Raw genomic sequence first — 104,126 nt, 5'->3', positions numbered from 1 at the left:
GCTAGTTATGTAAGTGAACATTTTTGTATGCATCACTGCACAGTCATGCCTGGGCTCTCACCAAACTTTCCTTCTGTTGTACCACTTTCTAAACAGACTACAAGAACTTTAAAGAACTTCTGGCTTAAAGTTAATTTCTGTGGAAATGAACATACGTGACAAAAATGTCTGATGAAAGATATTTCATTTTAAGTAGAATTTGATGCTTCCAATCCAACCTCAAGGTATGCACAAGAATATGCCTGAATAGCTCTTAAAGATTTGGGAAATTATTAGCTTTTTCAAATTAGCAACAGCATCCCAAGAAAGATTAGGCTACCAGAGACTAGCTTTTGAAATATATCAATCTTCCTTTGAGTGCTTATGATTATAAAAGAAAGGATAGGAACACTGAAAAATAATGGTAACTGGTTTTAATTCCTCTTTATTCTTTTCAAAAGGATGCCAAATTATCTCTGCAGTACTACCAAAAGCTATTTGAAGATCCTGAATAATCTCACTGTTGTCTAATGAATGTCTTATGTCTTAGTACAGGAATAAATTCAGGTAGTACATCAATTAACTGGCTCATAAAATAACTACATTCAGAGAAGTAATACTTCATTTTAAGGGATCTTCAGTTGCATTGCATAATGATAGTAAAGTAGACATTCTAAAAATAAATTATTTGGAATCAGTGTCACCAAAAGTAAACTCAAAGTACAGTAAGAAATTGAGTTTTAATATGGTTGTTACTCAAATATTGCATTGATTTATTAAGGGACACAAATTTGTTTAGGTAAACAAAAAAAAATTAAAAAATAATTTTCCCTCTTGTTCCTCCTTATAACAACCTGTGTCATTCACTATGACCCAGCTGTACTTTTCTGATGAGCTGATACTTATGGAAATAATTAGAAGATCCCAGCAGTACCCACTACTCATAACCAAATATCCTCAAAGTCAATATGCACTGTTTCCCTTTTTAATGTCATTCAGAAAAGTTTTTAATGAATTGCAAGTAAATTATTACCATATGTCTAAGAAAGCAAACAGGAGGAACTTTTAGCCAGTACCACTGTAAAAGCACTTGATTTTTTTTTTTTTCTGTGTATATTGGATGCTATCCTATTACCAATAAGAAGACCCAATCTGAGCATTCATCACTTTTACACTTCCAAGGAATTCGTACTATAATGCTGTGGAATACAACATTCTGCAATGTTTCCCTGGCTATGGGCTTGATAAAAATGAATAAGCTCAGAACCCAACTATTCCTCCTGAGAACTTGGAGATGTATGTATTTTTTAATCAAGAAAATTATTACTGTGTCTTTTCCAGCCAAAGACCCCAGAATAACCTATCATAGCTTTAACCAGAATCCAACAGGGAATAATCCCTCTCTTGCCAAAAGCACATAAAAGTTCATCCATGGAACAAGACCAAGCCAAAAATTACTGAAGTGCTGAAAACGATCAAGAGTGAAGACAAGAAGCTCTTATCCACCAGCAGCTCAGCAACCTGTGAGATGCACAACATTTCAATTGCTGCTCCTCAGAGTGCGGCTCTGGGAGTAGGACACCTCAACAAGCAGACATCTAAACTGATGTGTCTGAAGGTGGGAACGGTGCCCCACGTTGAATGAAAGCAAACATCACCGTGGTTTTGCAAAGGTTAGCGCATTTTTCCCCAGGGGAAAGCTGGTTCAGGATGGTCAAAACTTTCAGTAAGCGTGTTTCTTTGTTTAAATAAACCAAGTCCGTAATCCATTCTGCTCTACTATCCCCTTGAAATGTTACTCTGGAGGAATCACACTAGTCTTAGTTGTCATTCTGTTAGAGAACAAAAAATTAAGTTGAGCTTAGGATAACTGTGCCTCTTTCTGTCTGAGACCTAGTACATAAGGCTCACTCCTTCAGAAAAAAGAGAACATCTGACCTGGTTAAACCTTCCATTATAAAAAGCTGTCCTTATGGGTGTTTTCTTCTGATGATTTTCATTTTATGTGCCAACATGTGTTTTGAAAATAATGTGAGTTTCAAGTAACCAAAAACATTGAAAAACGCTTGTGGCATTGGTAAATATTATGGACTCACATTTAGTGATTTGAATATTTACATGCAGAAAAATCATGTGGCTTGTTGTGGGAGTAGTCATAGACATGAAAAGATATTAGCTAAATCCACAGTTAAAAAAAACATATTAAATTGCCTGCTTTAATGGCCTCTTTTATAAAAAGCCATAAATTTTACTGCTTTGGATAAAATTTGTTGTCTTCAATAAAATATCCTCATTGAAAAAGAAAGACTGCACTATTACAGTCAAGACTTATCCTACCCATTAAGATAGATTTAATACAAGAAGTAAAGCAATGAAATTTATCTACACCAATATAGCATAATCTTTCCACTGTAACTGCCAAGGAGTTAGTTGAGTAGACAGTCAAGGAGAGTGGATTATTTTGCTATTCTTTATTTCTAAGTATCACAGGGACAATATAAAGCATGATGTAACTTTAAAATTCCATACAGGTGAACTGTAGGAGTGAGAATCCAAAAGTGTTTCTAAAATGATGCTGTGATGACAAAGTCAATATTTCTATGGTGTAGAATAGTGTTCAGGTTATTTTCTGATGGCTGTCACCTTCTGAAGGAGGAATCTCTACCTATGGATTTTGGTCAAAAGAACACCTTGCACTAAATGCAGAAGTCAGGGAAATTTTCAAAATGTATTTAAAATTATTTTGTGGGCAAATGAATTTTTTATATAGCTACAAAAGGCAATATTTTTTTAAAAAAATAGTATTTCCCAAGTGGCTAGATATTTTTTATGTTCTTCAAGTTGCCCCATCCAAAAAACTTTCCTAAAAATATTGCAAAACAAAGATTCAAAGTAGCTTCCTTGAGATAGTATTTTGAACTTTAACTACTGAGGATACGTGAACATGCAAATTAAGAAGAGATATTTTATTACCAACCATCTGCTTTTATGTGCATATCCTGAATTAAAGTTCTATCATCATGTAGCCAGAAGGTTCACAGGAGAGGTAAATCAGACACTGAAGTGGTTGATTAAACCTTGAGTCAAGAATTCTAATGTGAGGAGTTAAACTGGAACTCCACACAAAATGTTCCTTATGTTATATCCCTTATTCCTCTAGTGAAATAACTCTCTGTGGTGTCTAACAATAAGAACTTTGCTATAAATATTTAGGAAAATAACTGTTAGACATCACATAGTCCAGAAAGTAGTGATTTTTTGCTTTTTTAGCTCTTCATCCTCTAACTTGTGTGATCTTGGGCAGATAATTTTCTCCTATTTACTTAAAAAAAGGGAGAGATTTTACTGAAGTTCTAAATTATTTATATATTTATGGAATGTAACTTATGAAATACACCTTTTCTGATCCAGAGAATTGCTCTGAGAATATAAAGAAAGGGTGAAAAGCCCAAATCCTACAGACAGAAAAGTCAAATCTATATGTAAATAGTACTAAACATCAGTCAGCAGGTGAAAAACAAAATCAAATAAAATTTTATTTTCTTGTGAGAGGATGAACTGTGTGGGCCAGAGCTCAGAAATGCAAGTTTTCAATTGGGAAGGGCATTTGCCCACAAAAGAGGAGCTAGAATTTCTGTGGTGTTAGCAGACATGTTTAAGACAAGGTTTCAGTTTTGCAGAAGAACTTATTAATATGAGTCACACCTGTTCAGATTTTGCTTAATGTTATGGTGTGTGAAAGAAACTGTTGACCTTTCTTAAGGAAGAACAGAACTGTACCAAGCTGCTCAGGGAATCTTGCAAATCTGGAAGGCCAAAGCAGGACATACCTTCTGTTCAAAGCACAGATATTTTGTAAAGCATTGTGTGGGCTGTAAACTGCAGAAGATACTACATAAAATACTACTGCATTTTATGAAAACATCACCTTCTATCTTTCATTTACTCTCCCACACGATTTATTTAAAAGAGAGGGAAAATATCTCAGCAGCTGAAGCTGTTTCTTAGCTCGGTAACAACCCGAACAGTAAGGACACACCAGTGATCGTGAGAAAAAGCTGAAGAAGCTGGTGAATTATCAGTATGCAGGGTCATGCACATGTACAAGCCTGCTCAGCCAGCATTCGCAGGCTGGGCTCTTGCTGAAGCACGTGATAAAAAAGTGAAGGGCAATCTAATTTAAAAATTGAAATGCTGTGCTAAGGCCATTCCTGTTTACCTCCCACTGTAAAAAACATGCCCTCTGTTGCATGCTACATAGTAATAAACAACCCTATAGAAAGGCACTGTGGCAAACAGGATAACTCCTGCTCTAATTCCCAGGGCTGTTCTTTCTGCCCTCTGTTCTCGACCTTAAATAACTCCTGCTTTCCTCACCTCTGGCCTCAGCAGCCCTCCCGGGCACGCCTGGCCGGGCTGAGCTGTGCTTGTCCCAGCCAAGTGCCTCCCAAAGGTCACCAAGAACAGGAGCCCTGCTGCTGCCAGCCAGAAAAGGCACTGAACTCCCAGTCCTGGCTCTGTAAGAGCTTGCAGAACAAAATGAAGAATCCCTGGGCACCAAAGGAAAATCCAGATGTTTCCCTCCCATCTCTGGGAGGGAAATATATCAATCCTAAGCATCTCTGGTCATGCTTAGGATTCCCCCATTACCACTTGCCACAGAAGGAACAATTTTATTCTTGGAGCAGTTATTACTTAACACCCCTAAATTACTAATATCTGGAGTTTGATAGTGACTGTCATCTGAGACTAAGAGTGTTTTGCAACAATATTACAGTATTGACTGGATTGAACGACCTAGTGAAACAAGACCTTTAATCTCCCCTATTTTTTATTTAAAAAAACAAAGAAAACAAAACAAACCCCACCAAAAAACAAAACAAAACAAAACAAACCCCACCAAATAAAAAAACCAAAAAAACAAACCTTTATCTGACTAAATGATCAATTAAGTTAATCATAGCAAAGTAAACCTAGCCCAGACAGGCTGACTGCTAGCACTGAGCTCCAGCACAAAACCAGGCATTAAAATCTGTAACGTGGTAGAAACATAATTCTTAAGAGACAAATGAGATGGTGGGACATGATGTCCCTACCACCACAAGGCCCTTCTGAGTGTTATAGAAGAGATATAATCAGTGATCAGTTCAACCAATTTTTAGTTTGAACTTTGCTACTAAATCTGGTGTCCATTGAATGTGATGGTTATCAGAACTAAATTACACTTAAAACTTTTGGTAACAAATGACCTGGAAATAGACCAGAGATTTATGCAGTGGGAAGCAGATTACAGAATACAACCGCAATCAGAGAGAGATAACATGCCTTCACTCACCAAAGGGTCCATAAATAGACAGGAAGCACTACTGATTTGTTGGATGGGTCAGAAAATGTTGACGTAAAAACACCAGTTTCTGTTACTTCTTATCACTTATGATTTGTAATTATTCAAGAGCTGTAGTACCACTCACACCTTCAGTTGGTTACTGTTGTTCTCTCCCCCACAGTCTGATTTTGTATGCAGGGAGAAGGAAATTCCCTTGAGCCAGAGGGGAAAATGGAAGTCAAGTTTCTTAACTGTCTAATCTGTTTTACAGCTCCTTTACAAAATGCACTATCACTGCTTATCAGAGGGTGGTTTATGTGTAATATTTTCAAAGAGATAAGAGGTTATGAACCAGGAACCTGGCCCTGATGTTCATGCAAGGTGACAGAAAGGGAGTGAGGCTCGTTTCAGCTTACCTTTCGATATAGAAGAGCCACCTCTCACCGTGCACATCACCGTGATGGGTAGGACACCCCTCTTTCTCCTGTTAACTAGTTAATTCAAGCAGACATCACTGGCAGAAGGCAATCTGCTCAGCCGCTTTGCTGTGCAGAAGGTAAGAGTTGCCATGGTGCAAAAGATCAATATTTAGAAACCAATCTTTGCTGGGCACAGCTCAGTAGACCTTTTATTGTAGCAGGTTAATGTATGGCAGCAGGCAGAGAGCTCCAAGAACAATCTCCACCTTGTGCTGGATTTTTTTGAATGGTAAGTTAGCCTGAGGAAAGTCCAGTTACCGCCTTGTGAGCAGAAGGGAGTCTGTAACATCACAACAGGGTCATGTAAGGATGCAAAAGGGATAGGAGAAATTTACAGGTGCATGTTTTTCTACTGTCTCAGTTGTTTTCTTTCCAATAACTTTTAGACACTTTTCTAAATTTTTGCCCATCAGAGGCCAAAGTTTTAGCTGTCACAGACATAGTCTTATCCAGCAACAGGCAAAGACACATGCTTTGGCAGCTGGGGAGATCAACAATTCAGTTTTAACTTTTGGAAATTGATATAACTTGTCAAAAATAAAACAAAAACTCTAAAGCTACCAGTGAATAAGGATGACTTTTTTTCTTACCAAAATCATGTTTTTTTCAGGAAGGTCATGCGTGATACTGGAATGTTGCCACCCATTTCATACAAAAAAAATAAATAAATCTGTACAATATGGAATATTTCCAGCTTTAGTGATAGTGTGTGAGTATTTTTTTGGGCAGAAATGTAAGGAAGATTGTAAATTAATTTCTGATAAAAAGACTTGACACAGAATATAAGTTTTTGTTGTATAATTTAGTATCTGTGAGGAAAAGAATTATTGTTTACTTCTTTATGATCAAGTCTTACTGATTTTCCGACATGTCTATGTTTTAGAAATCAGAGTCTCAAACACATAATAAAAATGCATTTTCTATCACTTCCTCCAGCACCAGGGAAAACAATGTCCAGAAAAACAGGAATTGTTTCATGTTACCCTAGAAGAGGACCACAAATCATGCTTAAAAAAAAAAAAAAAAAGAAAAGTAAAGAAAAAAAAAGAAAAAATCAGTTCTCACTTGTCCTTCTGACCTATATTCTCTGAACAATATTTCAGTCAAATAAGATATCTGCTTTATAGCACTTGAAATATTTTTCCTATCAGAGTAGTACTTCATCTGGAATTTTCCAAAGGATATTTACATTTTTCATATTCCTATATCAAATTATCACCATGGCTAATTTACTTGATATTTCCAGTATCTGGGCTGGCAAGATCTTAGCTCTAAGGCAGTAAGGTTTACTTTAGTTTCAAAACAACTTTAAAATGACAGAGCTTCTAGACATAGGATTTCTGAAATCCATGCAACTTCCTAAAAAGAAATTAATAACAAGGATAAGTTTATTATTTTCACCTGATAGAATTTTGATGTTTTCAAAAAGACATCTATAAGCCACTGATATATCCTTTATTCCATTTCATATTATGTGTATATGTATATATATTATCTCAATTATTCTATTACATGTATTTCAGGTCTTTCTTCAGAGGCATTCAAGAACCAGTCCTTTAATAATTGTTTTTTATACAACATGTAATGATGAAAAGCATAGAGAAGAGGAAGACAGCTGAAGGCTGTGAAGGAGTTTTCACAGGTCTCACAGACAAATGCTTGTTAGAACCAAATTTTACTGCGAAGTTACATGAACCTTAAATACAACAAATACTTTGGCAAAGGAAAAACAGAAGAAAATGCAATGAGATCTTTCTAAAATTAATGACTTTTATTGATTAGATCATTGGTCTGTTATGTGAGAGAGATGTATTAATTCCAATGTGCCTACCATTCCTTAATGTATTTGCTTACTACATGGAGAAATGCAAGTAAAGCTGAAGCAAGTTTGCAGAAATATTATGAAGCAACTGGCCAAGCACAGGGGATCAGTATGAATTTTTGTCCAAAGGAAAAAAAGTCTAATGTGAAGTGAAAATTTCCTCTAGGAACTGTTTTGCTTTGTGGAGGAGGCTGCTCCCTAAAACTGTTATCCTGGAAACAGAGCAGGTTTGCAAACTGATAACACAAAGCTGACTTTACACATGAAGTCTGGGTGAATGTTTCGCTGATGGTCAGAAACTTTCTTATGCTTCCAGATCTTTTTCCTTATGCTCCAAAGCAAAATTCTTACAGATAACTTAATTCTTACAGATAGCTGTGACTTTAGCTGTAACTTGTAGCAGAAGTTATGGGGTGCACTCTGACAGATCTGAACATAAGTGCTACTTAGAAATTCAATCACCTCCTGATCCAGTTCACTCCATTAATGGTGGTGGCTTTAATATGCAAATTAAACAGAATGGCCCAGCTTTTTAGGTAAGCTTGAAACTCATGTAGTTGACTTCAAGAAGAGCAGGACTGTATGCCTTTTTCTTTCCCATGTACATTGTTTGCTTAATTTTTGTCCATAAGCTGTAATTAGTAATCAGCATTAGTGTATTTATCTGTTACAATGAATCAACCAAAAATAATAAAATATTAATTTAACCTCAGGGAAACAAAGCAGAAACAAACATTCATATAAAGCATCAAGCCATGATTTGCTTCATTTACTGTGTGGAGTTCGTGTCTTGTGGAACATTTGTTTCTTAGTATTTTATGCTCTACTCAGCAGGTTAATCACATGAGACCTCACTGGCACTGCAAAAATCACAAGGCTCTCTAACTTTGTATTTATTATATGTTTAATACCTGAAAGAAGATAAAAAATATGGAAAACAGACTCCATGGTGTAAGTCACCTGATGGGAAGATGGCCAAAGATCTCTGCAAGAGAACTTGAAGACACACTGGATATTTTCAGGAAACTAATTAAAACGTTCATATTCAAGGAATGGGAAAAAACCCAACCCCAAACAAATCAAAACCAATGGCCAAGGAATGTTAAAGCAGATCGTGTTTTTCCTGAAAGTAAGCTATTTACTGCTGTTGCCTTTACAGAAATGGTGATTTCCTCCTGATGCACCAATCAAATATTAGATAATTGAAATGGATGACACAAAACAAAGTGTTTGGGTTTACCCCAAACTTAGTATCCAGTATTTTTGGAGGTTTGCTCAAGTTGGCTCTGTTTTTAGCAAAGCTTCTTTTTTGTATCTGCTTATCTCAAATCTGAAGGACCCAGCTGGGACTGCAAGTAAAAAAGGCAAAAAAATGTTGGAAAAATTTTGCTTTAAGTATTTCTAAATCACTGAGCAGAGTTAACTTTCTCAAGGAGGATTATTTTGGAGTAGTGTAGCCTCTCTTCTCAACCTGATGTTGCCCATTTATAAGTGCTTTCCAGCATTCACACAGCTCAGGGTAAATTTTGGTAATAATATTATTTCAGAGATATTTTTCCTTATGACAGCATTAATTGAAGTGGAACAGAAAAATATGGAATATTCTTAAGAAAAAGAAGGTCTGCCTTCATAAATTAAATGATCCAGTATTCTAAAGTCCATTGAATAGTACATTTCAGCCAAATTCCAATGTCTTCTACAATACAGGAGAGAAAAGCTGTTGAACCTACTTGCACCTGCTGAGTGGTCCAGATGACAGAAGTTGAGGTATTAATTAATTAATTAATTAATTAATTAATGTGATTCATTTATAGGGCTGGAGTTTGTTAATTCTATTAGGTAATGAGCATACATGAAAATTTCACAATTACTTTGTCATATTTGGACTGACACTTCTGTAAATGATTTTTTTTGGGCTGTTCTTAAAAAGGCAAACCACATAATCCAGAAATCCTCTCTAAAGCTTGTACCAGGAACAGGTGGGCATTACAGCTGAAGGAAAGAGGAGTGGAGCTCTGCTGGCATGCAGAGAGAAGAGCTGCAGAGCCTCAAGCGTGATGGCTGATGGTTGGTGTGGCAGGTCCCTTGGGGCTGCCTTTTCTGATGACTGGTTTGGTCAGGTTTTGCATTTCCCATTGCAAATGAAGAATTCTTGGGATGCTTTGCTTCACCTTTGTGTAACTTGAGCAGTTCCAAATACACACTTCATAGATTTTTTTTTTTTGTTACACTTTTGAAAGTCCATTAAAATGACAAAATAACCTCAAACCACCAAAACCAATATCTGATGGCTTTCATACCTTGCTTGGTTTGAGATAATATTTACTCCATGCTATCTGATTTGATCAGCACTAAATGAGAAAGAAAAAAGTACAGCCTGCTTTTAATTAGGCATTACAGTATGAAAGTATGTAAATAAAGAAGCTATCATTTGGTCAAAGTAGTTTGTCTAATACCGACTCAAAGGCCCACAGGGGACCCCCAGGAGTACAAAGGGAGAAAGAAGGTTTGCCATAATAGAAGCCTTATTTTTCCATGTTGAGTTAAGAACTCCAGATGGGCACGTGAAATATTAAGTAAAGTGCAGAGGTAACTAGTTTTCACATTGATTGAATTCTGGCCTGTAAAAATTGATAAAGTAATTAACTGAAAAAGAGTATAGAAATAGAAGAAATACCCTAGCTTTCGCTGGATAAATAAAATGGAAAAAAAAAGTGGCAGCTCTAAGAGGGGGAAATTGTCCAAATATTGGAGGAAGTATAGAAAACAAACACAGTTCCAATCAGAATTCCTAGTACTGTATGGATAAGCCCATTGCAATAAAGAGAAACTGAACTGAAAATATGAATGGGATTACAAAATAAAATTAAATTTATCACTCATCCTGATGACTTATACTTCTGTCTTGAATAAATATCTGTGGCCAGTATTTGAAGCTTGGAATTTTCCCAAAGCCTTCAAGCTCCTCCAAACTGATGATAGGACTTGTTCTCTTGAATGAAACTGGTTAGAAAGCAAATTGTGCAACTGAACAGCCAGAGGACCAACCCTTATTCTGTCTCTCTGAGGTTTGGACTCTGGCTGTGGATCACTGAGGTCTGCAAGCCTGATTGTTGCTCTTGACTCTTCTCTGCTGATTGAACTTAAAATGCAAATGCAGATGTTGGAAGCAAAGGATGGTCTGTAGGACTGTACTGGCAGGGCACAGCTGGAGGTACTGGTACTGGACAGGAGCAGTGAGGTGGGATTCACACACTCCCTTATTTGGAGGGGTGGCTAGGGCAGCTCCCACAATGGAGAGTGGGTTTCCAAATTGAAAACAATCCTTCTATTGCATGGAAAAATACAGCTTCCTGCTGACTAAACCAGTCTGTAGGTTTTTAGTAAATCTTACACCTACTTCTGATCAAAGATGTTCAAATGGAAACAAGGAGTTCCATCACTGGCATTCAGTCTATAAAAGCTTATCAAAAACCTGTTCGCTCATTCTGGAGAGCAAGGCTGGGAAGCTATTCATTGTTGAATAAGGCACCTGGTAAGTAAGGAGAACTCTTAATGAGAACAGATTGCTGTATTTTGGGTCTTTTTCCCAAGTGCCCATTGACTAATGGCTTCTGGGTGGTGAACATTTTAAAATGTCACCTTGTGCTTGGGAGCAGACACATTTTAAACACTGTCTCTCGTGCCTTCAAGTGCATTTTGTACAGGAACAGCAGACTGTACTGTCTGGTATAAATGCCTGGATTTTCCTTTGGTGCTCAGAAATTCAATGACAGCAGGAAAGGAGAGCTCCTTGCAGAGCAGGTCTTCCAGTCCTGCTACAAACAATTTACCTTCAGCTGTGGAAATATCTGGAATAATAGTTAGAAATGACATGAGAATAAGCTGCACATCTGCTTGCTCTCAGCATTTAATCCATCCTGAGGCAGGCACATATCTACTCACTGCCAGCAAAGCCACAGCCCCACAACTGCTCTTAGACAAGTGCCTGTTCCTGGGCCTTGCCTCTCACAACTGCATGGCTGTCTCACCCTAATTTCCTTATTTTCTCTCCCTAAAATTAATCATTTTCTTTCCCTACCCTGCATCTACCATGAAAAGGCTGTATGTTGGTCAGAGCATATTTATACCTCTTTAATAAAAGGAATAAAAATTCAGTAACACAATTCCATTGTTCCCAGCAAAAGAAAACTGTGAGGAACAGCATTCAGTGTGATGCTGCTGGTTCCCAGATCCTGCCAACAAACACTCAGCAAAAACCTTTGCTCTAGTTTTTAGAAATAATTTAACACCACACATTAAAAAATAATGAAAAAGTAAATGAATAACCAAATACATCACCACAAGTTCCCAAGTCTTTGGTTTTGTTTCAGAAAAATCTGACAAGGGTCCTATACCTATTCTAACAAAAGGAATTTTGAATTTAAAACTCCCTCAGAACTTGCACAGTCAAAATTTACAAGGAGCAAACTTTTTTTTGGCCTGTTTCTGCACATGCATTCTTTGCTAGTGAAATGACAGCAGGTCCAAGAGACCATAGACAAACTGAGCCAATAATGCTACTCTGCCCTCATGTCATCATGCTCTGCATTGATGTTATGATGGTCAGAGAATTTACTTAGACCAGTTAGAATTTACAGTATCAGGGTGAAATATCTATCTGGGCAGATGAGTTCCCAATGATTTGTAAGGGAATTGCATGAGAGAGAACCGCATACCTGTGTGATGGCCATGTCTGTCTTTCATTCAATACTTTATCTTTTTCAAAACATTTATTCAAAACATTTTTTAAATTAACTTGATTCTTGGTAAAAATTTATTTACTTAGGAATTCGTACAGTGAGGTGTGCTAACACAGGTGTGCTAAAATTTGCATTAACTTTTCTCCTTTGTGCCCTGTTTCCCTTTCTATTCTGTAGAGCTCATCAGAAAAACTTCATCTTTTTGCCCTTTGTCTTCACATTGCATAATTGTATGACACTCAGTGTTTTGTGCTAATCCAAAATAAAGCACGCTGGTGTCTTTAAGCATACCTACACAAAAAGGCCTAGTTTTCAAATTGCTCTGCCACTGCCTTGACAGAGCCTTAGCATTCTGTATGTGGAACTGCACAGTAGGGTGCAGGGTCTCTCCTCCCCACTGGCTGGCACAGCTGCATGTGCTGGCACACATCTGGCCCACAGCTGGACTCTTCCTGGATGGCCATAGCAGCCCTGCCCTCACATTACTCATTTGAGTGTGGAGACCTTGTGGTGAGTTATGCCCAAACAAAGATATTTCCATAATCCCTTCTCATAAAAGCTGTATAGAATGGCATTCTGGTTTAGGAACAGTATTCCCCTATTTAGTGCTCCTGCCCAGCCACTCCACACCACATTCTACTCACTCACATTACCATTCTAGACCATTTACATCTTGCCCAGATCCTACACCTCCCATGTATCTATCTATCTATCTATCTATCTATCTATCTATCTATCTATCTATCTATCTATCTATCTATCTATCTATCTGTCTATCTATCTATCTATCTATCTATCTATCTATCTATCTATCTATCTATCTATCTATCTATCTATCTATATCTCAGCACAGATATAATTTCCACAGTCAATGGCTGTCCCTCCAAGATGACTGTTGAGTTCATTTAGTCCTATCTGTGGACTCTATCCATCCTATCTGTCTTCAACTGCAGGAGTGCTGGTGTGCTGTCAGGTGGTTTGCAGGTTGCAAGCTGCATAAGGACTTCATGGAGGGTGTATCTGGAGCAGTCCATACTTTCTGTCCTTGGTTGTTATGGCATACTGTGCCAGTGTCATTCAGCAACAAGTATTATACAATTCAACATTAATTTTTTTTTTTTACCCAAAAAAATCTCTTTGAGGTAAACATCATATTTCCCTGTCCTTCTTCATTACCCACCAAAAGCACCCAGGCCCTTGAACAAAAACAATCCCACAGATGTGTTTGTCTTTGAGGCAGGACTAATCCCCTAACACATTCCTTGTATGCACTACAGGGACATCATTCCATTCTGTGGTATGTGGAGGCTTTCATTGGACAGGGCCAGTTCAATTGGTGGAGATCCAGTGGCCCTCACTAAATGTAGATCCCAGTGTTTGAAGGTGCAGTCCTCATTGCTTTTAATGTCATTTTTAACAGTCCATTGCACCATTCAATTTTCCCAGGGCTGGTGCATGGTAGGTGATATGATATACCCACTCTAAACCTGGCCCAGGTGCTCTCTGGCCCAAGGGTCTATGAGGCTGTTTTTACAATGAGTCTTGTTGTCTGACTCAGCTCTTTTGGAGATGCCATGTTGCCAGAGGACTTGCTTTTCCAAGGCCAGGATGGTGTTTCAGGTGGTGGTGTGAGGCTTGGGGTGCATCTCCAGCCATCCAGTGGTTGCGTCTACCAAGCTCCCAGCACTGCCTTGGTGGATTTGTGTGAGTTTGGTATCATTAATCTGCCAAGCCTCACCATATTTGTATTTCAACCATTGTCCACCATATCACCTTACCCAATCCAAATCCGGCTGTTGGGCTTTAGGAATGGTATTCCCCAATTTAGTGTTCCCACCAAAACACACCAACCCATGGGCCACTCACTCAATCCCCTGTCTCCCCTCTCCCTCCCTTGCAGTGGGATAGAGAGGAGAATTGGAGGCATTAAAGGTTATTACTGGTTGAGATATGAACAATTTACTGGAAACAGCGGTGAAAGAAAAAAAAAAAGAACTACAATATTGATACCAGAGAGCACAAGAGGCAAATGACTCACACGTGAATGCTCACCACATGCAACCCCCACAATATATCACTGCACAATGCTACCTGACCTGGAATGGACCCCTTCCCTCACTCCCCACAGTGACATGAGGTGTTACAGAATAACCTCTCCGGCCTGGTCATGCTGCTCCTGGTTATGGCAAACAATTTAGCCTGTCTTGGCCAGAATCAGGAAAACAGCCTCAAACTCCCTAAAACCAAAAGAAAAGTCAGACCCAGCAAAGTCAATAGCTTTTCATCAAATCAGCCAAAACTAGACAGGAATGAAGACTGGGAGATTTCAACAGGAGAAACTTTCTTAGAAGCTGTGAAAGTTACAGCAGTCCTATCAACATTGACTGAGGATTATCTCTTTCAATAAGATTTCATGTCTTTATTAACCATTTGTAGTAATTTATCATAGTAGCTCTACCTGTAACCACACAATGTGCATTTATGAGCCATCATGATTAAGTATGTATAAAAACCAGACCTTGAACCAACACTTACACACAAGAGGTTGCAAGGATCAGAAGAATGATTTTGGGAAAGCCACTTATAAATCTCCTTCCCTTGCCATAAGAAGGCCAGCACCAGACATGGTGGGCAAAAGTTTGTACATTTGAACACAGTTAATGTTTTAACAGTCCTTAGCTTGTCTATGTAATAGTTCTGCTTCCTTTCCAAAAAATTTAGCAATGTGCTGATGTGCAAGAAGGTACCAAGTGAACGTGAAGCTCTAGAACCAGCTTCATGAAAGATTAAAGGCAGGGAACTTCTTACAAGCTAGGACTATCCTGAAGGTAGTCTGCTTCTCTTCACAGTATATTATTAAATTATAGTAATTATATTAATGATAGGATAGGATAGGATAGGATAGGATAGGATAGGATAGGATATTAATCACAACAACAGAAATATTTATAGAAGAACAGGAATACTAGAAAGAATTTGGAGAACTGTTGCACCTCCAAGACACTGTATCAGTACTGAAAGCAGGTAGTAATTGCTGATTGGGTCCTGATCTTTAAGCCAACTTATGACTGAAATGTTTTACAGTAAAACCTTAATTTCTCTAAAACTGAAAATGAATCTTAGAAAAGCCAACTGGAAAACACAGGAGGAAAATGATATATGGGATGACACTACCAATGGGGAAAAAGCCTGTTTACCTTAACTGTAGATGGTGAGAAAAGATGAGTGAGCAGAGGTTACCAAATAGATGTAGATCTGGATATGAGCATGAAACAGTGTGTCCAAAAGTAAACTTGTTGCTGAGTTCTGGTAGCTCATTTCTGATGCTGCCTCCCTGCCTGAATTTTTAGGAATCAGAGCTGCAATTTGCAGACATGCTCATTACTTGTGACTAATGAGACAGAACAAAAAGAGATTTGGCATCTTCCCCTGGGTGATGACTGCTGTGAGAGAAATCAATTATTGAGAATTATTTGTGTCAGAGTAGCTCACAAATACTACTGCTGCAGAAGAATTCATAGCTGAAAGGAGACAGAGAATCATCTCTGATTGCCTTTGATGAAGTTTCCTTATGAGCTTGATAATATGACAATTGCTCTTCGTGATAAGTGGAAATGATCTTTGCACACTTCCAATGAAGTGTGCTCAGACGAGGTCAGGCATGGCTGTTATATCCTGTAATAGATAAGCCATAGGTGGGACAAATGTAAAATCCTCAAAAAGATGAGCCTGCCTCATCATAGTTTTTGTGCATTGACATAGCAGACTCTGGAAGGTGGCCCAGGCATATCAGAACTATCAGAGATTAGCTTTATCTGTGACAGGAGTTCGTGCCTGTAGGGCCAAGAACACCCCAAGAACAAGTGACATAGGCAGCCAAGCTTAAGGAGTCAAAAATGGATGAGAAAGGAGTGGAGTGTCTTAACTACAGAACTATGAAAATCAAGGACACAGGAATTTGAATCTGAATGAACGCAGTGAGATCCCTCAAGCTACACATACTCCAGTGGAATTAAAGCTCAGCCCAGTGAATGCCTCTTTGTTTGCAGGTCCAGCCTAGCTCTAACTTTGCTTTAGCTGGGTGGGGTGAGGAGTCAGAGGGCTAATAATCACAGTCTTATCTTCTCCCTACCAAGATTTGACTTTGCCAACACTTTTAGCAAGAGGGTGAACATCAAAAAATACCATATCTTTCTTTCATTTGGTTGATTATTAAATACATGGCCAGGCTATTTGCTATGGTAAAACACTAATGTTTTTTCTCTTGGTGCTAAACATGAGGATTGTTGTTTATACACTTCCTTAAGTCCTCTGTCCAATAAAACATATTCACTAGAAATGCATTAATGTTTCTTCAAGACAGCTCAAACTTTTTTTCTCCTTTGATCTGAACCATGACTTATCGCAGAAATGCTGATTTCATCCACAGTTCTGTATCTGCACCTGGTCCAAACTTCAGCTGGATTTGATGACTGGGATTCATACAGGAAGGGTGGAAGAGGTTTGCCCAGCAGACACACACTCAGTGGGAGTGAAATACTGACAACTATCAACACTTTCCTTCTTCAAAGGGCTGCAGAGCTGTGAATTTTTATCTGACTTGGAAGGCTGGGTCTTGTGCTTGAGGAAGATTTTGTTTTTCTCCAGCACAAACATTCAAAATTGTCATTTAGTCTTTTTAGAGTTTTTCAGCTGAGAAGCTGAGAAAAATTTGGCTTGAGGAGGTCTTGGTTCTTCATCCCTCCTGACATTTTGATAGTGGGCTTTGTGGTTGTTTGTTTGTTTGTTTCATTTTTTGAACATTAGCTTTTTGTAACAATTTAGAAAAGACAAAACCAACAAACAACTAGCAGAGAACATCTGCTGTTATAGTCTGATAGTAGATCTGTATATGCTATAAATTATATGATATAATACAATGGAATGTATACTATATAACATAGCAGAAGTCCACTATGTATTATATTTATTATAGTTTATATTTATATATTATGTATTCTAGTCTCTATATATTTAATATAGGTTATATAATAACAGTAACAACAACAACAACAACAACAACAACAACAACAACAACAACAACAACAATAATAATAATAATAATAATAATTCTGACATTATGAAGAGATAGTGATATCTAAAATTAAAGCAATAGTATGAATTTCATTTCCAGGTGTGGAGGCACAATGTGAATAAACACTGTTTTGTAAATGTGAACTTGTATTCATAAGGAAGCGTCTCCAGCAACATTTTCAAAAATGACCAGTGATTTTGCTGCCTCATTTTAAAGAAGCTTCAAAAATGCTGGATTCTTGCCAGTTGTTTTAAGTTCCTCTTGGACTGGCCCTTTCAAAAGACATCCTAAATCTGTAGACACCTTCTATACTTCAGGTCAAGGCTTAGACCCAAGCTTTTAGTTGTGGGAGGACCTTCCTGTGTCCCTGGAGCAAAGGGATTGCCACCGTGTTAACTATTCTCTCATATCTCATCATGATGAAATGCATATGTCACTGATGTGTGGTAATTTGTGTCCCTGAGAGGCAGGGAAGCATTGCAGGGAGATTTCCTTGAAACTCCTGGCATAGGAGAATTGCTGCTTGCATTCAAATAAAGTGTGTTGGGAATGGCTTAATACTTGACAGATAAGTTTGAGATGCAGTGAGTCACTCCTCTGCTAGCAATGTGAAGGACAGTGGGGGAGGACGTGCCAGAATGGGAGATGGTTTGGCAGCTGTACTTGACAGAGAGAGCTTTGCATGGGATCACATGTGTTTGTGCTGCTCCTGGAAGGACTACACAGCTGGACTACATGAAGAGCCCAAGAGCCAAAAACCTGCAATTAAACCCAAGTGAAAATGAATGGCCAGTCTATCTGCTGAGTATGTTCCACAGTTGGGAGAACACAGGGCTCTCATACAAGTATCAAGCTGTCACTGTAATGTGTCCATTCATGAGTCGCACCCACGTGAGGCTCCCACTCTATTTTAATGGTGCACTTTTTCTCCTGGTGACAGTTTCCAGGAGGTGCAACTCCTGTGCACAAGGTTAAGGTATTAAGGCAATGGCAAACCACTTGAGTAAGAAAAGAAACCTGAATATTCCATAAGAATCTGTTTCTCTTCCACAATGTAGCACAATGTGTATAGCACCACACGTTTGAGATTCTTGGCTTGCATTTTGCCTCCACCAAGCTGCTGCTTATTTTTTTTCTTTCCCACTGACACAACCAACTTGGTAGGGAGAACTATGTTTTTAAATTCCCATTAGGCTGAACAAAGACACCATGCCACTTGTCAGGGAACTCTCCTTGGCTTTACTGTATAATTGTCTTATCTCTGGCAACTAGCCCACTCTCTAGTCTCAAAAGTGCTCTCTATCAAGCCCTTAACTTTTACAACACACTTTAATGAGCTCCCGACTTCTGCAACAGACTTGAGTGCAAAGTACGGGCTAGAATATGATAGCTGCAATTTAACAAGACAAAGCAAGAGAGAAGAGAAATAAAGGTGGAAAAGAGAAAGAGAAGCAAGAAGATCATCAGTCCTTAGATCCTGTAATGGCCCTGCTATGTGGATAGTCTGGTTCTGGAGTAGTGAGACTAAGAAAAAGAGGAAAAAGAGAAAGAGTGAATGGGATTGATGCACTTCCTTAAATAGTTTTTCTGGTGCAAGCCTCTTATGTAAAACTGATTTTTCATCCCATTTCATCACACAGACTCAGCCACACTATTTGCATCTGTGCAGTCAGCCCTTCTGAGCCCTCCAGGAAGGGAGTCAGGGGAGGGTAGGAGTTAGTCTCAAACTGGAAGAAGAATTTGGCTCAGCAAAGTGAGCTGCCCCACCTCTGCGGGACCCTCTCTTCTGATCACAACTTTCCTGTCACAACAGTCAGAATATTTGAGACAAAATACACCTACATGCATATGCCTGGTCCTCCACACCCATGCATGCACTGTTGTGTTTGTCCAAACTGCAGGCTTCACATGGATGCCATAAGTTAATTTGCCCAATGAAACTTTCCCCAAAACAGGCCTGTGGATCACGAGCAAAATGTTATAATCAGGGAGGTTTTTCTGCCTTGGAAGTGATCACAGTGAATTTTGGTTTAGAAATGACATATTTTCAAGTTGTGTCTTGTGGCCACATTTCCTAATCTGGAGTACAGACTCAAGCATCAAGGGCCAGATCTCACATTAGGCTCCAGAGAACTGCCTTAGAAATTATCCTCAAGAGATGAGTGTGACATTTAACAATGTAATCATACCATAGGATTATTTTTTCATATTGTCTGCCCCCTCTGACTCTTTTCAAACAGTCACAGAGATGTTTCATGAACCAATTTATAAACACAGCCAAAGTTATTATAACAAAAAGTTACATTGGGAACACTTCATTAAAGGTTCTGCTGTGCTCCATGGTCACAGTAGATAAATGCTGTCTTTTTATTTGCTCATTGTTACCAATGGTCCTTGATATTTGATAATAGGATGTGTAATAACCTGTAACTTACCTCTAACTGATCAAGGAGGATATATGGCACATCTTATTCCTCTTTTGGGCCTTCAGTTTAAATAGTGTAGAAAAAAGAAGTTTGAATAGAATTAAAATTTTATTACATATATAAACGGGATGCAGCCATGGAACATTGCATATTGCAAGAATTACATATTATTTTGAGTAAGAAAAAAGAAACACCAAACAATCATGTGGAAGAAAACATGAGTTAACTTAGCTAGCCACTGGATGGCACAATTGCTTTATTTAACCATTGCAAAACTGGGTTGTTTTTCCTTCAGATTTAATTGAATAAACAAATCAACCCAGCTGCAAGGGAGTTATTTACAGTGTAATAAACCAAACCGGAAAACCATCATACTCCAAGTAGGAAGTACAGATTACTACTGTGCAATTTAAGATATTCTGTTAACACCACTACTTTAAAAGATCAACCAACCAAAACAACCATATGAACAATTTTCCCAGTACTGAGCTTTGTTTTGTGTGTTGTTTATGCAGCTTCAGTGTCATCAAATTTGTGAATAAAAAGGAAAAAAAAAAAAGTAAAATGACAGAAAATGTAAAGTAAATGTAAAGTAAATGTAAAGGCTTCTAGATCAAAAACTTGTTGTTTTAAAAATAAACAATAAATAATAGGCCTAAACACTGATATTTTGGAAGTGCCCCTAATTTCCCCATTGATCTTTTTGGAACCTCAAAAAGAGGTTATTCTATTTCAAGGCCTGTTTCATGGTGTTGGGTATACTGAAATTGCTTGATGCTTTTTCTTGCTGATACTCCTTGGATCCACACTTTTTTTCCTCCCTGGAGGAAAAGTGAGATGTTAATAATTCATACCATGGAAGGCTATGACATAAGAATTTTGCCTCCTGTGGGATATGTTCCTATTTACCCAAAGTGAATTTCAAGAAAAAACCAACCATGTAAAACTGATATTCAACCTTGGAAGTACAGTAATAATACACAGCAACAGCAGAAGCATCCTTTTGATAGACTTTTCTGGCAGCCTATTGCTCATATAGGACCCTCCTTCCCAACTCCATCTTCAGCACAGATTTTTTGGCTGGTTTCTCATGAGGAAATATAAACACAGCGAGAATGAACTGCAAAGTGGGTGGGCACCATTGTTTGCCCAAATCAACCACAGGAAAAAAGCTTAAGAACTGCTGATTTAACTCTTGTGGTTTCCTAAAAAACAACAATAAAAAAATAAAAGCAGGAGAAAGAGAGATTTGCACGATCACTTAATTTCCAATTGGCCACTTGCCATTCATAACTTCTGAAAGATGAAAGCAGCCTACAGTTCTTAAATGTAGAAATTTCTCTCAGTTTAGTGTTTGGATAAAATGGTACCTGGGGACACAAGATATGGGAACAATTGTGTACCCTTTCCAAAGGTTGGCTGTTCCTGGCCTGCTGGCACACCAACCTGCCAATGGGCATATGCACACTTTGTCTGCCAACCAAATAAACATGGACATGAAGGAGTGTGCTGGGGTTATCAGGAAAAGAAGTGACGACTTCTGGTAGATGAAGAGCGACCAGATTTCATCATAACCACAACTCATGCTTTTTAAACTTGTTTTAAAGTCTGAAAGGCACAATCAGATACCTAGTTTCAGACACACATCAAAAAAATAAAAAATAAATAAGTAATGTTACCCTTGAAGGCTGTCAAAGCACAAAGCCACAATGGAAAGGCTGAGAGTAGCTCCAAGGGTTTGCATGTGGAAAGCATGGCACGTGGCCAGTCCCAAATCCCAGGGACGCCTCTCTCACAGCAAAGCAAATTCTTTAATAGGCATAATTCAAAACCAGAAGAATAAACAGCATTTGTATGAATAGCTGACCAGTTCATCTGTGGAGGAGGGATCCCCTTGAAGAGGGAAAGGAGTAGTACTCCTGAGACCTAAACCCACTGGATGAAACTGAAAAAAGCATGTACTTAATATTACCAAACACTCCTACGCAAACCCAAAACATGATCATAGAGGAAGAACTCATTTTTCTGTAAGGAGAAGTCCTGGCACACCACCAGCCTGTAACACACAAGTCAGTGCTCTTATAGAAGGCATATGAGTTAAGGATCCTAATTCTTTTTCCTCAGACTTTAAGATGAGGAAAAGGGGCAAAAAAGAGTATGTTACATTAAGAGAGACTGCAGCTGCTGACTTGTGTGGGCACTGCTGCACTGGGCAGAGGGCCTGTGAGAATAAGGCATTGTTTGCAGGGCCCAAATCATGAGCTGGGGTGGGATTTCCTCCTGGGACTCCTCCTGAGCTGGCCCCTGCTGGCTCCAGCCCCACAGCTCTGTTGTACTGCTCTCATCCTTCTCCTGATTTATAAACTGGCTGTAGAGAAAGTGTTGAGGAAAGCATGACAGGTCAGTGAGGTCCAGTTGTGGGGCTTTGGGCTGGGTGGCTTCTTTCAGGTTGTCATGTTCTGTTTGGGTGACCTGCAGAGCACGGCTTCAGAGCAAAACATGACATTTAGAGACACAAACATGCCAGTACTCATGAACCTCCTATGGATCCCACAAAGCTATCATGTGTTCAAGCCTTCACATGGCAGATTTACACACCATGAAAAATATTAACTATCCCAAATATATTGCCCAAAACTTCCATTTTATAACATATTTAATTCTCAGTCCATAGGCAGCAGTTGGAGACCTGTGGGCACTTCCTTTAGTGGACTCACAGTTGTGAAAATTACATTCAACTGTTACTTTTTCAACACATAAATTACCATTTCAAGACATAACTCTGACAGTTAAAGAACAGCAAACTATTAAAATATTTAAAAGGCAGATTCATCTCAGCATCAGTCTAATGTTACTCTGAATGCCATTTATAAAGCTGGAGTTCTGCCATAATGAATCAGATATCAAAGCTATGTGCTGTAAAATGAAGGATGTAACCAAATATAAATTTTATTTCACACAAAGGGATCTCTTGCTGTTGGTGGGTTGCAACATCAGTAAAGTTCTTTGTGCTCTGTTCTCTTGATGATTGCTTTAATTTCTTCTCTAAAAATTGAGCACTGAATGTACAGAAAGGAAGATTTTTATCCACAAAACTTTCATTTCAGTGATACAAAAAAAATGCTGATTTTTGCCTAAGGATACAATAGGTCCAAATAACTCCATGTATTAAGTCTGTTCAAAGTGGGGTTAAGGCAATATCATCCCAACTCCGTGTGGGATCTATCTTTTGGGATCTTAAACTTCCCCATATTCATTAAAAGACGGACAGAAGTATCATGGACTGTAACCATGTGGTTTGTCATCACCATGACCTGCTGACAAAGATGTGTGCCTCTGGTCACCTGTTAGTCCTGTCCTTGCACACTCTGCCCAAGGAATCACATATTGACCCAGGAGTACTTGCAAAGAGACCAAACGAGCAGCAGTATTAGGTTGAGCCTGGTGACTTGTTTTGGGTCAGCCCTTGGAGACAGTTGTATCTGGACAAGCTGACACCAGCTTTGCTGTCAGTGTTACACTGAAGACAGTGTAGGTACTAAGAGTAAATTTTAACTTAGAGTTTGTAAACACATTTCAGGGTCTTCTGTGCTGGAAATATTGCAGTTGTGAACAAGATGCTGTTCTACTGTAGCCCAACTTCTGTGCTGCCAAGAAGATGTGCTTGCCTTTTGGGCATGAGGGAAGTGCTGAGATGCCAGACAATGGGATACAGCGTCTCTCTCCCCACTCCCCCTTCTTGCCAGTGTGCCTTGTGAGGGACCACCTGAGTAAAGCACAGGAGTATGTGTGTGTGTAATCTCATACCCTGCTCTCCGGGGTCTCTGCCCCTGCCACCAAAGGTAAATCAGAGCTGATTTCACACCCACTGCAAACACTGTAGCTGATGGATAATGCCAGGACTAGTTCAGAACAGCTATAAGGTTCAATTTTCAAGTGTTTATAGTCATATGTGGATAATTCTGCATAATCACTTATGCATTTCTAGAAGAAGGACATAGATGGCAGCTGTGTCTATTATATAATATTTCATCTTGCTAGCTCTGTGGATGTAGTCTGTACCTGACCTTGGATGTTGCCATTGAAACAGATGTTGTGGACACGTGAGGCTTTCCTTGAATTATTGTGGACATGGATGATGTTACCCTGGTGTAATGGACAAACTTCAGCTTAATGTGGGAAAGGGAAGATTGTGAGAAGGAACATTTTCCATAGGAAATATGAGAATGAACTATATAAGGAACACTTGGCACTTCTCTGATATGTCATATATATTCCACAAGCTTTTCAAACCCAACTCATGAGTGGGAAGAGAGCATGAATTACAGAACAATTGTATAATATTTGGTCTAATATTGCTGCATGACACTTTTGGCCTGAAGCAGTCTTGTGAATTTGTATTTCAGATTACCCATGGTCTTTCTCAAGAAATCTAATTAAACTTCAAAGATGTTCCCGCTAAATTGAGCCCTCTAACTTCAGCAACAGGAATGACATCGGAACCTTTGGAAAGGAAAAAGATGAATATTGCAAGAAAAAAAAAAATGTAGGAAAAAATGCTTTCAGAAGGCTATTGACCATGGGCCAAGCCATGCCCTCAGCTATGTGCATGCTATTCCCACTGAAGCTAAAGGGATTTGTATATGCCTTGGAGCAGAGTATAGTTCTTTGCTTCAGATGGCAAAAATTCTTCATGGCCAGATAAGGAACACACATTCGAAGTCAATGTATGCTATAAATGTCACTGAATTGAGTTTCTTTATATAGATATTTCTTCAATGTAGAGCATCTGTCTGCTTTGTAAAGGAGTGTGATGATTGCAGCTTCTCCTTCCTAGCAGATCCTTAGCAAAATGTGAGCTGTACCACTGACCACCTGCATACAGCAAGCCTTTCGAAATGAATGTAGGTAACATAGAGGGGAACAATGCTGTGTGCTTAGGGATTAGCCAGGCTCCACATATCTCACAGACAGAGACTTATTCAGTTCAGAATGGACCTTGAGAGGTCTCTAGCCCAACCTCCCTTGAAAGGAGAGCAATGCTGCATTGGAAAAGTTTGGTCAAGACATTGTCCAGCTGGATTTAAAAAACGCTGAAGAACAAAGACCCCACAGCTTCTCTGAGCAATGTTAGAATGCTTAATTATCCTCAGAATGAACATTTTTCTGGATATCCAGTCTCAAACTCCCATTTCAGCCTATGTTTACTATCTTACCATGAATCTTGGTGAAGAGGCTGATTCCATTGTCTTGATGACCTACCAGCTACCCATAGGCACTGGCAAGCTGCTCTTTGGTGCCCTGGAGCCACCTCTTATTGAGGCTGAAGAAGCCCATATGCCTTGACCTCACTGAGCAAGTGCTGCAACCCTGACCATCTCCATAACCCCTTGTTAATGTTGCTCAAGGTCCTCAATGCCTTTCTTGTACTGAAACCCAAAAGTGCATTCGGTATTTAGGTGCTGTACTAACTAATGAGTAACGAGTACTAACGAGTGCCAAGTAAAATGGGGACAATTTCTTCCATCGTTTCACCTGCTATGCTTTCAAAAAGACAACCCAAGATGGTGCTGTTGGCATGCTTTGGTGCCAGGACTCTGCTGTCACACATTCATCTTGCAACCACCAAGATTCACAGATCCTTCCCAGCAGAGCTGCCCCCACAACAGGCAAATCCTGGTCTAGATTGGTGCAAGGGGTTAGTCTGTCCCAGGTGCAGGACATTTGCTCTTGCTGAGTGTCACAAGACTCCTGTCAGTCCCTTGTTTCAGCCTGTCAAGATGTCTACCTTTATCTAAATACACACCCCATGTGGAGAAGCAGTAGATATTCATACTGTGAAAAATACCTTAAAAGATTTCAGTCATGATGACTCTTATTTTCAGATTTATCCCAGTAGTCTTTTCTTGTTTTTAATTTTCCACTTCTTGTGATTCAACAAATGTAGGAGTGCATTTGGGGCTGTGCTGTGCCAAAATTTGGAGGAATCTCTGCCAAAATTTTCAAGTTCAAAACCTTAGTCTTCGAACAAAACCTAGGAGTGAAACAGTGATTTACCACCCTCCAAGTGACTATTTTTGAGATGGTAGTCACCATAGTAGAGGACTATAATCCTTAACTTTTTTCACATGCACTCTTGTTTCTGTCTCATTTTAAATGTCATCTAAGAAAGAATCCTTTCCATTGCCCTAGCTGTATCTAACAAAAATTTCCGTTCATAATTCATAGTTGTATCTAATTAAAAATTCAGTTTATAATTCAGGGAGACTTGCTTTCCCAATGATCTAGTTATCAGGTGTTATCATTTATAGCAGGACTGTTTAGGGCCCATATATAACATTTTCATCTTCTATGTGTCTTGCACAGGCACCAAGAATCACATCATGTGCTTGAGAGCATTTTCCAAACTCTTCTCAAACTCAGACAGGTTGGTGCTGTGACCGCTTCCCTGTAGGAGCTGTTCCACTGCCCAACCACCCTCTGGGTGAAGAACCATTTCCTGATATCCAACCTAAACCTCCCCTGAGCCAGCTTCAGGCCATTTCCTGGAGTCCTATCACTGATCACCAGTGAGAAGAAAGCAGTGTCTGCTCCTCCTCTTCCCCTCATGAAGCTGTAACTGCAATCCCTTGGTCTCCTCCAGGCTGAAAACATCAAATGACCTCAACTGCTCCTCATATGGCTTCTCCTCCAGAACCCTCACCATCCTCATGGCCTTCCTTTGGACACTCTAACAGCTTCATGACCATATGACACTGTGGCACCCAAAACTGCCCACAGGGCTTGAGGTGAGGCCTCCCCAGTGCAAGGCAGAGCGGGACAATCCCTTCCTGGTGATGCTGGGCCTGATGCACCCCAGGACATGCGTGGTGCTCCTGGCTGCCAGGGCACTGTGGGAGGTTAATGAAAAAGGAGAAGCTGGCAACAAACTTCCTCAGGAACTGATGTTGTAGCTGTCCAAAAAGGCAAAAAGAAGGAACATTAGAAGCACCTTTCCTGCAGGGAGAGAGGGAGACTGATATAAGTATTGCCTCCATGGAATAGCCAACATATGTGTGTATGGATATCATACAGCTGGTCCAGAGGGAAGTGGGATCATGGAGACATTCATTAAGGCACACTGCAGTTGCTGAATATTTTATCTTAAAAAAAACCTGTTTACTTCTGCTAAGACCTAGGCTGGCAGAAGAGATAAGCAGAAATATCATACTGGCAAGTGAAAAGAAACATGACCCCAGGAATAGGTTTCTCTTAACTGGATTGTATGAATGCTGTCTTAATGCAAATGCCCTTCTGGAATTAAGATGGCCAGCAGGAAGGGAAGAGGAGAAAAATGCTCTGACACAACTCAGAGTTCAGACATACAGGCAAACACACAGTTTTCCTACTAAGTGCAAAGCTGGTTAGCCTTAGATGCAGTGGGTTGCAGTGGGTAGTATTCAGGTAACCATCAATCACATATAGGAGAGAGAAGATAGGAAATTCTGGAAGGAAAAGTTTTTCATGCTGATAAAAAAAGCTGGAGACCAGGACTTTGGTGTGAACTTTCTGTGAAGCCTTTACTATAGCCTGTGCAGAACTGGAGACAGAAGTCGAGGCAGAGCTGTAGCACTGAAGGGGGGTACCTGACAGAGATTTCTCCTTCATCAGCAATGATGCTATGCACAGAAAAAACAGAAGCTATGAAGGAGAGAGATAAAGAGAAAGAGAGGGAGGGAAAGAAAGAGACAGGGATTATTCTTGAGCCAAAAGGGAACTGAACTTCTAGCACTTGTATGCAAGAGAGCTGTGAGGATCTCTTTCCTTCATTCAATGCTTTCAGAGCTAAACAGGAAACTAAGCTATAATTCAATGTATGACCTCTGTTAAGGAGAAAGACATGAAAATTCTGTATCAAATGAAGTGATAAAAATGTTAGGAAGCATTATAAAATGAAAAGGAAGAAACATTAGTATGTGCCCAGTAAACAGGTGGGTTGTGCACGTTCTGGATTTTGAAAACATCTCTACTCTTTCGTCCTTAATGAAGAAAAGGAGAATGTCAGCAATAGGAAAGGATCTGAAAAGTGCTGCAAAGATGATCAAGTATAAGGACAGGCTTTGGTATAAACGACTCTATGCTTGGACTTCACAGTCTGGGAAAGGTGACCTGGGGACACATAACAACTTTTCCAGAAAAGAGTGCCTGGGGTTCAGTGTCCACTCTGTTTGCTTGGTTGCCCAAAGCTCCTGCATTCAAAACCAGAGGAAACTCCTCTTCATGCAGCAGTTCCAGACTTGGTGGCTGACTTTTTTCTTTATAAAGGTAAGCTCAATGGCACATACCTGAAGGTTACTGATTTACCAAAGTAATTAGAGGTAGGAAATTCCCATGCTGAAAAGCATCTTGAGGCTAGAGGACCTCATGGAAGTAATATACAATTGGAGTGTTCTTATGCTTCACATGGCAGCTTGTCCTCAGGCCTGGAGACAGATGCACCATGCTAGATGGACTCCAGGTTTGAATAAAACCTGTCTATTCTCATGGGATACTGATACAAAAAGTAAGGACTCTTGTTGGAACATGGTTCTGGTGCTGTGAGAGCACTTGTCACTTCTGTATCGCTAAGGAAAGGAGGGCGCAGCATCATTCTTCTTCCTTGTGAATACTGTTAATTAAATCCTATTTTAATGACTTCCAGGGAGGCACCAGAGGGAAATAAATTATCTAAAAATATAATTCCAAGGGGGATCTTAAAAATACTTGAATAAAAAAAAAAGTTCTTCAAGAAAGTCCCTCACATCAGAACCCTTAGAATTAGTGAAATTTCAGGTATGCTATACTCCTGACTTCAGGGCAGCTGTATATAAATTGACTATACATTTTATATCCAATAAAACCTCAATAGTCCAGGTGTTGCAATCATATAAAAGTTCCAATACTGTTCTCTTGCCAAAGCTTGCTGAAGAATAGCAATTCCCTTATTATATGAGTTCAAAGGACAATTGCAGACTTTGCTGGCAAGCACTTGCACTGACCTAAGGAAAAAGCAGGAACCAAGCACTGACCAAGTAAGGGAGTAAAATTTGGCAAGGTAAAAACACCTGAATTCCACAGGAATCAGGGCACCAAATGTATCAAATCACTTAAATAATAGCAATTAGACTAGGTAATACACTTTTCTTTGAGACATTTCAAGTGATGCTGACAGACATTTGTTAAATTTTCCTTCCCCACATAAAAAAAAAGGAAAAGAAGGAGAAAAAAGTAACTGAGTACAATAACACACTTGACAAAAAGCCAGCTAATTAGACAAGCAAAGTTCTTGGTTAGTACAGGAAATTGCAGTAAATTATGCATTGCATTATTTTCAGATAGCTTAAATCAAAACTATATTTTTTTTTTTTGGTGGACAAACAGAAAACTTGCAAGAATACTCCACAATATTTGCTAGCAGAAATTCTTTGTGACCCAAGAAAGAACATCAGCTAAGACAACAAATAAAGCTTCTTATGTTTTGGATTACCAAACAAGTTCTGTAAAAGGTTGTGTTTTTTTTAAAGAAATAATGTAACATATTGCATTAACATTCCTAAATTGTTATATATCTGATATTAAAGAGGATCTTATGGATTTGATATTTAAAGATGCTCAGCGTGTTCACTTCTAACACAGACTTCAGCTGAACCACAAGGACCCAGCAATTTCACAGAAATGAACCTTGGACACAATTGTTGAAACCAGAGTTTGTTTGGTTTTGGGTCTGGAAATTAATCTACTTGGTTTTCATTTTAGACAGCATGAAACACTTTCAGGCTGTCACACAATAATAAATCTTCCTTCCAGGAATGACACTTTTTGGATTTGCAAAATGATCTGACACATTATCTTTTCTTTCTTTGGGCCAAATGATTCTTTCTTTTTAAAAAAGTCAAAGGCACGAGGAAAAAAATTCTGCTTTCAAAGGCATGCGATAAAAACTGGCTAAGGAAACATTCATTTATTATTTTTGACATTGTGATTAGGACCTATATGTGAACTAAAAATCCCTGGGTAAGGTGCTGTGTCTGTCTTCTACATTTTAGGTTTAATGTGCTAGGCAGCAGCCAAAAAGGATAAAAGCACAAACAATAAAAAAAGACACCAGGGGACACTTCAAATCACAGTTTCAGCATGATAGCAGCCTAGCCATTAAGAGAAACAGGAATTTTAAAGGGAAGATCCTGCTATGCATAAGAAATTAGGGGAGGAGTCCCATTTTAAGCATATACAAAAAATGGTGTGTGAGACTATGTCTGCATATAGACTGACAGGCTGCTTAGCAAGCAGAGATGGACTTCTTGATGCTGAGGAAAAGTTAATTTGGATGGAATACGCAGACACACACACACACACAAACAGACACACTTGAACTTGCACAGAAAGAAATATTTACAAATGAAAAAAATTGTCATCCGGACGGGGATATTAGAGGAGAAGTATGTCCCTGGGGTTTGTGTGTTGCATACACCTTGCAGAAATTGTGATTTAAAGTTTACAGCAGGACAATTCCTGTGGGTATCTGAAGGCTGGCTAGTACGCCAAAAAATAGCCCTGACTTCTTAACTCTGGAAAGGAGCAGAGGAATGGGACTGCACCTGACCAAGTTCAGAGATGCTCTGTTTAGTTTTTCACTACAGACTTTAACTTGCTCTTTTTTTCCCAAAAGTAAAAAAGCTTACCTCATCAGCTGTTTCATGATGAAGCCCTCTGATCCTGTGTCTGTAATTTTCAAAGACACAGGTAGAGCTCAATTTAGATACAGAGAGGTGCACAAGAAGAGGAGAAAAGAAGCTGAGAAAGACGGGAAGTATTTATTTTAGCTTTTGGATATTTTGGGTTTTTTTTTCCACAGGAGCCTGGGTGCGGCTGCAAAATGATTCAAGGAAAGGAGCCAACCATAAACACTCCTGAAGACAAGGACAATGATGTTCTTGTCCTGAAGACAGGAACACCATGATTAAGTCCTGTAAGTCTCTGAAATTCCTGCTTTGTCTACAGCAGAGTAAAGCAAAAGTGTGTCTAAAAATTTTGTGAAAAACCCCTCCATTGTCACACCCCGGTCTCCTCAGCTGGCCACACATCTTACAGCCTCAGTGATGCTTTCAGAAGGCCTGTGGTAAGGCTATGGGCAAAGCCCAAAAAGTCAGAAAGGGGTTTGTGAGAAAGGCTTCTCCTGTGAGCAGTTTTAAGAGCAGAGGAACACCACTCAGAAACAGGTCCTGGGCTCTCCAGATTGCTCAGACATAAACAAGAGGCTTAGGATGAGGCTTAGAGCCCCAAAAGGGGGACTTGGCAAGCTGCAGAGCTGAAAGAAATACATCACATGTACTGATTTCAATAAGCATATGTGACATAACTTGGCATTATTATGCTTTTGTGGTTAATAATTTTGTTTTATCTGCTTGCATACACATCATCTTTATTAAACAGTAACTGTCCTACATGAATCATGCAGTTCAAGGCCAAGAAAATAATCAGAGACCATGCTATGCTCTGTGCTGAGGAGATGGTATGGTTTGCAAAAAATAAGGAAAATTTTGCTTTCTGCCACCCACCACACTTTCCCTGGAATGAGGAACCAGATGATAATGTTGAGGCCTCTTGAGTACTAATAAATCAGCCTAGCAGCCTACATCTACTTTATATGAATTCTGTGCAGTCCAACCCAACTTGGACACCTCCAAGACTCCCAAGCAGAAGATGAGCAGCCAGAAGAAATGACACCACCTGTGTTCTAATCACAGCTTCAGACCCCCTGAGTTTCTGTAAAACCAGATTCTTATTTACTTTATAAAATACATTAAACTGCTTGGTTTTAAACCCAGGGTAGCAGGAATGCATTTCCAAGGTTCTTGTCTTTGTTGCAGAGCTGAAAGCAAAAGAAACCACCTACTTTTCAGATTAACTCCTTACTAGTCAAAATCAGTCTGTTAACAAAGTTTTTATTCTTAAGTCTAATAACCATCTTTTGGCTGTCATCAGGCATATTCAGATTCTCACTCAAACCAACCCTCCCTAATGCCATTCTCTCTGAATACTGTATCAAATTCTGCAGCCACCACAAAAGGAATCATGCAGGCAGAGAAATTCTGTAATAGCATACACCTACATGACTGGTGTCAAAAGTGGTTGAAATCAGGATCTCTTTCCTGCTCTGGTTTTAGAGGCTGTAATTTAGCTTTCTTTTCTCTTTGGAGAGTCTGGGCAGCAAGCTTTTTCCTTGGCAATGGCATCTGCAACAAAATAGCAGTTGAATTATGTTAGAGACACATTTTTTGTACCCTTGCTGACAACTGTATATATATCTGGGTAAAAATTGGCCAAATACAATGCCAGTGTCAAAAACCCTGTCATTACCTGGATATTTAATGGTATGTAGGCATGAATTAGATTCTGGATTACAGAACATAGGAAAGAAGTGAGAAACATTGATTTTATATAGAGCACTTACCATCACTTCATAAGATACAGGATATGCAACACTGCTTGGTGCCGGGATCACTGGCGATGGGAGACTTCAGGGTTAACAAAACCTCAGCTTCACGAGTACTGCCAAATGGCAAAACAGAGGCCTATAGCTCTGGCTCGTTTATGCTTTATTCTACAACTGAACTTCAGATCTAGGATTATGGTTACTCTCAGTAATGATAACAGTAATGTTTTCTCAATAAAGAGCTTTCAAGGAAGATGTTTATTTCTATTTACAAGGCTTGTTGCCTCTCTTGCTCTGGGTGTCAGTGAAGGTTGATAATGGCATCTGTAAAAGGAAATTTCTCAGTCTCACCACACACACATTAGGATGATGTTCCTTGCTTTGAAACAAGAAGCAACAAAGATTTACAGATTTGCCCTTTGATACTCACTTATTTTTTTTCTTCCAGTTTTGACTTTTTCTTAGTGTTTCCCTTTTACTGTTAAGTCCTGGTCACTAAGTTACATGATGATTGAGAACACATCTGTTGTCACTTGATTCTAGGTCTCTCACTCCTAAAGCAAAAACTGGATCATGTTAGCAGCATGGACAGGTAGTCTCACCAGTGATGTCTGGCAGGTGTCTTTAGGCCCCAGCTGTCTCTTACTGAGGCATCACAGCAAATTTTAAATGTCCTCATATAGGGCATGTCTAAAGCCCTTTTCAAGAGCAATTTTGTGCCACTGTGCAAAGCAAATGCTATGACTGATTCTGCACAAGGACAGAATATGTCACCTTCCCCACCAGTGGCATGTTTTCACCAGTACTCGTGAAGTGACCCAAGTGTGCAGTGAGTGGCACAGATGAGGCATCTGCAGAGATCTACCCATTCCCAGAAATCCAGCTCCTCTACCACCCAACAGAGCAAGGAAGAAGAGAAGCTATCACAACCACTTATTCTAGAGATTGTATTTACACAGGAAGAATGTTCTTGTCTTCAACCAAGTACTGGCACCTCCTAGTGCATTCAGGTTTCAGATTGGTTGGAAAAGGCAAACCAGCTGCACCTCCAAACTGATAGTGTTTTGTTCCTTCCCATCTTCTCAAAGTTCTTCTCGAATATGCATCTGCCCATGTGCTTATATCTGATAAACAAGGTATTCTTTGTGTTTTATCTGTCTGGACACAGTATTGTTCAATTTTTAAATACTCACAATCATATTCTTCCCTTTGAGGATATCAGTGAACCTTAGTTTATGTGCTTTATACTTTTAAAAGGAGATGAACATCTCTGCTTCCTTGTCACAGACATATTTTAAATATGTTATATTTTATATGTTATAAAATATTAAAAATATGAAAAAGATATGGATTAAATATCGATTTTATTTTTTAAAGAGCAAGTACAATGATGTTGCATCAAAATAATGCTATGTCATAGTTGTTACAGCTCTGATAGAAAAATAAACATCTCAATATGCTACAGTGTAACTCATTAATAAATATCACAATAGAAGTTAGTAGTCAACTGAAATTAATAAAATAGCTATAAAAGTATAATATTTTAAATAATAAAATATTCAGTATATTTCCAGATGAACAAAAGTAGTGATTTAAAAGTATCATTTCAAATGTAAAATGAGCAGTAAGAAGTTATCAAATTTAAAACCTCTTCCCTTACTAACATTCTCTATGCATAAAATCTAGAGATGCATTATTTATCTCTCTAAATTTATTTTTTACAAAAGGTAGCATATGTAAAACAGAAAGTTTAAAACTGTAGTATTATTAATAGCTGTCACACAATCACTAAGTAAGACACTTTAAAGTAAATTTTGAAGCAGTAGTAGGTAAGAGTGAAGATGTCAGCACAGTGAATTCATCCAACACTAATGCCACTGCAAGACTCATTTTTCAATATCTCCCTTCAAAATATAACTGAAACAGCCCAAATACAATATAGGTATCAGGATAAAATGTTAGAATTTGGACAGAAGTCATTATTTTAACAATGCCAGATTTTTTTTTTTTCATAGGTACCTTTTTTAAACATGTTCAGAAAAGGAAATAAAGAGAACATGCAATTCAGAACAGCATTTCTAAAGCTTAAGAATCCAGAAATTTTAGGTTTTTTCTTTCCCCCGCCGCTCCCTTCCCAGACAGGCCAACCATTCTGAGCTGGCTGGATCTCAGTGAAGTCCCGCTGATTTGTCTTGCTATAAAGATGCATTCCTGCTGGTTAACTTTAACCTTTTCCCCCCCTCTCCATAAAATTCAATTCTCCATAAGAGCCAACAGATACCTGTGCATCACAGCAGTCTCAAGATCTCAATCAAGATCAAGATCAGAATTAAAAATCAGTGTTTTTCTTAAGTATTGCTTCATTTCTGCTTTCTCCTCTGCTGCAAAATGTGAGCCAGGACATTGTCACCGCGCATCACTCGCACTCGGGGCAGAGTAGGAGTCACCCAGCACTGGCTCAGCACAAATGCCCCTGTGAGAAGTGCCCTTTACAGCTACTGTTTATATTCCTTGAGGCTGGCTGGTGGAGATCCAGGGGCTGGTAGGAAGTCAATGGGCAGGGGCCCAAATGCTCCCCTGGAGCTTTAATGCAGGTCTGCAGCATCCACGATTACAGGCTGTCCCTTGCTGGGTTGTGTGCAGGCATTTTTGATGAGTAAAGATGCGAAAAGCCCGCAGCATTAGGGCTCAGACTGCACATAATGCAGTCCCAGTGCGGGGCCAAGTGCCTGCCATGCAAACCTACTTTGAAGAGGTTTCCTGCCCTGACAAAAGGTGAAGTGAGATCTCAGAGCACCATATCTGCAGGGATGCTGTGGGGAACCACAGTCCCCAGTTCCTCCTGAAGTCTCCTCACAGGCAGCCGTGCTCTTCTAAGTCACCATGTCCAAGTCCCTGGTCACCACCATAGACCCTATGTTTATTTTAGGATGGAGGGGTGCTTGAAGCTGTTTCACACGTTTACTCCCATGCTTTGCAAAACATGCACTAAGCAGGAAATAAATATTATATATGATCAGACTGGGAAAATAATATTTTTCCACTGCAGTCTGAAGAATGCTTTACATAGCAGGTTTTCATGACATTATAGAGAGGAAAAAATAAATCCAGTTGTAAATAATAGCTAAAATGTAAACTATGCCCATATGAACATCCTTCCTTTTTAAGGTTCATTTTTAACGTCCTTGCAAATGTAAGGGAATTTCAGCTGGGCACAATGAAAATTCCTTGCATACCATGCGCACGGTTTCTGGATGAAACAACTATTTTCCCACACACTTCTGCAGCAATCTTATTAGTGTAGTCACGATGCTTGGAAATAACTATTTCATAGCATTTCTTCATTTCATAATACTCAAAGAAATCTGAAGTAAAAGACATACTTTTTAATTATATAAATAAGCAATTTCTGAAGTGCCAGGCAAATAATGAGTCAAAGGTTAAAAAAGGGGACTAGAATTTGAAAATATACATATGGATTTTAACGGTAACAAATATGCTGTGAAAAGTCATGCACATGTTCCATTTGTGGGACTAAGTCTAAAAACAATTCCCCAAACCAATGATGAGATGCGGCGGTATCTGCTGGTATATTTTTGGATATAAGCATGCAGTAAAATTATTTGACTTCTTTCAAAATTTTTTTTGAAGAAGAGCAGTATAAGAAGTGTTATTTGAGAACTTTGGAACAGTCTATTCTGAGGTTAGTTATTTTTTCTCCTATTTTTATGAGCATCTTTGACGCACAATACATTGAAAACCAATATGAACTAATTTGTCTTTAATATCTCCCACATTAAGCACTATAGGAAGCACAGTCCCTCTGCAATCACTGAAGAAATTCCTTGTGAATTAAAGGCTGCTTTCTCATTTAAGGTCATGTGCTGAGGGAACACAGCTCCCTAAATAGTGAGGCTTTTGTTGAGCTATTCATCTCCTGCAGCAGCTCTTCTGAAAAACATGGTCAAAGGCAGAGGGAAACAAGTACCAAGCAAAGCCAGAGTTTCTCATGGATAGATTCCATCCCTAGAAACAAAGCCTCCTCCCAAGAATCCTGCTCTGTATAAGCTCCCCACGGGCCTTCTAAAAGCCTTGACCTGTCACATTAGCAGCAGCTTATTCTCTTTCACCAGGCTCTTCCACAATACAGCAAAACCATGAGGGAGATGCAAAAAAGCTTTTTTTCTTTTTTTCTTCCAATTTTTTTTTTCAATTTTTTATTTATTTTTTTGAGAATTTATATACATTTTTAAATCTCAGGACAGCAAGCACCTTGCAGTGCAATTTGTCCTGTGAGTCTGCTCTATTTGACCAGAGAATTTTAAACATCCAGGCAGGTGTCTGATAAGGAAATACTGGCTGTGCCCCTTCACAGGCAGCACTCCCATGCCAAGTGCTACAGAAGAAAAGCAGTAGCAGCGTAATGTGATGTGTCTGGAAGATGGGTATTACAGCTCAAGTCTTTCTTCCACCAAGAACCCAGTTCCATTATCCCTCACCCACAAAACTGAACTCCCTCTAACAGTGAAAAGTAATTGCTAATGAAAAAAAGGATAATTATCAGTTCAGTAAATGCTTTAGTACATGCTTTAAAGGCCATTATGGGGTGAAAATACATTCTGAGGCATCTTTTTTTTTTTTTTTTTTCCCAAAGGGTTTATCACACTGTTTAAAGAACATAATTAGCCTCTTTTTTATATACTTAGATATACTCCACTAAGCATTTTTTTCTTCGTTTAAGTTAAAACAGACACCCAGAGACTGTTTCCCACTCACAAATAGCCATCAATTGTGATATCAATCTTATATCTTTATCCCACCAAAACAAATTGTTTTGAAAAAATTAATTTACACAGGAGGAAAAGTCCTATATACTTTAAAAGAAAATCAGAGTTTAGTGTGTACTTGATAGATTATAGAATTAATCTATAACTAACTTTCTACAATTAAGCCATCACAAAAGTCAGGGTCAGTGTAAAAAAATCACTCTTTTTGTTAAATGAGACACTTTTACCTGTGTGGTAGAAAGCTCAGGACCTACTTTGGAGACTGCTTTAAAAACACTTATTAGTACAATTTACAGGTTTTTTAAAAAACAATCCCTAAGGTCTAGAGCTTTTATGACTAATGAAAGGCCCACTGTCTGTATATTGTTTTTTTCAATCCCACTTGATCCATTACCCGAGAAACTTAACACTCATAAAACACTCATCATTTTTCTACATCCTGCCTTCCTTTCAATCCTCACAGTCCTCAGGTTTCAGTGGGAATTTACAGAAGAAATACAGAATAGGAAATACAAATAATTTCTAAAGACTGCACGTAAGGACATCCTGCTTGGTTTCTGTAACTCTTATCTGTGACAAATAGTGACAATATTTAGTATTAGCAATAAATGCTGTTAAAATGACACACTGTCTTCTGAGATGATTTTTCTTTCTGCCAGCAAGGTTTTAGTGCATTAGAGGTTGATCAGATTTCCATAGGGTTTCAGCAGCATAGAGTTACTAAATCAGACTGACACTTCCAATGAGCATATAACAACAACTTGTCTTCTACCACTCTAGCTGGTTTCAGGGATTAAAAAAAAAAAAAAAAAAATGCTTCTGTTTGACTTTGTAGTCACATTCTGCTCTCAGATCAGCTTATATTGGTCCCACTATGTTTGGAAGAGTTTTGCACATTTCTGAAGGCAGAATCTGATCCATATTTATAAAGTCAATTAATGTGTTCTCTTGAGAAAAAGACTCCTATTTTCCTCACTTTCTTCTAAATTGCAGGTTTTTTTCTCCATCACACACTGGACACATTTCTCAAGGCACAGTCACAAACTGAAGTGGTTACAAAAAAACTTAGAAAATCTAATCTCATCAACTAATTTACACAGAGGAAAAGAGCACATGTAAAATCAGACTCATGCCTGACATCATACAAAAAGATCCAAGTCCTTATTTGGCAAAACACTGACATGTAGCTAGCAAACCAAACACAGCTCTGGTGTAATTTATCTATTTGCAATGGAATTGATGCTGCTTGTTCTAAAGGCGTAGTCTGCTGGCAGTGATCATCATGTAGACTATGCTGTTGGATAGAGGAACTCTCATTTTCTGTAGCCACTCAGTTTCCAAACACCTTAAATTTTGTATAAAATGGGGCATTTATATTTAAACAAGTAAAAAAGCTAAAAAATACTCTTTATCAGAAATAAATTATCCTTAAGTGACATCATTCATACAAAAAGACCTATATATATATAATTTACCTGTGTGTGCATGCATATGTGTGTGTATACACAACATGCACCCATACCAGGAACTAAACACTCATTTAATCCCATTGTTTTTATGAGGAAAAGATTAGAGGCATGAGCAGACAAATCAGTGGAATCTGTCAACTGAGAGAACTATAAAAGTACCATTTACTCTATTTAAGAGCATTTTAATAGTTTCATCTATTGCTATAATATACAGCAATGTTAATACTTCAGTCACAGCTTTTGTCCATTCCCACAGAGCACATCAGTACTAGCTACATGTAGAGTGAGATCAGTGCTTTGTCAGACCGGTTTGTATCTACATTCTAGGCCATAACTAAATAAATTAGAATATGCTAAAGTGCTACATCAACACTAATGTTTCTGAACAGTAGTAATGCACATTTCTCTTTCAAACAAAATTTAAAAAAATACAGCAGCTATATTCCAAACATAATCACATAATGTGAATATGTTTACATGTCACTTTGTTACAGTATTCAACAAAATGCACAACACAAAACCATATGGCAACAGTCAAGACTCCCACAGAATACAAAAGGTAATTTTTTAAAAGTTGAGCATGATGGAAATAGATATTTGCAGTCTTCAGAAGTCACACTTGAAAGTTTCGTTTAATCGCAACTTGCTGATGTCGATATTTATTTCCTCTGGTTTGTCACGTCTGTATGTTACTGTTCTTGTACAAACTGTAGGCAAAAACATCTTATCCTTGAAGGAGAAGATACAATTTTTATCAGCAATTAGCTAACTTTTATATGCAAGAAAAAGATTACTGAAGATGATGGCTCTGAAATCAATTACCTTCTTTGTTGTAGATACTCTGTAATCTGATGAAGACTTAATTTTATTGCTACTCCCCTGAAGAATTATCTGTCTGATGATGAGGACAACAAGCAACCCGATCAGAAAGGTAACTATAAAGATTATGGAAAAGACTCTAAAGTAGTTTCGTCCAGAGAAACAATCTGCAATGAAAGGAAAACACAAAGGTAAAGCCTAATGTACGGAACAGGCATATCCACCCCTGCTTGGTAATGTCACATAAATGTAATACAAGCCTGAAAAAAATGAAGGGAAATTAAATTAATGGAAATTAAGAGGAAAAGTTGTCATATGTGAGTATTTAAAATTGAGCATATCAAGAAAGGCAATTCAGATCAAGATCCATAGTAGAAAAATAGTGGAACTATTATTCTTTTAATCTACAGAACCAAGATGGAGGCTTTGCATTGCCTACCATAAATTCTTTGTAGATGAGTGAGTTTATAGCTGAAGTAGAGAGGATGAAATATTAGAGATGTTTGGGGCAGAGAGAATTTAATCTTTGCAAGACAACAGTGAAGATCACTGGTAAAATTTGAAAGAAATGTGTTCTACTGAATCCTTGTCCAGTGCTCTCCTTACTGGTAGACCGACACATTTAACTATTAAGCTTTCCTTAATACTAAAGTTATGAAAAAAGTATTCACAATTAGTTTCCTCATTTATGAACTGTAATATAAAAGATTTATATAAATGTTAAGTGACAAAAGGTAACCATTTACCTGCATTTTTATTGCTGCACAGAGTGATTAAACTTTATGAGATTTTATTAAAAAAGATTTATTCTTCCACAGCCCTCACAACTGCAGTTTTTTATACTTGAAAGGAACATTTAAACATTACTGAATTTGAGTAATTCTATTTCTTCATTCTATTTCTTTCTTTCTTATTTCTGGTAATGTCAAATAACATAAGCACGTTCAAAGTAATAAAACATACAGATGCCATAACAAATTTTTATAAATATTTCTTTAAGCATTGCTCAGGCAGGATTCATCATTATTAGACATGACTTCTCAAGGAGCTGGAAAAACTGAACTTAGCAATACTTGGCAATCTTATTTCCTGTTATTATTTATCTTTTACTTTCCCTAAAGCTATGAATGATTTTTTTCTTTTTCCTGCTTTCTTTCTTTGTTATTGCAATAATGTCATATACTTCTGAAAGGCATTCTAACACTGGCAAATTCAATTACTAATCACAATAGATTTTAATCTCTTATTAAAATTACCTAGAAAATGGTACTTACCTGAAGTATTATCAACATAATGCAGTAGGTAAGAGCATGAGGTTGTGCACTGGTCAAGTATTACTTGAGATACATTGTTAGAATGATAGCATTGAACACAGTTCCTGTAAAATAAAAATTATAATTAAAAACCTATGTCTTTCTCTGCACAGCCTTTTAAGAGATTGTATCAACAGGCTGATGTATTGCTTGCACATAATGCTTTCCTGTTGTTGATAAAAACATTACGACATTTATTTATTTTTTTTCTGAAATGTGATGCCTCTCTCAGCATTTTATCCCTCTGATGCTTCTCAGAACCAGCTAGTCAGAAGTTGCAAACTAAAACATGTCTTTGGCTTCGAGCCACCTTCATCCAATCCCTGCTCTGCCTTTTGTGATGCAAGTTTGTCACAGGGTGCAGCTAATGTCCAGCTTTCTTCAGCTTTCAGCCTCCAGCTCCTGTGTAGTCTTTCCTTACCAATCAATCTCATTCAGATGCAGGCTGGAACTGAAGGGTAGAGGCAAGTAGAGGAAACACAACTTGTCAATAATTTTTGGATGCTATGTTAAGACAAAGGTAACTAAGCACTGCTGTGCAGTTTAGAGAAAGCACTATAAGTGGGAAGCAATGCTCTCAGTTTTACCATCTTCAGTATATAGCCCTGAAGGAGACAGACGTCACAAGAGATCCCCCAAAAAAACCCTAATTGAATTTTTAATGAAGATATGCCATCTTGTGAATTTATTAAAGGCACACACTTCACAGTGACTTTGAACAAGTGTAAGCCAGAAAGGTTAACTGCATTTTATCTAGTGGAATCTTAGCAGCAACTTTTCCAGCTGTGGCCAAGCTTGGCTCTCCAGCATTTTCACCAGATGAGCTATAATTGAGATAAATACACATAAACAATGATTCTGTTTTGAGCACAATGACCTTTCCAATGAAATGCTGACCTTTCACCCGCTGCGCTACAGTGAAATGCAGACCATGACATGTGTGAGGAGACGGTGCAGAAGAGCCATGTCCAAGGAAAGGGCTTCATTTGCTCCCTGTGCCAGGACCACACAGTGCATCAGTGAGAGCCTGGTCTAGCTTTTCTCCTCCTGGGCTTGCTCATTTCCACCTGCACACTGTCCCTTCCTTTACATGAGTAAGGAAAAATGACATGTTTTGAGACTAGGATGGAAAAGACTAAGTGTTTTGAAAGTGAACAATGAAGAAAGTTGTTCTCTGGGTTAGACCCGCTCTGCTCTGCTGATCAATGGCAGTGACAATGCACAACTACCGCTCTAGTTCCACTCCTCTTTCTTTCAGCTGAGAAGCACAAGGAGTGTGCAAAAACAAATATGGAAAGTATTACTGGACTTGATAACATTCAAAAGTAGGATTTATTTTCCATTTTTAAAAATACAAATTTATGGTTTTATTTCCTATCCAGGAGATCTCGTATGAAGAAGTTAAAACAGATGCTGAGATGTGTTTCTCTTAATTGCCAGTGTGAACCCAACTACACATAGAAGTATCAAACATGAATTGTACTGTTTTCCTATGGTCTAAATAGGTAAGAAATATAGCATCTAGCCAAGCAGAAATATTTCTTCATGTTCCAACACTAGGGAGTGAAAAAGTCAAATCTAGCACATGAAACATACCAGTTTTCTTCACAGCCTTTGTTACAAGTAGGGCAAAATTCACAGAAACGGCCAAAGCTTCTTGGATCTGTGCACTCACACTTTCCACATACACATTTTCCTCTTCCACTGCAAATTTGGCCCTTTGAATTCAGGCAGTGCTTTGCTGATTGTGATGAGCACTCACAACGATCACCTTCCCAGCCAGCAAAGCATTTGCATTTACCACCGTCACATTCACCATTACCTACAACACAGAGAGTCTGTAGTCATATGCTTCCATGAAAACATAGAAAAAAAAAGTTTAGATGGATACATTTGTATTGCTTGTACTTTACCTGGACTTTCTAATTAGCTTTTAAGTTAACAGCTTGGACTGAATTTACTGGCATGATCAATATTGAAGGCTGCCGTTCATTGTTGAGCTGAGCAGAAGTTGCTATTATGATGTCACTCTAAAACATTTTACTAAATTTTTCTCTTTTGCTTTGGATCAAAACAATGGAGATTAGGAATTACACAATGACCAGGAAAATAGTCTTCAGGCAAACTAAACAAACTTCTCTTTAGCGAGAAAACATTCCATTCAAGTAAACAGCAAGATTCAGTGGAAGAAAGATACAAAGTCTATGCGCACAAGCCAGGTTCTTTCCTTCCTTTTCATTTTCATTTTCCATTTTCATTTTCATTTTCATTTCCATTTCCATTTCCATTTCCTTTTTTCTCCTTTTCCTTTTTTTTTTTTTTCCCCTCTTCCCTACCAAAAAGCAGACTACAAAAAATAAGAGTTTCTAACAACTCTGTTTCACTCAGAGTCTCTCCTCTGAAGCAAGTATTCCCTACAGCATTCATTTTCATACCAGTATTTGAAATTGCGTGCAACTGTATCTCTCACAGGACTGATTTAGGGTGGTAGAAAATCAGAACCTCACCTGGAAGTTATGATCCCTTCCTAATCTCACAGCATCTCATATTCCCATTAGACTGAAATCCATCAACTAACTTCCAGGAATAATATTATTTTTTTGTTTGAGAAATCAGTATCATTACTCATTAAGAATTTTGAGATTTAAATATTAAAATAGGTAAACTTAGGAAAAAATATCAATGTATCCCCTAGAAAATGGTGGTGAAATTTAGAAGACAGTGTGTATGCCTGTGGTGAAGAGAGCCCAGGACTGTGAATTCCTAACAGGATGTTCAGGACATTTCCCACACTAATTCTGCACAAACAATTCTTGTTATTGACAACCTTATATCATTGTTTTCAGCTCCATCACGTACAGTAGCCTCAGAAAACAAAACAAACCAAGAAAATACAGATATAAATGCTGCAACTTACCAGAACATAAGTTTCCCTGGTGATACGGGCAGGAAAAATCATCCATTTCACAGTACTTGCCATACACCTTGCCTAGCTTGTTTTTGTGGCAGAAACATTTTCCCTCTATGCAATTTCCTTGACCACTGCAGACGGGCTGGCCCTGGTGTTGCCTGCACTTCTCTGAGGGGAGCGTGTCTCTGTTAGAGCTACAGTTATTGTCACTGCAAGGGGACTGTTTGCTGTCAGAAGTTTCATCAGCCCACACTCTTTTGTGCCCTGTGCTGTCTCCATACTGGCAGGCACAGCTTTGCTGCACATTGACAATGGCAGTTTCATTGAAACCAATAGGCTTAAGTATGGCATATTTTCTCCCTCCAGTTGTATGGCATCCTTTCATTGTAATTGATACATTGAAAAGCACCTAAGAAGAAATAAAAAAGGATTTAACATCATTCTTATTTTCTTGCTTACATTTGCTTATAATTTTTAACACATAAATACAGCAGAATCTTATATTGTATATGAAGGCACACTAGCTGATAATAGCAAAACACACAGTGGTCACTTGTCAAACATGATATATTAGTAACAATAGGCATCACAAATACAGTTAAAATCCTAATGATAGGGGATTGACAGAAGTCTACTTTTCAAGTTAAGAAAGCATAGTTGCAAAAAACAAAACTTTAACACAAATTAAATGGAAATAGAAGTATCATCATCATCCTGCTATTATTTAATATGTATATTCTGTTATATCACAGGAATACTCAGGTAAGAATTGGGACTAGATTGAGCATGACAATACACTAACAGAAACAGAGATACTCTTCATAAAAAGAATCATAATGAATGTCCTGCTGCAGAATTGGTCATGCACATAGAAACCACAGAGGTTTTTGGATGGCCCTAGCTACTCCTACTAAAACACAGAAATGGCTCACACATTAGCAGTTACTTTCCCCAATTCTGTGGACCCAGTGCCTAACTCCAGGCCATGTCATGCCCATCACTACCATCCTCCAGGTCTTCATCTCAGTAGTGACAGCATCTACAGCAGCAGCTCCCACAGTTTTTTGTAATCCTGGCACAGGACTAACAATCATTTTGGTGGTTAGGTGATTGCCATAGAGTTTTCATCAAAAAAGTTTTTGAAAGCTCTGACACGTGTGACACACTAGATATCAATCCGGTATCTCACAATTGGTTTTGGGCTTTTTAATTTTGACCAGTGTTCTTCTGACAGGGTATTCTCCCTAAGGTTTTGAATTTTTTCAGCTTCCTGATATACAGTAACTCTTTCTTGTCTCCTCACAAAGAAAATGTAACCAGGAGGAAAAAGTGAAAAAAGAACGTAAGAGAAGCAAGTACCTTTAATCTTTGCTACCAAGAAATAAAGACTTCCAAATAAAAAAAGGAGAAACCCCGAGAAACTGATTACATATGAGGTTGAAATTACCCACAAATACTAAGGCCATTCATCTCTCATCACTGTCTCTCCCTCCCGCTGCGCCCCCACACGAGAACAACCCAGCCCTTGGGGACAATGGTGGCTTTGTGGCGAGTGGGGCTGCGGCTGCCTACACAGACAACAGGAGAAGAATGATGTGCAGAAACATGCACTTAATGTCATACTGAGGGGGCACACAGCCTTTGTCTCGCCCTTTGCTTTTCTTCTCATTTCTCAAATGTGCCACTACACACATAACCCCTCAGCAGCCCACACTCTCCCTGCACTGAGTTTTCTTCCCTTGGGTTGCAGGGCAAAAGTGTGGCTATAGAGAAATGGATTCATACAGCAGGTGCGTATCACGTGGGGAGGACAGGCTGCAGCGAGGGAATGTGCTCTTCAACACAGAGCCCTGCCAGAAAAAATCATCTTCATGTACAAAACAGTACTGGAAGAATGGCAGGGAAATGGGAGGGAAAGGAAAATCATGTTGTGCGTATGAGTTGTGAAATTTGATTCTGAACACAGCAGCAGATAGATTAAACCTGTGGTGACTAAATAATTACACCACCATGACACTTGCTAATAGCCAAAGTTAGTTTTGCACCCTGAAGAGGCCACAGGATTCTTCCAGAATTTAATCCACTTTGTGTTTTGGTAAGAAAAGGAAGGAAGAAGGATTAGACAATGAAAGGAATGTGAGAATTAAGGAAAAGCATTTTATCTGTAAACAAATACTGAAGGAAGGATTTACGGTTAAAATAAATTAATCTCTTAAGGATGGCTCATTTTCAACAGCCGTAGAGGTTTAGGACCACATGCAATCTGTTACAATCAACTGGCTTGGCTTTTTATTAAAAGGAAACAGATATAAATATTTTTCTTTTCATTAAACAGAACAAATTCCAGTCCTGTTTCTTATGACATGCCCAAGAAGCAAGTTTCTCCAACAGCAGAGAAAAGATGCATTAAGACTAAAAACAGCAAATCTCCTGTAAACTGTAGAAGCTACAATCAGCAGCATCCAGACAAAATTCAGATCATAAAATACATTCAAACTTACATTACAATTCACATATTTAATTTGTTTTGCTATTTCTACACAGAGACACAGGCTATTTCTCACACTAGCTGAGACATATGTACATGTCAAGCAGGAAAGAACTCCTTGACCCTATTCTCTAGAAACACAGATCTCTTCCTGGCAAGCAAAAAGAATTACTCCAGTAGTCCAAGCAAGTAAATAAATATATCGAGGCACAGAGAAGTTTTTCTGGGAAGAAAACCATGTTCTTTACATCAGCCAGACATCTTCCCTTACATTTTCATGGTGCATGATGATCTGTTTCATTCATTAGGTGGCACCAATTCAAATGAGAAAAAATTACTTTATTAATTTGATTTATAAAATAAACTAATTATCCACAACCCTGATTGTGCAGGAAGACTCCTAAAGCAAGAAGAGAGAAAGGTGACATCTAGTACAGATCAAGGAACACAAATTCCAGTTATTTTTTTCCACTGGGTGATTATCTTTCAACCTCTTTACGTACAGATTTCATCACAATGGATGTGGTGGTTGTGCCCAGTGGAGGACAAAGAAGGAAAGTTTTAATGGACGTTAGCTTTCAGGAAAGGCTTTGAGCCTTAGTTCCACAGGATTAGTGAGAATTAAAATAAGATTCGGGAAAAATAAACCCAGAGAATAATAGAAAGCCTGTGATCATTAATCACATAAATCCATTTTCAGTTTAAGTAAATCCCTAGAAGATTTCACACCATTGAAACCCAACCAAACAGAAAAATAAGTATCCCAGTTTCTTGAAGAATGAGAACTATCAACATACTTCATTATTATATCCCACATTTTTACATCCTTCCATGCCAGTTTTTTTACTTCCATCAGGACAGATTGCAGTGATATTGAAATGAAGACCTTGGATCTGGTTATCCACTTGAATTTTCACTTCAGAGATTAGTTTCTGTAAACAGAAAACAAATTTTAATTGCATTGCATCTCAAAATATGTAATGTACATTAGTGACTAACACCAAGTACAGCTCCTATGTCTGATGAAAAATGAAGAAAGCTTGTCTGTGTGAAGAAAGGAATGAATTAAAGCATTGTTTCCATGTAGAGACCCAATTACATTCCAAATATACACAACCAGTGAACTGGTAATTCTGATAAAGAGGATTAGGTTTTTCAGATAAAAATGTTTTCAGCTTTGATAACATGGTTTTGAGACTGCATTTTTCACAATTTGAACAACCATGAGCAACAAAAACTGCTCATTGTTCGAGTCGATGCTGCCTTTTAGCCACACACCTAAAATACAACAGTAAACACACATACGACCACTGTTTTCCAGCAGAAAAGTTTCCTAATTGACTTAAAAAACTTCTGATATTTTGCAACTGTCTTGGAAAAGTTTTCTCTGAACAAACCTTAGGGTGACCTAAAGGCTACTGGGATTATTCTTACTGATTTTTCTGAGTCAGCCAAGACTATATAAGCCAACAATTGGCACATCCCATTAGGGCATTTTGCAATAAAAAATAATGAAAAAGCAACTACTTTGTAACTTGTATTTACTATATGATCTAAAATTCTACTTCCTTCAAGGAAGAAATATTGCTCCTTGACCATTTAAAAATTTATTAAAGCTCTGTACAAACTTATATTTATAAGTTATATATTTTTTATATTATAAAATCCCTCTGAGCAGAAAATTGCACAGAGGGATTTTTAGAATTCCTGTCATATTACTATTGAAAAATGAGTTTAGTGGGATATTTTTACTGCTACAAATGGAAATGCAATTATATGAATCTTAACACATGTTTATCTGAGTAACTTTTTGAAAATTAGTGACTCATCTTTGGCTTTTTAGCCAGGGATTTTCAGCCAGGGTTTTCCATAGCTAAGCCTAAGGTTTCCCTGCCTGGAACAAGACTGCAAGAGGCCCACTGTCACTGAATATCAACACTGAATTTATTTTCTTACCTAAGTCCTTTATTTTTCTCTAGAATGCAACACATTCGAGAGATGTTCACCATGTGTTTATATATTAAAAATCCCCTAACACTATGATAAAAATCTCAAGGCTATGATGGGAAGAAAGACTGTCTAAAAAATGAAAATAAAGCAAAAGCAAACTGGGGGTGGCTGGACCAGGAAAGTCCCACTAAATCTCTTATTGAACTAAATTATTGTTTCATAAAATTTCATTTCCTCCCCTTGAATGTTTGCCCTGCACTGGATAAGAATAGTGTTTCCATTTAGGATGGACAGTGTAAAGCTGTCATACAAAAGGATTAGAATTTTCAAAATTTTATGCCAGCAACTTCCTGCAAACCTCCATATTCAAAATGAGATCTTTTGACTTTATAAGAGGAAGCAAAATACTAGTGAGAATTTGTCTGCAATTTGACTATTCCTAAACTCTTCTGCTTTTGAATATGTTTGCCTTTATCCCAGTGTCTCTAATGTGACAGTGAGAAAAATGTGTGCAAAAGCACTCTACAGACTAGGAAGAGTCACGGGGGCTGGCTCCTCATTATAGCAAATTTGCTGTAAGCAAATTTCTTGATTCTGTGGTTAAGCAAGTAAAATGAATAGTTCTGGCCTCCCATATCCAAGTAATGAAAAAAAAAAAAAAAGTGATACCTCTGGATACCTCTGGATACCTCACATATACTTTTGTAGCTTTCAGCTTTTTTCAGACTTTTTTTTTTTTTTTCAGACTTTTCAGCTTTCTGAAATGGAATGTTTATGAGTAGCTGCACAGCTTTACAGCATTCAACCATGCAACCCATCACATTCATTTAGATGCTGCTCTATGGGCTCCCCATGCTCTAGTACCTCAAATGTCTGTTTCTTGGCTTCATTTTCAAAGCTTTTTATACCCTCTTTCCTTCACTAACTACATGCCTATTTCACTTTCAAACTGCCATTCTGTGTCAATCATGTGTGGAAAATGACTTTATGCTATTTCCCATACTACTGCTCTCTCTTTCCCAAACTATTACGTTCAATTGATGACTCCAAGCAAGAGTTCACAAAGCCAGTTCCATTGTTCTCTCCCAAACCTCTATCAAAACTCTTCTTCACTTCCATGCCTCAAACCCCCAAGTTATTACACCGCTTTTTACAGTATAGATACTGCTTTTCACTATATCCACTGTTCTCAAATTACCTCCTTGAAAATTCCCATAAATTATTCTGCAAAACTCTCCAGATACTGAATTGGGTATTTGCTCTGAATTTATATAGTGCCTAGACAGCGGTGTCTGGTCTGTAACTAAAGATCTGAGGTGCCAAAATTCAAATAAATAAACCATCTTTTGAAGTGACATAGCCACAGGTGCAGAGAATAAAAAAAATTATCTAGAATCACCCTTAGAAGTTAAAGAACAATAGCTCTTGCCTTTGAGACCCTGACAGCCTGGGACTTTGAGAGCTATCATAAGATAGTAACTTATGGATAGTACCTATCCACCTGGACATTAAGAAAAGTAGGGAATGTATCCTTGTGGCCTTCAGATGAAAGAAAAGATCCTGGAAATTAAAACTTCAGACTATGAAAGACGAAAAACGTACAAATATTACATACAACATTGCCACTCTCATCATACCTGATAGGCTTCTACCACCAAATCATTGAGATTTGCTGCTTGTGATTCTATTTGCCTTGCAACAGTACCAGGCAACAAAGGTAACAGATCCTATGAAAAAGACAATAATTTATGCAGTTTTAATTTTAAGGATAAATATTTCACCTTCAAAATTGAAAAAAAAAAATAAAATCAAGTTTCTAACCTACTTTATACCAATGAAACTGGCTTCCTTGAACAGCAAAAATAACATTGATGTTATTGTCAATCAGTTTTTCAGAGAGCTGCCCAAGAGATGGATGCTCCTGAAAAATACAACAGTAAAGAGAAGATTGCAGATTAGTAGGGAAACATCTTATGTTTCATATATGACACATTATAGATTTCCAAAACCGATTCAATCTTAACTTCTAAATGTACAGAGAATGCTAGACCAACATCAAAACCAGGATGTGGCCATTTGAATAAAAAATAAAAAAAAATCATCAGGGCATCAGCCAGGCTTATCTGTTGCCAATTATGAAGATCTGCTGCACAGTGGAAGGACTTACTCTACAGTACTATTTTGCTGGTTTGAGCGTGATGCTTAAGAAATATGGATATGATGTGGTCCATGGTCCATTTAGAAGAGCAGGGAATGAGAGGTGGGCTCTTGTGAAAAAGTCAGGGAGAAAGTCCAACATGAAGCTCTGAGATGAGGTGTGCTTTTGGGAACAGAAAGGAGGGTAATTAAAAATGTTTGATTCTCAGACATATATTTTGGCATCAAGTGCAGCTACTGGATCAGGTTCTGGCATTGTCAGTATTCTATGCTTATCTCACGACTGACAGCACTCTCCTCTGCATGTTCAAGACCTACCTAAGGATTCATGACTCCAGTCCTCACCATGATAACCTGCTACACTTTCTTAACCACAGCTATGCTTGTCCTCAGTAATGCATTGTTCTATTTGGTGGAGTACCTACAACAGCGTGTCCTGTGCCAATGGCCTGCTTTTTTACACTTCTCGTTGAGAGATCTGACATGGATTTGAGAACAAGAGCTGTGTTGCTATCTCTCCATCCAAGATCTGGTGAAGTTCAAGGGGTCTTTGTGGTCCCAGTGGGCTTTGTACACCTGGGTTATGTGAGATCCCTTCAGCTCCAGTACTCTAAACCAAACTGTATCTCAAAAACACCACTTATTAACCAGCCTTAAGTAAATAATTCTCAAGAAGTAAATTCAACACTTTCAAAGAGGTTTCATCTGGACACCTCCACTTAGGTACTTCAACCTTTATCCCCCACATTTTTTTTTGTCTTTCTTTTCCTGGTATTTTTCACCATCTGTCCTATATTGTCTCTCTCTTGCACAAACACAGTCTATTACACTGAACGGTTCCCCTTCTCCTCAGATTGTCCCTTGTTACTTAAGCCAACCTGCAAGTCAACAGCTCTGCTAGCAATAATCTGAATAGCAAGACAACTGAGACAAAGTAATGCAAGGGAGTAAAATCCATTTTCCATCATATTGCACCTTTATAAAGAGCCTTGTACAGAGAGAACAAAAGAGTTTCTTGGTGCAGTCAGAGTATATGACTCTCCCAATGTTTCAACACTTTGGTAAAAGATGATATGGATAATATAATAGATATAATAGATAACTGATGAAAGGTGGATAACACAATATTAAGCAGGCCTTCTTACAGTTCCAGATGGAGAAAGTAGCCTACAGAACAGTGCTAAGCCCTCCTTCTCCATGGCACAGAGCACAGTGGTGGGGCCTCCACTGTGCTGCACAACCCTACAGGCCATGTGCAATTGGCTGGCAGATCACAGCACAACAAGTGGTCCCAGGACACGAGTGGAGACAGATCTTCTGCAAATACCTACTGCACCACAAATATGGGAATGACAGGGGCAGTATCAAGGGATCATGAGATGGTGGCAAAATAAGTCAGTCTTCTTGATTAGTACATGATACTAGACCTGTCTGAATTCCAGCAGAGTTCCCCTCAACAACTCTGCAACTACTAGATGAACTCTGAAATTGGCAGTATCAGAAATAGCTTTCCAAGCCTTCATAAAACAAAAACTTATTCAGATGGAGCTTACTGAAGTCAAGAGATGACACCCATAGACATGTAAGAGCTGCACGGACAGGATTCCCAGCCTACCTCTGCTCACAAGGAATGCTGAACTTCTATGTACTTGTCATCAATAACTGTCTAGAGTGTCCAGCTTCCTGTTTCTTTTTATTAGAATTGAGTTTAAAAAAAAACAACCAAAAACCAAAGCCCAAAACATCAACACACCCACACTAGCTTTTTAATTTTAAGCATGTATAGAGATGACATAAGGTACCAGTGGTCACTCATGGAGCCTCACTTTGCTTGCTGTGACAACCTTGATGTCCTTCATGTGTTTTTATCTTACCTTTTCCCACTACTGCTCAGATAAATGTACTTTAATTTTAGATCATCTTTCTTGTTTTAATTACATCATTCATTTTATTATTTTAACCTCCTGTGTTAAGCTGAGAAGATAACTAATACAAATGTTAAATATTTCAGTAAGGGAGTTAACCAAGCACAGATCTAATTAAAAGAGACTAGATTTCTTTCCTATCATGCTTTTTTTTTGCTGACCTCTCTGACTGCTTAGCAAAAGTTAAAAAGAAACATGCAGAAAAATGTCTAAGTGGAAACATTTCTGATGTAAAGGCCAAGCTTATTCAAACAAATAAAGCAAAGTTCTCTTTACTGGCACAAGTAAGAAATAAAAATATGCCAAAATACAATCTTCTCATGACTACCCAAAGCTAAGAATCAAAGCAGGAAAACAGTATGATTACAGAAGTCTCTCTAATTTAACACAGCCAAACAAAATTGTATTGATATGAACAAAACCTAAAACTGTGTTTCATATTGTTTCCTAAAAGACTGACAGATTTTCATGATATTTCATTTAAATATGAAATAGTCTTCCCAGCCTCCTGATTTTACTGATTCATTTGAAGTCTCATTATGGATATCTATAAATAAAGTAATCATGTGTTCCATGGATAAGAAGAAAAAAGTGAGAAACCAGCACACTTTCCCTTACAGACACTATTGTGTTGTCATCACATCTGCTCCAGAAAATGCAATTCCTAGTACTAAGTGCATGCCTACTGTTAACATGTGGGCATGCAAAAATTAGCCCATATTAAAAAAAAAAGGATTAGCAGCCAGAAGACACATGGATCTAAATGTGCCACCACAGATCTAAGCATTTTTCAAGGTCATTTCATTTGGGTGGCTAAAAAAACTAATTTCATAAAATACATCAATAGTAATCACCATGGAGATTTATTTTTCCATATGGGACAGTAAAATTATGATCTTTCAAACCAGAATGCTAAATATCAGTTAAAACACCTTTTTTCAGTCAGCATAGCTGCTTAGAAAGATATTAATTAATTTTTTCTATATTTTCCACTGGTGAGTTTCTCAAGTTGCAATAGAAATTAATTTCTGAAGTTGAACATAAAATAAATACAGTGGGGTTTTTTTGGTTTTTTTTTCAGAAATAGACAATATCTTTATTATCAAAGGAATCCTGGACACCAGAAAAATATTTGTACCTTTAGAAATTATTTAATAAGGAGAGCAAACATCCTCTGATTTATAACACTGCAACTAGGAAAATTAAAAAGAGAGAAAAACAGAGAATGTTCTGCTTTGGGAAAGAAAAGTTGCAGGATTATTTGCTCTAAGTAGAATAAATTGAATGGACTGATTAGAATGGAAAAACAAATCTCACGTCTGTGAGGAAATATCCAAGAGGTGACAGAGGGAGTATATGAATGCAAGAACATCAGATAATCAGAAATCTAAATAACCTTCCTGTAAGCACACACTGATCTCCCTCCTCCATTCAGCAAGCTCCCAAACACTCACTGCTTCCCAGAAACCACCCGTATTTCATGATCACACAACAGCCAGGAGCCTCTTCCTGCTCCTTCACTATCCTTGTAAATAACAGTTGCTGGGATTACATTCAGGTCTAACCTCACTTACACCAGCCCTCACTGTCTTCACTTGCACATTTCTGGCTCTGGCTGAACACAGGCTGTACACATTGTGCTCGAATTGTACCACAGCTCATGCTTCTGCTTTCTGGGGATTACATTGCAATTAAGAAGTGATGCATGTTTCTTAAATAAACAATTCATATTTATTTAAGAAAATAACCACAGAAGTTGAAACCAAGAACTCTTAAGCAAAAATTCCTTTCTTCAGTCATTTGTGACTACTTTATCTATTACTGAAGAAAGTATTTTGAAAGCTAAAACAATATGTTGAAGGCGTCTTATTTTGCTACAGCAGATTTGATGCAACTTTTTGCAGAGGTGTGTATTACCATACATTGGCTTTCTACTGTGAAATCTGAATGCGTTTAATGCTACTCCATTCATCTGAAATAGCTTATTGCTGTTGCATGCCCTCTGGTTTAGTCTTACCAAGCCTTTTCAACCAACGCTCCTGTGCATCCTCTGACTATAAATCATAGCCACTGTCTTTGCTTTGTGAGCATGATTGTACAACTCTCCTATTACCAGCTTCTACTTGTGGAAAATATCACACCACACACTTCCTACTTATATTTTATACAAAATGCGTTTGATTCTTATGAGATGCTAATAAAAACCCACACCAAAATAATAACATATCCTCCTTTTCTGTGTACTGTTTCTTTCAGACTCCAAAACAGTTTAGTCCACACAAAAAGAATGCCAACATGCCAGGTGACCAGTTCTTCATTTCACAACTTGCCTACCTGTAAAAATACTGTTCTAATAACTGAAATAAAAACAATGCTTTCAGAGCAGTCTAAAAACCTCCTTTACATAGTTTTGCATTGCCTCTCTGAAGGCAAAATCTATGACATATACCTTACCATACTCGTAGCTTTGATGTACACATTATCTTTCAAGTGACAGTTTCCATCATGGGGAATTACAATTCCTGCTAATTTACTATCAAGGGCCAGATGGGAAGTTTGATCTGTCATCACAAGAAGCAGTCGCTTTGCTTCTTTCCGCCATCCAATATGGCTCTATAAAGAAAACAAAATTAGGTATAAGAAAGCAGTAGCTACCTATTTTCTAAAATAATCTACAACAAAATGAAAAATTAACATTAAAGAGCACTTTCAGATATTACGCTGCCTGGCAGCACTGCATTAAACTGGGCTATTTAAAGCATTTTGTGTGGAAATAGACATAATGTACTACATCTGAAATCTACCAATTTCTTTGGTTTTTTCCATTTACCATTTCCTTTGCTTTTTAAAGAAAGATGTCCCACTATACATGCCAGTTATGCTTTATATAGTGGGCTTGATAACAGCTGCCACATTGTGTGTGTTACTGTTACATACAAATACAAAGCATACAGTTTGTAAAATCCTCTGGGGTCCAAGGAAGCATTACAACCAGTAAATATGAATTCATCCATATTGATACTTAGCACTCTGTTCTATTTTTACTTTAATTACTTTATATTCTTTACACACTATAATTTCCTTTTCCTACTAAATTTTTGGGCAAGTACATTAATATGCAATCACAAATCAATAAACTAAAGTTTGAAGGTCTTCATGCAATTACAAATTGAGAAATTCCTTATTATGCAGCAAAATGCTACGTTTATCCACCATCTTAACGGACTGATAGCAAAGTGGCAGCCTCAAGGGTGAATTGAATGTCTTTCAGGAATTCAGGGATGTGAAGGATGCAGCAGGGTAAGCTTACAGCTAAATTGGTTTAGATGACAATTTGTATTTTCAAAACATTAATCTCCCTGATTATAATGAAATTTCTGAGGCACACAGGAAACACATCATATGCTTTTTCATTATTCCTTCTCTTGCTAATTCCATCTTCTTTTTCACTGCTTCCATTTTATCTCCTTCCTATGACACACAATCTCTACCATTCTCATGTGAAACATGTACCTGCAATACAGTCCATGTACTCAGCCACACTTTGTGACTTACTCTCTGCCTTCCTTTCTTCATGGAGAGGGATTTAGCTGCCTTCTCAGGCTCACTCTCTACTATCTCTGAATGGGGATTAAGTATCTCAAGCCAGCAAGAATAACAAGACAGAGGGGTGTCATGTCTTTTCCAACTTATACTTCAGTCTCCCTCAGACACTCCTAAACAGCATTCCTCTAAAGAAGGAGTATTTTATTCGTAAACAGGTTTTGTCTTAAATAATTCCAAATTCTCCTGAAGCACTCTTCTCCTGACTCCAGCGTTTGACTTTGTCACCTTGACACTTGTTTAGTTTTAAGCAATTCTGTGAGGAGCAGAGAGTTGGACGTGATGATCCTTATGGATCCCTTCTGACTTAAGATATTCTATGATTCCTACCTATATATGTCACAGCAATCAAAATTTTAAAGTAGCTCCATGTCCTAAGCTGCTACCTCTTGCAACTATGATACATTGGTTAAAGCAAGATGGAGCAAGTTATAAAGGTCTATTGTAGGCAAAATGAGTGCACATTACTATAATTTATGGTTCATGATGGTCATTATGAATTGCACATTCTTCCCGTCCATTTCAGTTCACAATTCACCTAACAGGAAAGCCTCCACATTCTTATGAATATTTCCATTCTATTGTTCTTGGAAGCATATATTATTCTAGAACTCACATGTCATAAGTGTGGAATGTGTCCAGTGAGAAACACTGAATTTTTAGGAATTTTTCCAAAGTTCCAGAATAATTTTTTGTAACAGCTTCAATCACAGTGTTTATGGAGAGTGGTTTTTACTTACCTGTTAATCAAAATTTGAAAATAAAATTGGACCAAACTATTCATTTTTAATGTAACTTGGATTACTTTTGTCCTTGAGATATTTTACTTCTCAGAAAAATAGTGTGAAGATAGACAAGATAAAACAATTGTCCTGACATCATTCTAACAGATGAGAAACATGCCAAGCCTGTGATTTGAATGGGAGCTGAATATTTTATAGAGCAGTACCAAACCCATGAATCAGCCAGATTTCAAAATCTGTATTGCATTAATATGCATAAGAAGAAAAACAACCAAAATAGCTCTCTAGAGTAAAACAAACTCTCTTTATCTAATATGCTTATAGCTTGAGACTTACTGATGCAGATCTTTTCCACACTTTCCTGCATGAGACTGATGAAATTTTATCAATATACAAAAGTTAATTTTTAGTTGATTTTTACTGTTTCAAAATTTGCAAGCTGAGAACATAGAAGTTCTGTTTTCCTTACCTACACAAGCATATATATAAAAATTCTCATTCAATTTTCAAGCTTTTAAGGAGAAGAAATTTCAAATGGTATGCCTTCATTGAGGAATACAAGCAGTGCTTTAATGATTTTTGAAACTAATTATGTAATTGACTGAAATTAATACATGTGTCTGTTCAAACAAGAAACAGCTGCTTTCATCATCCATCCTATGTTGGCCAGGCTGATTAAAGCCAGAAATTGAAGATCCATAACCGATACTGAAAGATGTTCCCTCCTGCTCTAGTTTTCAGCTTCAACTGGAAATATATAGTTAAGGGGAAAATAATGGAAAAGGAGGGAAAAAATCATAGTATTATCAGGTATAGCACTGGATTTTGAATTCAGGAACACTGACCACCAGTGTACCTACATATCTATCTATCTATCTATCTATCTATCTATCTATCTATCTATCTATCTATCTATCTATCTGGTGCCTGAATCACCATTTCTTTTCCTTCCTTACCTGGCACACAGCTGCCTGAAGCATTGCATCAAAGCCCCCTTCAGGTGTATCAATATTTCCAGAAATTTTTTGTTTATTCACTGCATTTCTGAATTCTGCTATATTGTCAGTCAGGGATAGCACATGGATATAGCCATGAGGAGGCATACAATCTAAATTGTAATCACTGTAAAAAAACAAAACAAATAAAATCCTTATTTTTCCTTTGAAGGAGATGAAAATATTGCATCCCCATTAACCCATAAAATCCTGATACTAATGAAGATATAGGTAGCACAGAATAAGAAACACTTACAGAAAAAAGAGCAATTCCATGCTAAATTAAATTCAGTGGGAGGTAGTTATAATTAATTACAAAAAATGTATATTATCTTCTATTTTATGGAATTGTGCTTATAATAACTTAATCAGTACTTTAACAATATATGTAGTGTTTCATAAAGAACAAAAATGCAACAAGAAGGATGGTATGATCTCAGGGTGTATATAAGCCTTTTTGGAGTATCTACAGCATGGTACAGCTCTGCTTTTCATTATGCTGAGGAAGGACTATCACACTGCAACAGTAAGATCTTTTAATAGGTTGCTATACAGACTACTGGATCAAGCTATAAAAAAATCTAAGTTCCTATCTTCTATCATCCACTAGTGTTACATTAATGCACATAACATCAATATTGATATTAATGATAATTATGTCATCAAAGAGATGAGAAAATTAATTTTCACTAATGTCATGATACTTTCTCAAATTATACATAAGGGAGAAAGTCTGATTTTTGTCATAACTAAGCTAGTGAAACAGCACTTACACAGGTCATTGATCTGGGACCCATTCACAGCCGTGATTTATGGCACAAGTTGAAATGCTCATCCATTTCAGATGCTGAGCAGGTTTCAACTCTCTTAACTTCTACTGCATCCAGACTGTAACCTGCCCTCCTCCAAATCAAGTTACAGTCAAAGAAGAGAAACTGGCATTGAAAGGATTAATATCTCTACAGTTGTCTCCTCTTAGGCAAAATGCATCATGACCTAGAAATGCTAATCAATATCCTATATTGATTATGACTCACTATATATAGATGGTCTAGATGACTGCTTTATCCATAGATAGTCACATCTCTAGAATGAATTCCACCACTAGGAACCAATTCAAAACCCACTGAAATCACAAAAGGTACTTAGGGACTTCACAGAACTTTGGATCATGACTTCTCAGGAAAGGCAAGCAAGAAAGTATGAAGAATTAATATTCACTTTTCCAACTACTATCATTTATACAGCTCTGAATTTGTTGTGAATAATCTTGTTCTCCAGGGAGTGTTGGAAGTGATCCCTCACTTCATGTAAGTGTTGAGCCCAAGGCATACAAAGCATGGCATGAAAAAAGAAATGCAGGCCAGAACATCTTTTCTATTTAAAAGAGGAGTTCTCTCATATTAAAACTGTAGATCAGAGGATTGCTTATGTTCATTAAATGAGCTGAAAGAAACCACATCATGTTGACAAAAGTAGAATTTTCAGGAAGGAGTTAATGAAAACACGACCATACACCAGAAAATATATAGGTCAGAAAGTAAAAACTTTGTGATGAATCTAGGTAACATATCCAAAATAACCAAAACCACAACAGTTGACTTTAAAATGAAATACAAAACATAACCAACTGTTCCAAAGCAGCATGGATTTTGGCTTGTTTTGCTAAAGAAAATATAATGCATTATTTCTGATACAGAAACAGTTTTTCTGAAATCACTCACCAGGTACTGCAGAAGTAAACAGTATAAAACAATTTTCAGCATTTCCTTAGGAACTTTTCAAAGAACCACAATAAAAGGAAACAAAGATAAATTCTGAACATATATGTATAATGCATATTTCTCTAATTAAATACACGTCTCAGTGCTATAGTAAATGTAAAAATACTACATACCTGCACTGGTTATGGATTCTACCTGGATGAATGCTAATATAGGGTGACACAGTTTTATCCACATAGGATCCAAATCCAAGTCGAAAATCAAGAGAAATATTCTCCATCTTTTTAGATAAAGCAAATCCAACGGAATTTAACTTTTCTATATTGTTGTGCATAGAGGCTGAGACATCAACTAAATAGTAAAGATCCACAGGGTATTTCTCTAAAGGACGAACTTTTAACATAAAGTTTACTTCACTTCCTGATTAAAAAAAATAAACAAATACACTTATTTACTATTTTTGAATGGACATGCTTAAAAATACACTTATTTTTCTAGCAACCTCAGCACAAAGTTGTTTGTGTCAGCAAAGAGAAAAACAAACAAGAAAATTTCCCAAGAGTAAATGAAACCTTGAAGAAGCATTCAAAAATAAGCCATAAAGGGATGTTTTGTAGAACATTTTGGTTTTTTTTTCCTTGCAGGAGCACTGTGCAATTTCTTGTAAAATCTTACTTCTCCCCATTTTGTTTTAAATTCATGGTTATGCAATCTCTTTGGCATTATAACAAAAAGCAGTTGTGGCTCACAAAGGACACAGATCTGCATACAAATTGGGGTCAGTCACTTCAAGGTTGTCACTTCAAAGTATGTAAATGTATCCTGCAAATAGTTTGTCATATGACAGAACCTAAAACTACATACACACCACAAGGACAGCACAGCCTGAAAAAGTGACGTAAATAATGATACAAGTTTATCCCAAACTGCTTCCAAAGATTTGATGAGAAAATTCCGTAGGATCAAAATATATATATTTTTTTTTTTTAAAAAAAGGTTTTAATATTAAAAAAAATCCCTCTTTTGGCATATACAAAATAGAACTCTTATTTCAGGATGCTAGATGTCTGTGACTCCTGCAGAGCCACAACATATCTTTGGAAGCTGCTAAAACTAGTCCTCACATTTTTGCTTGTCCAATATTCTGTAATGTCAGCAAAACAAGCAAAGTGATTTGTATGGGCAGAACAGTTACAGTAATGTATGGCTCCAAATTAGCCATCATTTTATGCCACCCAAAGTGTAAGCTCACAGCAAAATGAGTTTAGGATCTTCATGCGACAAGTGGAGAATCTAATCCAGTATTGTGCAATGAAGATACAGCAAAGGACAGGAGGAAGTTAGATGTTATAGAACTATGTAGATTTTTAATAAAAACTATCAAAAAGTACATCCAGTACAGAGATCTGACTCAGAAAATTTAAATATGAAAAGAACTTTTTTCCAATGTCCTTTGAACATAATCCATCTGAAAATTTCAGGATTTGTCTGTATTAGTTCTTGCATGAGGAAAACAATTTTAGTGTGCTGCTATTTATGTTTCCTCTTTGCAAATGTAAATTGAATTACTTTTTGTAAATGACTCTTGCAGGTCTCAGGTTTGCATATAGTGAGATACTGAGTGCAGCTTTTATTATTTTCTACATAAATCCTAAATGATGACTATGTGTAAACAGTGACAAAACTCCCCAGTATCAAAACAAAAGTATTTTTGTCTGCGTGATTATCATGTATCAAATGTCTGTTTTGAGGAAAAACTATAGTGGTGTATCTGTGTGTTTCCCTGAGGCAAAAAATATAGGCAAAATATCTATATATAAAAAGTTTTTCTTCTGGAGTCCTTGAAATTTCATTCTTTTGCCTCCCTGATGGAAAAACTTCTGTAAAGGATAAGGAACTCCAAACTTAATTTCATGATTTACTGGAAAAAAGGTTAATGAAAACAAATTTTAGAAAGCTAACTGTTTTTCCTATGAATCCAGTATGCCTTTGGAAATAAATGTGATTACAGACAGAGCTTAGAGGTAGCTCAGTTCCTGAAACCATTTCTCAGTACAAAGCAGAGTATCAGTCACTTCTTTGGAAGAAGGGTGGGGAAAGGAGAAGTGCTGATGTTACCTTGACTGTTTTATTATTATAAAGAGTGAAAAACATCTCCTTTGTGCTTTACATACATGCAGATTCTTCAATTTTCCCTTGTAATTGACAGAAAATTATCATTTCTACAGTGAAGATCAGCAAAATTCTTCTCCTGAACACTTAATGTTTTCCTGACAAAGATTGATCCCTCTCACATAATTCTTTCTCCAATTACTCTTTGTGAAAGAAAGAAATTAAATTTTATTGAGTGAAAGATAACCATGGATCCCTTTATATCACCTTCACTTCTGCTGTTGGCTACAGCTTTTTTAGAGACAGAGGATGAACACTTATTTAACTAGATTTCAGCTGAGGGAAATGGAGATATACTAATCATAAAAAAATTCAGGCAGTGAACATCTAAGTCTTCTTTAGGAATTTAGTCTTTCCTTATATAATGGTTTTGGTATTTTGTAGTTGTCTAGTCAATGCACTTGAAAATAAATAATCAAGAAGTTTATCAAATTATGAATTTAGGAATTATAACTCTATTTACTTTCAGGAGGAATAGCTTATACACATGTAAGGCAAAACCGTTAGTTCAAGGGGCTAAATAATCAAGAAACCACATAAGAAAACAGGAAAGACTACCTAAAATTCCCTTTTCACTTATTACTTGCATTATTCTAACCTTCAGCTGTGTTTGACAGAAACAATTCTTGGTGAAGATGATACTTCAATATTGGAGCAACACCATCTCAGTTCTACAATACAATGTTATAGCATCATTCTTCCAAATAATTATTCCAGATGGCTCTTCACAAAATATCTGTACGTAGAAGTATAGTTTGTATTTTAAATTTATTATAACATCAATGTATTAGAGATGACCCAACCTGGACGCAGTTGGACTGAAACTTTTCCTGGTGTCACTTGTGTATTTGTTTCGTGGTCACTAGGTATTGTGACATGAACCGTGGGGTTTTCAACCAAATCTGATTGGCAGCCTCTTTTCATTAAATTGAAAACAGTGTCACAGCGTCCCTTCTGTGTTGTGCCAGCCATGAAATCCTGTTAAAGAAGAAACAAAAAGAGCAAAACAATCTGAGCTGAAAAAAACTCTGTACCACCTTCAAAGGATGAAGAAAACCAAAATAATAGTATTGGAAACAATAAAATATGCTACTATATAATTGCATAAATTATAGAACAAGATCATGAAGCCATATGTTTTTAATTATGGCAATAAGGCAATATTTAAATTAGAAGTTAAACCTAATTGCCACACTGACCCATTTTTACACAGAAAGTTTTTTTACCGAGAAATAGGATCTTGCACAATCAGAACAAGCTGACTTTGGAGAAAAAGGAAATTACACACTGTTATTATGTCACTAAAAAAAGTTCTGTGACATGCTATGAGCTTGTTTTAGCAAAAAAGCATCATTCCCTCAACACCAAAACAGGTTAGTTTTCAGAAGAATCCACTGGTAATGCTACTCAGGCTGATATTTAGTAGGAACACCAGAGGTCAGCTCTAGATTTAGCCAACCTGAATTTGTCTATCCCACTACACAAAATCCAAAGACCTACTGAACTACATAATTTCAATTCCCGGAAAGAGGAAACCATGTATTATTACGGGAGTAGACAGTTTAGATGCCACCAACATAAAAAAGCCATTGTAGCAACAGAAAAGTGATTAGTAGAAGGATGATGTCAGAAGCAGCCCATCCTTTGCTGCATTGAAAGAGAAAAGTTGTCAAAAATTTCATCAAAATGATACAATGCAAAATTCCTTCCTGACGACTAATCTGATGATTAATACGATTCTGAACATGCAGGGAAAAAAAGAAAAAAAGAATAAAAACAAGACAAGATCTTTTGTAGTCTTTCAAACTATTGGTGCATCTGAGTCAAAGCTGAAAACCAACCAAACAAAGGACAATCTCTCATCTTTCAGATGCAAATGCAGAAAATAAGCCATCTAAAATACAGTCAACTGTGTATTAGATAATCAACAGTCATCCAGACCCTGAAAAGACTAGAGAAAGCCCATGAAGAATTAAATATGCCAGTTCTTGTTTTTCAAATTCCAGCTTAGTTTTGTAGTCTACCTTGAATCTATTTTTTCTATAACCTTCTTTCTTAAAAACAACAGAGACTACTTTTTAAGTTACTGCTATTTATATATTCCTTTTTGTGTACACTTTTCAAAAACCTAGATTTTTAAATGTATAAAGAATTTAGTTACTCTTGTTACCAGTAATGAATAATAGATTTGTAGTGTTTTCTGAGGTCCACTGTGTGTGGGTATAAATTCAAAGCATCTCAAGAGTTCCTCAGGGCAGATTATCTTATTAAAATATTGTTCTCATGAAGCAGGTGGGCTAAGGTGCACTGCAATATTTCCATCTGCAATAGCATGGGTTTTGCCATTCCATAACCACGGATGGTGTGTAGGTGAGCCAGCTACTTAAGAGGGTTTGACAAAGCCCTGGTGAACAGCTCTCAGGATTGACTTGAGAAGTGAAACAGGACAAGCAGAGCAGAAGTGAAACAGGCCAAGTCCATGTGCCTACTCAGAAGGAAAGTTTTGCACTGGAAAGTTAGCAAATGCTGCTCTGTGATAAATGCAGATGGAGGAGGATAAAGCTTTCCCCGTTCGAAGACAGGACATGGGGCCAGAATACTGAACCCCTCCACACTGTAATCCATTGTGCCATCTACATATGCTAGGCTTCCTCTGGGAAAACAAGCCCTGCATGCCTCTACCCATCCTTGCATTACTTATCCTTGTACCTTTGGCAGACTAAGTTAATGATTCCAAGACATAATATCTCAGATATTGCCAGTGCCTTACACTCCTGATCTCTGTCAGACACACCCCAGGAATTTATCTACCTTCTCTGTTAACCTGAAAGCTACTACTGGTAATTTCTGCATGAGTTTAAAGAGCATACGAGCTTGTGATTGTCAATGATATTCTTCAAAACCTTGCTCCTCTGAAATGATTACTCAAAATCATGCTATCAACAGGGTTATCTTTTCCTTTTTCCTGTCAAACAAAACCAGAAATACCCATATTCTTACAGTTTGCAAAGTAATAATAATTTCAGAATAATTCATGCTACCTAAGACTTATCTTCTGTGCTAAGTCTCAGAACTGATAGTTTCAAGTGTCAAAATGAGAAAAGCATCATTTTTTCCATTTGTGGTAGGATCATAATATAAGGTGAAGTCAAAGTCAACTCTACTGTTAGTACAACCTTTTGCTAAATGCAGTAGACATACATGTATAGACTTGTTTTCATATATGATGAAGACTTAATATAAAGTACTGATAAGTAATTTTGATTTTGAAGCCAAAAACTGTTAAACTCTCAAAGCTACTGTAAGTCTGCCAAAGCTGTCTACAAAGCAGATGGAATGCATTAAAAAGATCTCACTTTATTTAAAATTACTGCAATTTTCCAAATAAAAGATTGCATTTTCTCCTTTGGAAACAAAATATATTTCACATGACTTCTCAGGTTCTGTCTCTAGGGATCATTTAAAGATTTTCTTGCTATTTCTCACTATAATTTTCTCAGTTTAAAAGCCTTTATCTTTATAAAGATCAGAAGCAGCTAAAATATAAAGTCAAATGTAATTAAGCAAAAATGCCATACCTCTTGAGCACACCATCCACACTCTGGACCCAAAGCAAGACACTTTGTGCATGTTACTGCATTTGAAGTGGCACATCTGTTTTCCGCTGCAATGAAATACAAACCCAAACATTCATGATTTATGACGACACGTGAAATTGTAAAATACCTAATTTTAAACCAAGATTTCAAAAATTACTTCTCCATATTAAGAGTGATGACAATGTATTAAAACAGAAGTAAAACAGAACAAAGGTATTGTGGCGAGGGAATACAATTTTCTTTTATCTACAGTCTACAACTATATGCACAGATTGAATAAACTCTATTCACAGTTCACAAGGCCAAATTTTTAAGATCCTGATTTAGAATAATTTTGAAGTGCAAGTTTATCTTTGGCATGTATCTTGCTGATTTACTGCCTAAAAAAAAAAATTTACTAGGTAGCTTATCTTTTCACAGACATTTTCCCTTTAAGTCATTTACACTTGACTGAATTATTCATTATTCACTCCTCATGAAACCCAAAGTATTTTCTCACCTTCTATAAATATTCCCCCTCTGTATATTCATTTTTGCAATGAATAGTTTCCCAGAAGAGGAAGATTTTCTTTTCCAGAAGCAAATAGAAATGTATCCAACACTACATGTGTCACAGATTGAAGACACATCATTCTGTACCAACTGCAAAAATTGTGCCTACTTACATGTCTACCAGCAAAGTCCTTTATATCCTTTTCACATCTTTGTTTTATAGATTATTGCTTAAGTTACTACTCTTTCCTATGAAACTTTGGCAGTTGGTATTGAGAAGAGGAGTCTTTTCAAGGGACTGGGCCAGCTCAGCTTGAATGCCAGCATTAGCGTATCCTTTCAGCATGTTGAGCACAAGTCTCTTGCAGTACAGTGCACCTCTAAACAAGACAGAAGTCACCTGCTAAGAGTTATATAGAGGGCACAAAACGCACAGCTTTGTAGTAGTGCTGTTTAAGAACACTGCTGTATGGCATATTCAGCATGCCATATTAGAAAATACACAGGGAACAAAATAAATTTAATTTCTGCATACAACAAAAGGCTACATATGTTAACTGGTACATTGTGATAGAGTGCATCATCATATCAAAACAGTTTGATGAAACGCTTGGTTTTCATCCGTGAGTTTTGGCTACATGCACTGTCTCTCAGATTATTTCTTTCCAACCTGCAATAACAATACAAACCATCTCTCTTTTTAGGTAATGAGACAAACCTCTCAGAATGAACAGCTGTATTAGGAAAATATGTACTAAAATACTTTTTTTTAATACTTTTTTTTCCTGGTTTCAGCTATGGATTCTAAGATGAGATCCTGTATCATATGAACAGCTGATTTTCAGCAAGCCACTTAGAATGATGGCTGATGCAAGGCACTAGTCACAGTCTGCACGTTCTTAGTATCAACAACACATATACCATTGTCAGTATTAACAAGCCTAGTGCAGCACAATTGCAGCATTATACTGACATTATGTAGGTTAGTGGCAATTTAAATAATTTAGGTCAGACCAATATTTCTGTTTAATATCGACTGCTGCTGACAATTTTTGCCATGAAAGCAATGTGAGAAAAAAATAAAAAGCATAAATGAAAAGGAGAGCTACAGGTATGATATAAACAGTAAGTTGAAAAGCAGCCCAGGAAGGTGCTGGAACGCAGGGAAAACTGATTAAAGGGTGGGAGAGGTTGGTAGGGATAAATAAAGGAGGAGTTCCTAAGGAGAGAGAAAAGAACAAGACAAAATCAGAAAGGTTTTTGTTTGGTCTTTTTTTGTTATAAAAACAAACACAGCAAGTTTTACTTGGATGTAAAATGAGAGCAAGCTCATTCAGCACTAACACAATAAAACTTTTTTTGCATTTATAAGAAGATAGAAACTGCACTTTATGTTCTGCAATCTGAAAGAGCAAACCTGGAGGCCATAGAAAATGTGGCCACATACTGCAGGGGAGGAAAAAGGTATGAAGATTTTGGGTAGGTACTGACATGCACAGGGTAGTAGACCTTGCCACAGATCCTTTTCTAGACAGTACTCATAAAGTGCAAAGACTCAGAATGAAGAGTTGTTGAAGGAGTAAAAATAAAAGGAATGTAATTGTTCTTGGCACACAAACACCCTTCCCATCTTCAACTGGCTATCAAAGACAGCAGAGATGAAAGGTGTTACTAGAAAAGAGAGTGATAGATTCAGTAAAAGTGTCAAAGGGCAAGGAAAAATATAAGTTGCTGATCTGCAGCGTAACAGTGGTTTTAAGACCACCATGGAGCAAAATAGGAAGAAAATTACATGAACTTTGGATTACCCATTCAAGTTGATATCCATTTTAAGAGACAGAGCTGTTCTTATAAGAATAAATAGCTGACATAGGAAAATGAGAAACCTGTATTTCTAGCTATTCAGATAAGGAATAAGGAAGATTAATTCCTTGTCACTGCAATCAGTAAACTGAGGAAGCCAAATAATAACTATGGCCTAATTAATTTCTTGCAATAACATCTGAGACTCCTTTCTTAAGACATATAATCCTATCTCTGAAATACATACTTTAATTTAAATGCCATTGACCACATAACAAAATATTAACACCTTTTTTTTTTAATACACTCTTACTAAAACACCCAATAATATGTGTCTATGTGCCATTTTCCAGATGCATTGGAAAACTGACTGAAAAATAACTGTCCCATTTTTTTTTTCTGTATGGTTAGTTTATTGAATCTATTGAAACTTGATTTAGTTTATTAATACAGCCTGTCAAATAAAATACAGGGGGGTCTGTGTGCCTTTGCAGACTGCTAAGACAGAAAAAAATACCTTAAAATCCAATTTCAGTGTGATCATGACAGATAAAACACTTTAACAAATGAGATATACAGTATTGCTGGATGCAAATTTCTTTGCTGATAACTCTCTGGTCTCAAGAGCTCCATTTTCACAACATGAAGTCACAGATTGGCAATAGACAAGCTTGGTACCATTGGAGCAAAAGGCTGAATTTTTTTGTTTTTAATAAAGAGAAACTTGAAAAAGTTGAATTAAATTCTTTATTTATTATTCTGTCTACATCACTACTCTGGTTCCCAAACACATAGTCTGTTTTAGCAGTAACATTTATGGACATGCTTTCATTCATCAAATATTTATTATTTAGTTGTACTCGAAAACCGTAACTGTTTTAGTATAAACTTTTCAGTTGCTTTAAAAAAATCACTGTAAAGCAAGAAATATTTTTTTATGAGTTGACTTAAAAAAGAACTGAGATTTTTCCTGCCGCTTCACCAAAAACCGAGTCCAGACAAGACTGAGTTACTGTTCAGCCAAAACTCAGGGCTAGTTTCTACTGGCTTAGTTTGAACTGATGTATGCCAAAAGGTATTTTCAACAAGGGCCAAATTCTGTGCTGGGAACTGCACAGGCATATGCATATAATAAAAAGTGCATCAGGTTAAACTACACTTTTCCAGCCTACTCCACAAAATTACAACCATGCTCCAACAACTGCAGCTATTTACAGTAATCACAGGTGTGGCAAGTCTAAACTGTCTGCAACAAGAGGGATCAAGGCAAGACAAAAATCATATATGTTATAATTACATCCTGCCTCCTTATTATGAAAGTGACCTTATCACAATCAGGGTATTTATCTCAGAGATGAAATAGCAATAAAGCACTCTGGTGTCTCAGAGGGGATGTTAAACAGGTTTTCAAACAGATAGAACTTTGTTCAAGTACAGCCAAGAATTTGGATTTGTATCATCTTCACAGTTGGTACATGCATGTGCTGGTTTTGGAGGGTGTACCACTTTCTTAAAAGAGAAAGCCAAAATATAGCTTGCAGTTTATATTCCCTGATTGTGGCTTTCAGACTGGTGAACGCTCATTAAGGCAAGAAGATAGGAAATTATCCAGCTTCTACAGAGCTGGTTTTAGTTGAATTGTGCGTCTAATCCTAGGGCAGCAATCAGCCAGGCTATCCCTCTGCAGAGATAATGCATGAGGCCTTCAGTAACTCACGTATAGCCTCATTTCTGAGGAAAGCTACGCAGTATACTGCAGTTACCTTCACCTTTCTGTCTTCAGAGCAGAGCAACAAGACCCTGCAGAGGGGAGACAGTGGCAGTCCCACCTAACACATGGCTTCCCAATTCACTTTGGCCAAGCGTGCAGGTACAATGAAAAGCATTAGAAAAATGCTACAGAGGAGGGATTATTTTTCCGTGATTACTTTGTTGGACAGTTACTTGCTCAGATTACAGGAAAAAAAACGAGTGTCTGTGCTTTAACTGCCAATCCTAAAACCCAGTCCTGGAATTAGGGAGTTTTCCCCTCTTTTTTCCCTTCCAAACAAGAAATAATTCTCTCTGCCTTTTGTGCCACGCTTTAGAAAAACACACTCTGTCATCACAAAATTTTCCAAGAAGATTACAAGGCATGCCTCAAAATCAGGTTTAAGAGGTACTCAACCTTGTCTAGGAAATATTTCAGTTTGAATACTGTACACTTTTTATGCTTTATAATAAAATCCTAAGATTTTATTGAGAAGAATACCAAACAACTTTTCTTTCCTCTCCCTTTTTTTCTATTACTTATGGGATTTGCTAATTTGTTTCACTTCCCCATCAATGGTCGGGCACTTCAGTTTCACTATTTAGACAGAAAGAAGCTAAGCCGCACACTGATTTTAAAATGCTTTTTTTTTTGCCAGCAACAGAAGAAGCAGTAAACTAAAATTCTGCATGGCAGAGACATATTTTTGCTAAGAAAATAAAGATGTGTAAAAGAAAGGTGCAAACGATGTTAAATTCTGAGCTCCCAAAAAATACTTCTGTAAACCTGGCAAGTGAATAAAAACACCTTTCCAAACAAAAAAACAAACAAGGGACCCCCCCCAACCTAATAAATCAACTGTTACAATGTTCCTAAAAAGAAAAATGGAATTGGAAGAGATAAAACATAATGTGGTTACAGAGATAGTAAGAGGTAGAGGTGAGAATTGAGTAAGAAGTCTGCACATCTAAATAAATGCATCGAAAAGAATCACTAGTGAACAAATCCTGATAACTGATAGGGACTTTCCATTCCTAACTCTGCCAATATACCACACTCCATCCCCACCCTGAGAGTTTTGGGGTTCCCACATTAATTTGCATTACTGTAAGAACAGAGTACCTTTTAAACATGAGGGTCATTACTGAGAGCTACACAGGTGATTTAAAAAGCCATTAAAATGCAAAGCAATGCAGCAGTCTGCCCTGTGTGACTTTGTGCCTTTGCAAAGCATGCAGGAAAAAGCGCCAAGATCTTCCTTTTTTGCACATTGTGCAAGGTCTGAGTGACGCCACTGGAGAGAGCTGATGCTGGATTTCAGCAGAACAGCGCAGAAAAAAGGGGAGGACACCTCTGTCAACACAGAATTAGGAAAGCCCTGGCAGAAAACGACAGTCATAGCTGATGCTGGAGGACACAAAATGCATCATAAGTCTGCTCTGTAATGGCACGTAGACATGGAGCTCTCACCACGTATATGGACACTTCTGTAATTAGCAAATGATACTCATAAAGGCTTTAAACCAAGTATATAAGGTTCAATAAGGGGAAGTGCCAGGTTCAGCATTTCAGTCAGAGCAACCCCATGTGGTGCTACAGGCTGTGGGGAAAAGGGGGTGGAAATCTGCTAGAAAAGACATTGAGGTTCTGAAGAGCTTCCAGAGAAGGGCAGTGGAGCTGGGGAAGGGTCTGGCACAAGTCTTATGAGGAGCAGCTGAGGGAGCTGGGGTTGGATTGGGAGAAAAAGAGGCTCAGAGGGGGCCTTATCACACTCTACAATTACCTGGAAAGAATGTAGCAGCAAGGTGGGGGTTGGCCTCTTCTCCCAGCTAACAAGCAAAAAGACAAAAGGAAATGTCCTAAAGTTGTGCCAGGGAAGGTTTAGATTGGATACCAAGAAAAATATCTTCACTGAAAGGGTTGTTAAGCCTTGGAACAGGCTGCCCTGGGAAGTGGTAGAGTCACCATCCAGTGGTGGTAAATTCCAGAGGAATTTAAAAGACATCCTTAACATGATGCCCAGGAACACGTTTTAGTGGTGGGCTTGTGCTGGGCTGACAGTTGGACTTGAGAATCTTAAGGGTTTTTTCCAGCCTAAATGATGCTATGATTCAAGAAGACACTCCTGACATTCTCTGAGCCTATATGTGTCTTTCTTATCCTCATCTCTTTGAAAAGCTCCAGCACTTACATGAAGGCTGCACATCATTCAAGATGAAGACTTGGGGAACATAAGCCTCAGACAGATGCATAGCAACCTGAGTTTTTCATGTATATATATATATATATATGTATTTGTATATGTATATGTGTATGTGTATGTGTATGTATATGTGTATGTATATGTGTATGTATATGTATATATATATGAATTTTGAAGGGGTTTTTTTTCCAGAAAGATGTATATAACAGCATTTTAGAAAAGGTACTACCCATAGTAGCTACTGATATCACAGTTAGGACTCAAAAACACAATGTTCAAACCACAGTCTCAAACACGGCCTTGACTATGAGACACAGAGTTATTAACAACTCCAGTCTTTGTTCCTAAGCCACAATACAGAATGAAAACAAGCAACGCAACCTTGAAATTTTTCACAACACAATTTTTGTTTCTTGGCCAACTTTGCTTGTAGCTTGTCCTTTCTATGAAACTTCCTGCTTTTCTGGGAGACAGTTACGTTTTGTTGATGCAACTCATGTCTGCAATCAATGAGTCAAAGACTGCTTGGCTTCAAAAACTAACCTATCTTTTGCAAATAAAAACATACAGGAAAATTTAGTAGGATTAAATCATTAGAAGAGACACATTTCCCACAGTCACAAAAGATAATGCTTTTATAGCACACTTTTGATGGTCCTGTTTGCACAGCTTTATACCAAAAAAATGCAAAGCGTACGGAATCAGAGAGCTGAAAATGTGTTTTTTTTTATTAAATCCCTTTCAAGGGACTTTTTAATTAAGTCCCCTGATTTCAAAGAAACTTCAAGATGCGCAGAGTTGCGCTAATTGTTTCCTAGGATGGAACCTGGGCACAGGAATCACTGTACTCCAGTCATCTACAGCTGCTAGAAGCTTCCTCAGAGTTGACCAGCTTGAATATAGTCATGCTGCTCAAGCAAAGCCTGGAAAGGCTACTGCCAAATATCATTGCTAATTTAATTTCTTGTGTATTAATAAGCACTGCTAGCCCATCAACAGCCCTGAATGGTTGGTATATTCCTGTGCATTCTATGAAGTCTTACCTAATTAGGAGGTCATGATGGTTGTAAAGGTAGATAAAAATGACTACTTTTGGCCTGCTGAAGTTCAGCCTTGAATAAAAGACAAGCCCAAACTTTATCTCCCACCATCTTCTATAGCTCTACCTCCTCAAACCAGGCCTTCAACCTCCAATTGTTCTCTAATGTAACTTTTCTTTGCATATCTAATCATCACTACACTGTTGCTTTCTGCCCCATACGAGCATGACCTCATCCTGGCACTGTGTCTTCATTCACATACCCAGCAGCAGTGCAGAGGATCGACAACTGCTAAAAATAGCTCAGAGCTATTTCTTCCCACACAGCATCACCAAAACCCACCTGATAGGTTCTTAGTCCACAGAAATGCAAAGAGCTTACTTCACTCTCTATTATCTGCATACATGGTGGTTTGGAACAAATCTAGTCTACATTTTAGACAGAAATTCCCAAAGCTGACAACCTAGGGGGACAAGTCCCTCAGTTACGAACACAAAATGATAAACTGAATTGTGCTTTTACAGAAGATTTTCCTGAAACAAACCAAAACACCCATACCAAAAGCTGTGCACGTGAGGGTTAGGGAGACAGGTCAGAGTTAAAACAAAACATTGAAAACATAATACATACTTTACACTCACAATGAGAAAACCTCAAGAATATTAAAAAAAAATGAAGACTGCTATCAGAGAGGATAACCATCACTCCCTAAGGACTTGTATGTAGTCCACAAGATTGGGAGGAGCATTTATTGAAGAGGGCTACATAAAAAATGTTACTGTTTTCTAGAATACCAAATCTTTGGTATTTGTTATTTCAGTAATTTGCTTTTCAATAGGATTTTCAATCTCCATAGATGGTTATTGTCCCTGAGACAAATCGGTACAAAAACTTTATGGGTTTTTTTCCTAACTAAAAACATCAAAACCCAACCCACCTGTCTAGGAAAAGACACTGACCAACCTCTACTTTAGGTTTAGCTTGTTAAATTTTTATAATCTGGGGGCAAAGATTACACAGTGACTGCAGCTCACATACTAACTATAACTAAACTACAGGTGCACACAGACTGTTTGAATGCAAGCTTCTGCTTCTGCTCCTTCAAGGAAGTATTCACATATGTGTATGGTCTGCAGATGCAGCTTAAATGCTTTCTAAGGGACAGGCTTCAAACGTGCAAATTCTAGGTTTTAAACAGGTAGTGGTTTATTTAATGTTCTGAAGCAATGCCACAACATTTTTAACAGCAAAATGCACACCAAAAACTTTGCTTAAATTGGAAGCGCCTGCTTGCTGATGTCATTAGTTTTATTTAGCGATTTTGTGCCATTTGTGCCAGTGTTTAAGTTGCTACAAGTTTTCTCATTTCCTGGTAGTCTTATTTGAACAAAAGGATGGGGACTCAGTTGTTTCCAGGAAGAAGCTCCCATCTGAGAGGCAAGTTATCCTCAGCACACTACTAACCCTTTCCACCCTGCAAAGACAGGATGGAAATAAATTGTACTCTTAATTATCAAACAAATAGAATTCACTTAGCCTAATTCCCTTGAACATCAGGAAGGAACAGAATTTATTTTGGAAAGGGCAGCTACTAGTTTAATCAGACTTGGACTACTTTTGTGATGCCACCATACATCATGCAGCTGTATTCGTAACACTGCTAAAACTGCAAAACACCAAAATTACTAAGGTTTTCAATATCTGAGCCCAATGAACTACTGCTGCTAACAACCTAACTCCCAAATCAGTGGGCAGAGAAGAGGCCTGAAGTAAAATAAAAATAAAACATACAGGAACATCATTCTACCTGCCTGAAGCTACAGAAATGTACTCCTCCAATAATCATAGTTAAAATACTTGTCTCAGTATCTTTTGATGACCATAAATTCTTCAGACTCATTATTATTGTCACCATGGGTAAATACCAAGAAATTACCACAGGCATATGACAGTGAAGTCATGGGAAGCAGAGAAACATATAAAGAAAAAATTCAATTATGAGCTTTGCAAAGTTTTCAATTTAGGCCAATTTAGCCTCAGTTAGAAGTTGCTTTTTTGGCAGCTTTCTAATGCTGTAAATTCCAGTCATCCTGAAACACTTACATTTTGCTCAAGGGGTTATTCTTGTTCTGCCACCAGAACAAGGGGAATCCTGAATGGCTGGCAAGAAGCTTACTTTTCTTCTTGGAGAAAGGTTCCATTACAGTGTACAGTGAACTAATTCATTAGAGCCCCACTTCCTTCCCAAAAGTTAAACTAAATAGCCCAAGTCCATTTAAACTGCCAAAAGGAAAAAAAATTAATAAAGTTCAAGTACTTAGAAAGGAATAACAGACCATATCCTACTTTGTCCATCAAAAATTATGTTTGCTTAAGCAGATGAGAAAGAATTATTACATCTTTCCACTGGTTTGACAGAAGTCAGCAATTAGTAGTGGAGATACAGGAATTTTGAAAACAAGATTTTACTGAAAAGGAGGGTGCAAGTAGAATGAGAAACACCTAGGCCTTAAGAATTAAAAAGAAAAAAAAACAATCAAAAAACCACAGAAAGTTTATTAAAAAAAAGGAACCAATATTCTCTGGTTCTCTGTTTTCAGTAATTTCATCATGAGAAGTCAAATTTATACCAATATGTCTGGATTACCAGTTACAGTAAAAGCACTAAATAGTTCACATATATAAGTTTCAAAAATATAACATATATCTTTAGTGTCATTAATATATTTTAAGAACACTGAGCAAACTTTAAAGGTCAGAACACCAAGCTATTCCACTTGTCCTTCTTACCCTGACAGAACCCATCAAATCTTAATCACTGCCTAAGATACAGCTATCCTGATCTTAAAAAGTAGTTTTTCTATATGCAGTTTTTAAAATATACATTGTTGAAAAAAAAAAAAATCATGTAGCTAATGTAATTTAATTTGTACATTAGTGTTTCTTACATCAGATCTATTCATAGAATCATAGGATAGAATCAAGAGTAATTTAGGTTGGAAAGGACGGCTAAGGTCACGTAGCCCAGCACTTAACCCAATAAAGCCAAGTCCAGCACTAATCCTCTACATTGATATATATTTACATGAAAAACTTGTGTTTATATGCACCTATCTGAGGCTTCTGTTCTTCAAGTTTTTTGCCCTGAATGATTCCACCTTCATATAAGTGGTGGAATTTTTCAGAGATGAGGATAAGAAAGGCACATGTACCTCCTTGAATCATGGGATCGTTTAGGCTGGAAAAGACCCTTTAAATCCTCTAGTCCAACTGTTAACCCAGCACCAGCCCACCACTAAAACATGTTCCTAAGTATCACATCTAAGTGTCTTTTAAATCTCTCCAGGGATGATGACTCTACCACTTCCCAAGGAAGCCTGTTCCATGGCTTGAAAGCCCTTCCAGTGAAGAAATTTTTCTTGCTATCCAATTTAAACCTTCCCTGGCACAACTTGATGCTATTTCCTCTCATCCTACAACTTGTTCCTTGGGAGAAGGCACCTAGAAACGTGAGGTCCCTAGTTTCTAAGTAAGAACTTACAAAAATAATGATGACTGACTTTCTGAAAAAGTCTTGATAAATATCAGCAGCCCATGTCAACTTACAATATTTGTAAATAAAATACCTGCAATTTTTCTTCTCCTGCTGTAATTAGTAATTAGTCCTAATGGTCCCAAACTCAAGACACAACATGGACAAATCACAAATTCTTCATAGGGATTTGAAAAATATTTATGTGCTCTATAAAGTATACAGGAGGTTATAATCTGACATTTTAATGTCCGCTTGTGGAATGAGGGGTCATTTAATGAAGACTTTCTTTGGCTTCCATGAAGTTCACATACTGACATCTTTCTGATGGTTTGGGGAAGTAAATTAAACTCAGATTGTACTTTAATGGAAAATCAAATTTATTCATTCAGGCTTCTTGATTAATTACTGGGGTGTAATTTTTGCTCTCTCAGTTGTTCCAGTCCTTGAAAGTTTAAAGGCCGAAAAAGAAGCAACTGCCTCTTCAAATTGTAGAGAGTATTTCTGCTGCATGCATTCTTTAGACTGCCTTGACCACTTTCCTCAGCAACAGCATATCCAAAATGACAGAAACAACCCTCCCAGAGCATCAAGAGTAAACTTGCTATTTTAGTTCATAAACTGCCCTTCTCCTCTTTTCCCAGTCTCATCTCAAATATCTGTAGCATGAAAACATTGTAAATACTACACATGCAACTACAAGTTTCATTCAACTTGTAAAAAACATGAAATAAAAAAAAAACTTACCACATAAGCCCCCTGAAGAGACATGAAATTGCAAGAGATTGAAAAGTGTACAATTTGCAAAGCAAATGTATGCATATTATTGGCAAAATACACTCCTTGAGCAACATGCACATAAATAAACCTCCCCCTTACTATTCCTCTGAACCACAACTCACGGCCCTCTCAAACACCCAGGCTGTTCTTCCCAAAGGCTGGTTCCCAAAGGTTGCCAAAAGGTTGGCTTTCCCAAAGATGGTCCATTACCCCGAGGAAGCAGATCACCCACGCAGACTCAGGAAATGAAAAATAGGTTTTCTCTTCTTGTATGGTATTTAACTGGCTCAGTGTTGGGCATTCCATACAATTCAGATTCCTACACTGAGTCTCAAAAGAAAATGGACCACATGTGTACACAAAAGAATTAAGAGACAAACACCAATTAAAGCTATCATGACGTATCTTTTATTTCAGACATTTTTGTGCACTTGTGTGTGTGCCATGGGACATTTCCTCAGCACCTCTCTTCAAAAACTCCCATGGGTGGTTTGAATAGCTTTTCTTATTCCTTTGAGAAGTAACACAGAAATGGTTAATAATTTTCTTTTACTAGCGGGAACACATGGAAATCTGATGTCATAAGACTGGTGAAGCACCAAAGACCTTGATGGTAAAAAATTAATGAATCAAAAGCCATACTATTGGCACAAATCAATTAGTAACTGACCCCTTCATGATCACAGATCCCCCACTTTCTCCAGTGGTCTTTCCAAATGACACTCTCAAGAAGACTGAAATTCCCAATTTTTGAAGTTGGTATTTAAAGAAACACATCAATCACAACTACCTAAGCGAATTACTGTGTGACTGTTCTCCACCTTTTAAATCAGAGATCAAGATTTTCATTCCATCACAAGTACACTCTACTTACTTCAGCTTCGTAGAGGAATAACTCCCTAGGTGTTTTGGAAAGTGACAAATAGTTTCCAGATTTTAATATTAATTATAACTGGTTTGGGGACACTGATGACATTTGAACCAATGTCCTCTGTTAACCCTGACCAATCAGTCATTCCTCTGCACATAAGCCCCCATAACCCATGTGCTTATAACAGCTGGTAAAAAGTTTCAGCAGTTGGTTTCTGAACAGGGCAAGGGAACTGTCTTCACTGAAGTGAGCACTTACTCAACTGGTTAACACAATGCATACACATGCTCCTGCTGTAGAATCCAATTTATTCAGTTCACTGGTTTACATCTTTAGGAGTTTGTTGGGTTTTAATGTTCAAACATAAATGTAGGGATCTGTAGAAATCCCTACAGAACTAGCTTGATTCTTATGTCAGGTATTTGTTATAGTTGGCTTACTGAACTGCAAATTTCCTTTTGGTGAGACTTATTGAACAAGGGACTCTTTGTAAAAGGCAGCAACACTACTCTTTTTATCTGAGCTTACAGAACCTGTAATTTGGGAATTGCAAATTTACAGCATTGTGAGATTTCCTTTTGCACTCCTTATAACTTCAAACACTGGGCTGAATTTTACCTTTAATTATCCCCAAGCAATGACTCACATCTCAAACTGCAGTTTGCAGAACAAATACCTCAGGTAGTATCAAGCTCTCCATTTTTCAATTAGAAGAGCTACAAAAGCTCCAACAAGAATGAAATAAATTTAAGTTCCATGTACATTTCATATTATTTCTAGTCTCTTTCAGAACTGGAGATTCAGTGCAACAGATATGCAGGTCCTGCCAACTCTGCACATAAATAAATTGGACTTGCTGATGGCACAGGAACAGCACGATGCTTTTTGCCATGCCCAGCACTGTCGATGCAGAAGAAAAGAGGAGTGGCTGCTTGAACAAAGCCATGCTGCCAAATATCTGTACATAGAGCTGCTGCCCAGTCTTTCTCAAAGCAGCCTGCAGACATTCAAAGAATCCAGGTGGTGCTGCACTGGATATCTCAGCCAAATGTAAAAATCACAAACAACATTAACAAGAAAAAAATAATTCACATGTTCATTCACAGAAAAACAAAACAGAACACTCTTCTTGCTTCAACTGTGGCTGTAGCTGTAAAGTGATTATGTATGAAGGAAAGAATTCAGTGTGCCTTTCAGCTTTCATGAATTAGCAGAGATTTCAAATGAAAAGGAAAAAACAAGGTCTATCTGAGTTACAGTCTGCCCGATCTGAGAGCTGTTGTCACAATAAACACATAACCCATGACGCATTGCCCATATATATTTTCACTATGAAGCACAACAAAGACAGCAAGCATCCTTTGGCACAAAAGCCCCATGCACAACCTCCCCCCTGTGGCATTCTGTTCTGATGCATTATTTGCACTAGTATGTAACCAGGAACTACACTCATGAGCAAGCACAACACTGCATTCAGGCACAGAACCATCCTCTTCATAAAGTTTCAATTAGCCTTTCAACTCAATTGCACTGCACAAAAAAGAATCTGGGATACTACATACAAGATGTCATGTTTCATAAGAAATTTAATAATATATTTTATTTTTCCTATTGACATTTAGTTTGGTTCTGAATTCAAAATACAAAGCCAAAAACGCAAAATAAATTATCCTATGAAAGTTAACAAATTATTCCATTGTTTTTAATAGCACTGGGCAAATCCTACTGAATTAGGCATGCATTTGTCACATATGCAATAAAGAACTTAAGACTAATACATTGTTCCCATTGTAAATCTTAGTTTAGAGGTTACATGTTAACATTTTAAATCAGCTCCAGGCTTAAGTTGGGAAATGCCAATTATTCCACAAGCAGAAAAAAATACAGAAAGATGACTGACAACCAGATCTGTTTTCATGTCCACTGAAAGTAAGATCCTTTATGAAATACTTGACTAACCTGCTTGCTCTGTCAACTGCTGCACTACCTAAGGTACCTTTGCACAAACTCCTCTCAGCCTGCACACATTAAAACTGATGCCCGAGGCTTTGGGTAGCAATTCCACAACGCGAGGGGTTATCCACATTTACCAGAGCCTTTTTCACCCGAGGACCGTAGCTCCCGGGGAACTGTCAACATGCAAGGTAAACAGAAGATATTCTTGTAGCTCTATCCCTATTTAACCCTGCCACTGCATGCCATATAAACGACGTAAAACAGAGTGTAACCATCCCCAAGACCTGTCCATCCCCAGCCTGGCTCCCCCGGGCGGGTCCGCTTCACGGCGTGTTGCAGAGGGTGCACTTCAAGAGCCGCAGCACCCGGGAGCGCGATACTCCCTCCGGCTCCCCGGGCGCTACCTGGGCTCCCTAAAGGCGGGACGCCCCCGGCGTGGATATTTAAACCACGGGCTGGCCCTGCTGGTGTAGGGCTTGGGCAGGGGCCGGCCGCTCCAGCCCTGCTCTCCCTGCAGGTACAGTCCGCCCGCCGGCTCGGCCCGCCCGGCCGCCGAGTGCCGGTGGCGCCGGGCGGTCCCGGCTGTCAGCGCTGCGCCCCAAGGCAGCCGCTGGGCCCGGGCAAGCCCCCCGCCCACGCACGACCCCGCGCCACAACCAAACCCCAAGCAGCCGGGCCACGGCGAGCAGCCCCAGGCGCTCGGACACTTACAGCGCTGGCAGAGTCCCGGCACGGCCGCCAGCAGCCGGGCCGCCCCGAGGAAGGCTCCGGGGCCGCGCTGGCACCTGGGCACGGAGACGATCCCCGCGGTGAGGCACGCCAGCAGCGGCACCCACATCATGCGCCGCGGCCGGCACCGCTCCCGCTCTCTCGCCCTCTTCTCGGGGCCGTGTCTCGGCGCCGCGGCGCGATCAGTCCCGGCCCCCGCGGGGGCGGCGGCGGCGGGGCCGGGGGAGGGGCGGCGGCGGGCCCGGCACAGGTAGGGCGCTCGGCGGGGCGGGCGGGGGCCGCCGCATCTCGGGGGCAGCGCCTGCCGCGCCCCCGCGCCCTGCCAGGGCCGGCCCCCCCCCGGCAGCAGCGGGGCCCCGGCCGAGCGCGGAGCTTGGCTCCCTCCATCCGCCTCCAGCCCGGCGCGCCAGGGGCGCCTCGCCGCCCGCCCTGCCCGGGGGGCGCGGGGAGGCTCCTGGCACCGCGCGGGGAGCGGCGGCGGCGGCTCCGCACCTCCCTCGGGCGAAGAGGGCGGCTGCCGGGAGGGGCGGGGACAGCCGCCCCCTGCCCGCCCCCGCCGGAGCCAGGTGGGGGCTGCCCGCCGCCGTGCCGAGCCGCCGCCGGGGGGACGGGGTCTGCTGAGGACGGCGAGGGGAGAGCAGGGGACCGCGGCCGGCGGCGCTGCGCGGCGCTGTCCGGCCCCAGAGCGGAGAGGGCTCGCCGGGCCCGCGGGTCCCCGCGGGTTGCCAGGAGACGGCAGCGGGGCAGGTTCCGCGGGCGGGAGTGCGGGGGCGGGCCCGGCGGTGAAGTCACTGCGCCCGCCCGCGCCTTTGTTCGGCGGCGGCTCCGGTCGCGGCTCCCCGAGCTCGGTACGGCCGCTGCCCCCGGGCGAGGAGACGGGCGAAGGCCTCGGGCAGAGCGCCGCGCTGCCAGCCCCCGCCGCACCTCACCCGCCGCTTCGGCCCCGTGGCAGCCGCTCTGCCCCGCCCCTCCCCGCCGGCAGGGCCGGCCCTCGTCACCGTCACCACCTCCGCACCCCGCGGCGCTGCCCCCGGCCCCACGGACGCCGGCGTTGCCCCCAGGGCGTCCCGCTGGCAGCAGCGCGCCGGCCCCTGGTGGGGGCCGGCGAATCGTCCCCGGTCACTTCGTGTCACGTAAAAACACCTCCTTTACCGCCCTCCCCGAATGATATCTGCCCGGAGTTTCCACCCCTCCGGGCGCAGTGGCAGTAACGCAAAGGTTAACCGTATGGGAAAGTACCGCGCCGTGCGGGCCAGGAAAGCCCCGCCGGGCCAAGGTGCGAGCTCCGGCCGCCGCCCCGCCCGGCCCGGCTCCGCTCCCGGCAGCTCATGTCGCTGTGCTCCTCTGGAGGGCTCCGCTCCCCGGGGAAGCTGTGGGTGCAGGCGTTTTCCCGGCAGGTAAAACCCACCTGGGCGCCTCGCCCCGTCACACGCCGGTGGCCGGGCCCCCGCCCGGCTGCGTTTTGGGGGGTAGGTGTGCCGGCCAAGGGTGTCTGGTGGATAGCCCCGTGGCATCCTTCATTTCCGATACCGGCAACAGGTGAGAGTGCACGCAGGATCCTAAAAGGATCTCTATGCCGCATCCAAGTCTGTCTGTGCAGGGTACAACGTTATTAAATCCTGCAAATGCAACCAGTGTAAACAGTGTGCTGTTTCACTGTCCTTGCGAATGAAGGGCTGCGGGAGCCTTTTCAGTCCTGTGCTAAGCCTTGAGGAGCTATGGATGGTTTAGCACCTGAATGTCAGAGGTGATATATAAAATATATATCATATATTTTATATGATATGATATATATGATATATAAACTGAACACGGTGAGTTTGTTCAAGAGTGCTGAGGAAGAGTTGGCAATGAAGCAATCCCGAAGTTCCACTCATGGGAGTTTTTAAATGATGTATCCTCTCTTTTGCTTCATTTCGGAAAAATCCCCCGTTTCAGACATCTGACTATCATTCCTTGAGTGGTCACAGCCCAAATGGGGATATGGGATGTGAGAAAGCCATATGCAATGACACTGAGAAGTGTAGCATCTACAGGACTCGTGTAACAAGGAATTTAACACCCCTGGAAATGGATTTAAAGTTTCAACCCATTGTCCTATCCACAGGGCTGTGAATCTTTGAAGCAATGTGTTTGTGGAATCTCCATCCTTGGAGAGAGTTGAAACTCAACTGAACATGTTCCCAAGCAGACTGAACTAATTGGGAAGCAGAGGGATGGTTGGGCCTCAGGGGGCTTTTTCCAACCTAAGTTATTCTACAAATTTTTGTGGTGGAAAGTGTGTTATTATATTACATGTATGCCAAATTTCTTGAAGTGTTACAACTGTGGCTTCTTTCCAGTATTTACATTTGCTTCATTGAAACAAAATGCAATCTTCTATCACCTTGTTGGTGAATAGTCTCTCTTTTCAGGAAACAGCTTTGAAAATATTGCATCTGCAATGAATGTTAACTAGAGCTGGTCAAAAAGCCCAAAACTTTTCTTACAAAAACCATGTTCCTTTTTTGGTTGAATGTTTCCAAACATCATTAATGTGCCATTTCATGGGGGAGAGTCCAAACCAGGACTGCAAAGGGAAGATTGATGGTGTTTTATAACTTCTAATATCAAAACTTTTTTTAAAATAAAAAGTGTTCATTGTCCAATCTTGTGATTTCTTAAATTATCATGGAATCTTAGACACAATTAAAATCCCCAGAAAAAGCATTTTGGTGTTGTTAAATTAATTTTACTTTCCTCCAACTTCCGTATTTTAATAGTATAGAATCTTGCAAGAGTGCAGTGATTGTTTTGGATTTAGTGGCTTCATTTGTTCCCATTGACATGCAAATTTGATTTTTTTTTCACTGTAACTAACTAAAAGAATCATATGCTTGCCTGTCAGATACAATTGCATTTTCTATCACTTGGGTTAATTTCTTTATACAACATTTGAATCTAAAACTGCATCTATTTCATATAAAAAGGTCAGTGTATTTTGAAAATCCTTTATATCGATTAAAAATGATGGAACAATTCAAAATCAGTGACAATTCCCAAAAAAACAATTGCTAAGAAGTCATAGGCCTCTTCCTTAGAAGTGCAGACTACAAACAATACACTTATGCTGTTTATTATACACAGAAAAATTCTACATATAATTCCATATATACTGCCTGATACAATACACTTTTTTTTTTTTTAGCAAAATGTGCTTTTATTTTGTAATTCTGAAGAAGTTGTGACACATTTTCTTATAAGATACTAAAACTCTGCACACTGATCTTCATTTCTAGGCTCAGCTGTTATTGTGAGAACTGGTAATGGCAGTTTCCAAACTAGAAAAATCTTTAGTCCCCAAAATAGTATTTTTCATTATTTTTTTCATTAATACCTACCTTAGTTACCAGCCATGCTACTGAACTTCCTGATGTACATGGCACAAAGAGAAAATGGTCCATTTTAAGGTAAAACACTAATCCAGATTGTCCAATGCTCTATTTTTTTTTGTGAAGGCTTACATTGATTTCAGGTGGACATTTTATGTGAGTTTATAAATCTTACTTAAGTTTGCAACTTCCATAGGCCTGCCTGAAATTATCTGGCAACATCTGAACCACTATCTTTTTGCATTTACCCTCTCAGTGTTAGTAGTTTGGTCAATGTCATGCAGAGACAGGTGGAATATAACTATTTATTTTCTATATATTCAGCCTGGTGACTTATGTATACTGCATCTAAATGTTATGTTGTTGCTATTCATTATTTATTTGGAAAGCTTTAACTATAAAATGATTTTCTTTTCTGGTCTATATGGCAGAAATTTCTCCATTCTGCTTTTCTGAGAAAATTACTTGCAATGCCTTGCTAGTACACTTTCCTTCCTTGTTTATATAACCAACTGAATTGAAAAAAATTTATATTAAAAATAGTATGTAATCCTCCTGAAATCCCAGAGTGTGATCTTGTGTACTTCAGTGCTTCAGTCCACTGAAGAAGACTGTTTTATAAGACAACAAACCTGAGACATTTCTGACTATTGCAAGGAAAAAAAAAGCCAGTGCAGGTGGGTTCTCAACAGAAATGGTCAGCAAACAGACACAGCAGTTGCTTCACAGGTGAGAAGGTATCACTCTGTTTAGGGTTTACTAGGTTAAACCCAATACTTTACGTCCTGTACAGACACTTGTTTTCCTAAGACATCTGTAGTGCAGACAGCTGATTTGTAAATTAACACTGGGAGGGCCTCAGTGAAGGCATCCCTGTCCTCTGTTTAATAAAGAATAGAATGATTTTTCTAGAGACAAGGAAGCATAAGAAATTATCTATGTAATCCCTCTAGGATGCTCAAAACCATAAAAATATGTATTATAACAAGTGGTCAAAGCTGAAGTTGTTTATTGAAACAGTCTAAAAATCTCTTCCTGGAAGTAATTACTGAAAAACCCCAGTAGTATATTTAGTTGAACAGATGTATTATGAAAGAAGAACATTTCAGTTGTTGTCACATGAAGAGTTTTAAAGAACAGTGTTATACTAAGATTTTTTGGTATTTCCACTATGCATTTTTATGTAACAGAACTGGTATTTTAGACAGAAGTGGTTTCTTTTGACAAATACACTGTATCGTGTTTTGAAAATCTTTCTGACTGCAGAGAGATGAGCTCCCCTGTGGTCTGTCTTCAAAGTGTAAAATTTACCTGGGATTCTTCTATATGCTGTCATTAATTCTTTCCAGATACTAATTCACAGACTTGCAGGCACCATGGCTTGATTTCTGAAAGCGACCGTCAGAAGAACAGTAGGCCAGATGAGTTGTTTCATTAGCCTTCTTTGGGACTTCGGCCTGAAGGGCCGAAAACCTGACCTAGTGTTACTAATTTGTGTGCCATTTTCCTCTTTTCCTTTAGTGATTAACAGAGAAAGAAGAGCATATAATTTTGATTAGTTTTATATTCACAGAGGACTGCAGCCCACCCATAAACAATCTCAGCATCTTCGAAGCTATGTTGTTTTCCAGCTCTGTGGAGGATGGGTGAAGACGAAGTTTCATTCTGATAGCTGTAGGTATAGATCCACAGACACTGAGTCAACCGAATTCTGAAAGCACGCATTTCACAGAATAGTTTGTGACATGCACAAATAGCATTTTTGTTTCTACAGATGAACAACAGTCACTGTGAAGTTTAGCAAGTCACACACTTTTTTTGTTTGTATGTTTGTTTTTTGGTTTTGGGGGGTTTTTTTGTTATTATTGCAAGCTCAAACTGTCCACAGAACACTGGCACTCCATGTATTTTTCTTTATTTTACCTCCTCCCATTTATTTCTGTTCTTGTTGCCTGTCCCCTACCTTTCTGTCTGGTACTTGCAAAACACATGTAATCTCCACTTACTGCTGAGAGCCAACATAGGTGCCCATCAAATGACTGTATTCCACCTCAGATGCTTTCATTTTCTTCTTCCTCAAAATCTTTTTTTCCTCTTTTTAATTTTTTTCCATTGAAGACTACTACTCCCATTCTGCCTTCTTCCTCATCTGCATTAAAAAGTTTTTATTCTTCCCTCTCCCCCTCCTTCTACCCAGTCACATTGAATGGATCCTCAGATATTTACAGGTCTCTTGCTTTCCCCACCTTCTCCTTCTCTGTGTCTCTCACTTCCCTAGTGGAGTCCCAAGGTCACAATTGCTGCTGCTGCAGCTATCTCAAGCAGCATTGCATCTTCTTCCTCATCCTCCTTCCACACCAATTTCACCCTTTTCTGCCCCCTGAATTTAAGGTCTTGGGTTAGCAAATGTCCAAATGAAATATTCTGTAATAGTACAGTAGGCCTGACATTTCTGGAAGTTTTCAGAGAAAATTCCCACATTTTCCCCTGACAACCATTAGCTCACTTGTTATTTCCCAGAGGTTTCCTATGTTATGTTTTACAAGGAACTGGTAGAAAGTAGGTAGAATATAGTAGATAGTAAATAGGAAATATTTCTTGGGACTTCTGAAACATTAAAGTTCCTCCTGAGAAATTTTTGGGGAAATTAAGTATTAGAGGTTGAAAGGGAGAGTTAAGATGTGGTTCATAAACAACACTGGTGCTGTTTAACAGAAATTAAAGTTCATTTCTAGCTCAGTGTAACCTGTATGGATCAAGCTCAAAAGTGTCCTACAGTTCAAAAGCAGGAGTTTGTAACTGAGTGTTGATGAGAGCAAATCATTTCTCCTGCCCGTAGCTAAGCTGCTGCATTGAGCAGTGGCTGATGAGTGGAAAAATCCCACAGGCAAACTCTGTGCATGTATGGCAGAGGGGAGAAGAGGGAGGGGTGGGGAAAATGGGCAGGAAGTGGGTGGTTTCCCAGAATTACCAAATTGAACATCTGTCCTGAACATCTCTGGTAGAATTTCATCCGATCTTGTCCTCAATCTTGAAACATGGTGTGCACATTACAGCCTGGTTGCTCTCTGTGTGGTGTTCACCTGCATATCCTCTCCTGTCTCTCACCAGATTGCTACTCAAGACTCACTGCTGAAACAACAGCTAAAATTAATCAAGAAATATTTAAGTGCAAAATCAGGAAAGAATGGATGCAGATGGAGACATTTAGGAATAGTAAAAACCCATTGCTTATTGATTTTTGTAATTGTTTCAACTATGTGTCCACATATCTATCAACTCACTTCTTGCATCATGCTTATTCTCAGACTGTTTTCATTTTGGCATAAGAGTATGTATGTTTGGGCAGCACCTCATACAAATTCATCCCTTCTTCTGAAAGATATCTCTACTTCTGTGTTTTTGTTTATTCATATCAGTAAGTCTTCTCTTGTCTAATTCTAGGATCCAGTGAAACTGTAGTTATTGGTTTTACTGGTCATCCTTTAAGCTATAATAAAGCAAAGATTATTTTTAAAATAACATATCATTAACTCTTGGAATTTGTTGGTGGTAGATAAGAAATTGGTAGGATTTAAAAATAGATATTTATATGAATTGTATGTGCCTGTATGTTAACCAGGATAAAAGTTCATAACAAAGGTAAGCTTTTGTACCTCAGAACAAGAACTGGCCACTTTCTAAGTGCACAGGAATTTCTCCTGCAGCCACACCCTGACGTGTTCCTTTAGAGATGATATCTACCTTTGCTGAAGCATCTGGTACCAACTGTGACTAAAGTCAGAGTAAGGCATGAGAGGGACTATAGGTTTAATGTATTGCTAAGGAACAGAGACTTTTGGGGGACATACAGTTCTAGCCTGAGTTGAGGCAGTCAGGAGTAATTGAATTGTTCAGCAGTATATAAAGTCAGTCTGAACTGAGGACCAAAATTAAGGCCGCACTGTTAGCCTGTACTTTAATAGAGTACACAGCTACCTTAGGATTTCTCAGACCATATCTTTTTATCTCAAATAGAAAATACTCTAAAAAATTTAGTTACAGCCATGCTAATAATTTGTTCCATTAAAATTTAGTTAATGTTATATTGTACCAGCAAATAATCCTCATGTGATATGACACACTAAAGAACAATGGAAGATGAGGGAAAATAGAAATTGCAGAGTAATTTAGTGATCCCAACTGTGTTTGAAGAAAAATGTTTCTGATAAAATTTCTTTTATGGCACCATTTTCCATTCTGGGTAGTCTTGAATTCATGACTCATGATTGTATGAGAGACAGACTACAGATGAAACAGAACCATTCATGTTAAATTTCTGGGTGAAGTTGTATAGCCTGTACAACACAGGCGGTCAGAAAATATTACCATTACAGTTCTTCCTTGATTTAAATTCTATCAGTGTTCTAAGTGTCCACACTTCTACAGGTGATTAACAAACTATATGACTTGGCCTTAGAAGAGAAAACAGAACATAAAGTTAATCTGCAGATGTGTCCTGCCTGACTCTGAAACCAGTAAAGATTACATTACACCAACTTAAACTAAAACTTCATCTTGCTGAACAGAAAAACACAGGTGCCAAACCAAAATAAAGGATAGAGGAGCCAGCAGCATAGGCAGTATGAGAAGATACCAGTGACATGCTCCTTACCTACGCACAAACTATCCTAATAACTACCATGGGAAGTTACCAAGAGATGTGATCCAGGTAATAACCTCAGATATAACTGTGTGTGCCACAGGTGACATAGACACAGGGAGCACTCAAAATGACAGAAGAGAATGATCTTTAGCCCTTAGCCATTAACTGTCCCCCAGGGAATACTGCAAATACACAATGATCACAGCTTGGAAATGCACAGTTATGAGTTTACTGATTACTTACAGGTTTTTGTTTTACAACAAAAGGCCAAGATGATGCTGTCATTAAGCTTCTTTCCATGTGTGGGTGAAAACACTAGTTCTCTGTAGATTCTTGGTTTATTATTCAGAGCATCATTTGAGTCAATTTGTCAGTCCTCATCCCTGTAAGAACATGAAAAGTGTCATTCTTATAAGAGGAGAGGATGAGCCAAAAAAACCCCAGATCAGAACCTGTGGAAAGTCAAAATGGAGTTGTCTGTATAAATAAGGACTAAACTTTAAAACACAAATGATAGGAAATAACAGGTTTTTGGTTTTCTTTTGCTTAAAGAAAGCAGAATTTATTTAAGCCTATGATAGCATAGGGTATTTTTCTATCTTGAAATACCTTCTACTTAATATATTCTTTTGTCTGCTGTTTGTACCGCAGGATGTAAGACATATACAGTGAACATATAACAGAAATAATAAAATGTTCATTAGTAATACAAAAGATTAATTTCAAACTGTAGGCTGGTTCTCTGCTAGTTTTATATTTTTGCTTGGTGGCCACATCATTTAGGAGTGTTCATTTTCATTCAGATCCACACCAAATATTCTAAAGTCTAACAAAAAAAAAAAAAAAAAAAAGAAAAAGGAAGGCCCCCTCATACAAGGAGCAAAGTGCAACATTTACCATGCAATGTTACAAATTCTAGATACATTAAAGAAAGGTATGCCAACAAATGATTTCATTATGTAAAAATCATAGCTCATTGAAAATGAAAACTTTATGGTTTAAAAAACCTCTGAAAAAGTAAGTACTACCCAGCTAGTACAGGCACTGTAAATAAGGAACAGTGATTTTGAGTTAATTGATGACAATCAGATAGTTGTACCTAGCTGGAGAATTGAGGCAGAATTCTGCCTGTTGGTGCTAAAAGGAACTATGACCAGGATTTTCTTTTCCATCTCAGCTCCTCCTATTTTCAAGGAGTTTGACCTTCCAGAGTGTCTGGAAAGATCCATCTCTCCTCAATGGAGGGCGTAAGACCTACAAAAACTGCCTGCTGCCCTCATTGAGTTGACCAAATGACAGCTGGGCACAACACCCTTGAGCTATACTCTTTGTACTGGCTGTCTTCTTTTATCAAAACCAAGTAGCATGCTTTGGGTTTTGGGGCTTTTTTTATTATTTTTTTAAAGATTTCCCGTTGTTTTCAAATAGAAAATGCATGCGCAAACAAGAAATCATTCTTTCTGTAGTACTGTTGAGCTACTGTGGGATTTTTCCTTCCTTTGGTTTTTGTTTTGGTGGGGCCTTTTGTTTTTGTTTTTTTTTTAGAATAAATGTTTTTTCCCCTGAATCTCTTTTAGTAATAGTGACCATGGAGGTTGCCTGTAATGGTAGTAGATAAGCATTTTTCCATTCCAAACACAGGAATGGAGTCTGGTGGTATCTCTCTAAAGGAGTATAGTGAACCTTTAGGTGGCAGCCAAGGGCTGCAGTTTGAGTCCTTGCATTTATTAGTAGTGTGTTTTATGGTCTCTGCCTCATTTAGCAAGCAGAATATGATGAAGAATGAATTTTTAATCCATCCAAAAGTAAACCAAATAAAAATGTAGGTGAAACAATCTTTAAAAAGCTGGATATGTCTGGATGTACAGGAGTACACCTAGGACTCTGCAGTCTGTTGCCCTTCCACCAAACTCTGTTCCTTTCAAAGAACTCTTAAAAGCACACCCTAAACCCCCATGTCTTACTTCCTATCGATAAATTTATCATAGAAAATGGCATTCAATAGAGTGCCTTCGTGTTTTGCTCAGAGCATGAATGATAAATTTGTGTGCAGATCTTTGGTTGTCCCTTAGCATGTACATCATCTGCCCCATGGTCAACACAGCAGGGCAGTGGGGACTGCTGATCCCCTTCCTCTCCCACCAGGCAATGCCTCCTGAGCATCTCCAAAGGTAGTCATTGAAATGGTATCCTCAGGAATTATTGTTCCAACTTATTATTCCCATTCCACTCGAAACCAGAGTTTTGTGAAAATGGCAGGTTGTTGGTTTTTTCATAAAATGAACTATGCTGAGCTTACATTGCTGTAGTTATGCAGTAGATGTTTTGAAATATATTCTAACAACATGTTCTTAGGTTATCTAGAGATATCAAGATTTTTTTAATGAAAATAAAACTCTCTGAAAGAGACCGTAGGCTCAAAGGCCTCCGTTAGGGAAAGAAATGCATCTTTGTTTTTCTGAATAACTGCAAAATGATATCCTTTGATACAGAACTTGCTTTTTTTATATTTTTTTAGTTACTTCCATTTTCATACAGGAAAATATGACTGCATTTGTGTTATGTAGTTTGGAAGTTAAAACTAGAGAATGAGAGATTTACAAATAACCTCATTTGTTTACTGTACTGTTCCCAAAGTTTTTCTTTGCATAATTAACAATCACATGCAGCTACAAATCATATTGTTTACCTTTGCAGTGTAATGCAGGATACATTGCCTCACCACCCCACAGAGAGGTTCAAATGTTCAAAACTGCAATGCCAAAAACCTACATATGTGCAGAACAAATACCTGAATACAGCATTGAGACAAGGAATTGTACCCTGACTGTGAACCAGATGTTAAAAATGAAGTAGTTTAACTTAAGTGATTAGTGGCTCAGCAACTAACAAGATTTACGTTAGAATATATTACTTTATTTTAAGGAGTTTGTGAAGGTGTAAGGTCTGCCTGAATGTATTTATTCACTAAGAAGATTATTTTTTTCTTCATTTTCCCTACTCTCTTTTTTTCATTTTTTTTCCTTTTCATATTCTCTATTTTGTGTGAGCCCATGTGGGTGACTGCAGACGTACATAAGCCCGATTTCCAGTATTTCTGAATTTTCAGGTGCCAGCAAGGGTCTCTTAAGAAGATATACAGCTGCAATAAAGCCTAGCTGGACTGGGGCTAACACAGCTACTTCCCTGCAGAGCCTGCTCTCTGGTTTGTGTCTAGTTAGCTCTGAGAGGGAGCAGAGTGGAAGGAAAGAGGATAGCAAAGTTGTTCCCACCTGTGCAAAGCTTTTCCTAAGGCTGTTCTCCCTTACTCTCAGGCATTGCTGCATACATCAGGCTGCAGAAAAAGGGCAAGCATCAAGCTTTACAAATTCTTTGAATTTCAATTGTTCACTCTCATTATCTGGCCCAGACTTCCATACATTCACATCTTTGCTTGACTGCTTCCAAAAGGTTTGCATTCACCTCCAGAAAGCAAAGAAGGCGACATTTAATTCACATGGTTGAAATTACTTAGTAAACAGAATGGGCTGAGCTTATGTGGAATACAGCCAAAATACTTTAAAAGATGCCGTTTTTATTCAAGAGGCACCAATAGATGTTAACAAGATAAAAAAGGTAAGGACAAAAGTTTTCCACCCATAAGACACCCACTCCTCTTGCATGTATATTCCTTATTACTGGCATTTATTTTTTTTAATATATGAAAACATTGAAGGTTGACTTAATAGAAGCAGCATTACTAAATGATCCACTTTTTAGTGAAATATTTTCTTACTTCATAAACATTTTTTTCAAGTAAAAAATGCCCATCTACTCCTATTTAAACATGCAATCTCTCTTAGGGGAAAATTTATTTGTAGGCTCTGTCTCATAATCATAGTTTTCTAAGTGAGAGTGACCAGCTGGGCTTTTATGTGCTCTCGTTCTGAGCTACACTAAGATATTTTCTGGTGCATTTCCCTGCTCAGGGAATATTTGGGATATGGGGGTGGTTTGAAATGTTTGTTTGGATGAGATGAAGAATGATCTCAGAAGTTACCAGGAAGAAGGGGCTTATTGAAACGGGAGGTAAGAGAGGACGTGTCCAGTATGGTGAAGAAGGAATTACACATTAGCTCATATAAATAATAATAGCAGGTGTGGGTAATTGCACTTTAGCAATACCATGTTTGAAAGCAGTTAAGTTGTAGTTTCTTAGCAACTGCTGCTGACAGCCACGTTTTAAGTGGCCAAGGCTTTCAAATTAGACAGCACCCTCAGCCTGCTATACAGCAGCATTAAATGGAGGGAAACACTAAAGCACAAGTGTTCCTACTCTCTAAACAAAACCCAACAGAGGGCCAGAGCCACAGAGGAGGTGATGAAATAGAAAAAGTAGAAATTATATCTACATTTCTAGGTAAGCCTTTTCAGGAACAACTGCTGAGAAAGAATATTTATGGAGAAAGGAATGATTCATGATGTACTAAATCAAATGGATAGGCCTTATGGAATGTTGACAGGGGCGTAATTTATAAGTAGGTAACTTTGTGATTATGTTGGCACATTTTAGTCTGTCTTCTTATATGTTTATCATGTAAGATCTACCTGTCTGTATATAAGGGTGCACATAAAGGATTTTTTTCCATTTTAATGAGTGCATCTGTGTTTAGTGTGAAATGTCAATGTTACAACTAATGTTCATCACTTTGAACCATGCTGTCAACTTAATGCTGAGTAAGAATATTTCCTGGAAGAAGTCTGTGATAAAGCCAACCAAGAAGAGTTGAAGGAGTGCTAAGGAGTCTAAAGGGTTCATCCGTTTGGCTAATTGGTGCAAATTTACATTTGGCTGTTTCATATTCTAGCATTTCAGTTGTTTTCAATCCTTATGGATGCTCCACAAAAAGATTTTTCTTATTGTTAGTATTATCCCCAGTTAGCTAGATCCTATCCTAGCAGTCAGTAATGTGCTTTTAATTCCATAGGGCCATCAAGAAGTTAACTGTAATATTTTTCCTCTTTTGAAACCAGAATATTCTCTGGTAATACATAGGCTTGAATAGCTCATTCTGGGTAAAATTTCTCCAACCCAAGGTGGAAAAGTTAATGTAGTAATTAAGGCATATCCTGGATTAACAAGTTTCAAATTCTGGAACATTGCCCTAATTTCTGGCTTATGATTTTGATAAGTGGGAATGTCAACCTGTCTCTTACACAAATAATATGATATGTTGTGCTCTTATTCTGTCTCCATAAAATTCTTTTTACTCTTTTAAGGTAAAACTTATGTATGCAAAAGATAAGTTGAATTGGCTTCTACAGGTTTTAAAACACTAGTTATTTTCCCATTATCTTAGAAGTGCAAAGCACATTTCTGTAGCCTGTTTTTCTTTAAAAGATTAATAGGAAGATATTTCTGGAAAGAACCTGTTCTAGCATGACATTCCACTGTGTTCTTCATGAGGACAGTGTAGTGTTTATTTAGAGTGAGATGAGACTATTCAAAATATACGCAGTCCCAAAGACTGGTAAATAGTAATCTGGTTTATTTTGCTCAATTCCCCAGCAGTTTAACTCTTATCCTATGTAACCTCATGCAACCTCAAGTATGACACAGATGCCAGAATAACCATGCTTAAAAGTCACATTGTTATTATGTGATCAAAAGCACACAGAGTATTCCCAGCGGTTTCCTATGATAGCTCCACACATTAGAGACAGTTCATGGTTTTGGAGAGAATTTATTTGTCCATGACTGTTTGCTATTAGATGGGGAGTCTCCAAATATTACTTTGTTGGGAAAAGGCCTCTGTCCTTTTAATGACATCTCATTGAAGTATCTCCCTGCTTTTACTGTAATTTATTGAAATGATTCTGATGTTTTTTCTTACATTTCACTGCTTTATTCCTGGCTTGCTTGTTAATTCTCCTATCTTCATGTGACAAAAAAAAAATCTTTTAGTACTTCACTGTCTTGTTTTTTAAATTTATATTCTACCTAGTTGATAAATGCCCATGGCTTTCACTCTGGCATGGTACACAGATGTAAAACCACAGGATATATTTATCGGCTTGGATTTAGGACAGAAAACACTAACACTGCCCAAGAGTGATTAATAATTTGTTTTCAGTACCTTCAATTCTGGTGAATATGCTCCCTTTTCTTTCTGCAGGTGTTCATATAGCTTTCCAACAGAAGTACTGAAATACAAAGATGAGTGACTGTGATATACTGAATCTAAATGTAAAAAATGGCCTGGATTCAGAGTACCTTGGAAGTGACCAACATACTTTTGGATATCCAGCTTACACAGGAGCTGATTTTCCTTCTAGTTCCCACTGAAATCAAGTGGATTGCAGTCTGAAGTCTGAAGACGGTTGCACACACCATTTTTTATACAGAAAGCCAGACTTGGTTCCAAACAGAGCTGTCACCCTTTTCTGTGTTCTTTTTTTACCTAGCTGAACTAAGAAAAGTAGGCTTGTGTTATTAACAATCAATTGTTACAGGTACTGCTACTTTTTTTTTCTCCCCCACTGTGGAATAGGAATTTGTTTGTTTCAACATTTTTTTTTTAAAAATATTGATAACATTTTTCTTTACTCTGTAGCTATTTCTCAGTTATTTTTGTGTGATTCAAGCATATCGTTCTGAGTGATATTCAGGAACCACTTCCATGATTGCATGTCCTGTTCACTTAGGCTGTGTAAGTTTTGAAAGCCATCTTCATTGGCTGATGGCAGGGCACCCATCCTGTAAATGATCATGGTGGTTTTTTTCAGTTGAAAACAGATGATGCTCTCTGCAGACCTTCTGTCTATTACTCCCAATTCAATCATTGACACCTCATTTCTCCTTTATTGTCTGTAGCCTGTGACTAAAATGCAGCAGTGACTCACTATTATATAAAACAGGTCCATATTTTTCTTTTTAACTTTATGCTTCTTTTCAAAGTACGGGCGTGCCAGCTCTAATGTGCATGTGGCATCATTGGGAAAGAATTTGGAGGCAGAATAAAAGTATTCATTCCTTTCACCAGAAATTCCACCTATTTAAAGATTTTAAAGCAGGCAGATGGGAAATGCCTAAAAAAGTAGAAACCCAGGGAAAGCAGAAAAAGAGCAGGTTGGAATGGACCATCTGTGAAAACTTTCTGAGTATCAGATGTAAGGCTTGAATTGCTGGCATAGAGAATGAAAGCATCATTATCTCCAGATGATGCAGATGTTGGGTCTGCCTGAAAATATTGCAAAATTGTTCAATCTTCCCAGCAGTAATTTTCTATGTTGGATGAATGGCATAATCTGAGCTGGATTCAATAGGCTGACACCACCTGACCAATCAAGTAAAATAAGGGTCCTTTCTTTTATGCAAGTTTACACACGGGATTTTTGGACTTGTTATTTTGTGCATTGCAGGAAAGGTAACTGGTCAGAAAATTTGGCAATTCCAAGAGAATTCCTGAAATTATTTGACTGAAAAACTAGCTGGATCATTTTACAACTAGGCTTAAGAGACCTACTACTCTATGAAAGGCCATGATAAAAATCCACAGTATGTAATCAGGGATTTTTTTTTCTTAGCTTTCTTTCCTTTGATTTTTTAAAAATTAATTTCATTTTCCAGCAGGTTCTGATGGAAATAGCCTCTTTAAAAAAAAAAAAAAATCAAAACAACAGCTTTTAAATTTTATTTCTCTGAGTGCATGCATTTGAAGAAATGAAGAAACTACTGTTTCATTAATATTAATGCTAATGACCAGTTATCTTTTTGTAAAAGACTTATTTTAGCACTATTATCTTGTACCAATAAATTGTTTTCAGCTATAAAATCTTTCCCTGAGATGAAAGAGTGAACAGCAACAAGTATGAAGAGGAAGTGGTACTGGCTAGAGTTTAAAGAGATCCTCTAAAATGAACTTTATTATTTTGAAAGTAATGTTAAAGTCATCTTGCCCTGTTCTTTGCCCCCCTCTTCTCATGGGAGTTTTGTTTATTAGGGGTTTCTTTAAGTGTAGGTCCAAGCTTCTGAGTAAAAATTTGGAATGTGTGTGTATATAACAACATAATTAGTGAATACAGTGAGCCATTGAAATTGGAATGAAAAATTCCCCACCAGATTTTATAACAGCTGCTGAAGTCATGTGGATAAGCCTGCTCCCAGTCTGAACATCACGGGAAAGAGATCAAAGGATTGTTCAGAGCTAATGATGCCTAGAGGAGGGTAAAAGAAACAATGGCAAAATTATATTTATTTTTTTAGTTTTTAAAAATTACTTTTGTTCAAATTATTTTATACAGAACTGAAACCTTGTTTCAAAACTTTCAGGCTCAGTTTGAAATTATTCACCCAGACTCTCCATAGGAACAAAGATGTTGCTATGGAAATGGACCTGAGAAAAGACAAAATATAGATGTACATAGATTCCCCAGAGGAATGTAATTTGAGGCATAAGTACACTGCTTAAACAGTATAAACAGTGTCCTGGTATGCCTTGTTTGCTCCATCAAAAGTACAATAAAATATTCCTAATCCTAAATGATCTGTTGTTGTTTTAGAACAACTTTTAAACCTTTTAACTTTTAAAAGGTTAGCCATTCTTCTAACATTTTTTTCACTTTTTTTTAAAATAAAGATAATTAAGAAACTTTTTTGATATTACCTAAGTGCTCTTGAAAGAAAAGGGTAAATCAGCAATATACTGGATAAAGCTTCACAGAAAAAGCAGTGGTGAAGACTTTGCGGATTCAAAGAGATCTTGCTGTGAGTTTAGTATTCCTAACAAATATGTAAAAATGTATTCCTTTTTCTTCATTGCTGTAAAATATGCTGAGCCCATGTGGAACTTCTGAGGGAGAAAAGATGAGTGCTTCTGCTCTGAAACCCATGCATCTGCCACTTGGCATAAGCAAAAATCTTTGTTAAGTTTTTGGATCAAAGGACCTCTTCACAGTAATTTACCAAATGGAAATTTCCTGCCAAGGTCAGTGCTGCATTTATAAAAGTGCAATAGCTCCTGTAAGTTTTTATAAGCATTATTTTCATAGGTCTCTCATTTTTAGCAAGTAGCTTGTGGAATTCAATATACATGGCCTTTTACAGCACTGCATTGCCATGCAGTACCACAAGAGATCTCTACATGTACCCAAAGGGAGGGTGCTGAGATGATGGAGCCAGGCTGTTTTCAGTGTGCCAAGCAAAGGGCAGGGGGCCCCAGGCAGAAATTGCTGCACAGGAAATTCCACATGAACATGAGGAGGAACTTGTTTACTGTGCAGGTGACTGAGCACTGGAACAGATTAACCAGAGAAGTTGTGGAGTCTCCCTCACTGGAGATACTCAAGAACCATCTGGACACAATCCTGTGCCTTGTGATCTATGAAGGCCCTGCTTGAGCAGGGAGGTTGGACCAGATGACCCACTGTGGTCCCTTCCAACCTCATCCATTCTGTGATTCTGTGAACACAAAGAAGAAAATATTCAAACTATAAATTAGATAGATCAGCTTCACGGATACTTAATATTACATCTGGAAGATATTAAAATAAATGGATTTCTCTTCAGGGATGTTTTATTGACAATAATTTGCATAGAATTAAAAAAAATTTCTCTACAGCTGTGACCAACAGCAAAGTTATTGTGTGAAAATGACGTTTTTTTAAAAAAAAAGTCCTCTACATCTTAAGTATCACCTAATATAGATGTGTATCTGTGCTCAGAATTAATCTTGTTAGAGAAATTAAATACTTGGAAACCCTTCCAAGTAAGTGCTTGATCAAATGGAAGTAGGCACCAGATTGCTTCTTTCAGAATGTAGAGTGCTTCTTTATATGCATGAAAACCTCTTCTTCAATGAGTTTCAGTTCTTGGAAAACCTGATGCTTGAATGTGAGTTCTCTGTTTCTCTTGCATTTTCATTTCTAAACAAGAAAATAATTTTGGAACACATTGATTTTTTTTTTTTCCAAAGCTGATCACTTTGGTTAAGAAGTACTGTCACCTCCTCACTCAGTTCTGGAAGTAGATTGTTAAAGTAAAGCCCTTAGAAGTTCAGAAATATTGTTTGTACCTTTTCTTTACCTAAACCCTAGCTGGGGTCTTAGGAGTTTGAATAATTCTCTCACTAGTAATGTCAAGTTTAAAAGGAATTTATGTATGCCCATGGAGGTTCATTAGAGGGGAAGCTGAATTTACAAGATATACAAATGTTCCCAGTGTTGTCTGAACCAGGCTAATTTATGTGTGGGACAGAAATTATTTGGGTCTTGAAAATGGAGGAGGAATTGACTGAAGTTTTGGTGAAGTTTCAAGGGTAACCAAGTATCTGTAACTAAGGTGAAACTAAGAGTCTAAACAGGAAGGCAAAATGCTAATTCTTTGTAAAAATAATTAGTTTGAAAGTTTTGCTTTTATTGAAAAAGGCATATATATGCCAGTGACAGACAGGACAAAACACGAATCAAAAAGATACATAGCAAAATGCAACCTCTGGGAACTGTTAAGAGTCACAGCTATATTAAAATCCCATCAAATGAAGAAAGTGTGCTCCACACCACACAGACATCAAATCAGAGGTTGGTGGCAAGGCACAAGCAATACATTCTTCAGGCAGAGGCAGAGCATTAAAATGATTACACTTGGACAAGCTGAGCTTCTGCATTCAAAACAAATGTACTTCCAGTGTCAGCAAGCAAGACATAAACCCAGATGATTGTTTTAAATAAGCTGTGGCACCACTGTGTACACGTGGCACGTGCCAATTTTTTTTGGTAGTGGTCGAGCATGGCATGAAAGTGAGTTATTTGGGTATTGACAACACAGAACAAGGTAACTGGAAGAACAGAAACCAGCAACAGGCAGGTAAGAGGCAATGATGTTCTACTTGTTGAAAATGGCTGCCTTTCTCTGCTCTTGCAAATTCATTTTCTTCTTCCTCTAAAAATTTTCATCAGAATACATAGTTTGGTACGTGAGAACCATAAAGCAAGTTTCCCAGAAATCCGGATGTGAATACTCTCTTTACATATTCTCAACAAGTAGAAATTTTTTAGTGTTTTAGTTTAAAAAAGTACATTAAGGCACCACAAGTTCTGGTGTTATTTGAAGTATGTGAAAACTGAGCACTTTATAAAAACAAACATCCAAGAAGGCTTTACCTGCCCCCACACACTGCTATGCACAATGACCAGAAAAGCTCCCCAAAACTGAAGTGTAGAGCACAATGGTTTGCACACAATGTAGGTGATAAGCAAAGCAGTCATAGGAGACAAAGTCATATCTGGAGATGAGAACTAAACTACTGAAATATGAATGTCTTACCAAATGGAAAACAATTATGTAGAATCTTTAAAAAGGAAATGACGGTTCAGTGATATCGAGTGATATTAATGCTTGTCTAGATAGTTCCATCAAAATATGTCATCAAGTATTGGTTTGGGGTAATCCATATTATACTCTAAAGGAAAATATGTTTTGTGCAGATGTTCAGATTTTTACTGGGAAAATTGAAATGATGTGTATAATTTTAGGGTTTAACAGTTTAAAAGTCACTTGAAATTGAAAATGAACTGCAAGCAAATTTGGTTCAGCTTGGAATAATGGAATTGAATAAAAATAAGGAAATCAAAATGTAGGCAACTAAAAAAACGAAAAATGTAACTGGAGCATGATTTTACCATTAAAATGAATTGCATGGGGGACCTTCTACTCTTCAAGTTGTTGAAGTTTTATTAGTTTAGATGTCCAGTTATTCTATAAAGGCAAATACACATGCTCTCTATTTTCTAGATATAAGAACTGAAGCTCTGAACTGACTATGGCACATTTTTATGTTAGCAGAAGAATCAGGAAATTAATGTATTTTTATTCACTGTCTGCAGAGCCCCAAGGAGTAGTGCTTATAATGAAAACATTGAAAAAGTGAAGTGATATAACTTTTCTTTAAGACTGAGGTTTTGTTGGAATGATAAAAACAACACAGGATCCTTTAATCAAATAAAAAAAAAAAAGACATTATTTTCTGCACTTTCATTTGCATGAGAACATTAATTTAAAAAAATAAGCCCCACTGTAAAATATCTGAAGCCATACAATGAAGTATTATTTTAAGGCAGAGGCCCAGTGTTAGAACAGATTTGACTCAAGCAGTACAAGTTCCTATGTCATAAAAGCAGCATGACCCTGAAGCCACTGAAAACGTTGTTCCATACACACCATTACTTATCAAACTTAAGTCGATAAATGTATCAACAGGTATTTCATAATCAGAAGTCCTAGATGCAAATGTTGGATGGCAGTGTAAGAATGTGAAAATCAGAAGAAATTAAGTAGACTTTTTTCACATTATGCATATTTCTAACAGGAGACGACCACTGATAATGGGTCAGGTGGTCTCCCTAGAACATTCCCCAGAAGTCTCTCTCATTTTTGCCCTCAGCTTTTCTGTTCAGTATCTACTTCATTTATAACCTTTTCCTCTTGTCTCTTTTAGGTTTTAATAGTTTGATATGTTATGGTTTCTTTATCAACCAGGTTCAGTATCATCCCAAAACTTTGACAGCAATAATTTATTTATTTATTTGGGCTAAACCAAGGGGAAAACCACAGTTCTTTAATATGAGACTATAACTTCTCTGTTCCAAGAGCAAGCTCATTGCTTTACTGTTAAGGAACAAACATACTGTAATCACTTAAGAAAACTGAACAGCTCTTGTTCTTAGGCTGGCATTTTTTTTGACAGAGGGGAGGAAGATATTGTTCGTTTTTATTTTTCTTTCATTTCATGCATGCAAAGCTTCCCCCAAGCACCACTGGGCATGACACCCTTTGCTGTGATATGCAACATGAGCTGTTGATGTCCTGCCCAAAGAACATCTTGGGAAGAGCAAGATGTCAGTGTGGTTACTGAATGATTCCCAATGTTATGACAAGGAAAAACTCGTATTAGCACAAAACCCAAAGCTTCTATTGCAGAATTCAGAAGGGTTCATGTATGCTACAATAAAATAGGCTTCCAGACAGCCTAGAAAGATAAATGCATTTTTGGTGTTGAGTAGAGGCCGATGTATGATCTGTGAAGTTGGAAGCAGGAGATATGATAAAATGATGTATTTTGTGTGTAGAGGCCCATTGTACAGAAATGATAATAAGGTGAGAATGACAGCTGGTTATTTTCTGGCATGCAGCTTTTCTGTCAGAAAACTAACCTGCTGGAAATGGAAATATCCTGGGGAATGTTGATCTCTGTAGATACTTGTTTGGCTTTTTCACAAACTGGGTTTTAAACTTTGCCTGCTGATCTAGACATCAGATCCCAGAGTTTTCATCAGCTGACCCTTCAGATACTTGCTGCTTCCTGACTAGCAAGGGCTCTGTCCTTCCAGGACAGTGCAATTCAGCATATGAAAGCTCAGAGTCCCTGGGAACTCATTGCCCAAATACCCACCCACTTAAGAGCCCAGGCAACATAGCTGCCTTCAATAACATGAGCTCAGCCTTTGAAACGTTTTTGCTTTTTAAGAAATTATAATTCCTAAACTGCCATTTCAAACAAAAATCAACTTTCAAAATTTAATTCTGATATATGATGCTTAAAAAAAAATAAATGTTGCCTTAAAAGTGACCAGAGAAGAATGATGGGAAAACAAAAGAAAAAAGGGAAAGTTCAGTGCAGATGGACAAGCTGGAAATAATAATTATTATTAGAATTGATGAGCTGGATGTTAAGTGCAAGAAAATGTGTCAGTATAGCACATCAGTGGGACCCTTTCAAAATATTCATGTTCTCATGTAAAAGGAGCATCTTCAAATCTGTGTTTTCTTTGGTCTTTTCCCTTTGCATCATCATCTGCTGTATTCAGCCTAGAGCTACATATCCCCATAGCATTTATTAGTACAACACCAAGGGCAGGAATACTCCCAAAAATATAGACCTCCTTGTATCTCAAGATTATCAGCATTTTTTAACAAAACCCAGGGGTGAAATTCTGGCTTGATTTATATACCTGACTCTTATTTTTAATGAGACTATTATTGCATACTATTTTATTTTCTCAGGAGCTATACAGGTACATTAACTTAAGTAGTCTTATTGTTCTGGTGTTGGAGCCAGCAGATCTCATTCAGTATTTTCAAGTTGACTACAATTTCTTTCAGTTCTTTCCTGTGATTTCTTTAACCTTTTTTAATTTGGGGTTTTTTGGCCATTATGCAGTCTTTCATTTCACACAGCTATTCTGTGAAAGGGGTTCCCTAGACCGTGATTAGAATTTCTCTGCATAGCTGCCCTTTTATGCCAAACTCTCCCAAGAAATCTCATTTTCATTCTATGCAATAGTCATTCTTTTGCCCTTCTTGCTGGCCACCAATCTGACATGTGTTTTGTGACTTGCTTAATCATTATCTAGTTCACTGATTAACTTGACATTGTAGATTATTTAGCATATTCCTGTTGTGTTAATTTTCCAGCTTATTGTTCTATCCATCCTGACCACTAACAAACTAATACTGCTGTCCAAAATCATTGCCTGTCAGCTGAAGTATTTCAATTCTTATGCAATCTTTATACATGAGCAGAAGTATTTGAATGCTTGTATAAGCCTTATATAATGAAATTTTACTGTGTTCTTTTGGTTTTTCTCATCATAAAATCTAATTCTTCTTCTGCCAATCAAATTTTAAAGCATTTTCTTCTCATGTAGATTACTTATTTACTTACTAAATATTTTTTTTAGCTATTTGCTTTTCACAGTATAATATAATCTTAGAGTCACACAAAATTCTGATGGAAATAAACCTCTGGAAGCATCTAGTTCAACTCCCTGCTCACATCAGCTATAAGGGCAGACCAGGCTACTCTGGGCTCTATTATGAAAACAAAGGATGGACACAGCACACCCTCCTCATAACCAGGCAACCTGTTTCAGATGATGAAAGCCTTTCCTTCTATCTAGTCTGGACTTTTCCTTTTTCAGTTTATGCCCTCATCCCAACACCACCACATTTTTATGAACAGCCTGGCTCCCCCTTCTCAATTACACTCCATCATTTTGTAGGTAGTTCCTTTGAAATCCTCTCAGCAGGGTAGTCTCCTTCTTTTTATTTGGCCACAGAACCAAAATCTTTTTGGTGTTTGATTGTTGACCATCATCTTAAAAACCTAAGCTAATGCCAGCATGTGTGATTTTTCTATTGCTTTATCCTTTGCTGCAGTCACATTTGCTGCTGTGTCCTGTGCTTCAGACAGAAGTTGATTAATTAACTCCATTCAGCTCTCCCAGTAGTACTTTGCCATGGTTTATACCATTTTCTCTTGTCAGGAGGTAGTCAGATTGTGAAATGGTGGCACTGTTGTTAATTGAATTGATAACCTCCCCATTTCCAGTGTGGATTTTGGCAACAGTCAGGTCCTGGGCCCTGCCTGACTTCCCCTGGGCAGTCTCCTTTCTGATTCTGAGGCCAAGGAATTCGCTGCAGACCTTTCTGTGCTTCACTAGCCGATTGAGATCTACCATCAGGCATGAACCTTCTGGGATTTTACCACATTTTAATTTCAGCTCCATCTTCAGTTTTCCATTTTTCTTTTCAGTATTAGTATTTTTTGGCATTTTGGTTTGACTTTTACCCCCAAATATCAGCAGATAACAATTAAGGTTTCATGTGTAATGTGAACTTCATCAGCTAATCAAGCGTAATATTTTTGTTTGGAAATTGTAGTTATTCTTAGGTAGAGGCTGTGCTGTAACCAATGTCTCACAGCTGCTGAAATCTGGTTATAGAGTGCCATGTTTTTATACCTTCACCTTAGTTTAGAGAACCTCCAATAACAGGGAAAATAATAGAAATTCATCTTCTATACACCACTTGCAATATTTTTAGACATTGAATTATTTCTTAAACTTCCTTAGGTCAGCTTTCTGAAGTGTATTAAAGAGAATAAATAGATAAGAAAACTTAAAGCAATTTATAAAATTAGTCTTTTCTGGTGTCCCCAGCCAAGAGAGAATTCTGCCTTTC

General features: G+C 38.2%; 1 protein-coding gene across 2 annotated transcripts; it reads right to left on the bottom strand.

Moving 5' to 3' along the window:
- Positions 1–33,649: 33,649 nt before the first annotated feature.
- Positions 33,650–80,282, bottom strand: ITGB8 (integrin subunit beta 8). Of its 2 annotated transcripts, XM_058833089.1 has the most exons (14): positions 80,096–80,282; positions 64,937–65,022; positions 62,162–62,336; positions 59,360–59,606; positions 57,424–57,589; positions 54,576–54,734; positions 49,865–49,960; positions 49,677–49,766; positions 46,887–47,021; positions 43,608–44,010; positions 42,287–42,512; positions 40,652–40,755; positions 39,381–39,544; positions 33,650–39,287 (listed from the first exon to the last, which is right to left on the bottom strand). In XM_058833089.1, the coding sequence occupies exons 1-14, from the start codon at positions 80,223–80,225 to the stop codon at positions 39,165–39,167; spliced, it is 2,304 nt and encodes a 767-aa protein (XP_058689072.1). In that variant the 5' UTR covers positions 80,226–80,282; the 3' UTR covers positions 33,650–39,164. The 2 variants fall into 2 exon arrangements, with proteins under 2 accessions (XP_058689072.1, XP_058689073.1); XM_058833090.1 differs by lacking the exon at positions 46,887–47,021.
- Between the last annotated feature and the right edge of the window lie 23,844 nt (positions 80,283–104,126).

The sequence above is a fragment of the Poecile atricapillus genome, chromosome 2 (assembly GCF_030490865.1).
Source record: "Poecile atricapillus isolate bPoeAtr1 chromosome 2, bPoeAtr1.hap1, whole genome shotgun sequence".
Classification (NCBI taxonomy): domain Eukaryota; kingdom Metazoa; phylum Chordata; class Aves; order Passeriformes; family Paridae; genus Poecile; species Poecile atricapillus.
Note: the sequence above shows the minus strand (reverse complement) of the source record. Positions and strands in the feature narration are given on the sequence as shown.

What these genes read in the sequence shown, in the direction of transcription:
- ITGB8 (XM_058833089.1), bottom strand. Translation starts at nt 80,225, where the DNA reads ATGATGTGGGTGCCGCTGCTGGCGTGCCTCACCGCGGGGATCGTCTCC. An exon ending in TTCAGGCAGCTGTGTGCCAG is followed by an intron (nt 54,735 to 57,423) that starts GTAAGGAAGGAA and finishes TTTTCTTTATAG; the next exon opens with AGCCATATTGGATGGCGGAA. An exon ending in GCCAGTTTCATTGGTATAAA is followed by an intron (nt 49,767 to 49,864) that starts GTAGGTTAGAAA and finishes TCTTTTTCATAG; the next exon opens with GATCTGTTACCTTTGTTGCC.